The sequence below is a fragment of the Vigna unguiculata genome, chromosome 5, assembly GCF_004118075.2.
Source record: "Vigna unguiculata cultivar IT97K-499-35 chromosome 5, ASM411807v1, whole genome shotgun sequence".
Classification (NCBI taxonomy): domain Eukaryota; kingdom Viridiplantae; phylum Streptophyta; class Magnoliopsida; order Fabales; family Fabaceae; genus Vigna; species Vigna unguiculata.
The window spans coordinates 45461763-45578150 of NC_040283.1; the positions used below are offsets into that span (position 1 = coordinate 45461763).

The window sequence follows — 116388 nt, forward strand, 5'->3', positions numbered from 1 at the left end:
GAAATATAGTTTTTTTTTTTTATTTAAAGGGAAAAAAGGTGATGCTATCAATTTGACAAAATATATTTCATTTAATATTTTATATACTTCTGATAGTAATGTCCACTATATTTTATTAATGGTGCATTGTGATGACAATGATAGGTCTATTTCTTATATTTAATATAAGTTACCCTTGATATAACCAATAAAAAAATTAATTTTATTTTTATGAAATTATTTTTTATTTTTAAATGTTTTTAGTCAGATTATTTGTGTGTAAACTAGATGGTAAAATTGGTTCAGTGTAGCCTATTTTGTTAAGCTGAAAATTTTGACCTTTCATGTTAATAAAACTTTTAGAAATCTTTACTTAGTTAAACCTAAGAGTGTAAGAAGTTAGGAAGGTAGATGCATATAAAGATGGTGTTTGAACATTTATAGTAAGAAAATTTTTTGTTGCTGAATTTGAAAATGGACCATTAACCATTCATTTAATTTGGTTAGGTGCCAATGGTGCTACAATATAATTCATATAAATGTTTATATAAGTTAGATCAAATGTTTGGTGAAAAGACAACATAATAATAAATGCAATAAAGATGACACTTCTACTAACCTAAACCTTTTTCTAATAACTCTCCAAATATTTAACCTAAAGTTTTCAACATGATCACTTTTTTGCTATAAAAAAATATATGATACTTTTATTATAACATTAAACTTTTTATAAGAATATACTCTAATTTATATTCATTCCTATTTTTCTTCAAAGTCAATGGAATTCATTTTAAGTAATCTATTGTTGCATTATATGGTTTGTAGAACAAAAGAATATGAAAAATTATATAACCAAGTTAATGAATGAAAAGTGCAAAATCATGAAAAGAGAATTACAAATAAATGTGCATCGATGATAAAAGAAGTACAAAAGATTAAACGCATAGCCTGAAATTTTCACATCTTAAATTATTATTATTATTTAAAAAACAGTGATTGCTCCTATTGTGATTTTTTTTAACTTTTAAATTTATTTTATTTTATAAGTTTTATAAGGAATATAATCTTTTTTCTTTAGACAAATATGTTATTTTTCATGTGCATTTATGTTTTACCTTTCCATAAAAGATGTAAACATGAATTCCTAAAAATTTACCATTCCTATACATTTCTCACTTACAAACACATTGCTAATTCAAGTACAAAATAAATAATTTTATTTCACACAGCCTTTTTATTATTCTTTTTAAAAGTTTTTTTGGTATACAAAATAAAATTATTGTTAGTTTATATTTTCACAAAAAGTTCACAAAAAATAAAATAAAAGCGAAGATATGTTATTTTCAAATCAAATATTATTTATTTATCTATCTCGATATATTATGGAGATTCTTTTAACATTTCCTTTATAGTTTTATTCTTTAAATACTATTTTTTAAAATTAAAATAATTATTTTATCAATTTTATTATTTAAATGACAATTTTTAAAATTTAATGATTTTGTTTAATTTTACCATTTGTTTAAACCTAACAATTCTTTCTGGGTTAGATATGTTTTTTTGCACTTAACTTTTAGTCAAAATTGAAATTGGTTATTTTTCCTAATTTTGGATCAATTTAGTTATTTATCTTTATAAATGTATCAATTTGATATGTTTAACCAAATTTTTGTAAATTTATTTGACGTTTTAAATTGTATTTCATGATATCATTCGTTTGAAAAGTCAAATTAATTTAATCAATAAAATTTGATTAAAAAGACTAAATTCATCCATTTTTAAGATTATAGTACTAAATTAGGTTAAAATTTTAAAACGAAGATGAACATACTCTAATTCTCATAAAAAATTCAGGATGTAGAAACATATTTAACTCATTTTTCAAATTATAAAACTACCTACAAAATAAATAACATATTTTCAAAAATAAAATTATAAAAATTATTTTATTTTATTTTATGGTTATAATAATAATAATAATAATAATAATTTTATTATTTTAAGCACATTCTCTGTATTCACTAGTTTATATAAGTGAAAATATAGGTGCCATTATGTTTTGACCTTATTTTTATTCAGTCATAATTTTTTAAACTATTAAAGTTAATTTGATATATGATAATATTTGTTATTATATATATATATATATATATATATTGATTTGTATTAATAAATATTATAAAGAAAAAATAAGTTAATTCATTAAACTGAAAGAGTTGAGTGGTTGTGGTAATGACTCACTGGTCAAACGCTATATGAACGTGAAAGTGACATAAACTACTTTCTAGTAAAAATTTTAATATTATTTCTAGGTAGACTAATGGATAAAAAAATGAAAAGAAAAAACTATTGGTTTTAATAGTTAATGAAAACATGTTAAAATTATTAAATTAAATTCAAATACCAATTTTATTTTAGCTTGCTTTTATAATGTTTTTTTATTATTATTTTTTACCGAATAGAGTAACAAATCAGGGGTAAGTCAACCCGCTTTAATTCCTTTTGTTTAGTCCATCAAGCTGCTCACCGAAACAAATCCCAATCCAACAAGCTAACCTAATTTTTATTTATTTTATATTAATTTTTAAAATGTGAATAGTCAATAATATTATATTTAAAATTATTAACACTTAAGTTTCAATTATAATTATAATAGAATTAAATATGATTTTGATCATTATTTTTAATTAAAATTATAATTAGTTTTTTTTTACATTTTCAATTTAATTTTACAACTCAAAAAAATGCAGAAATTTAATTATTTTAATTAAATTTTAATTAACAAAATTTGGTTTAATAGATTAAATTAGAATTAAATTTGGTCAAAATTTTGAAAAGAGATTAATTTTAATTTTACTAAAAATTAAGAGAGAAAAATATATTTAATCTATTATAATAAAATAATTTAACTTATAAATATAATAATTATGTTAATTTATTTAATTTGAGACTTTAATTAGTCAATTAAAAGATTAATTGCCAAATCAAGACCGACCAAAATGGGACAAATAGAACGTTTTACTATTTCTAACCAAACACACATTAAAATAATTTAGTTATTGACTTTAAAATAACTACACATTTTTTATGTGATCAATCTTACTTCCCAGACATGTCAACATTGTTAAATAAAATTGATTCTCCATAAAAGAGTTTATCGTTCTCTTGTTTAGCATTTTTTATTTTATTTGTTGTACACCTTTTTCTTTATATAATCACTGGTTATATTTGTATGCATATATTTTTAGGAGAGAAAAAATAATTATAGAATATTCATCTAGTTACTACATTTATAAGATTCTAAAATAATTTTAATACATTAACATTTATTTTTGAGTTAAAATATGTAGGTCATGTGTATCAAACTTTATATAGTAGTTAATACAAGGACCCCTTATTGATTTGGTGAAAATATACAGAATTCTAAGACATATATAGGATTCTAATTACATTTATACTTAATTTTCTTAATTATTATTTATAACTATGCATTATTAGTTTTTGAAATTCCAATTAGATTTCAAACTGTTGTAGAAATAACAGTGGTGTGAATTTAGTATCTCATATTTTATTTTAAGTTAAGTATGTTTTTAGTCTCCGAACTGCGACTTGAAATTTGTTCATATCTGAAATTTCAATACATTTTAGTACCTAAACTTTAAAAATAAATGAGTATAATATTTTTAATCCAATTATGTTAATTTTTTTACGTGTCGAATGTTTTTCATATTAGTATTAAAGTTTTTTACATTATTTTGACACATTTATGGTTCAATATCTACTTAAAAATATGTTTGACACTTCAAAAATAGTTAACTTAATTGAATTAAAATGATTATATTCATTTATTTTTTAGAGTTTAGGAATCAAAATATATTAAAGTTTGGGACCGAAATAAATTTCAATTTTGGATCAAAGTTCAGGATTAAAAACGTATTTAACCCCTTATTTTAATTATGTAAATATCAGGTGGTGCAATTACAAATTCACGAAAATCCAAAGCTTGGAAACACAACTGCAAACAAAATTACAAAAACAAAACTCTTAACTTTTGTCGTTTTTTCCAATCTTCTATTTCTATCATCACTCTGAAAACATTTTCAAGTTCATAATTACAGATATTTCTCTGTCTATGTTAATGTTAACAAAGACCTTTTCCATAGAAAGTGCAAGGTGAGAGTAGTTGATTAATGGTGATAATAATTGTACTAAGCAAATAAAGAGAATAGGTGGAGATTATATATACAAGTTGCAGAGAAGTAAGGATATGTCAAATTCTTTATGGAGTACTCTATGGAATCTCTGGGAAGAGATCTTAAGAACGTGAGGAACTACTTCAGGAGTGGAAAAACAAAGGAATCATCATGGAGAGAATCACAGCTCAAAGGGTTGCAAAGTTTTCTAGTTGAAAGAGAGGAAGAAATTTTGAAGGCCCTGAAGCATGATTTGGGGAAGCATTACGTTGAGGCCTTCAGAGATGAGGTGTGTGTTTGATGTGAATCAGAATCATGAATCTTCCTTGTTCTGTTACAAAGTTCTACGTGGGATTTTTGCTACTGTTAATTTCGTTTCTTAGTTATTCCATGATGATTAATCGCAGGTAGGAACGTTGATGAAGACCTTAAACTTGGCCACAAAGAATTTGAAAAAATGGATGGCGGGGGAAGAGGTGAGGTTCACAGAGCTTATGCGTAAGAACTTTCATTGGATTACTAAATTTTGATGTTTGTCACAACAGGCTAAATTGCCAAAAATAGCACTGCTTTCGAGTGCTGAGATAGTTCCTGAGCCACTTGGTCTTGTTCTCATAATCTCATCATGGAACTTCCCTTTTGGTGAGTTGATTCAGAACGAAATTTGAAGTTCACAAGGTTTTGTAGAAGTTGGTTTTGTGTTGAACTAGGTTATGGTTTTATAAAACAGGACTGTCTTTGGAGCCTCTGATAGGAGCAGTAGCTGCTGGAAACACTGCGGTTTTGAAGCCTTCAGAGATTTCCCCTACTTGCTCTTCTCTTTTAGCCACTGTGCTTCCAACTTATTTGGACAACAATGCCATTAAAATCATCGAAGGTGGAGCAGAAGTAGGAGAATTACTCTTGCAGCAAAGATGGGACAAGATTTTCTTCACAGGTTAATTAACATTCCTCAATCACCATCTTTCTGTTTTTTAATTCTTGGTAATAGCATAACTCGACCTTTTATGAGAATTTGTTTAACATATGATTCGATCCAATACTAGGAAGTGCAAGAGTGGGAAGGATTGTTATGTCTGCTGCAGCTGTTCATCTTACTCCAGTGACTTTGGAGTTGGGTGGTGATGGGGAAAACAATAACAAACAATATACCAGAGAATGCAGCGGATATAATTTCCCCTAACTTGCAAGAATCTATGAGGAGCAATAATCAAAGAGCAGCAATAATAAACCACCAAAAGCACAAATAAAGGCACCAAGATTTTTAACGTGGAAAACCCCTCAAATCAAGGGTAAAAACCACGAGTCGTCCAGACCAAAGAAATAGCTTCACTATGATCAACAAGAGTACAAAAGAGTCTTAATCAATAGCACAAATTAGTGCCAACACCCAACCAAATAACAAAGCAACAAAGCTTTCAAATAGAGAAGAACAAGAGAGGAAAACCTCTACAAATCACTGCTGCAGTGCGAAATTAATATCTCCCAACTCAGACCTCGTATCAAAGATCCGACCGGTCAGAATGAAGAGCAATGAGTTCCGAACCTGCTGTAAAAATTTCAGCCCGATCCAACGGTGAACGAATCCGCAGCGCCGAATTTACTGCGACAGCTCTATGAAAAACGTGAACAGAATTTTCCCTCTACCTCTCCCTCTATGTGTTAGGGCTTTCAGTGTATTCTGACTCTATTGTTCTGCCTCTCTCTTTATTTTATAGCCTCCTCTCCACTAGGTTTAAGTGAGACATGGGCTTCTCAAATTTTGGGCCTTTTCTCCACATAGGAAGGGAGCCCAATACCCAACAAATCTCCCCCTCACAACTATGTGGAGATAACCGCCAAACCGGCGATCTCACAACAAACTTCAAACTTTCCTCTTGGCAATGCTTTAGTCATCATATCAGCACCATTATCATCTGTATGAACCTTTTTCAACTCCAACAACTTAGCATCCAAAGCATCACGTATCCAATGATACCTCACATCAATATGTTTGGATCTAGAATGAAAAGTTGGATTCTTACCAAGATGGATAGCACTTTGGCTATCAACAAACAATGAATAGTTATCTTGCCTAAAACCAAGCTCCTGCAAGAATTTCTTCAACCATAACACCTCCTTGCATGCTTCAGTAATAGCAATGAACTCTGCTTCTGTAGTAGACAACGCTACACACCTTTGTAGTCTTGATTGCCAAGCCACAGCTCCCCCTGCAAACTTTATCAAATAGCCCGAAGTGGACTTTCTGGAATCAATATCCCCAGCCAAATCTGAGTCTGAGTAACCCATCAAAGTAGGTTTATCACCTCCAAAACAAAGCTTCATATCAACTGTACCATGAAGATACCTCAAAATCCATTTCACAGCATTCCAATGCTCTCTACCTGGGTTTGACAAAAATCGACTAACTGTACCAACAGCATGTGCAATATCTGGTCTTGTACACACCATCGCATACATCAAACTGCCCACCGCAGATGCATAAGGAACTCTACTCATATTGGTCTTCTCAACTTCATTTGAAGGACTCTGTTTAACACTCAGTTTAAAATGAGTAGCAAGAGGAGTACTCACAGCTTTAGCATTTTCCATCTGGAATCTCTGCAACACCTTCCTAATGTATTGCTCTTGTGATAGATAAATCTTCTTTTCTCTCCTATCACGTGAGATATGTATGCCAAGAATCCTTTTAGCAGCTCCCAAGTCTTTCATGGCAAAAGACTCGCCAAGTGTCTTCTTTAACCTGTCAATTTTGGAAATATCTTTTCCAACAATAAGCATGTCATCAACATATAATAACAGGATAATAAAGTCATCATTAGAAAAACTTTTAACAAAGACACAATGATCAGAAGTAGTCTTCATGTAACCCTGCTCACACATAAAAGACTCAAACTTCTTATACCACTGCCTTGGAGCCTGCTTCAAACCGTATAGACTCTTCCTTAGTCTACACACATATTCTTCCTTGCCTTTAACAAGAAAACCATCAGGTTGCTTCATGTATATCTCTTCCTCCAAATTACCATGAAGGAAAGCTGTCTTCACATCCATCTGCTCAACCTCCAAATCAAGAGTAGCAGCTAAACTTAGCACAGTTCTGATGGATGACATTTTCACCACAGGTGAGAAAATCTCATTGAAATCAACACCCTTTTTCTGTCTGAAACCTTTCACCACTAATCTGGCCTTGTACCTTGGAAGTGTAGAATTTGAATCTTGTTTCACCCTGAAAATCCACCTAGTTTCCAATGCCCTTTTGCCCTTAGGCAATTTCACCAAGTCGTAAGTGTGATTATCATGCAAAGATTTCATCTCATCTTGCATTGCATCCAGCCACTGTTTCTTCTCTTCACTATCCAAAGCCTCTTCAAAACACTCAGGTTCTCCACCGTCAGTCAAGGTTATGTACTCATCACAGGAATACCTTGTAGAAGGTTGTTTTTGTCTATTAGACCTCCTGAGTTGGACTTGAGGTGATTCAGGTATATCACCAAGATCGTCATCATCATCATGTTCCTCTTGAGCATCATCAATTGGAACCTCTACTCCACTTCCAAACTGTTGATCATCAACATCACCATGTTGCTCATTGTCTTGAGCTTCCGTTTCAACATTCTCCAAATTGTGAGTGGGCAACCTCATCGGATTACCATCAGTGAGATTACTGTCTTTCTCGGGTGTGGTCTTCTCCACCTTATCAATGTCTTCAATGGTCTGGTCTTCCATGAATTGTACATCACGGCTTCTAACAAGCTTCTTCTCAACAGGATCATAAAACCTGTAGCCAAATTCATCCTCACCATAACCAATAAAGATACATTGCCTTGTCTTTTTATCTAACTTGGATCTTTCATCCTTAGGAACATGAACAAATGCCCTGCAACCAAAGACACGCAAATGATCATAGCTAACATTTTTACCAAACCAAATTTTGTCTGGCACCTCAGTATTCAAAGCAACTGCGGGACTGAGATTAATAACATGCACAGCTGCAAGCAATGCCTCTCCCCAAAAGTGCTTAGGCAACTTTGCTTCTGAAAGCATACATGTAACCCTTTCAGCCAAGGTCCTGTTCATCCTCTCCGCTAGACCATTCAACTGAGGAGTTTTAGGAGGAGTCTTCTCGTGTCTAATACCATGCTGCCTGCAATAAACATCAAAAGGTCCACGGTACTCACCACCATTATCACTACGGATGCATTTCAGCTTCTTGCCTGATTGCCTCTCAACCATAGCATGAAATTCCTTGAATTTTTCAAGTACTTGACCTTTCCGCTGAAGAGCATAGACCCATAGCTTCCTGGAACAATCATCAATAAAAGTAACAAAGTAAAGTGCACCACTAAATGACTTTACCTTTAATGGGCCACAAACGTCAGAATGCACCAATTCAAGCAATTCTGACTTCCTTGAGGGAGGATGCTTCTTAAAAGATACTCTGGTTTGTTTACCAGCCATGCAATGAGAACATTTCTCCAATTCTGCATTTCTCAATCCCATAAGCACATCCTTTTTAGCTAAGCAGTTAAGCCCTTTCTCACTTATATGACCAAGCCTCCGGTGCCACAAAGATGCCTCCATATACATAGCATTCACACTGTCTTTAGCAACCAAAGCTTTAGTCCAATACAATTTAGATTGTCTCTCCCCTCTGGCCATAACCAAGTTACCTTTAGTGAGCTTCCATTTACTAGAACCAAAGTGATTGTCATAACCACAATCATCAAGCAACTGCACAGAGATTAAATTAAAACGAACATCTGGAGCATGTTTGACTCCTTTAAGCAACAACTGCACTCCCATGTTGGTTTGCAGGCAAACATCACCAACACCAATCACTTTAGACTCACCATCATTACCCATCTTCAACACTCCAAAATCACCAGAAGTGTAAGATGTGAAGAACTCCTTCCTAGGTGTAACATGCAGTGTAGCACCACTATCAATAATCCACATGCTCTCATCAGATACAAGATTAACAGACTCAAAGTTACGAAGAAGAACAAGATCACCATCTGTAGCAGTAGTGACACGATCATCATCATCATGATCATTCTCTCTCTGTTTGCCCTTCTTGTCTTTGTTCTCCTTTTTCCACTTAAAACAATATTTCTGAATGTGCCCAGTTTTATGACAAAAATGACACTCTAAATTCTTGTATCTTGACTTGGACTTGCTCCTACTCTTCTCTCTACCACCTTTATGTTCCTTTTTCTGACTTCTCCCCCTAGCTTCTGTAACAAGCATCTCAGACTGAGATGAAGAACCATGTGCCTTCCTTCTCATCTCTTCATTAAGAGCACCGCTCTTTGCCATCTGAAAAGAAACAACACCATTCGAGGCAGAGTTTGTAATTGAAACCCGAAATACCTCCCAAGACTCTGGTAGAGTATTAAGCAACCATAATCCCATAACTTCGTCATCAAACTTTATGCTCATTCCTGACAATTGATCTAGGAGCCCTTGAAACTCATTTAAGTGATCAGAAATAGAAGAATTCTCCATGTACCTCAAATTCATCAAGCAATTTAACAAATACAATTTATTATTGCCCGACTTAGAAGCATACAAAGACTCAATCTTCTCCCACAAAGCTCTGGCATGTGTCTCATTAGCAATATGATTATAAACATTATCTTCAACATATTGCCGAATAAAACCACATACCTGTTGGTGCTCAAAGTCCCATTCTTCTTTAGACATAGAATCTGGCTTCTGTGTAGCAAAGACCGGAAGATGCAATTTCTTGACAAATAATAAATCTTTCATCTTGCCCTTCCACAAATGATAATTTGTACCATTCAAAGCAACCATCTTTGCATTTGCCTCCATCATTCAAGCAAGTAAATATAGCCCAACCAAGAGCTCTGATGCCACTCTGATGGGGAAAACAATAACAAACAATATACCAGAGAATGCAGCGGATATAATTTCCCCTAACTTGCAAGAATCTATGAGGAGCAATAATCAAAGAGCAGCAATAATAAACCACCAAAAGCACAAATAAAGGCACCAAGATTTTTAACGTGGAAAACCCCTCAAATCAAGGGTAAAAACCACGAGTCGTCCAGACCAAAGAAATAGCTTCACTATGATCAACAAGAGTACAAAAGAGTCTTAATCAATAGCACAAATTAGTGCCAACACCCAACCAAATAACAAAGCAACAAAGCTTTCAAATAGAGAAGAACAAGAGAGGAAAACCTCTACAAATCACTGCTGCAGTGCGAAATTAATATCTCCCAACTCAGACCTCGTATCAAAGATCCGACCGGTCAGAATGAAGAGCAATGAGTTCCGAACCTGCTGTAAAAATTTCAGCCCGATCCAACGGTGAACGAATCCGCAGCGCCGAATTTACTGCGACAGCTCTATGAAAAACGTGAACAGAATTTTCCCTCTACCTCTCCCTCTATGTGTTAGGGCTTTCAGTGTATTCTGACTCTATTGTTCTGCCTCTCTCTTTATTTTATAGCCTCCTCTCCACTAGGTTTAAGTGAGACATGGGCTTCTCAAATTTTGGGCCTTTTCTCCACATAGGAAGGGAGCCCAATACCCAACAGGTGGAAAATGTCCAGCACTGGTTGATTCTCTTACTTCTTCTTGGGACAGAGAGGTGAATATTCATTCGGTTATGTCAAATCATATCACAAACAAAAGACAAAGAAGTTTCTTACTGTATTAGTTTTTTTGTTGAACCACAAGGTGGCTGTGAAACGAGTTTTGGTTGCAAAATTCGGGGCTTGTGGAGGACAAGCATGCATAGCAATCGATTATGTACTTGTAGAGAAGAGTTTCAGTTCTATATTGGTAAGAAGCTTGAAGGAAATTTAGACCTTTGTTGTTCTGATTTTGAAGCATGTCTACTTTCTCTATTTCTTTAGGTGACATTGATGAAGGATTGGATTAAGAAAATGTTTGGAGAAAATCCTAAAGAGTCGAACAGTGTTGCAAGGATAGTTAATGAGAAACATTTCATGAGACTCAAAAATCTTCTCACTGATCCAAGGGTGAAAGAGTCGGTGGTTTTTGGAGGTTCAATGAACGAAAATGACTTGTAAGTAGTACTCTCCTACCTTGGTTGTTTGGTGCTTCAAGTTTATTGTTGGTCTTGAGAGAGAGATCACAGGAGAGATTTAATACCAATGAATACGAGCCCAACTATATAAGAAATTGACACCACTCTCAACCCAAAATTTTAAGATAATGGGTTTTATCGATGTGAGACTTAGATTTACACTTGTCAATATATAGCATGTGATACAGTGATCCTTTACTTCTCATTTCCGACAATGAAACAGACCACTTATCTTTTACATCGTTTTCACCTAACCAATTTTCTGCAGATTTATTGAACCCACAATATTGTTGGATCCTCCACTTGATTCAGCAATCATGGCTGAGGAAATCTTTGGCCCGGTGCTTCCAATTATCACTGTAGGGTTGCATGTTTTTTTACTGCTCCTTTCGGATTACTAGTCCTGGAATTTGGCAAGTAATTTTCGGTTGTATTTTCTGGTTTTTTTTGCAGCTGGAGAAGATTGAAGACAGTGTCGAGTTCATAAGCTCAAGGCCTAAACCATTAGCAATCTATGCCTTTACGAAAAACCAAACTCTGCAGAGAAGAATGGTATCTGAAACATCATCGGGAAGTCTTGTTTTCAACGATGCAATTCTACAGGTATTCATGTGCTTCTTGTCTCTTTCTTTATCTGTAATTAATGAAATTGAGTGTTTTTAAGAAACATCTAAATCAACATTGATAGATACAAGGGTGTGAAACATCTACTTACACGCGTGCTCAAGGCCCCTCGATGGTCCTATATACTGCTTTCGACAATAAATAATACCTACCAATATTATGGCTAACAAAAAATACAAGTTAAAATAGAACGTATCAGCAAAGTTCAGTTAGATTATGATTAGGCCAAATTCTTTGACGATATGGAAGTCTATTATAGGAATTGTTGAAGATATAGATCAATCAAAGATAAGATAAATTTACATCATAAAAATAGACGAAAGACTTAACTTACAAGCCGATTTTGTAATGTTGAGTTCAGTTTAAAGTTCATATGGTATTAGAGTCATCCAAAATTTGTTTTAACAAGATTTGTCGTTTGTTAAGTTTATAGTATCATCTCTTATCGGATTACTATTGGACCACTTGTTCATGTCCGACTCGAAATGTATATATATTGACATCAGATATATCATTCACTTCTTAATATAGTATTAGAGTCATCCAAAATCTGTACTACTAAAATTTATGAATTTATGGTTTGTTGAATTTATCATGTGATCACCTGTCAAGTCACTATTGAACCACACGTCTAGTCCTATTCGAGATGCATATGCATGATATTAGGTTAAAGAAAACACAAGAATGAATGAAGGTTGTTTTTTCGATAAGATAAATGATGTGAGGTTGAATGATTTGTACATTTGATGATTGAAAAATGTATTTTTGTGCAGTACATAGCAGATACCCTGCCATTTGGAGGAGTTGGAGAATGTGGGTTTGGCAAGTACCATGGGAAATTCTCCTTTGACGCGTTCAGTCACCATAAGGCTGTGGCCAGAAGAAGTTACTTCACTGATTTTTGGTACAGATTTCCTCCATGGAATCTTAACAAGCTCCAACTACTTGAGGTCTCTTACAATTTGGATTATCTTGGAATACTTCTAGTTCTGCTTGGCTTAAAGAACTCAAAACGATCCTTGTTTTATGCTTCTAATTGATCTGCATTGTGTTCGTCTATTTCCAGTGAGCCCCTAATAAGGATCATCATTCCTACCCAGTGTGATTTCTAAGTTTGTTATGCTAAAATATGTGTATTTATTCTATTTGCTTCTGCATGTGCTATTTTGATTCTACATTTTGTTGTTTTGTACTGAAAAGACAATAAAAACAAGAAGTGAAAAATTTGTGGATTGGTAAAAATCATTAAATTCGGAGATGAAATGAAGCAGAAGGCCTTGAACACCAGAAAGGGACATGACAGATAGAAAATTCTTTATTTTTGAAATTCTGATGGAACAGTGCAATGATGCCAAGAACTACTGCAACAACAATATAGTTAAAAATGAATGCAACAGTACATAGTATTAAGTGTGAGGAAGTGCAGAGAAGATGTATTAGGTCCACCATGTTTATTATCTCAGTTTCTATATTTAGATCAGAAGCAATAAGTTGTAATGAAGTGAATTTCAATAAAGAAAAAGGTTCTTTTTTACATTGAGGATCATTTCACAATTTGTATAAAAATAAAATAATCTTAACAAAAATTAATTTTTATATTTAAAAAAAAAAGAGAAAATAATAATTAAAATGATAATAATAAAAAAAAATAGTATCAAAATACGAGTATCCATTTAATAAAAGGATAAGGTTGAGTCACTTTTTGTTTACATAGTCCAACCAACCATGTGTAACTACAATAGTTAACTGTTCATCGGCTCCGATCTGACAACAAAAGGAGTTTATTTCAAAATGATATAAAACATATGTATATATTAATTATCCATCAAAATCATTTCATAATCTTAAATTATAATAATTTGACTCCTATAATATATCAATATCTAAATTATTTTCTGTTTTATTTAAAAGATATATGGATTATTATAAATTTCAAAGTTATTATTATTGTTGCTATATATCTTTTATCATAATGGTTATAATAAAACCTATATAATAATATATTTATAAAAGGGGAATATTACAAAAATTTTAGATTCGATCTATGGTATTTTTGTTTAATATAACTTTTATTAATTCAATTAAAGATGATAAATTATGTGATTTCATATCGTTTCGGTTCACTGTTAACCCATTACAAGTGAGATGGGAAAATAGACTTATTACAATTATGTGAACTTAATTTTGACTCACGACCAAATTTCAAAAAATAAAATTATTATTTTTTACTTAATATATATATATATATATATATATATATATATATTATTAAAAATATATATAAATATTTTATAAATCTTCAATTTATAATTAATATTTTTAATCAGATAAATTAAAAAGATTATTGTCTTTACATATTAAATTAATTCATAATTATTAATAGAAAATTAAATTAAAGGTGTTGATTAATACAAAAAAAAATTAACTATTTTTTATATTAATGAAAAATTAAAAATTATCCAACTCTGTCAAGTTGGCAAATTATTGTTAGGTGGGTTTATTTGACACTTCTATATTTAATGTGTGGACCTTCATTCAATACTTAGATATCATATTTCATTTTCATCTCTTTAGAGTCCATGACTTATCACACAAATATGAAAAATATGCTTAGTTTTTGTTTTCTTTTTCCTTTTTTAGTTTTTCTTCCTTACTATTTACGATCTTTAGATCAAACCTTTTATCTGAAAATTCTTTTATTCAACTCGGTGTTTTAAGCCATTTTCAATATTTTCATTAAACAATTTTTGTTTATCAAAATAAATGTTTTATTTTTTGTACATTGTATAATTGATATGGCAATATCAAACCATGAATAATTACAATAGTTAACTGTTTATTGTTTAATGGCTCCTGTCTGATCCCTACCATCTAAATACTTATTTTTGTAATAGAACTATTGTATTTACCCACTTCCAAATATATCGGATTTTTTCACATAATAATTATCAATCAAAACCAATTGTGATAATTTTTAAATTAACCAATTGTAATAATTTAAGTGGTATCATGTATCAATGACTAACTTGTTTTTTTCGATATAATATGAATACGAACAAATCTTAAAAATTATTCTAATTTTATATCTTTTACCATATTAATAACAATGATAATAAAGTTTATATAATAATAGGGAATATTATATTGTATTCGTATTTATTCTATATAGTAATTTTGTCACATTTTATTGTTTTCCTAATTTGAATAAGTGATAAAATAAATTAATCCGACCGTTTTAACTTGAATTTTTTTTAATTGATTCATCGACTCTGAGAATGGGATGAGACAAACTGATTGACCATAAATAATTATTTGAAAATTCTAACATATACTATTAAGCTTAAAATCAAATATTATTTTTTGAAAGCACACTCAGTCAATCATATACATATTTTTGAAATTTCTAATCAGATAAATTAAAGGAATCACTGCCTTTACGTATTAAATTACTTAAATTGCTTCATTATAATTAATAGCTTAAATCATGGTAAGAGTGATCACATTTTAAAATAAAATAAGATTTTTTTATGTGTATTCTATTTTATTTAAGTAAATAGGTTTTGTAAATCTACTTTTAAAGAAAACATCTTACCTAAAAAAAATGAATTAGCTTTTCGTATAAGGTCTTTATATTTCTTATAGGATCCTACTTGGGTATTTTAGTGTTTTTAATGTTAGTACGGTACAGTTAGTAATCATGGGGTGCAGAAAGTAAAAGCCTAATTTTTCTATAAATAATAGCAGAAAAGTTTTTGGCGCCAATTTTGATAGTTGCAAGCACCACCACCATTGTTGCTCACTCTTCTTTCAGCCCTAGCTAGCTAGCTTCTTTCTTTCTCAATCTTTCACTCTTCAATGGCTGCAACTCCTTCCAAATGCAAATTGCGATCCCAATCCAATGCTAAATCTTCACCCGCTTTAACTCCACGCACTCCACAAACCCTACATCTGCGCAGATCCGCACGCGCCAAGTCCCTCCTCTTCGATGCTCCCAAATCTCCCAACCCACCTTGTGAAATCTCCTTCACAACTCCCAAAAGGAGAAATCAAAGAATCAACGATAATGTCGGGCATGATTCCGGCGAAGTCAAAGTCGCCACTAAAGAATCAGCTATGAAGAATGGTGCATCGAAGGAAAAGTATAGGAAGAGCTCAATTGAAGCTTCTCTCGCTCCGGTGACGCCGGCTTCCTCGGAGAAGACCTCAAAGAGGAAAAGGGAGGGTGAGCAGAAGGGTGTGGTTACCAGAGCTAAAAGGGGGAAATTGGAGAATGAAAAAAGGAGTTCAAAGTTGCCTGCGAGGCGCCAATATTACAAAAAGGTGATTTTTGATGGGGGGGAGTTTGAAGTGGGGGATGACGTTTACGTCAAGAGGAGAGAAGATGCTTCGTCCGATGATGAAGATCCCGAAGTTGAGCTGTGTAGGATGTGTTTCTTGACAAACAACGATGTCCTGATTGAATGTGACGATTGTTTGAATGGGTTTCATTTGAAATGTTTGAGGCCTCCGTTGAAGGATGTTCCTGAAGGGGATTGGATATGTGGGTTCTGTGAGGCTCGGAGAACCGGCAAGGAGGTTCATCTTCCAAAGCCTCCGGTGGGGAAGAAAGTGGTTAGAACTCTGAGGGAGAAACTTCTTTCGAGTGATTTGTGGGCTGCTCATATTGAAAGGTATGCAATGTCTTTTGCTGTGGAATTAAACACACTTGGTTTCTTTTTTCTTTTGTTGAATACTAACCAGGTTTGTGCCAATTGGGTATTTGAGTAGCATATGGAAAGAGGTGGACGGCAACTATTGGTGTCGGGTGCGTTGGTATACAATCCCGGAAGAGACTTCTGTTGGGAGGCAGCCTCATAATCTGAGAAGGGAGCTATACCGAACTAATGACTTTGCGGACATTGAGGTACCAGGTTTGAGCTGTTGCATACTGATAGTAAATTGTTGATTTACATGAAGGTTTTCTTGTTGAACTTCTTGTCTATCGAGCTCAATATTTAATAAGTTGAATCTAGCATGTTCTTTTATTCTTTCTTGGCTATTTTAAAAATTTCTGTACTTTATCGAGTTCTCTCATATTTACGCAGATGGAGTCTGTCCTTAGACATTGCTATGTTATGACCCCTAAAGAATATGCTAACGCTAGCAATGAGGGAGATGATGTTTTCTTATGTGAATACGAGTATGATATCAATTGGCACAGTTTCAAACGTCTTGCTGATATTGACAATGAAAGAGAGGTAATCATGTCAGAGTAGTATCAAGATCATTCTCCCTAAAGAAAAAAGTTCACCATTTAACAGTTCGAGTATTCATGAGTTTATTCTTGTATGATAGAATGGTGAAGGGACTGACAGTGATGAAGACTGGGGCCTTGACAATGAATCAGACTCTGATACAGATGAAGATGTTGGATACGAAGAAGAAAACACTAAAGATGGACTATCTCAGCCATCAAAAGGCCACCACTTGGCTGCAGTATGGATATTATTGTGCATTTTGCCATATTTTTCATTTTTAGTATTTGTGATTTCCTAAAGAAAACAAATGTGTGAATGACACAGAATCTTCACAAGGGACGGTTCTTTGGACTTCAGAAGATAGGCACCAAAAGAATTCCACAGCACGTAAGGTCTCACAAACAGACCGATCTTGAGAGAGCAAAGGCTACACTGTTATTGGCATCACTACCTAAATCTTTACCTTGTAGAAACAAGTATGTTTAGGTTTGAATATGAATATCAATATTTTATATCTATCTGTGAAGTTAATAATAAAAAAATGATTTTATTTAGAGAAATGGAGGAGATAACTACATTCGTCAAAGGTGCTATTTCTGACAATCAATGTCTGGGAGGTTGCCTCTACATTCATGGAGTTCCCGGAACTGGCAAGGTATCCTCGGTTGATCTTCTGTTTTATTTCTTGAGTCTACTATACAATTGGGTATCGCCAAACAATTCTTGCTTATTCCTTTTATCCATGTGTAACTACAGACAATGAGTGTACTATCGGTGATGAGGAGCTTGAAGTCAGAAGTTGATGCTGGAAACATCAAACCATACACATTTGTGGAGATTAATGGTTTGAAGTTGGCATCACCAGAGAATATTTATCGGGTAAAGTTCATGAAGTATATCATAATTTTTGTCTAGATAGTATAACATACATATTCCTTGGTTATTTTGTTATAGTTTTGATATCCTTTCAGGTCATATACGAGGCACTGAATGGACATAGGGTCAGCTGGAAAAAGGCTCTCCACTTGCTGAATGAGAGATTTGTAGAAGGAAAGAAAATCAGAGATGAGGCTGATCGACCATGTATTTTGCTTATTGATGAACTCGATCTTCTAGTAACCAGAAACCAATCGGTAATCTACAAATCTTACTGCAGGAAACTTGTCACTAGGTACATTCTTTAAAATATATAATGACATTATGCTGGACATTTCTTTTTTTACAGGTTCTGTATAATATTCTTGACTGGCCTACTAAGCCACATTCCAAACTAATAGTCATAGGTAAGACAATGCAGTTTTGAATTGTTTTTACTGTATTTTTATTTTCTAGTTTGCAGAAATAATTTAAAAAGTGGGCAAACAAGAAACCAAATGATTATAACAACTTGATGCCTTTTGTGAATTGCACAAATTTATTCTTCAATACTAATGTAATCAATTCAGGGATAGCAAATACTATGGATCTTCCAGAGAAATTACTTCCTCGTATATCAAGCAGAATGGGAATTCAGAGGCTTTGCTTTGGCCCATATAATTTTCACCAGCTTCAAGAAATCATCTCAAGTCGCCTAAATGGAATTGATGTATTTGAAAAGCAAGCTGTAGAATTTGCTTCAAGAAAGGTTAGTCCCTGACATTTTGAAGATTGAATTTTTCTGGTCTTTCATAAACAGTGGACACTTGTTTTTGTGATATATTTGTTGGTTAACATCCAAGATGGTGTTTGATTATTCAGGTTGCAGCTATCTCAGGAGATGCACGTCGTGCTTTGGAGATATGCAGACGTGCAGCCGAAATTGCAGATTATCGAATGAAGAAGTCAATTTCTAGTCCTGATCTTGTTACTACAGGTATTTTAGCATGCCTTATATAAATTTTCCCTATCGTTACTGTCATCACGATCGAAATGTTTCCTGCCTTTTAGATTTTGTTAATTGAAGTTTGTATTGTGTGTTAATGGTATGTTTTCTTCGGTGTTATTTTTGGGCATTGTCTACAATCTCAAGGAGTATCTCATTTTAAGTCAATTTCTTTTCATTGTATTTGCATAATTGCAATGGTAATTGGAGGTGGAGAAATATTAACAGTTAGAGATATACCTAAATGCTTGCTTTTGGTTCGGTCCAGGCATATACTTTACATCATAAATCTTACATTGATAGTTGATGACCTTCTAATGCAGTGGTTGATGATGGCTAGTTAGTTAGATCATGGCTGTATAATCGTTTTGTCCACTCCATGCTTTACATAACAACCCCTCCATCCTATATTATAAGCATAGAATTAGAGTTTTGAATGTTTGGTCTCTGCCCAGAAATTGCATGTATATCGGTGCTTGATATTACCATGAATTTATGAAAACCACTTAAATTCAATATATTGGTGTTGTTGCTAGGTGTGTATCCTTGATATTGATTTACAATTCTGACATTGTTCCATCTTCTGTCTTCTATAATGAAGTGTTTGAATTACTTTTTATTAAATCTAAACTATGATCATCAACCGCGTGCATAAACTCCTTACTTTGAGTTTAGTCGAAGTGCTGCTGCCCACTAATTCATTTGCATATGCTCTCTAGGAAAGGTACTTGTTGGAATGGTAGATGTTGAAGCAGCCATTCAAGAAATGTTCCAAGCACCTCATATTCAAGTGAGTTGAAATTTGCTATGTACTGCTTTATTTCTTGGTCCTTATTGAAGTACCTTTATTTTAGTGAATGTTAGATGATGCCATAGGGCATGGACAGTGAACGAAAGTCTTGGGACGTACATGCTATCTGTGACATCTGATACATTGTTGCTAGTGTAACTTGGACACAGACCTTGACAAATAGCAAAATTGATCTATTTCTTCAATTGAAGATTATAACAAGAACGAATAACTTATTCTGTTTTATATGATCGGGGGTTAGAGTTATCAATAGAATAATTTGAATGTTGTTTTAGTTTGTCATACATGGGACCAATTATTATAGGACATAATAGGAAATCAATGTTAGCACTGTTGTTTATATAATACAATCTCAATCACCTTTTATACATTTGTTCATCTGGCCGAAAAATGCTGACCTCATTATTTCTTTTTGAAGATGATGAAAAGCTGTTCCAGATTGAGCAAAATTTTCCTGACAGCTATGGTACACGAGCTTTATAATACAGGAATGGGGGAAACCACTTTTGAAAAGGTAAGCTCCGGAAGTTTGTTCATGTTATTTTGTTTTCGATTGCATTCTGACCATACTTGGTTAGTTCACCTTTAAATGTCAGTCACCAGGTATTCATCTCAACAAAATTACCTCTAGTATTTTGATTGCATGCATATTTGACAAGTTATGAAATCTAGGGGCCTTGGAGATTTTATATTCTGATATTTGCTTTCTTATACGAATATGATTTATTGAAAGCTCATTTGATTGGTGTTGATTAACCAATAACCATTCTGACAGAACTTAGAATCTCTAATCAAAAATAAAGTTTCACTTTGGTAATTCATATGATAAAGGTTTGTAAATGATTACAATATCTCCAATTTTTATCAAAGAACATACAAAGTCTTATGAATCTGTGTCTAAGTTTTTGCTCTATTCTTTCACCAATGCTATGGTTCCGCCATGTTATCTCCTTCCCCAAATCTATATCCATGAAAATCGAAATAAAAGGTTCATTTGTATTGTCTCCTCACTTAGGGTTGTTTTACTTGCAATGCAGTTGGCAATGAGGGTTTCATGTCTATGTGTCAGCAACGGAGAAGTTTTTCCTGGATACGATACTCTTCTGCAAGTTGGGTAAGACTTCTGTAGTATTTTCTTGCGCCCTTCATTCTACTTGAAATGACATTGATATCCGAAGACAATATTGAACTGCAGACAGACTAAGTGTATGTGATTCATGCTAACATGCGTTTATTCCTTTCTTTTTATGCAGCTGTAAGCTAGGTGAATGCAGGATTATTTTATGTGAAGCAGGCTCCAAGCACAAGTTGCAGAAATTGCAGCTTAATTTCCCCAGGTTAGTTTTGAAAGCTCATAATTTCTTCAGCTGATTCTGCTCAAGCAAATGACAGAATTATCTTGCAGTTTTGATCCGAAAACTATTTTGCTTTCTTTTGCATGTGATGTGAGTCAGAGTTCTATGTTTAGCCATAGTCCAGTAATCAAGGAATCAACCTCTTCAAATGATGTTTTTAGACATAAATTTCTTATCTATTTATTTAAGAACTACATATAAGTTGATTTCTTTGATTTGACTAGTTTAATTCATCTTTTGGCAGTGATGATGTGGCCTTTGCGCTGAGAGACTGCAAAGATCTACCTTGGCTCTCAAAATATCTGATGTAGGAAAATGAGCATTACAAAATAGTTCAACATTCTCATATTTTACTCCTGGGCAAGAAGTCACAATATTTGTTGAGACTACTTTATTCTTTAGTGAGTCAATCGAGTGCTAAGGGAGATTAATCAGACTCACGAGTTTACCTCCTGTTATTAGGAAAAAGTTACGTTTTCATAAAAATTTTGCTCACAGTTTATTTTTAAATTCATCATAACTTAAGGATTTCATTCTGATACTTTAAAATAATTGATCATTTGATGTTCAATGAAAATATTCGCATTTTTTTCTCATAAGTTTAATTATTTGTTTATTTATTTTATTTTATTGTTATTAAAAGTTCGGTTTGGTATCTTAAAATTGAAGCAAATTAACACTGTATCTGTATAATCAATGTAATCCTTTCCGCTGAATTACTAATGACGTTTTTTACATGTTTTTTTACAATTTTAATTCAGATCATGTGACGGTGACGGATTCAACCGCCCCTACTATTACTTTAGTTTTATGAATTGTAGTTAAAAAATGTAAGAAATTATGGTTTACAAATCATTCTATTTTTATTTCATGAAAATAATAAGGAAATACTATTTGATGTTTTTTAGGGGTTTTTATGTCAATGAATGTCGTCGTTGGAGTATGATTAAATCATGCATAATCAAAATAAGTAGAATTGTGAAAAATTATTAAGTATTCAAATTTTTAGTGAATCTTGGAGGCAAATTACTTGTAAAATTATATTTAGTTAATCTTAATCTTATATTTATCATATTTATTTTATTTTCTTAACAAAAAAACACTTTGCCTTATCGTGTTCAATGCTATGATGTGTCTGTGGCTTCGTATTCAATGCTATTATGTCTTTGTGGCTTCGTGTTCAATGCTAGTAGTGTGTGGTTTCGTGTTCAATTTGTGTTTATCTTAGTGGATTGGGTTATGATTCTAGATGAGTTTCAGATGACTTTTTTTCCAGCACTACAGATATATTTTTTAAAATAATCATCTTATTGTAAAGATGACTTTTGAATTATCTGATTCGATTTTTTTTTTTCAGAATATTGTTTTTTAGAATTTTCAGAACAGAATTTTAACATGAACTTCCTAAATATATATAATTTTTCAGAACAAACTTTTTTTGGAATTAGATTTTTAAAACACTGAACTATAAGAAATTGATTAAAATTTTCAAAATAACCATTCCAGAATATTAATATTATTTTATAGAATAAACTTTCCAGAATAATTTTCTATTGTTTTTCTCCTTTCAAGCTGAGGAAAAATGAACATGAATAGTGCATTTTCCGTACCTCTGAATTATCAAATATATTAATTCTTTTATTTTAATTTCATATTGTTTTTATTTCTCTAAACAAATACATTTTTTAAAGTTCTTAATAATAAAAATAACGAAAAAGCAGTTTTAACAAATAAAAAACATATTTAAACTTTAAAAAGACCACACACACACACACACACATATATATATATATATATATATATATATATAAACTTTTTAAAAGATGAAAATAACACAATTTTGTTCCCATGATAGAAAAAAAATGGTTTTAATTCTATAATTCTTCGTATGGGTTATTATTAATGATTTAATGGAATGCTCCTTGTCTGACTATTATAAATTTTCATTATTTACACCAGAAAGACTGATTTTAAGGGAGAAATGCATTTGGGATGAACTCAGTATGTATTGACAAGAGTTAAACCTATGCCGATTAAATTTGTGGGTGCAGTTGCAGAGTATTTTGACATATAATGCACATTGAACAGACACTACAAATATATCTTAAGTTTGCTCAAAGGATGAGGAAGAGGATTTTTGCCATAGCGATCTCCCTAAAATGGCATTGCCATGTACTGAGAGGTATGCAGCATTTAACCTGCCCAACACAATCAAACATCTGGTCAGCAACACTCAAGAAGCAAAGACGGTGATATACATTAGAAGAAATTCTCTATTGGATTTGTCTGTGTTGTTCTTCTTTACAGTGTTTTCAAAATACACACTAATGAACACTGATTTTAATATTTTAAAATATATCATATGTATTTTGAAGGCACATTAGATAACAACACGAAAAAAAGTCAAGTATAGAATCAGAATTCTACAATAAAAGAGAAATAATTAATTACTTGTCAACATCAGGCATTGCCAAGGGATCATACAGTTCGTCCCTTTCCATGGTAGGTGGAGCCATACCAGTTGGGTCTGGAGCACCTTCAACCTAAAAATAAACAATCAATAAAATAGTTCTCTGCAGAGGAATCAATGCATTATGCAAAGAATACTAAATTTAAAATTAAATGGAATACCTGTTGGGGATACTGTGCATAGCCAGCATATGCACCATATGCATACAATGAAGGATCTTGAGCTGCCCCATAAGCATATGCTTCATAACCCTGCCCATACCCATAGTACGCATTCCATTGACTTGGATCCATCTGTTGTCCCCACCCAGCAGGTAATTCCTACAACAATTATAAATTACATTATAATTAAAACTTGTATAAATAAATTTTTTAAATAGAAACTATATTTTAGTATGAGACAAGGTGTTTTTTATTTGCTGATAATATGTTTTAAAATATTGAATTCAATTTACAATTTTTTTTTTTTTTAAAAAAAGAGAGTGGCTTGGGATGATTAAGAAGAACATTATTTTGGACTAACTGAAAAATCAAATCAAATTTAATAAAAATTATGAAATATATAGCAAGGAAACAAAAAAAAAAGTAAATGCTTGATATATAGAAACAAGGATAAACCTTGTTATTCAAGGAGAGTGAGAATAACTCCTAATAAATAATCTCATTTAACAATATAGCTCTTAAAGATGCTATCATCCTTCATTTATAGTTCCTAACTAAAAATGTTTTCATTCAAGGATGATAATTCAGATTTACAACACAAGAGGACTAAATGCTTAGGTAAAAGTTAAAATGAAACTTATAGTTGTCTCATGGGGGTTGCTATTGTTAAAAAACATACATAAAGATAAACACGTTTGATAAAACACTAATTTGTCATCCTCCCAATAAATAAATACATTCCCAAATAAGATCTACATGACAGTTTGCAGTTTTAACTAACCATTTAGTAATAATTTCTGCACATGATTTCTACAATATAACTTTTTTTTTCATTCTTTTCTACCAGTTCATTTAAAAGTTCTCAAAATCCCTCTCTCATCAGGCATTCACACATCACTGAAGATCACCTTCACGATCTCACAAATGTTCGGGAGAATCCAAAACCATGTAGTTGATGCTATATTAACAACCTAGATATTTTGAAAGACTATACAGATTGTAATTCATAATGTATCACAAATGCACCAGGTTACAGCATGAAAACCTTTAAATAAATAAAAAATTATCAAGAAAGGGGTCATTTCTCAATGTAAAATCACCTGTCTAGCAGCTAGGGTCCTACCCCAAGAAATCCTGACCACTTGTTGGTCTATCATCTTTCCCTGCATTTTTTGAATAGCTTCTTCAGCAGATTGCCTGCAGCAGACACAAGATATAGGAAAGGTAAACACAAGAACCAGTGTGTAATACAATACAATACAATCAATATTCAATAAATAAGTACAAATAAATAAAGATTGATGCCACAAGAAAAACATGACAATGATTTTTTCAAACTAAAACATGTTCAAAAGACTAGGGAAATAGAAGAGAACCTAGTCCCAAATTGAACAAAGCCACATCCCTTGCCAGGCGGAATTTTAACAGAAACAATTTCTCCAAATTGCAGAAAGTTTTGCTTCAGTTCCTCCTCAGACACATTAAGATCCAAACTACCAACAAAAATCTGCAAAAAAGAAGTCATGTCAGTGAAACATTGCGAGACAATGAAAATCACACGCACATACATAACATAAACACGCATGTGTGTATATTTTTTATTCTTTGGTCCATCTTTTGCATAACTAACTCACGGTAGTGTTATTAGCATCATACTCCGGAGGTTGAGCTTGAACCGGCGCAGTGTACGCCGGAATCTGGTACACCGGTTTGGGAACAGGCGCGGGCGCGGGCGCGGCGTAACCAGCGGTGGTTTTCTTGGGCGTGGCGGCGCTAATGCGCATGGCTCTGGTGGAGCAATAAACCCCGTTCATCTCGGTCATGGCGCGGTTGCGTTCGTTCTCGTCGGAGAATTTCACGAAGCCGTAGCCCTTGGAGCGGCCCGTGTTGGGATCCGTGACGACCTTGGCGCCGCGAACGGAGTGGTAGTGGACCCGGAAGGTTTCTTGGAGAAGATAATCGGTTACGTCGGGCGCAAGATCGCCCACGAAGATGGAATGTTCTGGGCCCGCGTCGGGCCTGCGCTCACCGATGCCGAAAGAGGCCCAATTGAGCCTGAAGGTCTGTTCGGTGCCGGGCATTTGCATGCCGTTGTAGGTCTGGAGCACACGCTCCGCTGCCGCGTGGGAAACAAACTCGACGAAACCGTAACCCTCGGGTTGGCCCGTCATCTTGTTGCGGATGATTTTGATGGAGAGAACCTCGCCGGTGTGGGCGAAACAGTGGCTGAGGTAAGCCTCGTCCACCCAATACTGCAAATCCCCAATCCATAGGGTTCTCACTTCCTCGATTGTCGAAGGTTGGTGGTACCCCTGCGACGCCGCCGCCGCCGCCGCCATCGTTCCTCTGCTCTGCCTCCGCGCCGATACCACTGTAAGGAAGAACACCGCTCACTCGATCTGCTACTGGATTTTCTTTTTTTCTTATCTATAACTATATATAAAGGGGATTTCTTCTTTTGTGTCCACATTTTATAATTCCAACTTTACCCTTTATAATATAATTTAATTATTTATTAAATTTTTAAAAATTAATGGTTATTTGTATAAGTTTTTATAAAATTATTTACTTATCTCCTTTTTCTTTTTTTCTCTTACTATTCATCAACAGTTATTTTTCTCTTATTTTCTCCGTACATTTTATTTTATTTTTTATAAATATACTTTTATTTTATTTATTAACTTAATAACATTACAACATCATCAATTATTAATATAATTCAAAAAAATGTGTACACACAGGCGCGATAGCGCCTGTGTTTACACTAGTTATAAAAGAAAATATTTACTAAACACCACTTCTAACATGCATGCTTTCTTATATATGTAGTATTATATTATTATTTATATAAAATAAATAAATTTTTGTTGTCTTCAATTTCTTTGTTAAATAACAATAACTGCTATTTTTTTTTTCTTTTTGAGTAAATGTATGTGATATAGATTTTTGGCTTTAGCAACAAAATACTATTTAATCATTAAATAAGTGTAAAGCAATATGATGAATTTCATTTTATGTTGAAAATTTGATAATTAATTATATTTTTGTATATTTAAAGATTACAACCGGTTAATTTTTTTTATCTATTTATACTTTTAGAGTAAAATAAATATTTTTATGAAGTTATAAAAAATGAGATTTAAAAGGTATTGTGATTTCTTCAAAGAACAAACTCAATAAATCTAAAAGGCAATGTCACGTTCAACTTGAAATTTTAAAACTTAGAGTTTATAGATATTTGCTTATAGATACTTTTTTATATTTGTTATTCCACTTTCTCATATATATATATATATATATATATATATATATATATATATATATATATATATATATATTATCGTGAGACTTTTATTTTATACTTATATTTTTAATAAGAACTTTTTATTTTTATTCAACTTTGCATTTTTAAAAGAATCGAAAGACATTGATGTTTTTTTTATTTAATGAAATGTAAAGTTCATTATTAATGCATAACAAAAAATAAACAATTAAAAGTTGAAGAACAAAATTATTTCTAATTTTCTTTTTACAATAATAAATGATAATTGAAATGCAACGAAAAAGCTTTTAATTATCATAATTATAAATTATTGTTATTTAAATAACTATATTTTTCATTGATTTAGTTATAACTTCATTCTAACATAGTGTTATGTAAGTTAAGGAGAACAATAAAATTTCTTAGATAATAATCTATAACCTTTTAAATTTCTTTTAGAGTGTGCTAATAGGTGTTTTTAGGATATTAGTCAAGGATAATTAATACATATTGAATTTTATAAAAATATTTAAAATATATAGTTAAGTGTCATATTAAATGAAATATGACTTAATAATCATTAATGTAATTTTATTTTATTTAAAGGACAAAAATGTTTATTGTTATATAGGTATTTCATATTTTATTTAATGTTCACTAATAAAAGTTAAAAAATAATAAAATAACTATATTTTAATATTGTTAAAAATTAAATATAATTAAACATAAAAAAATTTAAATTAACGGAAAAACGAATAAAGAAATAATGTTAAATATCTAAATAGTTTATAAAAAAAATAATTTGAAGTTTTCAACCAGAGACTCTTTGAATGTCAAAAAGTTTTTTTCTTTTCAACAAAGACCTTACAAATTTCAAAGTCTTTGTTTTCTATCATAAATTTATTGTCCAAAAATTTAAAAGGGTAATTTTATCTTTATAAAATCAGTCATATGTATTTATATTATTTCAATTAATGTATTTAATAATTTTAGTTTTCAATGTAAAAATAATGAAACCAATGTGAATTAATTATTCCTTAATCAGTATCCTTGTGCCACTAGTTAGCATTATCTTTTTTTTATACTTAATCAATTATTCAAATTGGGGATTAAATTAATATTTTCAATTTGTTCATTTGTTTTAAGTAAGTTATTGTACAACCATAAAACTCCTATTTAAAAAAAAAATCTAAACTAGTCATCATAAAATCATGAATACAAAGTTTCTTTTTCAAAAATCATTCTTCTATACAAAACTCCCTCTTCATCTAATTTCTCACTCATATTTCATCCCTTTTGTGATCAAAGGTTGGGGTTGTGATCTTCGCGGAGCCCTCTTCAAATCCAACAGAACAAAATCTTCATTCGGGTAAATTGAAATTTTTGCCTCTTTCAATGCCCAATTTGATGTTGTTTTTAGGTTGAAGATAAAGGTCTCACAAGTTCGAAAACGACTTTAGGATTCTTAGAGTTTTGGGCTATCTTTGAAGGTGAGGAATTTAAACCTTACTTCTTGCATGATGATTTTGTTTAAATGTTTGGTTGTGTGTTGATGTTTTGTTTGACAGTTCAAATTGATCTGGTGATGTTGTTCTTTATGGGTGTCAAATGAAAAAAAAAATCCTAATTTCATATTTGGGTATGTATGAGTTAGGAAATTTTGAGATTTTTGTTGAATGCATGTGATTTAAGATAAATTTAATGGAAATATAGATTATAACGTTGAATTGAAAATGTTTTTTACTTATATGAGGTTTAAAATGAGTTTTAGCTTCATTTGACACTGTCACATTGCATAATTTGAGTTTCTATGTTATGCAAACTCGGTGGGTAAGCTCACCGCTTGTTGAGCGAGTTCATATGCATATAAAAGAAAATGATGATTAGGTGGTGAGAGCAGCAGGAGGTCCTATCATAAAAATGATTCCATTATTCTTATGACTGTAACATGGATTAACCTTGCGAGTGGTAACTAATAGAACATCTAGATAGAGTAGTTAATATCACTATAAATGCTTGGCTTCACAGGTCTAGTTCAAGAGCACTTATCTGGATAGTATCGAATAGAAGAGTTTAAGTTATAATATAATATGTTTAGTGATTGTGTTTTATATTCTGAAATGAAACTTGTATGCATGGGAAATGTTTAAAATGTATTTGTATTATTTATTCAACTATCTTACCTTGTATATTTTCCTATATTATGTTTGTTCTCTATTGTTAATGTGGTGTGCGCAAAAGATGATGTAGGCATCGATGCTTAATGAACATTGAAGAGCCTTCAGCTTGAGGCTTGAGATAGTTTGGTAGGATATGTGTATAATTTTAATAGAATTTCCTAATGGTTGTATAACTATAATCTTTTTTTTTATGAATGTATAAATATAATATATATTATTAGTATGTGAATTTTATTTGTTTTGTGTTATTAATTATGAATTTTTTTATTTAATAATTTCACTAATAAATGAGATATTACATGTTTCACCATAAAAAATACTACTCAAATTTATGTATGAATCTATCCGTGCTGGTTGTTTCACTGCATCTCCATTGTCAAAGATTCAATTCAAAGCCTACAACTTTTTTTTGTCAGCAATTCTCAACCTCAAGTATTAGGTTTAAATCAGAGCATAAAAGTTTTTGTTTAAATAAACATTAAGAAACTCTCCGAAAATCATCTTATCTCTTTCTTTGACTGGAAAAAGAAGATATTACCTTGGAAAATCTTAACATAGTTCTCTGTCGAAATTATTCAGTTAATTTTTTGGGTATATAATTCTTTAAAAAGGACTTTGCAGCAAAAACTTGTAATAGAGTCCTTATTTAACCCATCAAATAAATGTAAAAATTTTACGAATCAAACTAAAAAAAACTTGATATCTTTACATATTTTATAACCAATAATGACATTGAAATAAATTTAAGCCAATTTCAAAAAATGAAAAATATGATTCACACTGATTTACGGCTTCACGTAGAAGACATAAAAAAAAAATATTATCAATTTAAAGGAGAACGTGTCATCGTATAAAAAAATCTTAAAATATATATAGCATCCAAGATCTCTAAAAGTCTGATTTTAGAATTCAAAATTATATTCTTTTTCATTATACACAAAAGTATTTTAATATAATTTATTACAGAAAACACCTACTACATGTACTTTTTATACTATATTTTTGTTTGTACCTATCTCTTAACGATAAAATATCCCGGTTTATTCGTCCACGTGCTTTTACTTGGTTTAAATAACTTATTCTACATCACAAATTAAAGAAGCGCAACTTAGCAATTCCACCTGGTACTCGCTTATTTAGTTTTCATTTGTAACGATACTTATGGCTACTTTTTTGGTCCTTAACCTACACCTCATTCAACTTGGCATAGATCTTCATCAATAACAAAAATCTAAATTTCATCCCAAATTATTCTCCCCTCTTCTTAATTTTTGTTTTGTCTGTAGCAGAGAACCATGGCGTTCCCAGCAACTATTGTTATTCTTCCTTTAGGCATTCTTTTCATCCTTTCTGGTCTAATTGTAAATATAATTCAGGTAACGCATTCTTCCTCTTTTTTTTTTTTTTTTTTTTTTTTTTTTTTTTTTTAATAATAGCCTTTGCATCTTTATGTTCATAGCGATCTGTTCAGTATTTAATGCAATTAATCTGCACGCACATTGATCGGTCAAAGGAAAATATAACAAAACAAAACTGACTCAGAAATTATGAAACGTTAATGTAGGATGCAATGTAAGTGTCTGCTACTCTTTTTGAGCGAGAGATTCTTAGTCCTCTGTTATGCCAGACATTGATTTTCTTCTTTTGAGGGATTTACTGTTTCTGTATATATGTACTGGAAAATCTTCAAGGAAAGAAACAGCAAAAATTGCTTGGCTATAGAACTTAATTTACAAAATGGCACTTTTTATTTTATTTTATTTAGTTGATTGTTTCACCTAATTCCATCATGAATTATGCATTTGTAGGCTATCTTCTTTCTCCTTCTCCGTCCGATATCAAAGAACTGTTACAGAAGAGTAAACAAATTGCTCACAGAATCACTGTGGTTGGAACTCATATGGCTCGTTGATTGGTGGGCTGGAATCAAGGTTCTTAGTTATCTTAATTCCATGTATATTTGCTATTAATTTTAGTGGAAATTCAAGTGAGTCTAAGTTTGAGACAAGAATGAAGATCCATATCTTGAGTTGAAAGTAGTGTTAATTTGTTATGTAGATTGGATTCGTTTCATTGTTGTTATTGTTGTGTCTTTCTAGTGATTATTTCAACAATGACTCATCAATTTTGACCTTGATGCTCTTGTTGTTTATTAGTAGTTGTTAAAAAACTTATGATGTTCCGACACGTCTCATAAATGATATGTCCCTGATGTCCTGTGTCCGATACGTATGGAACACCGACATTCCTATAATATTTGTAGGATACATTATGTTCATTTTGAAAGATATTCTTTTATTCTTCATATAATTTTGACAATTAAAATAAGTAACAAATTTTATATTATCAATATTTTTTGCATATTGGATATTAGATAGATAGATTAGATCCATTTTTGTGTTAGTTGACAATATGTTAGTTGACAATTTCAAACTTAACATGTATATACATACCATATCCCTTATTCTATAGTTTTTCAATTTAGTCATACGTGTCGTATCCGTACCCGTATCCGGGCAACATAATGAAAAACACCAATGATCCTTTCTGCAACTGTCTCATTATCCACACTACCGTCTAACTAGTTGACTCTCTGGATTAATTGTAGATTGAACTACACACAGATTCAGAAACCTTTCAATTAATGGGTAAGGTGATAGCTTAAGTACCAATGAATCGTTGTTTTACTTAGTTATATATTTATACGCTGCTTTATTTCTTTGTATTTTTATTTTGTGGTTGAAAAAAGTGTATCTCACAAATTTTCTTGCTCATCTGGGAAAATTGTAGGCAAAGAAAATGCACTTGTCATCTGCAACCACAGAAGTGACATTGATTGGCTTATTGGATGGGTCTTGGCTCAGGTGCCTATTTTTTCTAATTTATTAAAATGAAAAAAAGTATGTCATTTAGTTATGTTAGCAGTAAATTGTGTCTTTGCTTGTTGAAATATCTTGATTGAACACATAAGATTTATTTGTGACAGCGCTGTGGTTGCCTTGGTAGCACAGTAGCCATTATGAAGAAAGAAGTCAAATATCTTCCTGTGAGTTTCTGTAAATCCTTCTTTCTTTGATCTTTATAGTTTACGAATTCTATCATGGCTTTTTCTTTTTACCTTTAACTGCTTCATGCAGAAAATTCTCAATCCATTAACATTAAGTTGAAATGAAACTTTCCTGGAAAATAAATAAGTGATTATGTTGTGGGAATAAAGTAGTAAATCTTGTAAGTTCTTGCACAATGCAAGATCAATCCAAAGTACTTGTAATCTTGCTCATATTTAGATCATGTAGCAGAACTGATTTGTACTACTCTAGAATCCTTCGGTATTTGAAGCACAAGAAAACACAAACATCATTATAAATTCTCGAGTTAAATATGTTTGTAGTCCATAAACTATGATGCAAAATTAAAATTCGTCTTTGTACTTTAATTTCCCTTTATGTGTCAAAAGTTATCAGATGATATTTGAGTTGTTTGCATCGATTTGACAAATTCTACCTCAAATGTCAGTACGAAACATAGTTTAACAAACTCAAAAAAGTTTACGTCTTATTTTAAAAGGACTAGATCCATTAATTTTTAAACTTTTGAAATCAAAATGTATCAAAGTTTATGATAATGACGAATTTCAATATAGCATCCAAGTTTAGGCACCAAAAACATATTTAACCCTAAACTCTCTCTAGCTTACCCTCTTGACAAATTGATGCCACTTAATATGACCATGAGTAAATTACGTATATAGCATATATGCAGGTTCTGGGTTGGTCAATGTGGTTTGCTGAATATATATTCCTAGAAAGGAGCTGGAAAAAAGATGAAACATCACTGAAGGTATAAGCAATTTCTAATGTACATGTGCAATTTTTATCCCTAGCACTTTGATTTATACATGTCTTGACCTTTGTGTGGCAGTCAGGTTTTGAGCATCTAGAGCACATGCCTCTGCCTTTTTGGTTGGCCCTTTTTGTTGAAGGCACTCGTTTCACACAGACAAAGCTTTTACAGGCTCAAGAGTTTGCTGCTTCCAAAGGGTTACCAACACCTAGAAATGTTTTGATTCCTCGTACTAAGGTGACCAAAGTTGGTGATTTCATGTATTAGGAGATCACACTGATATATTATAATCTATATCCTCTTTCGGAGTTGCAACATATTATCCTAAGATGATAAATAATTGATGTTAATGCTGCAGAAAAATCACATGTTCTGATTGTGTTTTTGCTGATATATATCGGTCTTTGTTCAGGGTTTTGTCACAGCAGTTAGCAACCTTCGGAAATTTGTTCCAGCCATTTATGATTGTACATATGCAGTTCCAAAAAGTGAGGCTTCACCTACTTTGTTGAGAATATTTAAAGGCATTTCTTGTTCGGTAAGCCAACTGAAAACCTTGACAAAAGCTAAATGAGAGGAAATACACAATGTTGTCTCAGTTATACAATTGTTGCTATTTCTCTACTACGATTCCATCATTCTTTTCATTCATTCAAACTCTTGAATATGCTATACTCACACGAATATGAATGATTTTGTTGTAACTTTTGCATGTTATACACAACTATATCAGTTTTTATGTGATGAACTAAATTAAAGTCATTCTCAGAAGTTTGATAAAAATCAATAAATTTATCATGTTTTTGGCCTAATGCCTATTAATACTCCTAACAGAAAAAACTACTACAGTTCCTTCGATTTTACACAGGTGAAGGTTCAAATTAAGCGTCAGAAAATGGTGGAACTCCCAGAAACAGACGATGACATTGCACAATGGTGCAAAGACACATTTGTTGCCAAGGTATCACAAGAGCGCACATACTTTTGCACAACGCAACTCAAATATTTATTGTCAGATTCTTAAAAGCTTTTCTATAATCTATGATAATTGTGCAGACTATGTTTGTTTTGTAAACTACCAGGATGCTATGCTCGAGAAATATAACACTACAGAAATGTTCAGTGACCAAGAACTTCAACAAATTCGTCGGCCTAAAACATCTGTTTTGGTAAGATGCCAGCACAACAATATGCCATATTCTCTTTTCTTAAGAATTCAAGATGAGTTGGACGTTTTAAATTTATTAGAAATGAGTAAAAAAAGTATAAGTAAGAGGACTCAAAAATTTATTGATTTTGAATCGAAAAAGGTGCTATGATATTTTAGACGGGTTTCTTTATGGGTAGTGTCTTCTAGTTATGGGTTAAATATATTTTTTGTCTCTCAAGTTTAGTCCCTCAAGTTTGTTCTCTCAAGTTTTAGAGAAATTTGAAATTACTCTCTTTTCGAAATTTTTGACCAATTAGTCCTTTATTTTTAGAAATATGTGGATTTAGTTCTTTTAACCCAATTTTGTTAAGTTTATTTGACATTTCAAACGAGTTTTATGATAATATTTGAGTTAACATTGAAACGAAAATGTTGTCAAACGGGATAAACAATTCAAATACTATGATGAAATACACTTGAAACGACAAATAAACTTAACAAAATTTTGTTAAAAGGATTAAATTTACGCATTTTTTAAGATGAATGATTAAATTGATCAAAATTTTTGAAGAGGAACTAATTCTAAATTTTACTTAAACTTGAGGGACAACTTGAGAGATGAAACACATATTTAAGCCTTTAGTCGTTAGTTCCATTAAAAAAATTGTTATCTTCCAACAAAATATTTACTCGCTTTTTTATACCCAAATGTTTTATATATATTTTTCTAAAAAAATTGCTTCTTTTGGTGTTTATGCAGGTTGTGGTTTGTTGGTTATGGGTTCTAGGGTTTCTTATCTATGAATTCTTCCATTGGACCTCACTTCTCTCGTCGTGGCAAGGCATCATAATAACAATGCTTTTCTTGCTCCTGGTCATAGTTATCATGGAAATCTTCATTCATTCCTCTGAATCAGAGCATTCTAAGCCCAAATTTTTACCCACACAAGACCCCTTGAAGCAAAACCTTATTCAGCGATGATGACCGATTCGGCGCATGTTTCTTGATATTTATCACAATTCTTTGTCTCACACCTGTATATATTATTACTATCATTTATCTTTTTTTAATATACTAAATTACACAAGTTAGCAAAAATAAGGTCACATCTATTCCTTGTTTGTTCCTCCTATGTCCTTTCTACGAAAATAAATGACTATATTATATAAATAATTAAACTAAATGTGCATTAAGTCTTAGAACAATTCAACTACATTGTTATTCTTTTTAGGAGGATAAAAATTTAAATATCTCGTGTTTCCGTTTTAAATATAGATTTAAATAATTTTAGAATCTCTTATCAAAAATTTAAAACTTTTCAATTAAGTTTTGTAGTGAGATTTTTGGTTAATTATATGAGATAATACTTATCTTACTTTCTATTTTTTAGATGTTGTCGGGTAATATTTTACTGTAAGAAGCACTCATCTCACTAGAATTTATTTTATTTAGTGAAAAATATTTTTAAACTAATAAAATTATAAATTATATGATTTTATAGTTTTGATGAAGGATTATCTTGTTCCTTTTTAAGATAATTGAATATGGTGTGAGTTGATTAAGAAAGCTAAGTGAAATTCTTACTGGACATTAAGATAGCAAGCTATCTAGATGTGAAGGTTCCTTTCACAAAGCTCAAGAGAAGAAGATGATGGATTGATTCAAAACAAAAAGGAAATGGAAAGCACATAAACCATAGAAAATCAAGAACAATTAAAGGAAGAAGAAAATATAAAATGGAAAGGAAAGAAATGGTGAAAATGTGAGAAGCACGGCACTACAAGGCTAGGCTAGAAGCCATGACAACTTTGAAGATGAGTGGATGTGTGCCGCCACTTGCTATGCAAGATAAGGCTTAAAAGTATTCACTCCCAAGGGAGGAAACTCTCACAAATGGTTGAGACACAAGAGTGTTTTTACTTCAAAATGTTCAACCCTTTTACATGTCTAGGAGCACCCCTTATATAGAAGAGTTTAAGGGCCTCTAAGCAAATAAAAGATACCTAATGATGTCTCTACAAAAACCTAACCCTAGCTTCTAGAAACTAGGTCAAATAAGGTTACAAAAATGAAAGACAAAAGAGCTAACTATGGTGTGTGCAAGGCTAATTTCGTTCTAGCACAAAAGGAGACAAAGAATGTGTCTCATATGTCTCCAAAAAGTGGTCAAAGTGTGCTAAAAACAAAGGAGACCAAAGGTACATAGGTACACTTGCTTCATGCTTTTTACTTTATGCTTTATGCATTTGCTTTACTCTCTCCTCCACATCATTTATGCTCCCCAATCACCATGCGCCACCTAACATTGTTTTCTTACTCCTAATTAACCTACAAAGCAAATAAACATAGATTAGCATGTTGGCTTAAGTCAAGTCAACTATAGTTAACAAGTCAAACCTAGTCAAATGTCAACTAAAGTTGATTCAACTGAGTCAACTTAGGGAATCAAAAATAACAAACACAAATGAAAGGGATGAAGGATTAATGAACTTCCTTTCTAAACATGCTTAGTCTTCTTAAGCATGTGCCTTCATCCTTGGTTGGGGTCAATCCTTCATCAAGTTTGATAATTTGAATTAACTTTAGAAGTTGTTTCTGTTAACTATGGAAACTTCTAGAGGAGATTCTCATAGTAATATTTAGGGATGAAACAGGTCGGATCAGGTTAGGTATGGATAATGTCAATTTGGTGTTCAACTTGCAACAAAAAAATTCACTCGTTACTGATATTGTTACATGCTGAATATCGATTTAAAAAATATTTATGAATTTTAAATCTAAATAAAATTGAAAAAAACATAAAAAGAAATAAAAATTAAATTTTAGTTTTAATTAAATATAACTTAATAAAATATATATTTTATTTTATTTTTTTGCTAATAACAAATATCCATGAATACAAAGATATTATGATATTTGTACCCGACTCATTTATAAATACATGTGTTCCAATTTTCTAGCGATCAATCAACAATATTATATAAATACTCGTGATATCAACTATCTGTCACAGATAAAATCTATGAATATCGACAGACACTAATATTTTACCATCCCTTAATATGTTATTTTACAACAAAATATTATTATGTAACACATTTAAGGAAAATAACATGTCAATATAACTATTTTGTCACATACTCATTCCAAAAGTTTTAAATATTTATACATTCAATATACTTTAAAAGATTTAATAAAAACGCATTTGAGTTGCTATAGGACATAAAACTTAATTAATCCTTAAATAAATACTAAGATTAATTGTCGTAATGAATACTTCTTTATAATATTGCACCAAGCTATAAAGTTGAATGTATTTTTCCACTTAGGAAGGGATTATCATTTCTCTCATATCTTTATATAATATTTTTTTTTAATTTAAGAGTTGATTATATTTGTTAACAATTTTCACCTGCCTAAATATAATACATTGATTTTTTTATTTCTTAATTTGTAATGGTTTTTATAATATTTAATACACTACCTCTTTTGACACAACAATGACACGGATACAAATGTTAATATGTAGGAGAATCTAAACTTATATGGTATAAAAGATTAACTTGGCTATTTAGAGCTAATGATCATGTGAATATGTAATAAACATTGAAAATAGAAATATCATTGTAATATGTAATAAATATTGAAAATATCATTGTAACAATATTATTTATTTAGATTGTCCTTTTGTTGATAAATTTGGCAGACTTTTAATTTTATGACAGCATATTCATGGTATTGAAAGATAAGTTCCATAACCGCCTAATAGTGTGTCTTTTCAATCCTACGTAGCAAAGACAGTGTGACATATCCTCTTCGCAACAACGATCAGACAAGGCGTGATTCACTAGACAAATCCATTGCGCCAAAACTCTATTCCACTTTTTCTTTTTTAATATTTACTATTCAATTTTATATTCTCTGCTCTTGTGCAACGTTGCATTTCTTAATTCGTTTATTGCGTAATCGTCTTTCGTAGGTGAGTTGGAGACACCTTTGCCCAGAGTAGGAGTGAGAAGATTGAATCGCTGTTTATTTGTTTGGTTATGATCACAAATATGAAGTGGAAGTAACTGAGTGCTGTGAAAAACCGTAAGAGTTTGTTACTGTTACCGAAAGAAGAAAGCTGTTCCGTTCGGTCGATTCCGTTTTGCTTCCATGGGATCGTTGAAAACGGAGGAAAAGGGAGAACACGATCTTAAGGTGTCGAATGAGGCTATCGTGTATGTTAACGGAGTTCGTAGAGTGTTACCTGATGGATTAGCTCATTTGACTCTTCTTGAGTATCTCAGAGGTATCGTTTTTTTTTTTTTTTTGTTGGTTATAGCAAATTGGAACTCGAATTGGATATTTGAGAACACTGGTTAAGTTGTAATAGCTCAACAGCTGTTTATTCACACCTGTTTGATCCGTTCCCGATCTTACTTCACTTGCGTGCGATTATGGCAACTTCTTGAGCTGGGTTCATGAACTGAAGAGGTTTTTTTTTTTTTTTTTCTTTTAGAATTTGTTGATTGATCGCTAGAAAATTGGAACACGTGTTTTTATTGTATTATTAGTTACTATTTATTTGCAAAGTCAAGGCGTTTCATGATTCATATATTTCAGAGGTGCTCAATTTTGGATTGTTGTTGTAAATCTTTCTTCATGGTGAAGATAACCTAATTATGTGTTTGCCACCTTTTTTGGAACAAAAGATATAGGTCTGACTGGGACTAAACTAGGCTGCGGGGAAGGTGGTTGTGGAGCTTGCACAGTTATGGTTTCTCAGTATGATAGAAACTCGAGGAAATGCTCGTAAGTGTGTCTTTCACTCTTTCTTGTGCCTTGATGTTTTGATGATCCTTCGTGTGAAGCGCTTCTTTCTTGTATCTTGACATCAAATTTACTACTTTAGTGTGAAAATTGAAAATGTTCTTTCAGACACTATGCTATCAATGCTTGCTTAGCTCCTCTGTATTCTGTAGAAGGGATGCATGTGATTACAGTGGAGGGATTGGGAAGCTGCAAGCGTGGACTACACCCTGTCCAGGTGACACATGCTCATACTATCTTCTTCTGTCATGCTTGTGGTTTAGTTAACTGCTATTGAGTATCCTTGTTTTGTTTGGTTTCTCATGGTGTCCTGTCTTTATCTCCGGGCTTCGGCTTAAAAATATGGTTTTGATTTTTTATAACTTATTGAATCTTATTTCTGGCTCTTATTAACTTTCTTTAACTTTTTCATTGATAATAGATTTTTTATTTTGTTTTTATCCCTAAATTCGTAGAAACACTTTGAACAATGAAATGATTTAAATAACGCTCTTATAGGACAAAAACAAAATAAAATTTTGATCAGGGATGAATACAATTATTAGCGATCAAAAACAGTAACTTTTCATAGACAAAAGTATATTTGATTCTTTTAAATTTATATTTACCTGTCAATACTGTGAACTTAACCATTTATCTCTTCAGGAATCCCTGGCTCGCGCTCATGGTTCGCAATGTGGATTTTGTACACCTGGTTTTGTCATGTCCATGTATGCATTATTGCGATCAAGTCAAACACCACCCAGTGAAGAACAAATAGAAGAATGCCTAGCAGGAAATTTATGTAGGTGTACCGGTTACAGACCCATTCTTGATGCATTCCGTGTCTTTGCAAAAACTAGCAATGAGCTATATACTGGTGTTTCTTCATTGAACCTTGAAGAAGGCAAGTCTGTTTGCCCATCAACAGGAAAACCTTGTTCATGCAATTTAAACAATGTAAATGATAAATGTACGGGCAGTGATCATAGACGTGAACCTACTTCCTATGATGAAATAGATGGGACCAAATACACAGAAAAGGAGCTTATTTTTCCTCCTGAACTGTTGTTAAGAATACCAACCTCATTAAACTTGACTGGATTTGGTGGGCTAATGTGGTATCGACCTTTAACACTTCAACATGTATTAGATTTGAAAGCAAAATATGATAATGCAAAATTGATAGTTGGTAATACTGAAGTAGGAATTGAGATGAGGCTAAAGAGAATGCCGTATCAGGTTCTTATTTCTGTAATGCATGTGCCGGAACTAAATGTTTTGAGTGCAAAGGCTGATGGAATCGAGATAGGTGCTGCAGTAAGACTATCTGATCTTATGAATTTCTTAAAGAAGGTTGTAACTGAGCGAGCTGCTCATGAAACTTTGTCTTGTAAGGCTTTTATTGAGCAATTGAAATGGTTTGCTGGAACACAGATAAGGAATGCTGCATCAGTTGGCGGTAATATATGTACTGCCAGTCCAATATCAGACCTGAATCCTCTATGGATGGCATCTAGAGCAAAATTTCAAATTATTGATTCTAAAGGAAACATAAGGACAGTCCTGGCAGAAAATTTCTTCCTCCCAGGCTATCGCAAAGTAGATTTGGCAAGTGGTGAAATCTTGCTTTCAATATTCTTGCCTTGGAATAAGACTTTTGAGTTTGTGAAAGAGTTTAAACAGTCTCACAGAAGGGATGATGACATTGCAATTGTAAATGCTGGTTTTCGTGTTCACCTTCAGGAACGTGGTAAAAACTGGCTGGTTGCTGATGCATCGATGTTTTATGGTGGGGTGGCTCCATATTCACTTGCAGCAACAAAAACTAAGGAGTTTCTAGTAGGAAAGATTTGGGACCAAGATCTGTTGCAAAATGCATTGAAAGTCCTACAAAAGGATATATTACTCAAGGACAATGCTCCTGGTGGAATGATAGAGTTCCGGAAATCTTTGACTCTAAGTTTCTTTTTTAAATTTTTTCTGTGGGTGTCTCATCAAATGGATAGCATCAAAGAGGGTATACCAGTATCCCATCTATCTGCTGTGCACTCCGTCCACCGCCCACCAATCACTGGCTCCCAGGACTATGAAATCCTGAAACGCGGGACTTCGGTGGGTTCTCCAGAGGTTCATCTATCTGCAAGACTTCAGGTTTGTTGAACTTGTTTGGCAAAGTCATGTCCCAAGTTTACTTTAATGTATCTTCCCTAAATTATTTATAAAATATTGTATCTTTTTCCCTGCTTCTCTTTTTGTTTAACTTGCAAGTGTGATTGTATGAGTGATTAAATCCTATTACTTATTACTTGTTATCTCTACATTGTAGTGGACTTTAAACTGTGGCAGTAATTTGTTACTTTTTGACCCTATAAAGAAGTCACATGTCAAACCTGAAATGCTCTGAAGAAACATATACTGTCTCCGTTGTCCCCATGTTTTTAAATGCTAAATGCAACTTCCATGTTCTTTATATCTATTTTTGCACTTATCATTCATATGTCTTGGCATGTTATTGGCATTGATGCCTTCTCGGACCATTCAATGATATACATCGATTTAGTATCTTACATACAAAAACATAAGCTTTGAAACGATATTCCTTTTTGTTGGCTACTTTTTTTTCAAAATTTTAAATATATGGGATCCTTGTTTTTAGTTTATCCAGCAAATTCTAATCATATTAATTGAGTCTTTCCTATATATTTTGTGTCAATGAGTTGCCTGTACCGTTTGTTACCTACATTGTCCTCCTTCCCTCTCATATATTTCACATTTTAGCTTAGGGTCTTGTCAGTCTTTCTGGTGTGTTTGGCGTATGTAGTCATTTTCTGCAAATTATGCCTTTTACTTTTCTGTTGAACGATTGGCTACCAGGCTAACATAACTTGCACTCAGGTTACAGGAGAGGCAGAATATGCTGATGACACGCAAATGCCTCCAAATGGTTTGCATGCTGCCTTAGTTTTGAGTAGAAAACCTCATGCCCGAATAATTAGTATTGATGATTCAGAGGCCATATCTTCACCTGGATTTGTGGGCATATTTCTGGCCAAAGACGTACCAGGTGATATTAAAATTGGACCAGTTGTTGCTGATGAGGAGCTTTTCGCTGTAGATCATGTCACTTGTGTGGGCCAGGTATCTATTTTACTGAATAGTATCTAAAAAGTGATTTCTAATTATATTTTTGAGATTAAAGGAAAGGAGTTCTGACTTCAATATACACACTTTACTCTTCATGCTTTAAATCCCTCACAATCTTCTGTAAATTAGTCTTCACAATTAGCTTATCGTCTAATCATACAAATATACAACAAATTGTACTTCGAGCTTTATATTATTATGAATTTCCCAGTTCACTGGCTTCTTACCCAATCACACCGGAATAATCATTTGGCCTCCAACTGATGACTGCCTTTCATTTTCTGTATGCATCTGACAAAACCTCAAAGTTGAAGGATGACATTTGCATGCAGTAGTGATAAATTTTAATGAAATATCTAGTCTTGCATTAGCCTTTTGCCATTATTAGTCAATGGGATATTCATGTATGCTTGCAGGTTATAGGAATAGTTGTGGCCGATACTCATGAAAATGCAAAGATTGCGGCAAGTAAAGTTGATGTTAACTATGAGGAGCTTCCAGCCATCCTTTCAATACAGGATGCTATCAATGCTAGAAGTTTTCATCCCAACACAGAAAAGCGTTTGAGTAAAGGTGACGTTGATCACTGTTTTCAATCAGGTCTATGTGATAGAATAATTGAAGGGGAAGTTGTCATGGGAGGTCAGGAACACTTTTATCTGGAGCCACAAAGCAGTTTGATATGGACAGTGGATGGTGGAAATGAAGTTCATATGATATCGTCTACTCAAGTAAGTTACACAATTTTGTAGCGAATTTTTAATACATGTACTTTTCTGAAACTGAAGTTGCAGAAGTCTTTAACTTGTTTAATCCTATCTATTGCTTTCTGGAAAGATTCAGCCATGTATGTCTGAACCACTTTAGTATTCATATACAATTATGTATTGAGAACTGTAGATATATATAATGATCATAGAAGAGTCAAACAATGGAGAAATAGTAAATAGGAGGGCATTCAAAAATACAACTTATTCCATTTTGGAAACTTTGACTTTGGCATAACTAATATTTCTTAACTAAGACATGCTGTTCTATTTGCTGTACAACTCAAAATGGGATAGAGGGTATTCTGAAATTTGAGTTGAATAATTGAATAATCGGACTTATTTTTATGTCAGCAGTTTTCATCTAAAGCTTTGGATAGAAAAATTAAAATTTGTAGCAAAAAAGACCTTATTAGGAGATGGTGCTCATATGGACATCTTTTTTGATGGTTTTGAAATTGAGAAGGATAGACGACTAAATAAAGAGAATTATCAATATGTTCAGATGGTTCCTTTCCTTCCATTTTGACAGGGTGGAAACATTTAGTCCTCTGGTTTTCTGTTGCAAGGCTTTTTGTGGGAGCTGGTGTTGTTTTCTTCATTCTCACTTTCTTATTTAGTTGTGTTAGATAGGCCTAGACCTGTGTAAGGAAGTAATGCATGTGTGTTATTGTTGAATGGTGCTGGCTGGTGTTGGTCGTAACATAATCTTGAAGGAAATAACTGCATTGTGTCATTGCAGGCTCCTCAGAAGCACCAGAAATATGTTTCTCATGTTCTTGGCCTTCCCATGTCAAAGGTAGTTTGCAAAACAAAGCGAATTGGTGGTGGGTTTGGGGGCAAGGAGACAAGATCAGCGTTTATTGCTGCTGCAGCTTCAGTTCCATCCTATCTGTTAAATCGGCCAGTGAAAATCACACTGGACCGAGATGTAGACATGAGGATTACTGGGCAACGCCATAGTTTCCTTGGGAAGTACAAGGTATAGACTGTTATTTACTCGCATATATGTGGTGTTTTTCTTTATACATGAATATTTTACTGAAACTAAATCCTGTGAAATTTTTGTATTCTTACATTATAAATATGAGATACTTTCGCTTGCTATTTTTTTCACAATTTGAGTTTGGGAATATGCCTTACCAAGATCTTGATATTGAACTCAATGCTGGAATAAAAATTTTACCAAGAAGAGATAATTAACCTTGCTCTGCTTCTTGCTATACATTCTTGTTCCTTCCAATTTTTTTCAGTAACAGCATTTTTTTCTTTTTAGTTCTTGTAGTCGAGTTATTAATGAGAGTTATTGTTCGATTCAGGTTGGATTTACAAATGAAGGGAAGGTACTTGCAGTGGATCTTGAAATTTATAACAATGGTGGAAACTCACTGGATCTTTCACTTGCCATCCTTGAACGTGCTATGTTTCATTCAGACAATGTGTATGAAATACCAAATATGAGAATAGTGGGGAGAGTTTGCTTCACTAATTTCCCTAGCCACACTGCTTTCCGTGGATTTGGTGGACCTCAAGGCATGCTCATTACTGAAAACTGGATTCAAAGGATTGCTGTGGAACTCAAGATGAGCCCAGAAAAGATAAGGGTAAGTTACAGAATATTGGATTTCTCTGTCTTTTTTAGTTATACATTTGAAATTTCACTGTCATCTCACTTGATTTTGGATACTCTAGTCAATCTTCCTGAACTAAGTTTCTTAATAGGAAATTAACTTCCAAGGAGAAGGATCCATTCTGCATTATGGCCAGCAAGTTCAGTACAGCACACTAGTCCCATTGTGGAATGAACTTAAATTATCTTGTGACTTTGCGAAGGCACGTGAAGAAGTTGATCAATTCAATAGGCATAATCGCTGGAGGAAGCGTGGCATTGCTATGGTTCCTAATAAGTTTGGTATATCCTTTACAACTAAGCTTATGAACCAGGTAAATTCCGAATTCTGTCATGATATTTTAATTTTTTAAAAATGAAAAATAAAGTGATTTCAAATGAAATTCTAGGAGATAAGGAAAAGCTTGTGAAGTGCGTTTTATTTCTTAGACCTCTCTTACATCAGAGAAAGCATATAAAGAGAAATATCTTAAAAAATTGCGATTGAGAGAAGGGAAAGTTGATGTGGAAATGGGAGTTCAAGTTATCTCTACATGTAATAAATCTGTCCATGCAGGGATTACGTGGCTTATTCTGCTGCTTGCATTTTCTTCCTCTCGAATTATGTTGCTCCATATATATATATATATATATATATATATATATATATATATATATATTTTCGGTGTTATTCTTCTTATTACGTCTAGTATGGACATAAACCACTTCAAATTTTAAAGCATAAAATTTGATCTGAATACTATACATCGAGTAAGGGCTATTTATACTAGATTAAATATATATTACGAAGCCCAGCCTAAAATTCAAATCCCAATGATACTAATCATAGGACAGCTTAGTTCAATTAGACCTACATTATTTGCTTATTGGTTCATATTTATGTGCTCTTTCATTTAGAATTTTCTTTTGCATTTTATTCCTACTTTTATTGTGAGATGATTGCATTATTAGATAGTAATAATGGTGTACTTTCATGTTTTCCTAATAAATGTAGGCTGGTGCTCTGGTTCAAGTTTATACGGATGGAACGGTTTTAGTTACCCATGGGGGTGTAGAAATGGGGCAAGGTTTGCATACCAAGGTTGCTCAAATTGCTGCTTCGGCCTTTAATATCCCTCTTACTTCTGTTTTTATATCAGATACTAGTACTGACAAGGTATTGAATTACTCTTTGTACGTGTTTATGTTATTTTTCTTCTTGGAAATTAGTGTATGCTACTGGCAGAATACCAGATAAATAATTTATCAATTTCTTTTTTCTCAGTCCCTTGCAACTTTTTTGAGGTTTTAGTGAAGTGAACTTGTTCCAAGAGAAAAGAAAATCAGCAAAGTCAAATTCAAGGTTTAGAACTCCAAACTGCAGTTGGTAGTTTCAGAAAGTTGCACAGATTTGCAAAATATAATTAATAGAAAATCGTTGTAATCATTTTATATATTGGGAAGTAAGTTTAAGCTTAATTCATCCTCGCAAAACCGGTTAGTAAGTTAAGATTTGTTGTCATTTATATATTGTATTTAGTCTTATCTATAGTCGATATAGGATCTCCAATATGATAGAAAACTAGATCAACTCTTCAAAATAATTTTGGAGAAGAACTAAAGCTAGCAAGGAATCATAAGAAAGATGCTGGTGTGTTTGGAACCTTGCTGTTTACGAATATTTTGAATAACGTAGTAATATCCAATAACCTTAATTACTTTCTGGTTCATTTGGATTATCCTTTTCCATTCCCCCTTGCCCTTTATTGAATCTTGGACTATTGTTTTTGATGCTAAAGTGCTTGATCTCCTCATGCTTGCTGCAAAATTAGGTTCCTAATGCTTCTCCAACAGCAGCTTCTGCAAGTTCTGATATGTATGGAGCAGCTGTTTTAGATGCATGTGAGCAGATAATGACACGCATGAAACCTATTGCTTCACAGCATAACTTCGACTCATTCGCTGAGGTAATCAAATTTTTTTAACTTTGCTTCTTAGTCATCCTATCAACTCAGAATAAATGACTAAATAAGCAAATTTTGTCATTGTATTTCATGGAAGCTGTATTTCTATATAAATGTTAGATTTAAATGTTTTTGGTTCCTAATATTTCCTTTACTTTCGTTCATAAAAAAATTATCCAGTTTTTCATCCTTCAATTTTTTTTTAGTGGTCCTTGAAATATTTTTAGATTTTCTTTCTTAGTCAGCAAAATATTTTGTGAGTTTTCTTTCGGTCCTTGAATTTTTTTTAATGACGATTTTCTATCATATCATTACATGTCAAATTAACAGAGTCAATGTAATGATATAGATGAAATACAAAGTAAGAGATATTGAAGGACAAAAGGAAAAAGTTGTTAAAAACCAAATGAAAAATCCGAACATAGTTTGGAGAAAAAAAAATTATTAAATCTAAAAATTATGGAAAAAAAAATTGCTGAGGAGTTGAGAGGTGTGAGAGGAAATTAAGAAAATGGTTAGGCTCTGTAGAATCTCTAAAAAGTTAAAAAACAAAAGGCACTTTAATAGATCTTACATATTTTCATATAAATATAGATCTTGGTTCTCAAGATGAAACAGATATAAGTGATTACATTAGGTACAGGATTTTTTAAGAAGTTATATCTGCTATGTTACGAATTCTGCTAAAGTGTGCAGGTCATATACTGCATACATAGACCATATAAAAATAAATAAAAATAAAAATACATAGACTATGTCAAGAAGTCTTTTCATTACAAGGAACTTTCGATTGTCTCTGCTGTTACAAGGTGTCGTGTGATTGAAAACTATTGAACCTGTTTGGTTATGCTTTTGTTATTTTCAGCTAGTTCGTGCGTGCTATGCAGAGCGAATAGACCTTTCTGCCCATGGATTTTATATTACGCCTGATATTGGTTTTGATTGGGTGACGGCTAAAGGAAAACCTTTTAGATATTTCACTTATGGGGCTGCATTTGCTGAGGTTGAAATTGACACCTTGACCGGAGATTTCCACACGAGAATGGCAAACGTATTTCTCGATCTAGGTTATTCTCTGAATCCAGCAATAGATGTTGGACAGGTACTTTTTTTTTGTAATTGTTTTTTGTTAATTTCTGAATATACAAGGTTAAGGATGGAAAATTAGCACAGCAGAGAGGACAAAAATTCCTCTAAACGGAATTCAGAAAACTTTATAAAAAAGATCTTAAGTCAGTTTCCTAATATTTTACAATGGTAAACAGAATTTGGCTTTCATAAATAAGTTAAATATCTTTAAGCATTATTCTAAAACGAAATGCTTGTGTTCACTTTTTGAGTTGATCAGAGAAATTACAATGTATTGTTTGATTGTAGTAAAATAACTTTGGGTTAATATGCAATGGTTTCACTTTATGAGGATTATGAAAATTTTAAAAAACTGTTTTTCGAGTAGCCTTTATTGCAGGATGTTTGATTCTGGTTTCTTTGTATATCGACACTTTTGGGAAAAATGCTGAAAGTTAACTTCTTTGCGTGTGTAGAAGATTAAGCACTCTAAGATTCCTTTGAATTACAAGTTTCTCCCTATTTTTGAATTGTTATATTCTTTCATGATAATTTCATATTTTGTTCTTGCTATTTATTTTCACAGGTCGAGGGAGCTTTTGTTCAAGGTATGGGTTGGGTAGCTTTAGAAGAACTTAAATGGGGAGATGCAGCACATAAATGGATCCCGCCTGGATGCCTTTACACAACTGGACCTGGAGCTTATAAAATTCCTTCTGTGAATGATGTTCCCTTCAAATTTAACGTCTCACTTCTGAAGGTATATTCCTGAACCCTGAACAATTTTTTTTTTTTTTTGTCTTTTTCTTGAGATAAGTGGATGAATCCCAGAGTAGAGAGGATACTTGTAAAGATGAAAAATGAACAAAGATAATTCTTGTAATTAAGAAAAAGTTCTGGCCCAATTCTAGGACTAGGGAACAATGGAACCAATAGATTTGAGTAGAGATGTTGAATGTGTTTTCACATGACATAATGATGGGTTATATATATTTTTCATATATGGGTTACATATTCTTTCATATGTTTTGGTTATAGTCATTGAGAAATTGTGGTTTTATATGATTATATGACATTAGTCTTACACATATAAGATCTTTGACACCACTTTTATATCAAAACCTTAAGACAATGGTGTTATGGGTCTTTATTTTTATATAGTGTTTAACTTTGTTTATTTTATCTAATGTGGAACTCTTGACTCACACTTGGATTATTCCTAACGCAAAAAGCCATTTATTTGTGATTAAGTATGCTATTTAGGACAATAATCTAAAATTGAAGATATGAACTGATTATACTTACCTTGTTTGATTTGTAGGGTCATCCAAATGTTAAGGCCATCCATTCTTCGAAAGCAGTTGGTGAGCCTCCATTTTTCCTAGCATCTTCTGTGTTATTTGCCATCAAAGATGCCATCATAGCTGCCAGAGCCGAAATGGGGCGTAATGAATGGTTTCCTCTTGACAGTCCAGCAACTCCTGAGAGAATTCGGATGGCTTGTTTAGATGAATTAACAACGTCCTTTGTTAACTCCGATTTCCACCCAAAAATTAGTATCTGATCCTCTTCTTTTTCTCACTCTTAATTTCTTATCATAGCAAAATCACAATGTCATAATGAATGTTCACATATCAAAAACCCAGAAAATATGATGCAGCAATTCACAATAAAACCAATGCCAACTTACTGCCTCTATATTATCTCTACCTTGTCTGTATTTTTTTTTTAAGAACTTATTAATATTATGATAAAGAATTTAATAAAAAATGAAAAAATATATTTATTAGGAGAAAATACTTTTTCGGTTAATATACTGAGAAAATAATTTATCTATAAAAAAATATAAAATTTTAGAGTAAATTGCTTAATAATTCCAATGTAATTAGTAAAAGAAGATATAATTATTGTTTACTTTAGAATGGATAATTTGTAAAATGTAAATATACATTTGTAACATGATCATTAAATTCTAAATGCCGTGTTTTGTTGGTTTTATTTTGGTTGTTTTGCTTTCTTTGAATGTTGTGAATTTGTAAAGTAAAGTATATGATTGGTTTATATTATGATATAAAGATATGTTTTGAGTTGTTGTAAGGTATTTTTGGGGAGGAAATTCTATTGATGAGGTGTATTTATTAGGGTGTGTCTTAATTAGGACCATTCTATTTTGTGAGGTTATCCTGTTACTAGCTATTTATACTCATGTGGACTTTACTAGCTATTCATTCATACTCATATAAAAGAGAATAGTTAGGTGCAAGAGCGAACCTTGGTTATGACTAAGGGGAGCCAAGGCTCTCCCAAAATTTTTTATTTTAATTGTTATATATATTTAAAATTATTATATATATATATATATATATATTTAAAATTATTTTTAAAAAAATTTAATTTTTTTTTTGAATTAAGTTTATATTATGAAAAATTATAATAAAAAATAAAATAAAGATAAAATAAAAATTAACTTGATAAAGACTTTGTTAATGTAAGAAATTAATGTTCTATTTCTAGTTATAAGATAAACCATCAAGAAAGTGTAAGGAAAAGAAAGACAAAGAGATAAATTGAGAAAGAGATATTAAAGAACAAGGATGTTAAAAAACACATTTTCACATTATCTCTTAGAGAGAGATTGAATAACACATTTTCAGATGATCTCTCCCAAATTAAGTGTTTTCCAAATTAGTATGAATCTTAATTATGATTTTAGGAATTCTTTTATGAAATTGATATAAACCATAATTATATTTTTCTCCAAAGAAATATAATCCTAAATGTAGAAATTTAGAAATTTTGTGTTTATTTTATGGTTATTTTATGCTATGATAGTGAATGATATTCATTTTTTTCTTCTATTATCGTGTGTAATTATTTTGAAGGGAAAGAATGAAGAGTTTTTTTTTCTAATTAAAAAAGAATAATTTATATATACAAATTTGAATTTGGCACCCCTAAACTTTTTGTCTAAGTTTCGCCACTGGTTAGGTGGTGAGAGTAGTAGGAGGTTCTATCATAAGAATGGTTCCATTATTCTTATGATTGTAACAATGATTAATCTTGGGAGTGGTAGTTCAGTAGAGCATCTTGATAGAGTAGTTCCTATCAATATAAATGCTTGGTTTCACATGTCTAATTCAAGTACACTTATCTGAATAATATCGAATAGAAGAGTTTGAGTTATAATATTATTTTTATGTTATACGTCGGGTGTATATATTGGTTCTTTAAACGAAACTATAGTTTTTCTATTAATTAACATAATTTTAATTAACCTTTACCTATTGGCTTGAAAGTTAATTCCACATCTTTGTTTTAGTCTGAGGCTGAAAAATACATATGAACTATTTCCACAATTATCATCAAATCAATTACTTTTTAAGGCAAAATTAAAAGAAGTTTAAATTTGAATTACTTTTTAAGTTATTCTGAAATCTGTATAAAAAAATATTCTGAAAATTGTATAAGTTTAAATGCTTCGGGTATTTTCATACACTATAATCGACTATAAAAAAGCATATATTATGATATAATCAATAAATAAAGGAGACACAAGTATTTGTTAATATAAAATGAATAGTTTTAAATATCACTTTTGCATCTAAGAATCACAGTCCTTCCTCGTATTTTGCATTGCACTAGCATTTGTTGTGAAGAATTGAAGGGTCGCTTCTCTCTGTCACCAGTCAATTATTTGAACAAACATGGATGTCAGATGGAGACAACATGTCTTTTTCTATTATTATTATTATTATTATTATTATTATTATTATTATTATTATTATTATTATATTAGTTAAAATGGAACTTATAGTTGTCTCATGGGGTTGCTATTGTTAAAAAACATACATAAAGATAAACACGTTTGATGAAACACTAATTTGTCATCCTCCCAATAAATAAATACTTTTCCAAATAAGATCTACATGACAGTTTGCAGTTTTAACTAACCATTTAGTAATAATATCTGCACATGATTTCTACAATATAACTTTTATTTCATTCTTTTCTACCAGTTCATTTAAAAGTTCTCAAAGTCCCTCACATCAGGCATTCACACATCACCAATATCACCTTCACGATCTCACAAATCAGTAGCGGAAGATGGTTATGACAGGAAAGCTACGCCTCTCCCAACCCCGTTTTTTTCTATTTTATTTTTATTTATTTAAAAATTAATATTTATATATTATTATTTTATTTATATTAATTTATTTTTATTTTATTTTACTTTTTATATATTTTAAAAGAAAATATATTTATATATTATTACTTTATTTATATATTATTATTTTATTTATATATTATTACTTTATTTATATTAATTTAGTTTGAAAAATTTTTTTAAATTTAAAAATTACGTTTTTTTATATTATAATTTCTTATACTTATTTATTTGGTTTCTTTCTTATGTGTCTCTATCTTTTTCTCTTGTTTTATTTCTATCTTAATTTTCACTATCAATTTTTTATTATTTTCAAAATCAAATTACACTATGATAAAATTGAAGAGTTAATGAATATTTTGGAACGAACAATTTCTTCTTTTGAGTAAGTTTATCTTTTCCCTTTTTTTAAGCAATTTGTTTTCTTTTTGTATGTAGCTTTCCTATGCTCTAGGCATATCTCTATCTGTTAGATATCATAAAATTATGCTTTAATTGTTTATCAAACTCTTCTTTGTATAGATAGAGTTATTTTAGGCTTTGAAGTTGTGTAAGGCAAGAACAAGATTAGGAATCTACTATAAGGAAAGCTAATCATTTAAAAGATTAATTTTCTTAAAATATTGAATCTTGCTTTTAAGATTTAATTTGGAGTATTCATATAGTTTTTTTTTTTGTAAATAGGTGAGAGGTGACAAATTTATATTAGAAAAATTATGTTAAAAAGTAAAAGAATTGATTCTTTTTTCAAGAGGAAGGTTTGTGATGAAGATGAAAAAATGTATCTACGTCATCTAAAATTGAGAAACTTCATGACAATCCAAATATTGAAGAAAACGAAAAACAACTCTCTAATGTTCCTAAAGTTACATATTATGAAAAGTTACATATTATGTATTTGAAAATACTTTAGAACGTGATCTGGGGAAGCGTCTTCAAAATTGGCAATACCCACCATATCAAATTGATGAAGTACGAAGAGCTTATCTAAAACGGAGTCCATATCAAATGCATCTAGAAAATTATCCATTGTCTGATAAAGATGATCATCCAAGAAGATCTCAGTGCACATGGTTTAGCTTATTTTCTTCATGGTTAGAGTATTCGCTATTAAAAGATGTTGCATATTACTTACCGTGCTATATTTTTAGTAAAAAACCAAACGAACGACCTGACTTAGATGTTTTCATTGTTACAGATAATTGAGTTTATTTTCATTGAATTCTAATTGCCAATAAGTTGATTGTCAACAACATATTTTAACTTTTTGAATGTTTTTTTATTAGGTTTCAAAAGTTGGAGGAGTACCCTGACTAAAGAAAACTTTTGTTTTTTTTATATATTATTGTTGATGATAAACTTTATATTACTATTTCATATATATTATTGTTATATTGTTAGGATTCTATTATCATGAATGCTTATTTTGAAAAAAAAAATAATGTAAAATAATTATTATTTTTTAATTAAAAAATAATTTATATATAATAAATATAATTTGACCTCCTAAATTTTTGGATCAAGTTCCACTGCCGTCACAAATGTTCAGGAGATGTTCCGGAGAGTCTAAAACCATGTAGTTGGTGCCATATTAACAACCTAGATATTTTGAAAGACTATACAGATTGTGATTCATAATGTATCACAAATGCTAATTCATAATGATCACAAATAGGGATGGCAACGGGGCGGGGCGAGGACGGGTTTCGCTATCCCATACCCATCCCCGCATAAAAAATTCATCCCCATCCCCATACCCAAACCCAACGGGTATCAAACTTTTTTCTCATCCCCATCCCCACCGGGTAACGGGTATAATCTCGTACTCATACCCGTACCCGTGTTCTAACTACTTCAATATTAATTTTTATAAAAGAAAAAAAATTACGGTAAAGAAAACATAATATTATGAAATATTCAATATTAGGAGGATTTTCTTCGATGCCAAATACCTTAAAATAAATTATAATTGTTTACATTTTATATTAGAATACCAAATAAAATTTCATGTGAACCAAAACATTTATTAAATTTGCAAACTACAACATTGATGAACTTAGTTGATAAAACTAAAAAATATTTCAAAAAATATAAAAGGAAAACAAATATTCAAATTAAAATATATTTTAAATGTTTGTTTACTTCAATTTTTTAAATTCTAATGAATCTTTTTTTTATACACTAATAAAAGTTATAATATATCACTTGATCAAAATGACACAAAGAACAAATAATAAAAGGAAAACAAATATTCAAATTAAAATATATTTTAAATGTTTGTTTACTTCAATTTTTTAAATTATAATGAATCTCTTTTTTATACACTAATTAAAGTTATAATACATCACTTCATCAAAATGACACATAGAACAAATAATAAACATAATAATAAAATTTTGACATAGATTTTGTATCTTTTGAACTTCAATATATGTAGGATAGTGACAAAAAAATATTCATAGAAATTACATTAAATTTTTATATTGTAGTAAATAAAAGTTATTTATACAATTAAAGTGAAAAAAGTTACAGTATGATTAATAGTGAGTTATAAAATAACAAATAATTAGATAGAATATATCGAAATATTATTCTACATGATGAAAATAAACAATAAATAAAAATATTAAAAAACTAACAAATGTGTGTTTTAGAAATAATTTGAGAGACTATCGAAAGAAATCGCACAAAGGAAATCAAATGTATAATTAAGGTATGATAAAATGAAAAAAACCTTAGAGAACTGATTATTAAATTATGTTTGAAGTGGTTAAAAATAAATAGAAATATCATTAGTGACCAAAAAATGTGTCATTAAATTACAAATAAATTAGTAATTAAATTGGTCACTAAATCAAGTACTGATTCGATCATTGAATCGGTCACTAATTTAGTCATTGATTCAGACAATAAATCAACTACTACCACCAATGACGAAAAATAGTGACTGATATGAGTTATTAACTAAATCAGTCACCATTTCATATTTTTCTTGTAGTGAATTATCATATACTATTCCTAAATATCATTATATATATATATATATATATATATATATATATATATATATATATATATAAAATTTTAACCACTTCAAACAAAATTTAAAGTGAAAAAATTACATTATGATTAATAATGAGTTATAAAATAAAAAATAATTAGATAGAATATATCGAAATATTATTCTACATGATGAAAATAAAAACAATAAATAAAAATATTAAAAAACTAACAAATGTGTGTTTTAGAAATAATTTGTGAGACTATCGAAAAATATCACACAAAGGAAATCAAATGTACAACTAAGGTATGATAAAACGAGAAATATCTTAGAGAACTAAGAAAACTTTTCAAATATCAACATATATACTTAATGGTTGAAAAATAACGAAAATTATTTTAATGAAACAAAAGAGTTCTTCAAATTAAACAAAAGTTAATAATAATAATAAGTAAAGAATTTTTTTTATATTACCTTAAATTGAGAGTATAAACATTCTCATGTGAAAGGAAAATTTATAATAAATAAAAATATTAAAAAATAATATAAATATTCAAATGTGAGGCACAATTTTTCTTTTATTAACATACATCATTTTAACATAACTACATAAAGGTTATGATAAAATAAAAAATATATTGGAGATGAGAATGAGTTTCATGACAAGTGAAATAATTAAAAGAAATAAAAAATAGAAAAATAAAATAAAATATATATATATATATAGGGGTTACTTGATTAATTGTGAATATTTTAATAATTTAAACGAGAATGGAAATATGACGGGGACAGGTATTATGGCAGGTATATGTACATCTCCATACCCATCTCTATAGCCAACTGAAAAAGTCGGGGATTACCCATACCCATACCCAATCAATGCGGGGATTCTCCGTCAAAACGGAAACGGATTCGGACAATACCCACGGAAACGAATTTATTTGCCATCTCTAATCACAAATGCACCATGCTACAGCATGAAAACCTTTAAATAAATAAAAAATTATCAAGAAAGGGGTCATTTCTAAAAGTAAAATCACCTGTCTAGCAGCTAGGGTCCTACCCCAAGAAATCCTGACCACTTGTTGGTCTATCATCTTTCCCTGCATTTTTTGAATAGCTTCTTCAGCAGATTGCCTGCAGCATACACAAGATATAGGAAAGGTAAACACAAGAACCAGTGTGTAATACAATACAATACAATCAATATTCAATAAATAAGTACAAATAAATAAAGATTGATGCCACAAGAAAAACAGACAATAATTTTTTCAAACTAAAACATGTTCAAAAGACTAGGGAAATATAAGAGAACCTAGTCCCAAATTGAACAAAGCCACATCCCTTGCCAGGCGGAATTTTAACAGAAACAATTTCTCCAAATTGCAGAAAGTTTTGCTTCAGTTCCTCCTCAGACACATTAAGATCCAAACTACCAACAAAAATCTGCAAAAAGAAATCATGTCAGTGAAACATTGCGAGACAATGAAAATCACACACACATACATAATATAAACACGCATGTGTGTATATTTTTTATTCTTTGGTCCATCTTTTGCATAACTAACTCACGGTAGTGTTATTAGCATCATACTCCGGAGGTTGAGCTTGAACCGGCGCAGTGTACGCCGGAATCTGGTAAACCGGTTTGGGGACAGGTGCGGGCGCGGCGTAACCAGCGGTGGTTTTCTTGGGCGTGGCGGCGCTAATGCGCATGGCTCTGGTGGAGCAATAAACCCCGTTCATCTCGGTCATGGCGCGGTTGCGTTCGTTCTCGTCGGAGAATTTCACGCATGTGTTAGCCTTGCAGCGGCCCGTGTTGGGATACGTGTGTTAGATTATAAATATAAAATAGATTATCAGAAACATCAAACCAATAATATAATAAATTATTTCTAAATAATAAGAGCAGTTCGTAATATAATAACAGAATATGGAAATATACGTAGTGTGAGATGATAGTGCTCTTTTTCTAGTAGGAGGTTATTTTAGAATGTATATGTTGGTAGTCGTCTTAAAATTGAGAAATGGAATATTAATTTTATATTTTTATCGAGATCAGAGACCTCTCAATAACTCATCATAGATCATTTATCAGAAACTCAATATGTATTATCCATAAATTAATAAAAAAATGTGTAATATAATTGATATTTAAAAATAATATAATTTATTAATTAATGTTAATCCAATAATAATAATAAAGAATAATAATTTTATATAATAAAATTATATAAAATACAACCATCTCCCATTTGGATAACATTAATAAATAAATTAATTATATCAATTACAACATAAGTACAAATACCAATCAAAAAATATAAGCATGGATCACAAAAATAATATCCGATAAGGATACACATCATATGCTTAAATTTTCAAACAAACATAATAAATATGTGATCCCAAAATGGTTAAAACATTTTATATGTTGAAAGAGATGTAATGAATCTGACGTCATATATAAATTTACATTTGATGAAAGCCATAATAATATAAAGGGTACATTTTTGTCTCCCACTAACCTAGTATATCAAAAGACTTAACCACAGCCATATGAGTTACATGATTTTGAAAAAGTCCAATAGCTAAGCCTTTAGTTAGTGGATTTGCTAACATATCTTATGTAGCAGTATGCTCAATCGGAGTCTGAAAATTTAAAACTTTCTCTCTAACAAACATAAATTGTATATCAAGATGCTTTGAGCATCAGAACGTATGTTGTTTTGAGAGACATACAAGGCAGTAGTATTTCCACAATATATTATAAGTAGCCTAGAAATACTTTCAACAATTTGAAAGCCAAAAATTAAATTTTAGGCCACACAGTTTAACAAGTGCTTCATAACAAGCAACATACCGCCTTCAGGAGTAGTTGTAAGAGTTTGTTTAACCCTCTTCCAAGAAATAACTTCTCCTTCCATCATAAAACCAAATCCGAAAGTAGATTTTCGGTCGTCAGGGTAACCAGCAAAATCAAGATCAAAACAACCAATGACCTGATGTTAAAGTTGATCAGACTTTTTATAGGTCAACATGTGATCCTTGGTTCTCTGCAAAAAATATCTAAAGACCTTTTAACGGCTTTCCAATGACCCAAACCTGGATCGCTCAAGTATCTCCCTAAAACATTTAAAGCATTTACAACAAAAGCAATATCAAGGCGAATACAAACTTGAGCATACATTAAACTATCAACAACAAAAGCATATGGACTTTTCCATTTCAACTCTATCATTGTATGTCATTTTGAGGACATTGAGATTTAGAGAGAAATCAACACCAAATCAGAGATTTTCCAAAAAAAAATCTCAATTAGCCCATGGCTTTCGATTGAGGTTTTTAAGAACAATGCATAGGATTGTTGTGTGACACGAAATTGCACACAATTTTTTTTCCAGAAGAAGATAAAAGAAAACCCCCTAAATCACAATTAGGTTTTCTCATCAAATTGGGAAACAAAAGATTAAGGTTGATGCAATCAAAGACGATACATAATCATAATTCTAATATGGCTCGGATACAAATTGTTAGATTATGAATATAAAATAGATTATCAGAAGCATCAAACCATCGGTATAATAAATTATTCTCAAATATTAATAGCAGTTCCTAATATAATAGTAGAACGCGGAAGCGTACCTGATCAGTAATTAGGAACACAATATAGATGAAAAGTGATACATGATCTTCCAACTATAATCAGTGAAAGATTAAAAAAAATTGTTTCCATGGTGTGAGACGATACTGCTCTCTTTTCTGGTAAGAGGTTATCCTAGAACGTATCTTACGAATGTGTTGTTACATCGTCTCATAAAACTGGGATATGGGATATCAATTTTATATCCTTACCAGGCAGAGACTATAGATCTCTCAACAAGTTTCTGAATACTTAAGTTTATCACAGACTGTTCATTGAATAATCCAATCCATCATAGACCGTTCATCAGAAATTCAATATGTATTATACATAAATTAATAACAATTGTACAACATAATTGATATTTAAAAATAATATAATTTATTAAATAATGTTAATCCCTAATAATAATAATAATAGAGAATAATAATTTTATATAAAATACAACACTGTGACGACCTTGGCGCCGCGAACGGAGGGATAGTGGACCCAGAAGGTTTCTTCGAGAAGAAAATCGGTTACATCGGAAGCAAGATCGCCCACGAAGATGGAATGTTCTAGGCCCGCGTCGGGCCTGCGCTCATCGATGTCGAAAGAGGCCCAATTGAGCCTAAAGGTTTGTTCGGTGTCGAGCATTTGCATGTCATTGTAGGTCTGGAGCACGCGCTCCACTGCCGCGTGGGAAACAAACTCGATGAAACCGTAAGCCTCGGGTTGGCTCGTAATCTTGTTGCGGATGATTTTGATGGAGAGAACCTCACCAGTGTGGGTAAAACAGTGGTTGAGGTAAGCCTCGTCCACCCAATACTGCAAATCCCCAATCCATAGGGTTCTCACTTCCTCGATTGTCGAAGGTTGGTGGTACCCCTGCAACGCCACCATCGTTCCTCTGCTCTGCCTCTGCGCCGATACCACTGTAAGGAAGAACACCGCTTACTCGATCTGCTACTGGATTTTCTTTTTTTTCTTATTTTAAAAGAAAATATTTACTAAACACAACTTTTAACATGCATGCTTTCTTAGGGGTGGCAATGCGGGCCGGTCCGACCCGTTTAGGCTCGTCCCGCATAAGGCCCGTCCCGCCCCGCACACTTTATGCGGGTTAAAAACATTAGTCCGCTCCGCATACTCCTTGGTCTTTAAGCCTGCGGGCCGGTCCGCTTTTTTTAATTTTTTTTTTAATTTTTTAATTTTTTTTTAATTTTTATAATAAAACTTTCAATGTTTAAAAATTGAGAAACTTTAAGAAGTTCATAAAATTAATTAAAGACTTTGGGGAATTCAATAATAAATTGATAATTTAACATTTTCATCATATTCATACTATGACATACATAATATATTTTATAAATTTTATCACATTAAAAATTACATCATACTTGTCTTTTCTAGTTAACAAGAATTTGAAACGTTAATGCAAGAGTCCAAAAAAGAAGTAATTAATATACACAAGTGCAAGTTTTTTTTTTATGCGGGCTTGTGGATCGGCCCGCGCGGACCGCGGTCCTATGCGGGCCTGCGGGCTCACTACCATGGCCCGCCCCGCGTTTTTCCGCGGGCCGGCCCGCTAGTCCCTAATTGCCACCCCTATGCTTTCTTATGTATATGTAGTATTATATTATTATTTATATAAAATAAATAAATATTTTTTATCTTCAATTTATTTGTTAAATAACAAGTAGAGCTGTTGGGTTAGAACCTGCGAGCCAACTTGGCTCACCACGGGTTCAGGCCGGGTTGAGTTGAAATTTTTTTACAAATTTCAATACAGATTGATTTTTGACCTGGCTCATCTAGAACCTGGCTCACCCGGGTTAAACCCGTGGTGAGCCGGGTTGGCTCACCAACCCGCAGATAAAAGGATCACACAAGTATTTTTTAGGTTAAAATACTCCGTTAGTCCTTGTTTTGGTTTAGAAATCTCAAATTGGTCCTCGTATTTTAATTGATCTCAATTTCGTCCCCATTTTTGTAATTGAGTTTTAGATCAGGGCAATCGTTAACTGTTGGCAAATGGCGTTAATATGTGATGATGTGGTTGTAATGTTCATTCTTACGTGTCATTGAGTTGTGGTTGGCACTGTAAACTACCATTGTTGTTTTCCCTTTTAAGAAGATAATGTTGAGAGAGGGTAAGTGTTTGAAAGAGGGTGCGGAAGGTTTCTCGTCTCCTTCGTTTTGCTTTGTTTGCACCGGTAATGTCTCCCTCTCATTCTTGCTCGTCCTGCACTTGCAATGGTTGGGGAATGAAAAATTCTAGCGTTTCTTCCCATGGGGTGTGGGAAGGAGGTTCGATTTCGCACCTGTATGCTATTGCGGTGAGAAAGCAATCACGAGAACTGCTAGAACTGCTAAGAACAGGGGGAGAAAATTTTGGGGATGCCCAAAGTTCAAGGTATGAGATATGGAAATGAATTTAGTTCTGTTTTTTTGGTGGATGTTGTTTTTGTATTTTCGTTTTCGAAAACCTAATTTTGCAATTTGGGGTTTTTTGTTTCGTTGGACAGGGTGGAAGTGAAGAAGTTGTTCGCATTCCCGCACTTACTGATTTTCCCAATCCAATCCCTAATTACATCATTTAGGGTTTCAAGCACCGTTTTTTTTAATTCTCAGTCCACGCAGTCACTGTGCAATACTGAAAAATAATACATAACGCCACGTCAGAAATTCAAAAACAAGTTAACGTTACAAAATTTAACACTGTTACTGATTGCCCTGATTTAATACTCAATTACAAAAACGAGGACGAAATTGAGATCAATTCAAATACGAGGACCAATTTGAGATTTCTGAACCAAAACGAGGACCAACGGAGTATTTTAACCTATTTTTTATTAAGTTGAGTTTTACATTTGGGTCATGTTAGGTTGTTTATTTTAACCAACACATAAATAATTTGTATTTTTTTTATTTTGGTTTGTATTTGGATTGTATTAAAGTTTATTTAGATTTTAATTTTAATTATAATTTAGTTTTGACTAAAAAATGTATTTTTTTTTAATTAAGTGAACTCGTGAGCCAACCCGTTTAACCCGCCAACTCGTGGTGGGCCGGGCCAGGTTCAAATTTTTTTGGCTCGCTAAAAAGTGAGCCGGATTAGGTTGACTCACTAAATCATCAACGCATGATGGGTCGAGTCGGGTTACCCATTTTGACAACTCTAATAACAAGAATTGTTATTTATTTTATTTTTCTTTTTGTGTAAATGTTATGTGATATAGATTTTTTGCTTTAGCAACAAAATACTATTTAATCATTAAATAAGTATAAATGAATTTCATTTTATGTTGAAAACTTGATAATTAATTATATACTTATATTTTTAATAAGAACTTTTTATTTTTATTCAACTTTGCATTTTTAAACGAATTGAAAGACATTGATGTTTTTTTTATTTAATGAAATGTAAAGTTCATTGTTAATGCATAAAAAAAATGTATTTTTTGTTAATTAAGTGAACTCGTGAGCCAACCCGTTTAACCTGTCAACTCGTGGTGGGCCGGGCCGGATTCAAATTTTTTTGGCTCGCTAAAAAGTGAGCCGGATTGGGTTGACTCACTAAATCATCAACCCATGATAGGTCGAATCGAATTACCCATTTTGACAGCTCTAATAACAAGAACTGCTATCTATTCTTCTTTTTTTTTTTTGTGTAAATGTTATGTGATATAGATTTTTTGCTTTAGCAACAAAATACTATTTAATCAATTAAATAAGTATAAAGCAATACGATGAATTTCATTTTATGTTGAAAACTTGATAATTAATTATATACTTATATTTTTAATAAGAACTTTTTATTTTTATTCAACTTTGATTTTTAAACGAATTGAAAGACATTGATGTTTTTTTTATTCAGTGAAATGTAAAGTTCATTGTTAATGCATAAAAAAAAACAATTAAAAGTTAAAGAACAAAATTATTTCTAATTTTCCTTTTACAATAATAAATGATAAGTGAAATGCAACAAATAATTCCCGCTTTTAATTATCATAATTACAAATTATTGTTATTTAAATTACTATAAATTTCATTGATTTAATTATAGCTTCACTCTAACCGGTTTCATGTAAGTTAAGGAAACCATAAAGTTTCTTAGATAATAATCTATAACCTCTTAAATTTCTTTTAGGGTGTCGCTACTAAGTGTCTCTAAGATATTAGTTAAAGATGATTAATATGTATTGAATTTTACAAAAATATATAATTAAGTGTGATATTAAATAAAATATGACTTAATAATTATTAATTAAATTTTATTTTATTTAAAGAACAAAAATGTTTATTATTATACAGGTATTTTGTATTTTATTTAATGTCCACCAATAAAAATTAAAAAATAATTAAATAACAAAATAATTATATTTTAATATTATTAAAAATTAAATATAAGAAAATTTGAATAATAAAAAAATAAATAAAGAAATAATGTTAAATATCTAAATAGTTTATAGAAATTTTCAAAATCAAAGACTCTTCGAGTGTCAAAAAATTCTTTTTTTTATTTTTTAGTAAAGATCTTGAAATTTTCAAAAGTCTATATTCTTTATCTTAAATTTATTATCTAAAAATTTAAAAAGATAGTTTTATCTTTATAAAATAGTCATATATATTTATATTATTTTAATTAATATATTTAATAATTCTAATTTTTAATGTAAAAATAATGAAATTAATGCTCATTAATTATTTATTAATTAATTTTTTAGGACATTGATTTGCATTATTTTTTTATACTTAATCAATTATTCAAATTTGGGATTGAATTTATTCATTTGTTTGAAGTAAATTATGGTACAACCATAAAACTCTTATTTTTTTTAAAAAGAAATTCTGAACTAGCCATCCTAAAATTATGAATACATAGTTTCTTTTTCAAAAGTCATTCTTCTATACAAACCTCCATCTTCTTCCTCGTATTTTGCATTGCACTAACATTTGTTGTGAAGAATTGAAGGGTCGCTTCTCTCTGTCACCCAAAGCCTCATCCATTACACTTGAAGATCCTCAAACGTTGTAAGGTTCTAATTCCCGTGCCTCTTGTACAATTACAATGTTTAAGTATCTTTCACGCTTCATATTAATTAATTAATTGCTCAAGTTAAATGATTAACATTTTAATTATCTTCCGAATATCCATCCTTCAGTTTCTCCCTTTCCAAATAGGGTTTAGGTTGCATTAGATATTTCTATTTGAGGTGGCATGGTGAGTTTCCATTTTGGAATATCTCGTTCAAACTTTGGCCCATGTTGTGCTAAAAAGTGATTACGCCATTGACTATTTTCTAAGTAGTGTGTGATTGTTAAATTAGGGCGAATTTCAGTTGGGTTATGTGCCGTCGTAAATTCCAGAGTAATTAAACTTTTGGGTTGGTGTTCATTTGCTGATTCTTCTGACTAATTAATTAACGTTCGAAAGAGAGATTTTGAAAACCCTGTGCTTAATTTGAGCCAATGTCTCTTTATGAATTTCACCAGTCAATTATTTCAACAAACATGGATGTCAGATGGAGACAACATGTCTTTTTCTATTATTATTATTATTATTATTATTATTATTATTATTATATTCTCTTTCAAAGGGCCCATCATTCTCAAAGATTCCACGTGTAAATCTAGAGACAAACAGCTAATGTTTCGATAAGAGATAACTACGAGGTTCATTTTACGATATCGAATGGAATCTTTATATCGTAGGAGCAGGGCACGAACTACATTAAGATCATATCATAGAAACAAGGAAATGCCAAAATGGAAACTTAGCAAAATTAATGTATATAATATGATATGATAAAATTTAAAATTAAGCAAACTTTTGAATGGACAATAATAAATGACACAACAGGGCTACATTCATAACAAAGGCTCTTCGGTGTAGACCCTGTATTATTGACGAAGTCTTAGTAGTAATCGCAGCAATGTGTTGCATAAATTTGTTGAAACGATATAAGCTGGTTTAGTTAACTTAATAGCCTGCAGGAGGCGGTGGGGAGTTATAGAGGTAAGGTAGGTGATGTGGCGGGTACTTGTGAACATAATGAGGAGGTGGAGGTGGAGACTTGTACACGTATGGAGGAGGAGGTGAAGGAGATGGAGGGGGAGGAGATTTGTAGACGTATGGGGACTTGTGGACATATGGTGAAGTCGAGTGGGATGGAGGTGGTGGTGACTTGTAGATATATGGTGGTGGAGGTGAAGGGGATGGAGGTGGTGGAGATTTATAGACATAAGGAGGTGGTGGTGATGGGAATGGTGGTGGTGGAGACTTGTAGACATACGGAGGAGGTGGTGAATGGGATGGTGGGGGAGGAGACTTATAAATATATGGAGGGGGTGGTGATGGAGATGGTGGTGGTGGGGACTTGTAGACATAAGGAGGGGGAGGTGATGGAGATGGTGGAGGGGGAGATTTGTAGACGTATGAAGGAGACTTGTGAATATATGGTGGAGGAGGTGAGGGGGATGGAGGTGGTGGAGACTTGTATACATAAGGAGGGGGAGGTGAGGGAGATGGTGGAGGAGGAGACTTATATACATATGGTGGAGGAGGCGAGGGGGATGGAGGTGGTGGAGACTTGTACACATAAGGAGGGGGAGGTGATGGAGATGGTGGAGGGGGAGATTTGTAGACATATGGAGGAGACTTGTGAATATATGGTGGAGGAGGTGAGGGGGATGGAGGTGGTGGAGACTTGTAGACATAAGGAGGTGGAGGTGATGGAGATGGTGGAGGGGGAGATTTGTAGACATAAGGGGGTGGAGGAGGAGACTTGTAGACATATGGTGGGGGAGGTGAGGGGGATGGAGGTGGTGGAGACTTGTAAACATAAGGAGGGGGAGGTGATGGAGATGGTGGAGGTGGGGACTTGTAGACATAAGGAGGTGGAGGTGATGGAGATGGTGGAGGAGGAGACTTGTACACATATGGTGGAGGAGGTGAGGAGGATGGAGGTGGTGGAGACTTGTAGACATAAGGAGGGGGAGGTGAGGGGGATGGAGGTGGTGGAGACTTGTAAACGTAAGGAGGGGGTGGTGATGGGGATGGAGGTGGAGGAGATTTATACACGTATGGAGGGGGTGGTGAAGGAGATGGAGGTGGAGGAGACTTATAAACATATGGTGGGGGTGGTGATGGGGATGGTGGTGGAGGAGACTTGTAGATATATGGAGGTGGTGGTGAAGGAGAGGGAGGTGGTGGTGACTTATAGACATAAGGTGAAGGTGGAGATTTGTGTGCATGTGGAGGTTTTTTGTAATGGTGGGGTGGGTGTTTTGCATGCTCTGGTGGAGAGTAATAGGTTGGCTGGGATGCATAGTAAGGCTTATAGTTATAATCATCACCAGCCACAGTGATAGCAATTAGACAAAATGCCAATCCATAGATGAGTCGAGGCCAGTGCCTCGGCCCTGCCGATGTTCTCATCTTCTATCAGTGTGCAGCACCAGTGGTTGTTTAGATGAGCTATGCTCTATGCTTGCATTTGCAAAGTATGCATCCTAACCCTTTATATAGTGTTAGCCTTCAGTTATGGCTGATACTGTTTATTTGTTAAATGCATCGACAGACTGGTTGAGGATTTAATATACATGCTGCACATTACCCTTTTTGTTCAAATCATTATTCGGAGTTGAAGTTGCAGGCCTCCATTATGTGAATTCATATTTCTTACGATATGGATTAGCAACAAAGTCAAGAAAGAAGGTTGGCAATGGCATGGTTGGACGTAAGAACTAGTTGAATTGGATCAAATTTTGAAAATGCGCGTTAAAGCAGCCAGCTATGATTATTTCAATTGAACTTTAGAGAACCGGTGAATATATTAGAGCAAGCCTGAAGTACCAAACATCATATTGAAGTCAAATGTCAGGGTGTCGGTCAAAACAAAAACCTACCAGACATCCGGATCAATAGGCAAACTTACATTCTCAAGTCATGACAATGGCTATAGTTAAAATTATCCCCATGAGAATGTGACATTATAATTTTATCTTGGTATGATTACTTTAGAGTATTTTACGGTTTTTCTCATCCGTACAAAACTTGGTCTTATGAACCTTTGATCAGTTACCCCATTTGACTAGGTTTTCAGGGTTTAACTGTTGATGTAATATTATTGGTACTTCACTGATGTTTGTTTTTCCACATTAACATTGAGCATCTAACTAACTATGTTCTTAACTGCATTTTGAGTGGTTTCCCTATCCGATTGTAATTTTCCATTACATTACTGGTCTAGTGCGAACTCTGCAGGTAGGACTCATTTTTCCTAGTGATTTCATTATACTTGCTATATGTACTGTTCTAGACATATTAGAGAATGCTGCTACTGTTTTTACTCTGCCATCATCGTGTTGTTTTCAGAGACATGTATTCTATATATAAGGTGATCCATTAGTTGCATTTTGATAGTCATTTAATTGTAGAGATAAACACAACTTGCTCCACGTATGTCCTTGACATGGTGCAGGAATACTAGTAGGTTTATTAACTTACATATCAAAATTAACTATTTGTGTCTGTCATAGACTCATGGCCAAAGACATTTGGAGATTCATTTTCTTGTCAAGTTAAGGTACAAATTAGTCATGAGTGAAACTAGTAAGAATTCGATCCCAATACCTAGTTTATCTGCACCCAAATATATAGCAGATATTAAAGAGATCTTAGTTTTGAAATTAGATGAAAATTTGAACAGTCAGGGAAGATAATTCCTTTTACAGTTATAGATCGTAATTAAAATTTTAATCCATGTTGACCCTGTTGTCTCTCGTATAAGACATTCTCCTTCAACTTATGCAGGACATTGATATACCTTGCCATTTATTTTAGTATTTCTTAATTTCAATTCCCTAATCAAACACATTCTTATTACACGGATTGGCTAAAAGAGAATTGCATCATATTATATAGCATTGCATTGCCGGTGAGTTCTAATGTAACCTGAGTTCAGAAATAATTGATGTTGGCAGTGTCAACGAGTTGGTGTGGCCAGCTGTGGGAAAGGAATTATATTCACAATTTCGTGGGAAGCCATCAAATAATCTTCTCTCCTCTCAGGTTCTCCTTAAACCCAATTTCTTTTCCTGAAAATTTCATGAAAATAGATAATATATTCTAAAATTCAACTTCTCTGACATATAGTAAGAAGCAATTTTAACCATTCCATTTTGGATAGAGGGGTAAGATTATTATTCCATTTTATATTTCATTTCACTGGTATGCTTATTCCTTCAAGGAAAACAAAGAGTTGAGATTAATTTTCCATAAAATATTTTTAATATTATATTATATAAATTCTGATATATTGAGTTTACAAATATTTTAGCTTTTTGGGGAGAAGAAATAATTTCGGCCATTCAATTTATATGAATATTTAATAATAATTTTTCAAAATCAATTTTAATTTAGATGTAGGTATATGCATTCTATGGGCACTTTAAAAATCTTTCTATCAAATTTTTTATTTTCTCCTATTCAATATGTTGAACATATTTTTATTGGGAAATTATAAAAAGTTTGGTCAATTAATTCCTGAATTCACAAATTGTCAAAATAAATTTTGTCAAAAGATAATTTTTCTATCATAATTTCAGAAATTGCAAATGCAATTGTTTATGTAGGTAAATTGGTCGATGCTCTTAATTTCATTCATTAACTTAGTGTATTATTTTATTTTAAATTTGGTATATATTGGTTGTTGCTTTTTCTTTTTTTAAATTTGAGATGTCCTTTAATAAAGAATTCGATTCGTAGTTAAGAGGTTGACTTCTTTTAATATATGTTTTGTGTTCACACGGGCATCGAGATCCAATATTTGTCCATATACATATTTAAGGAGCATGATTGTCCTTCAACCATGTTAGTTGGTTACAAAAAACTTGAAATAAGAGTTTGAATCATAAAAATAATGTTTGAGTTTGACCATAACAATAGTAGTTAAAAACAATGAGATCAAACCAAGTATCAGAATTATAACTCTTTGATTTTTTAATTTAATAAAAAAATCACTATTGATTTTTAGATAAGTATTATTTAAAAAGTGAATGAATGTTGGTCATATATACAATAATTAGTTATTGAATAATGATGTAAAATTAAAGCATATATCACTTGTTCTTAACTTTTATGCGTAATGTAATTGATTTTATTTAACTTTTATAATGTGTTCATTTGAAGGAGAGGATTTGAGAACGAGTGGATGGGTTTGAGTGGATTTGAGAGTGAATTTTGTGTTGTTTTTTTAAAGGATTTAGAGGTGATTGTGAGTAGAATTTAAAGTAATTTTTGTGAAAGTTGATGAGAAATTTGATTGATATGATAGATTAAAAAAATATGTTTTAATAGAAGTATTGAGGAGATTACCATTTTGCCCTTACCATATTGCCCACACAAATCTATTCCACTTGAGAGGGGATCAAATATCTCACTTTCTCTCTACACATAGATCCATTCCACTTGAACTGGGATCGAATCTCTCACTTTCTGCCTACACATAGATTCGTTCCATTTGAGGTGGGATTGGATCCAGTTCTTTAGCCACATCCATATTCGTTCCAAGTGAGATGGGAACAGATTCATGCTCTTCACGTTCAACTCCTTCGCTCATACCATGCGTGGATGGGTTCCAACTTTGCCAGGTGTTTAACCACACCAAATCCATTTCAAGTGAGGTGGGAATGGATCCATGCTCTTTATCGTTCACAGGTCCCTTTGCTCACACTTACTATGCATGGATGTGTTCCAACTTTGTAGAGGGTAAAATTGTATTTAACCAAGTGAATCAACTTAAATGATCGCGTGTTAGGTGGGATTGGAAAACTACTAAATCCCGCTAATTGTTGCATGCCTTCCTCTTAATTTTCTTCAAACGAACACATAAATTATTACGTAATTCATCTTCACATTACCACTCAACTTCAAACGAACACAGTGTTACACTTTAAGTAATTAAAAAAGAACTATTTCCCTAAAGTATTAATTATATTATGATATTTATGGTGTAGTGGTTTTTTTAAGAAGTTTTGTTATTTTAATTTGTTAGCACTAGTTTTTAGTAAATAAGAAGAAAATATAAGTGTAGTACTTCAAGCTTTATTAATATTCTTCGTTAAAGAAAAAAGCAAAAGTTTGTCTCGATGCCCAGCAAAATTTAAGAAATGTCTTACATTGGATTATTAGTTATAAAAGTAAAAGGTGGAATGAACAGTCTGATCCGTGAGAGTTTGAATTTAGTTCTAGGACTTAAATAAATTAAAGTAACATTATTTAAAATAGTTTCACTTTTCACTTTCGTGCTTAATTGCATATAGATTCTTCCTACACATTATAATAAAATTAATTTATTAAAATACAATTAAATAATATGATTAAATTGCAGTTTAATAATAACACGTACGATTTATTTCAAACTAATAATAAATGTGAAAGATAAAAATTAATTTCAAATTCTATGTATTTATTAACTTTTAATAATTTAAAACGAAGGTAAAAAGGTGGAAGTAAATTTTAAAGTTATTTTTTATTTATCAGCATTTAAAAAATATGTTGATAGAAAAATACGCCATCAAACACGTAAAGTATGGCTTAGCCAAATCAAAACTATAACTTTTGCAAAGAAATAACAAAGAAAAAGTATTACTTATTATAAGATTGGAGGGACCAAAATATTGTTGTTGTGTGTATCACGAAACCACGTTCTCGCATAAATTGATAGAAGATCGCAGTGTTATAAAAAAACAAAAAGATATCACTAGCCTTTAGTCAAATCATTGAATCCAGTATTAAACATTGCGATAATTATAGAGTTATTATTTTCTCGTATAATTTTTATAATGATTTTTTAAACACGGTTATTTATTTATATTTACAGAAAAATACATTTATTAAGAATTTACTTTGTTATCATATCACAATAATCAATAGATATTATAGCGATATATTTGAATTCATTATTTAATACATGTATAAATGAAGGATAAAAAACTCATGCGTAAAAAAGTTTTAAATTGGAAAGCAAATTGTTTAATTTTGTATATTGTTAGTTAAGCAACACGATTTTAAACCTATTTTCATTTGCGTAATAAAAATTAGAGTAAATACTTTATAATTTATTGATGATATAATGAATTTTTATGATGCCATCAAATTATTAATTGTCATGATTAGTGGTTGATTTTTTAATAAGTAATGAAAAGGTTATATGGATGATTATTGATTGAAAGTATAATTTTGTTTTGCAGTAGGAGTATATGGAAATTAATCTCAAAATAATTGTCTAAAGCCTGATCTAACTTTTATAAAAAATATGTGAAATTCATAAACTAGATTGTGTTTACCAATTTCTAGTGAAAAAGAAAATAGAGTGGGTGCCGTGAAATACGTTTATTTTTAATCCTACTTTTGAATTATTTTCATTCCCATTTAACATAAAAATTAAGAAAGTAACAGTTTTTTTTATTTTAATAAATATAATATTTAATTGCATCATTGTCTCATATTAATACTTTTATTTCACTAAATAGAAAACAAATGTAAAACAATTATTTTAAATAAATAAATAAGAGATGCAAAAAGCAATTATCAGTTTGACATAATAGTTTTTTTGTATATAAAAGATATTAGGAACTTTGATCAAAAGTAAAAAAAAAAATCTCTATATTGTGTGCAGTATATTTTTGAAATATAAGATAAAAAAATTATCTACGGATTACTGGATAATCGGGTTGATTCTAATTTTTGTGTGCACATGGATATAGTATTATATAATTTAATAGTAATATTGGGGAAAGCGTGTGTAAACCTATTGCATGCGCGCATTTATACTACATATAATATCTTGACTATTTTAGGTTTCGGTACTCAACACAGCAGGAGATGTTAATTCAAAATAACAATAATAACACTAAATTGGTGAAATTAGAGCACATAATTCAGCCTTTACGATAAAAGCGTTATGCGTTTTGAATCCTCGCTGCGGCTGATCCTCTTAGCTTCCAACCATTTATGCAGTGAGCACTGGGCATTCTGTCTTTGTTTTGTATTGTGAGTTATGATTTATGTTTTTGAGGCTTATTTGTAATGCTGCCCAAAGCTGAAGCATGGTTTCATGGTTTGTATGTGCTTGGGGAGTACTGTTATAGGGCATTTGTGTGGGAATATGTTAGTACGGTGGTTTTGAAATAATTAGTATAATATACTTAAATATTAATTAACCACAATTTTTTGGTAGGTTGTACTAAGGAAAGATTGATCATTTTTCATTTTTGTAAATGAGAAAGGGTAACGCTTATACCTATATAATACATTATTTAATAGGTGATAAAAAAAAAGGAGATATCTAAGCATAAGGAAAAACCGAATCATATACAGGTAGGGTATTTCTATTCGCTCGAAGGTGATTATTTGTGTTTTGACACATCCACAATCACGTCTCTGTAACACATAGGGCAAGCCTGAAAAAAACACAGAAAAGAAGAGGCATTTCAGCATATGCCAAATTGAGCACTACAAATATTTAACGAACTCGTTATTATAAATTAATTGAATCAACATGGCGTGAATCCTAAAAAATATGCATTTCACAAAGAAAATTTGGGAGTAGTAATTGCCAGTGAGAAACCTAAATTAGTTCTTATATGCCTCGTGATCTCTCTAATGCTTTGATAGATTCTGAAGTTCGGAGTCTATTACGCACTCGGAGATCTCATTCCTAAACAACTTGCCTTATTGATGCTAAGCCATTTGTTCCCACAGCTAGCATGATAGGCATGTTTGCATGGTAAAGTCATCCTCTTGTCCCCTCTTCTATATTCCATCTGACAAATCACGCATCTAAACATGAAAATGAATCAGAATAGCACATTAAGGAGGAGTCAATATCCAAACAATTGCTCTTCTGTCAAGAAAACAATAGATAAGTATAGGACAAGTATGCAATGGGCTCAATATACCAAAGTATTTGTAGAATTCTTGTATAATCTACATAAGCACATGTTCTATTTAAGGGAATCCTTAGTGATAGTCTTGGAACACCTAATAAATCCATTACTGATCCTTTTTTTTTCTAATACAACCCATTTGTCTGCTACCGCACCCATATTTATTAGCCTCGTTGCTAGACAATGTAGTTTAACAGAGCTAAGAAGGCATATAATTCCGAAAAAAATTTACTAAACAGAAAAACTTACATGAAGTAATTTCATTTTCAGAAAACTAAAACAAAATCTAGAAACGGAAAATAACCTCTCCTCCCGTGACTTCTTCCTAAAGAAGAAAAAGCGGCCACACTTGTATTTCGATACTGGAATCGATGAAATTTGTTCTTGGGTGAGACCACGACACTCAGTTCCAACTGTCTCACCTAATTCAAGTAGTTCCTACGATAAATAAAATGGTATCAATGTGAGGAAAAGGTAAAAAAAATAAAACCAAGTGAAAGAAGTCTGTACTTCCAACTTTTATCTATTGTTATTCTTCGAGATAGAACAAGGAATTTAGATTTTCACAGGTAACAACAACCAAGCCTTTTCCATCACCAGGTGGCACATCATTAGCAAGTAGAAAGGGATTTACAGAGAAGATAAAAGAATACAGTCCCAGAATTTCTTCAATAACTAACATGGAAAAGGATACTATTAAGAAAAAGTATTGTACTACTATAACGAAGGGAACAAAGAACTTGACTTTTACAACTAAGTGCTCATGATGATCAGAACGACACGCATGTCATACAAATTATAACCCCATCAACCAATAAACCGTGATAGTTTAAGTTGGATGGTCTGCCCTATAGTTGTCTGTTACATTGGTAACTGTCTCACACACCCATCCATTGGTTTGAACCCTTAATAACTTCCACCACCCTATTAGTCTATTTTATAGGTGAAGGCAAGGGTTGTCAATATCATGCTTTCTTGTCTAAACCAAATAATTTTGGAAATGGTATAGAGGTTTTGCAGCGCCTTCCTTACTTGCAACTTTAATGAGTGACAAAAGGTCCTAATCGCTAGATCAATCCCACAACTGTCTCCTTTGTAACTATTATAAGCAATTGTTAAATGATACAACTTTTAAACATATTTTTGGGAAAATGATGCAGTAGTAGTGTGGATAGAACGTAATGCATTATGCTGGAAGAAACGAAGGGGGAAGAGGCTTGTGCAGGAGTAAAACGACCAAAAAGGAAAAGGTTGAAGATATAGGTTCTAAAAATCAAACAATTGTAAAACTTACCATTATATACATCTAGAATATTGGTTGTATACTTTTAAGAAACCAAATATAAGATTAGTTTACTTTTAAGTGAGAAATATATGTGGCAAACAAAAGGAAGGTTACTTTCAGCCCAACCTCATAGGTCATGTTGTCAGGATCAATATTGTCTTCCCAACTGACCTGAAAAAAATTATAAAAAAATGGCTTAGCTCATTCTAATTAATTCGTGATTGTGTTGTAGGCATAGATACAACTTCAATGTTTAAAGAATATCCATTTAATTATTTAAATACTTAATGCACCAGAAATTTAATAAAAATACCTCATAGTCATTGAAATCATTATGATGCCTTCTCGGACCTGAAAGAAAAGAGATGGATTTGTTTTAATTTTGAGCAGACATATTATACATTGGTTGGACTACAGATCTGTAAAAGGGGTTTAAAGTGGATAATATATTTGTTGAAAATTATCCAGTGATGAAACTCTGTAGCTTACATTCAGTAGAACTGTCTAGTGTGACATTGTTTACTCCTTCCCTTTCTATACGTACTGTTGCCATCTGTTCATTGATTGTTGCAGAGTTTTCCGAGTGCCTTCTATACTCATCCATCAATTGTTCATGATAATTCACCTCGTAACCATTACTATCCTGATGGTACGAGGTACTGTCTGGTTCAAACAGCCCAGATTTGTAAAAGCTTGTAGTTGAACTTGAAGGGTATGAACTCTCCTGTGTATGTATGGAAACTTTTTTACTTGCAACTTTCAACCAGAGCTCTACTCGCAGGAAAATAACATGAATAATGTTGTATATAAACCCTTTAAAAGAAGACCTTTATTCTATATTTGAAAAGTTTTACACTGTATATCAAACTTAGCTATGTATCCCAACAAATCTACAAAAAGGAAACAATAAAAAGGGTGCGAAAAATCTATCAATATCCAAACATAATGTAGATAATATCTCTGAAGGTACCTGAGCATGTGAGGCACCAGAAAAAATGAAGTTAACATGTTCGTATGTAAGACCTTCAACATATTCAATAAAGCTTCCTGCTGTACTATAGGGATAGCTCATGTTACTGTAACGGACCTCCATGTGTGGGTTCTAACTGATCTTGAATTCTATCTGCCGGACAAGTAATCTGCAGAGTGAATTCAAAGAAAATAGTGAATCAGTAATGTGAATTTACGGAAAATGGTGAATCTGCAGAGTGAATCACAAAAGGTAACGTGCAGAATGAATTCACATACAAGTAATTTTTAGAGTGAATTCAAGTATTCAATTCCGCATGTCCGTCAGTAAAACTGAAGCAATCAACACCAGATCACTCAGCTACTCTAAAATGTTAACCTGAATTTTGAGATAAAGAAATGATTAGGTCTTTCTAGATACTGTAGTTCGAAAACCCAAATTATTGTTGGCCTAATTACAATAACTATGAAAGTCAATAAGTAGTAAATCACTACTCATATAGTTATTGATCACGAAAATAATGAAACAATTAAGATACAGCAACAATTTTAATTTCGTTATTACTGAACAAAATTAAAATCCTAACATACACTACATATAAAACAATCATTGGATATGAACGACATTATTGCATAATTTTTGCATTCGTCAGATTCTAAAAAAAGAGGAACAAAGTTGCATGAAGCATTTTCACGGTGAACTTGAAAGCACACTAATCAAGTGGAAAAGGAAACAAAGCTTAAACACTCTCAAGGTAGTTAGTTATGCAACGAAGAACAAGATCGCGTGGAACGAAAACTGAAATCTTCGATCTCTGGTGAAGAAAAGAAAAACTGAACGACGAGTACCTGTTTAGTTGTACGGAAGCAGAGAATTAGAACATAAGCCTCGCAGTTGCGTTGATTCTAGAAGTGTAACAAGAAAAATGGTGATAGGTGAAGACTGAAGATGAAAATGAATGCACGAGTGTAAGATAAAGAAAGAGAATTGAATGGAAGGAATATGAAGAAACTGACCTTGATATCTTTTGGTGCCGAATGAAAATGAATGAACCAACGAACGAACGAATGAAAAGTTTTGTAACTTCCTCTGTTAACTCTGCTTTCTCCACCTTTAAGCACTTCTTGAAGGAACACGCCAACTCCGTTAGAGGATCATGATCACCTGCCTCGCACCTCTTCTCCAACCGTTTCAGTTTTTTCTCTTTAATTTTCTTTTTATTTTATGTATTTATTTAGCTATTATATTTATTTATAATATATTAACTCAACTCAACAGATTAAAAATAATTTATAAACACTTTTTCTTAATATATATTATGAAAAAAAGTCTTATAGCAAATTATACTATTTTTAATTATAATATCATATCATGTAATGTCATTTTTAAGCACTTATATATGTAGCCTAAGTTACATTATATAGTGACGAGAGAGTTGAACACAAAAGAAATTATAAATTCATTGTTTTGAAGGTTTTGAATCAGAAGTGTAGATATTTTATGTTTATGTTTATGTTAAATTTATGTATCATTGATATCCTATGTTCTCTGTATCTTTCTTCTAAAAGACCTATCGATTATAGGCTTATATTGTATCCAAAAGTTTTTTTTTTATGGATGGTCAAGGAAGTGTGTCTCGTGATGATGAACAACAGTGATATTTTTTATTAACACGAGTGGATGGTTGAAAATCAAAGTATGAATGTATGAATTTAAGTTTTACGTCAAGTAGTAACAAGAAAATTGAGTGTTATGTAAATAAGAATATCATATATCTATTTTATTAAAGTTTGTCAATTTTGTATAGAAAGGTTTGAACTTATATCTCTTTAGTATTATATTTTTTTAGAAAGATCTGTCACACTACTAATAAATTTTATTTTCTAAATAATTAAAAATAAGCAAAGAGTAGCATGGTGCACTTCATTTCTGGGAATATATGTCTCATGAATGCAAGTTCATTTTTGTCTAATTTACTTTTCTTTTTAGTGTTTAATGGATGGCAAACTGTGCTCACTGCACACCTAAGAGGAACAACACATGGAAAAGATAGTGCGAGGCATGTGAGAAAATGAAGGTGAATTGATGAGAATAAGCAAGTGGTGGCGTGGAAGTGAAGCGAAACACGAAAAGCATAACTTATCTTGACATATTCCAATCACAGCACAGTCCCTTTGTCTGCACTGATGAAGCCTGAAAATGAAGAAATAAAGAATAGCCACGAGACATTCGCTAAGTAATTAATAAACCAATTCAAAAGATTCGCTGCTTCTCCTCAAGGGATATGTTCTGTGCAGAGGAATGGCATCACTCATGCCAGACCCATATTTTATTAGGTTACTCTCTAATTTTTCAAATCCTAAATTTTTAGTTTCTCTGTTTTTAAAATAAAAGTTTAGTCTTTTATATTTTTTCTTTTTAAATGAATGATTTTAATCTAATTGTTTATATTAAGACTTTGATGTCTAAAGTACTAATACCAACCCACATGTGATACATTCTTTTCTTTATTCTAATTGTTTGATTGAGCTCCAAATGTGAGTTAATTTCAAACCAAACCAAATTTAATTTTTTTAAGTGCAATCCAAACACACATAAGTTGTTGCCATAACAATTATGACATATAAATAATATTGAATTTGATTCTCTTAAAATAATGTCATGAAATTAAATCTTATATATAAAAAGAATGTGATAAGAAAAATTTTCCACCAAAAATTATGAACCAAATTTTCGAGATATAAATTAATCGTGGTAAACAAAAGTTAATTGATACTTTAACGTATACCTATAAAATATTATTATAATGACACGTTATTAGTGGTTGACACAACCACTTAATATTTATGAAATATGTAGATAATTAACAAGTATTTATCAAATACATAAACAATTAACAAATGTATGACATCATAACACAAAGTCCAATCTTAAATTTTAAGAACAGAACACACATATTTCTTATAAACATGGAAACCAAATTAGCACAAATGCAATACGAATTGTATTTTCTTCATGCTTTTCTAAGTGCTTTACCAATTCATCCATTTTATTGATCATTACCATACAAATATTGAATATATATATATATATATATATATATATATATATATATATATATATATATATATATATATATATATATATATATATAATTACACATAAATAAATGATTAAATATAATTTTAGCTATTCAACTTTGCATTAAAATTTTTCATTTTCAAAATTTTTATATATTTTAATTTTCAAACTTTAAAAATAAATATATATATATATATATATATAATCATTTTATTTCAATTACGTTAATTTTTTTTTACGTATCAAACACATCTCAAATTAACATTTAAATTATTTATATAAAGATTCTTATTTCAATGTATGTCTGAAGGAAAACAGATTTGAAAAAAAAAATTAATGTTTTTGAATTAAAACGACTATATCTATCCCTTCATTTATTTTTTAAGTTAAAATAAATTTGTAGACTAAAATGTATCAAAAATTTCACACGAGTTACAATTTTATTAGGGACTACAAATATATTTAGGGTGTGTTTGGACGATGCAATTTAAGAGGGTAATTCATTTATTTGGAGAATTTAAATTTCTTCTAAGTAAAATAACTTGTTTGGATGAAGAAATTAGAAGGGAATTAAAATTAAATAATTTTAAGAAGGTATTTCAAATCACTAAAATAGTAGAATTTGGAAATTCACTCAAAAAGGAAGGAAATTGAAATTCCACAATTTTTGAAATTCATCGTTGTTCAACATTAGAGGTGTCAATTTGCCTCAGATGACCTAGATGATCGAGACGAGTCGGGCCAACCCAATGACATACACATACCGGGTTGGCCTGACGATAAAACAGGTCTGACGATAAAGACGGGTCAGGCAGGCGAACGATCAAGGCGGGCTGGGCATGATTGACTACTAAAACGGGCCGAACGACCCAAATGGACCAGACGGTCTAGATGACCCAAATGAGCCCAATAATCAAGACAAGTCGGACGAGCTTGAAGACCCACACGGGCTAGATGGGTCTGACAACTCAAACGGGTTGGGCAGGCCCGACGACCTAGACAGGTCGAATGAGCCCGGTAACCAAGACGGGTCGACAAGCTCGACAACTAAGACGGGTCAGGTGGACCCAATAAACCATATGGGCTCGGGGGCCCAACGACGTATACAGGTCAGGCTGGGTCAATGACCTTAACGGGCCTGACCGACCCAACAACCCAAATAGGCTTGACCGACCCGACGACTAAAATGGGCCTGACCGACCCGACGACCCAAACAGGACTGACCGGCTCGACGATTCAAACAAGCCTGATGTGCTCGACGATCCTAACAGGTTCGATCAGCTTGACGATCCTAATGGGTTGACTGGCCCGACGAACTTAACGGGTTGGGCTAGACTAGCCTGACGAACTAGACGAGCTTGACGATGTACACGAGTCAGACCAAGTCGAAGACCTTAATTTGACTGAATTTAAATATTTTAAGTTGACAATTATATTTGTTAAATTTAAATTCAAAATTTATATATTAAAATAAATATTATTAAAATGAAATTTTATCTCATAAGAGAAATTCAATTATTTTATCCAAACAAGAAATTGAAATGTAAGATATTTCAATTACTCTATCCAAGCATATTATTTAAAAAATGAAGGAAATTCAATTGCAAGAATTTTAAATACAATACATTTTAATTTCTTTGAATTGTTGAAATGCATCATCCAAACACAAGGTTAAGGTATAATTATTGATTTTGTACCCCAATTTTTTTAGTTTGTTCAATTTAATTCCCAAATTTTTGAAACGTTCAATTTGGTACCCTTATTTTTTAAAATTGATCAATTTAGTACCATATTGAATACACTTGATCAATGATACATCAACAAAGAGACTAAAATGATGTTAACTACACCCAACAAACAAGTCAATCCAATTAACTACTAAAACGGGCCGAACGACCCAAATGGACCAGACGGTCTAGATGACCCAAATGAGCCCAATAATCAAGACAAGTCGGACGAGCTTGAAGACCCACACGGGCTGGATGGGTCTGACAACTCAAACGGGTTGGGCAGGCCCGACGACCTAGACAGGTCGGATGAGCCCGGTAACCAAGACGGGTCGACAAGCTCGACAACTAAGACGGGTCAGGTGGACCCAATAAACCATATGGGCTCGGGGGCCCAACGACGTATACAGGTCAGGCTGGGTCAATGACCTTAACGGGCCTGACCGACCCAACAACCCAAATAGGCTTGACCGACCCGACGACTAAAATGGGCCTGACCGACCCGACGACCCAAACAGGCCTGACCGGCTCGACGATTCAAACAAGCCTGATGTGCTCGACGATCCTAACAGGTTCGATCAGCTTGACGATCCTAATGGGTTGACTGGCCCGACGAACTTAACGGGTTGGGCTAGACTAGCCTGACGAACTAGACGAGCTTGACGATGTACACGAGTCAGACCAAGTCGAAGACCTTAATTTGACTGAATTTAAATATTTTAAGTTGACAATTATATTTGTTAAATTTAAATTCAAAATTTATATATTAAAATAAATATTATTAAAATGAAATTTTATCTCATAAGAGAAATTCAATTATTTTATCCAAACAAGAAATTGAAATGTAAGATATTTCAATTACTCTATCCAAGCATATTATTTAAAAAATGAAGGAAATTCAATTGCAAGAATTTTAAATACAATACATTTTAATTTCTTTGAATTGTTGAAATGCATCATCCAAACACAAGGTTAAGGTATAATTATTGATTTTGTACCCCAATTTTTTTAGTTTGTTCAATTTAATTCCCAAATTTTTGAAACGTTCAATTTGGTACCCTTATTTTTTAAAATTGATCAATTTAGTACCATATTGAATACACTTGATCAATGATACATCAACAAAGAGACTAAAATGATGTTAACTACACCCAACAAACAAGTCAATCCAATTAACTACTAAAACGGGCCGAACGACCCAAATGGACCAGACGGTCTAGATGACCCAAATGAGCCCAATAATCAAGACAAGTCGGACGAGCTTGAAGACCCACACGGGCTGGATGGGTCTGACAACTCAAACGGGTTGGGCAGGCCCGACGACCTAGACAGGTCGGATGAGCCCGGTAACCAAGACGGGTCGACAAGCTCGACAACTAAGACGGGTCAGGTGGACCCAATAAACCATATGGGCTCGGGGGCCCAACGACGTATACAGGTCAGGCTGGGTCAATGACCTTAACGGGCCTGACCGACCCAACAACCCAAATAGGCTTGACCGACCCGACGACTAAAATGGGCCTGACCGACCCGACGACCCAAACAGGCCTGACCGGCTCGACGATTCAAACAAGCCTGATGTGCTCGACGATCCTAACAGGTTCGATCAGCTTGACGATCCTAATGGGTTGACTGGCCCGACGAACTTAACGGGTTGGGCTAGACTAGCCTGACGAACTAGACGAGCTTGACGATGTACACGAGTCAGACCAAGTCGAAGACCTTAATTTGACTGAATTTAAATATTTTAAGTTGACAATTATATTTGTTAAATTTAAATTCAAAATTTATATATTAAAATAAATATTATTAAAATGAAATTTTATCTCATAAGAGAAATTCAATTATTTTATCCAAACAAGAAATTGAAATGTAAGATATTTCAATTACTCTATCCAAGCATATTATTTAAAAAATGAAGGAAATTCAATTGCAAGAATTTTAAATACAATACATTTTAATTTCTTTGAATTGTTGAAATGCATCATCCAAACACAAGGTTAAGGTATAATTATTGATTTTGTACCCCAATTTTTTTAGTTTGTTCAATTTAATTCCCAAATTTTTGAAACGTTCAATTTGGTACCCTTATTTTTTAAAATTGATCAATTTAGTACCATATTGAATACACTTGATCAATGATACATCAACAAAGAGACTAAAATGATGTTAACTACACCCAACAAACAAGTCAATCCAATTAACTACTAAAACGGGCCGAACGACCCAAATGGACCAGACGGTCTAGATGACCCAAATGAGCCCAATAATCAAGACAAGTCGGACGAGCTTGAAGACCCACACGGGCTGGATGGGTCTGACAACTCAAACGGGTTGGGCAGGCCCGACGACCTAGACAGGTCGGATGAGCCCGGTAACCAAGACGGGTCGACAAGCTCGACAACTAAGACGGGTCAGGTGGACCCAATAAACCATATGGGCTCGGGGGCCCAACGACGTATACAGGTCAGGCTGGGTCAATGACCTTAACGGGCCTGACCGACCCAACAACCCAAATAGGCTTGACCGACCCGACGACTAAAATGGGCCTGACCGACCCGACGACCCAAACAGGCCTGACCGGCTCGACGATTCAAACAAGCCTGATGTGCTCGACGATCCTAACAGGTTCGATCAGCTTGACGATCCTAATGGGTTGACTGGCCCGACGAACTTAACGGGTTGGGCTAGACTAGCCTGACGAACTAGACGAGCTTGACGATGTACACGAGTCAGACCAAGTCGAAGACCTTAATTTGACTGAATTTAAATATTTTAAGTTGACAATTATATTTGTTAAATTTAAATTCAAAATTTATATATTAAAATAAATATTATTAAAATGAAATTTTATCTCATAAGAGAAATTCAATTATTTTATCCAAACAAGAAATTGAAATGTAAGATATTTCAATTACTCTATCCAAGCATATTATTTAAAAAATGAAGGAAATTCAATTGCAAGAATTTTAAATACAATACATTTTAATTTCTTTGAATTGTTGAAATGCATCATCCAAACACAAGGTTAAGGTATAATTATTGATTTTGTACCCCAATTTTTTTAGTTTGTTCAATTTAATTCCCAAATTTTTGAAACGTTCAATTTGGTACCCTTATTTTTTAAAATTGATCAATTTAGTACCATATTGAATACACTTGATCAATGATACATCAACAAAGAGACTAAAATGATGTTAACTACACCCAACAAACAAGTCAATCCAATTAACTACTAAAACGGGCCGAACGACCCAAATGGACCAGACGGTCTAGATGACCCAAATGAGCCCAATAATCAAGACAAGTCGGACGAGCTTGAAGACCCACACGGGCTGGATGGGTCTGACAACTCAAACGGGTTGGGCAGGCCCGACGACCTAGACAGGTCGGATGAGCCCGGTAACCAAGACGGGTCGACAAGCTCGACAACTAAGACGGGTCAGGTGGACCCAATAAACCATATGGGCTCGGGGGCCCAACGACGTATACAGGTCAGGCTGGGTCAATGACCTTAACGGGCCTGACCGACCCAACAACCCAAATAGGCTTGACCGACCCGACGACTAAAATGGGCCTGACCGACCCGACGACCCAAACAGGCCTGACCGGCTCGACGATTCAAACAAGCCTGATGTGCTCGACGATCCTAACAGGTTCGATCAGCTTGACGATCCTAATGGGTTGACTGGCCCGACGAACTTAACGGGTTGGGCTAGACTAGCCTGACGAACTAGACGAGCTTGACGATGTACACGAGTCAGACCAAGTCGAAGACCTTAATTTGACTGAATTTAAATATTTTAAGTTGACAATTATATTTGTTAAATTTAAATTCAAAATTTATATATTAAAATAAATATTATTAAAATGAAATTTTATCTCATAAGAGAAATTCAATTATTTTATCCAAACAAGAAATTGAAATGTAAGATATTTCAATTACTCTATCCAAGCATATTATTTAAAAAATGAAGGAAATTCAATTGCAAGAATTTTAAATACAATACATTTTAATTTCTTTGAATTGTTGAAATGCATCATCCAAACACAAGGTTAAGGTATAATTATTGATTTTGTACCCCAATTTTTTTAGTTTGTTCAATTTAATTCCCAAATTTTTGAAACGTTCAATTTGGTACCCTTATTTTTTAAAATTGATCAATTTAGTACCATATTGAATACACTTGATCAATGATACATCAACAAAGAGACTAAAATGATGTTAACTACACCCAACAAACAAGTCAATCCAATTAACTACTAAAACGGGCCGAACGACCCAAATGGACCAGACGGTCTAGATGACCCAAATGAGCCCAATAATCAAGACAAGTCGGACGAGCTTGAAGACCCACACGGGCTGGATGGGTCTGACAACTCAAACGGGTTGGGCAGGCCCGACGACCTAGACAGGTCGGATGAGCCCGGTAACCAAGACGGGTCGACAAGCTCGACAACTAAGACGGGTCAGGTGGACCCAATAAACCATATGGGCTCGGGGGCCCAACGACGTATACAGGTCAGGCTGGGTCAATGACCTTAACGGGCCTGACCGACCCAACAACCCAAATAGGCTTGACCGACCCGACGACTAAAATGGGCCTGACCGACCCGACGACCCAAACAGGCCTGACCGGCTCGACGATTCAAACAAGCCTGATGTGCTCGACGATCCTAATGGGTTGACTGGCCCAACGAACTTAACGGGTTGGGCTAGACTAGCCTGACGAACTAGACGAGCTTGACGATGTACACGAGTCAGACCAAGTCGAAGACCTTAATTTGACTGAATTTAAATATTTTAAGTTGACAATTATATTTGTTAAATTTAAATTCAAAATTTATATATTAAAATAAATATTATTAAAATGAAATTTTATCTCATAAGAGAAATTCAATTATTTTATCCAAACAAGAAATTGAAATGTAAGATATTTCAATTACTCTATCCAAGCATATTATTTAAAAAATGAAGGAAATTCAATTGCAAGAATTTTAAATACAATACATTTTAATTTCTTTGAATTGTTGAAATGCATCATCCAAACACAAGGTTAAGGTATAATTATTGATTTTGTACCCCAATTTTTTTAGTTTGTTCAATTTAATTCCCAAATTTTTGAAACGTTCAATTTGGTACCCTTATTTTTTAAAATTGATCAATTTAGTACCATATTGAATACACTTGATCAATGATACATCAACAAAGAGACTAAAATGATGTTAACTACACCCAACAAACAAGTCAATCCAATTAACAACTTCACCCAAGTTTTTATTGCACAGTGATAGTTCACTAGTATACAAACGGCATTAACTGTAATATAACGGAAGGTACCAAACTGAATCACTTTAAAAAATAAGAGTATGAAACTGAACCTTCTAAAAACTCGGGAACCAAATTGAACCTTCCAAAAATTCGGAGACCAAATTGTACAAACTCAAAAAATTGGGAGACCAAATCAATAATTATACCTATATTTAATGATAAAAAAACTTTGAATGCAGTTTTGGTACCACAGATATTGTTAGTATATGACACTTTGTGATAATCAAGCCCCACCAGAACCATACTTCTTTCCAAGAACAAGTAACTGAAGTTTGTCATAACCAGCAAGCACACCAGCACCTGCAACTGCACGAAGGATGTTTGCGCCGGCACCCTTGAAGAGAGATTTTGAACCTTCATTCTTCACAATTTGCGACAATGCATCCAAAGAGCTTTTGTACTTCACAGCTTCACCCGATGTCATCATCATTCTTCTGCGAACCGTATCCAACGGGTACGAGGCAATGCTTGCACTGATAGTAACCACCCACCCCAAAGCAAAGCTAGCCAAGAAACTATCCTGAAAAAATAGAAATGAAAAATATTGACCAAACTAACCAAGGTGACAAAAAAGGGACCATGAAAAGTGTAATGCTTTACCTCCAAAGTTCCCACCAAGAGCACTGGTTTCAGAGAATCATACATGCCAAAGTATAAACCACGGTAGACAATGATTCCAACGCAAGAAACGTTGAAGCCACGGTAGAGGCCAGCAACACCGTCTGATTGAAGAGTCTTCCTGTAGACATCGATCAAGCCATTGAATTGCCTCTCTCCACCACCCTTTTTTCCAGCCTTGGCATCATTGGCGAGGCGGGTTCGAGCGTAATCCAATGAATATACAAACACCGAAGACACAGCTCCTGCTGCACCACCAGATGCTATGTTCCCTGCAAACCATTTCCAGTATCCATCCCTGTCTTTCTTGAAGTTGAACAGCTTCTTAAAGTAGTCTTTAAATGCAAAATTCAAGGCCTATAAAAGCATTAGAAAGTAGTCACCACAAGCTTAATAATTAATGGATGATATAATAGACCAAGTACACGAACACATAGTAGGTCTCAACCATACAAAGTTTCACGTTGGAATGACAAGTATACCTGTGTTGGGAAGTAACGGATAACATTAGCAGTGTTCCCTCTCCACAATGAAACAAACCCTTCATCTTTGATTGTTCTTCCAAAGCAATCTCCAATGCCCTTGTAGGGTTCAGAGAGCCGGCCCGCTTTGATCATCTCATCCTGATTTTGAATGAGAAGCTTTACACGCTCAATAGGAGCAGCCGCACTCTTGGACACTGCCGCAGAAACTCCACCCATGAGAAAATCGGTGGCAAAGCTTCCCCAGTTTTTCTCCGAAGGGGATGGGACGAACACAGGTGAACCTGCAGAATGCATGTAGTTTGTGGCATTGCATGCGGGCATGACAGGGAACTGTAACCCTGCATTTGAATAATTTTCAGGAGAGAATCGCTGCTGAAACAGAGCTAGCCTTTTCAAACCTCCGTAACAAGTTCCAACATGTGGGGAAAGGTTGGAGCTGGATCTCGAGTGAAGCTGGCCAGCAAGCTTTTGTTCGATCGTTGGGTGCTGTTGTTTATCAATCATCATTGCTTGAGTAGTTGAGTGCTTAGAAATACTATGAACTACAAAAAGAATAAATTGTGTTAAGCTACTTACTTACGGACTTAAATGAAATCAAGACCTGGGCTATTTGAGTTCAAGAGTAACACTGAATTCGCAATCACATTTAAGCTGCTTATTGACAGCTTCTGCTTATTACTGGCGAAGAAAAGGAAGGTGAAGTAACTAAGTAAAATTAAGAGTACTATCATTTTGTAGTACTGATCACTGATGTTTATACTGTGGTAATAGTATACATCGTTTCTTATTCTACTTCAAAGTCATTAATTTTTCTTGTCTTTTGCGAAAAATGCATTGATTATATGTAGTTGATAAAACATAACATGATAGTATATAGAGCAATACTAACAGAAAATCATAATGTTTATCGTAGTTATAACAAGCATCATAATGATTGAAAACTAATTTCCATCCCATGCCTAACAACATTATAACAATATCAACAGCCTTCTCTCTATCAATCTATTAGAGGAAAAAATTATGTTATCTAGTTACATGACACAAGAGCCTTCTCATTATATCTGTATACGAGAGACAATTATAACAAAAAATGCTTTGTATTATATAGAGTTTACTCTTAAACAGAAATAAGATTTGTCTCAAAGCCATACTATTAAACTGTCACCATGTGAAAATCAAGTTTCAAGTAGATAAAAGTGATAAAAATGTAAGAACCCAGGATGACAAAAATAAAGCGTTGAATTCTTAGCCGACTAAACCTCAGACCAAAACAAAGACAACTTCCAAAGTCACCACGCTGTCTTTCCACTACATAGTATAGTTTAGGTAGGATTTAGTCTATAAATGAGGTATGATAGGTAAGATAAAAACTCTGCATTGTACTTTGTAATTACCTTAGCCTATTTGAACAATAGAGAACTACTTTGTCAAAGAAATTTATGCAGAGTTATATAACAACCAGTCCTACCTGATGAAATTTAAATGTCAAAATTTATGCAGTCAGAACCACACTTCAATTAGAAACACAGTTATATAACAACCAGCTATGGAATCAAGTAAATAGAGTGTCTTAAATAAACATAAATCGATCAAAATTGATAAAGAAACCAGCTTAAGCCATAATCCAGAAATTAAAAGGACAAAATAACAGAAACTAACTCGTAAATCAACACGAACAAGGTTATAAAGAGAAACGCAAATTAAAGTCAAACCAGACACTGAGGGAGAGAGACTGTATCGTTGGTCTTGAGTTCTTGAATGAGAACAGAGATAACACGTTAAGAAAGAAGCGCTTGAATGAAAACCTTTCAGGCTCCTGAACTTGGGGAGTCTCGAACCGTTATGATAATTAAGTTAAAAATATTTTTTCTCCTTAGTCCGTATCAACCTGCAAATCTTACGGCTGTATATCATGGTAGGCACAAATCCTACACTTTTGGAGAAATAGGTTGATTTTGCACATTATAGTGGAATAGTTAATGCTGCAAAATGAGCTTCCACTTCTTACCGAGACTGAAGGTTTCATTGAAGTTTCTGGCATTGACTTGTTTGCACAAGACTTTTCAAGTTGGACCGTTTCTGTTAATAAATTAGAGGCCTGTTTGTTTATCGCATGAACATTTCCACTCAAAATCGCCCAAAATAAACGAAAACGACAAGTTAACAAGAAAGAAAAATGCAAAATAAACCATTTTAAATAATGTTTGAATCTCCGTTGCCTTGGATCTAAAATTGAGTCCTTTCCACCATTGACACAAACAAAAAATTATAGGTTCTGTTTGTTCCGTCTAGTAACAAGTACTAAATTGTTTGGAGGTGAAACCAAACACCCACTAAACCTATCAGATTGTTCTATATAAAATATTTTCGAAGAAACCTTCCAAAAAAGTATTTCTACTAAAGTAATCAAAGGCAAACACGCCATCCCGTTGAACGGTCCAGCACCTATATACTAAACATGAAGAAGACAATAAAATAACAATAAGGGGAGGAACAAATAACAATACTTAGTTGGTGACAATTTAAAAAACAAAAAAGTGGACCGAAACAACTAAGTTTTCAAAGACTACTTGAAAGCTTTCACGAAAGTCCTATGGAAAAATACATAGTTAAAAATGAATCAAACATTCTTCATGTAGCAACTTAACGTAACAAAGTTATAATAAAGTCTGTACCAAAAAAAGTTACAGATTCAAGTCGGTGCATACTCCCAGGGATGCTTGTAACCTTTTTCCCCGAATTGCACAATTATTTTTGTGTACAATATGCAGCTTTAAGGCCAAAAATAACGCATGTGGCATGCGGATACAACAATAACAGTTACAATTAAGATGACAAAAACAAGTCAAATCCACATCAATGGTGAATTGATGACCAATAAGAGCTAAGTGTCTTGGAGCAACATCCTTCTTTTCTGTCATACTGGCAAAATCCCACATGCCAATTTATAGTGATTAAATGAGGTAAAGCACACAACTACTTGAGCAAAAACATTCACATTCCAAATGAATTTGCGCATCTCAGCTAAGTTGCTAGCGCCACAGCACTGCAAAAGGTATAAAAAACATATATTGTCAACTGAACTCTCTTCTCAACTATATGGTTGGAAGCTTTGAACAAATTGATAGATCATTCATTCACTATGTTAATGCAATTATTTTATATCTACAGCCTAGTAACCTACCATGTTAAACTATAACTGTAACAGCAAATTATTAAACACTTTAAACGAAACGGATTCATTTTATACCTCATTTAAGCAATAACGGCTGATCCTTTCTGAGAAACAGCTACTGTTGTCTGCCTAAGCTGATATGTTCCCTCCCCTGCGGCCGGTTCATTCCTATAGAGGCAGGGTCTAAAGGCATCTCAGATGTACTGAAATCTGTCTCTAGCTCTTTTTGTTTCAGTTTCAAGATCCTGCGCTCATTTTCTAATTTCATTCTTTTGTTCTCCAATCTCAGCCTCTCCAGCTCTCTGTCCTTCTTGCTGCAGTATCTTAACCACTTAAGCCGCTGTTTCTCAAGTTCAAGAGCTTGGGCTTGGTAGCTGATATTTTGCTCTTGAAGCTGCAACATCTGGATTTTAATCCACTCTCTTTGTTCCCGTAATGACTTTCCGGGGTCTTGAAAAACTCTTGCCATTTCAACCTCAAATTTGTCCATCCGAGAAGTTTGTGGGCCAAAATGGCCATCCTCCTCGCTTAATGTATTTCTATCACAGAGTTCCTGCATCCTCCCTCCATCCTCGTGTGCATTAATATTAATTTCATCATCCAACTCATCATCCTCACTATCATTGTTCTCCTCATCTTCATCCTCAGATCCATTATTTTCTCTTGAGTCCCTCCCATGCTCCATAGAATAACCTTGTAAATCAAGTTCATGACAATTTGGTATTCTTTGCCCATTATGGTAGGCACACATCTCCTTATAAAACAAGTGTTTTGAGCTCAGGATCTTCCTGACATCATCCTTCATCTTAGCTGACAGGTTAGGTATTGAATCCATTAATGCAGGATTCTCAACCACTTGACAACAAGTTCCCCTTCCAAGTATGTCATTTAACCTCTTGTATCTCTTATTTAAGTCATTGAACTTGTCCTCACACTGCTGAGGCGACACATGGCAACCCTTGCTTATCATTATCTTAGAGACTGTTTTCCACTTGCCCTTCTTCTGTAAAACCCCAGATTTCCTTTTATGACCATCCATGCCCCCAATAGTGCCATCATCACCCACACAACTCACCACTGTTATAAGAAGCCTAACCACATTATCTGTCCACTTCATTCGCTGCCAAGGAGACCCCTTTTTGCTCTTCCCACCATCCGGGTTCTCACAATTCCCTTCTTCTGCATAGCTAGGCTCATCCTCGTCACTCAACTCATTACTATTGGAAGGAGCAATTGTCTTTCCTTTACCAAAATTCAACCCGGCATTCAAATTTTTCACTTCAATTAGGCCAATGGGGTGATCACTTTCGAGACCACCCATGATATTCAAGTGTTGTTGACCAGTAATTGATGGATGACCAAGTTGAGTCTGTTGATGTCTATGAAATGAAGATTCCAAGTCCAAAATCCCCCCACTGGGACCAGATAAAAATCCACCACCCAAACCCGAACTATTCATTCTTGGAACTCAAACACAAAACCCTAATCCTCGAAGATGGTGAACAGAAACAGACTAGAACAAAATCTTAAATCTCAATAATTGGGTCGTGCACAGAACAGTAGTTATTTACAACCAGTTGACTAAGCCTAACACCACCAGAAATCTTGAAAGCCAGAAACTTTTGCTCCCACAACTAAAAAATTAAATAAAGCTCATGGAATTCACATGTAGGCAATTAACGAACATTAACTAGAAATAATCATGAGAAGCTTGATATGTTGTGATAAGAACATATACCCTTGCGTTCAAATCTAAACCCCTACATAAAAATATAAGCTGATATTCACTGGGATTAAAACCAAAGTTGATGACAATTCTGATATTGATTACAGATCTTGTTTTGGCTTACCTGTTGGTGAGCAAAGATCAGTAACACAGTAGCAGCAGCAAAAGAAAAAGACAAGAAAGAGGGAGCTTTCCCCTGTTTTGATAATGGGGAACCAACTTCACTGTTTTGTTATCTCTTTCACCTTCACAGTTCGATATTAGGATGAGATAAATCTTTCTTACTCAGCAGCAGATTTGTCTAATATTTTAAAAATCCCTTAATTTTGTTGGTTCTTTCCTCTAAAGCATTAGTTGTCACCATGTTTAATAAATAGTTTACCTTATCCTGAGAAAAAAATATATAAATAATTATATTTTAAGAGTAGATAAATATTTTATGTTATTAAGAATTAAAAAATAACATAAAAAATAACTATATCATATAAAGATGTTTTATTTGATAATAGGTGTTTTAAAAGTAATAGTACTTTTATTTAAGAAAACATACTTACTAATTTTTAAATTTTAATATAGTATGATTTTCTATAATTTATTTTGTTAACCAACCACTAAATTAAATCTTCAAATCAATACCTGGTAATATTTATCAAATGACAATAAATACTTAAATTCATAATAAACCTATTAATTAGTATATTAGCTTATTCAGAATTTGCTTGCAACTTCCTCACAAACATTTAATCTACGTCCAGATAGCAATTATTAAAAAAAAACATCAAAAGGACCTGTTTTATAATATTATATAATGTTTGACATATTCGAAATTAATAAATTATAATTATGTAATTATTTTTTATTAATTTATTAAGTATTTTAAATATAACTATACATATATATATATATATATTAATTCATTGAATTTGAATTATTTACATTTTAAATTATTTTAATTTCAAATAATTTTATTGTTGGTACAGATTATTTCATTTAATGTTAAATACTAAAATTGTAAATATAAAAATTGTTCTTCCACCTGATCACATTAACAAAAATGTTCCCAACAAATTATAAAAAAATGTCATTCTGAAAGGAATAATTTTACCAATCAAACAATGATTTTAACATTCTCGATAATAAAATTATTTAATTCCTAATAGATGATGATTAAAATAAGTTTATCTTAGATTAATCAAAAAATAGTTTTGTTATTGTTAACAGAATAAATTTTTAATAACATCTAGAAAAAAACAAGTTAGTTTTATTAGAGTTAGTCAAGAAAAATCTAGTCCCTTAAAATCTTGAACTTGTATTTAATGATAAAAGAATAACTTTAATTTACATTAATTAAACATAAGATTTATACATATTAAAATAAAATAAAAAAATATGTTCCACATTATCCCAACGTTATATTACTGATGTTAGAAAAAAAAAAACTTAAGTAATAACAAATGATAAATATACTCATGTATTGAATAACAAAAACAGAATTATTCAACCAATAATATCTTCATTAAGATTGAGATGAAAATTTATAAGAAAAAAAAATATAACATATATATATATATATATATATATATATATTATCATACAATTGCAACATAATATATAATATAAATATGTTTTATTTTATAAAAAATATTTTCAAACTTATATAAATAGTAATTTTAGTTGACCAGATATACTTAATAGTTTTGAGAATTTCATATAGTATTATTTTTCTCTCTTTTTTTTCTTAAACAAACACAAAATTAACTTTTAAAATTAATAGCTGATATCACTTGTCAACTAATAAAACATAGTTAAATTCATAATAAAATTATTAAATAATATATTAACTTAATAAAATTTTACACCATACTTCTTTTCGTATGCTTAATCGAAAAAATATTTCATATTTATTAGGAAAGAGCATTTGTACCATGTACTCTACAAATGGTACATTTTCGAGGATGTTTAAAACAGTTGAAATTTTGATTTTCAGTAGTAAAATATTTAAATATAAATAGAAATTTTATAAATGAGTTTCAAATACTTTATAACACACCTTATTTATATATAGCACAATAGGTTTTTACAAGTCTTCTTACTCTCTGGCACTATCTTTTTAAAGATCAGAGACAGTTGGAGTGGTCTTCTTAGCGAGCTATTTCTTTTTGTATGATCAATTTCTTCATATGTGTAAGTTGAAATTTCACTATTTTTTCTTTTGGTCAAATATGTCTTGGCTTGCATGTGAAATTCTCTTCGTATAACGTTTTGATCTCCTATATGAGTCTCTATTGATCAATGATCATAATGGTTTAATCTGGTTATGCTTGTGATGTTTTGATATGTAGATAGATATCCTTTGAACTTTGAGGTGTGTTTTCTATCTTAAAGCTACCTTAAGTTGTTATGTTAGGTGTGAGAAGCTAAATTTTTATTATTGTAATATGTTTGTTTGGTGATTATTATTGAATTCGAGTTTGGATGTCTCTTTGGTTGAATTTGTATTGATATCTAGTTTAGAGTGAATATGTGATGATGTGGTAAAACATTTGGTAGAATGATAAAAATTGTGAAATTGTTGTTTTATGTGTTTGAAATTTGTGATGTTAGCTGGTTTTGTTGAATTTCCATCGTGGAACTTTAATTGAGTAATATGACATTGGTTAAGTTAAGAACCACAAATTTTTATGATCATAAAGGTGTTTTATACTGAGAATTTACTTAAGAAATGTCAAATTTTACAAATCAAGCTCAAGAGGAAAAGTTGAAATTTTCTGACACCGTCAACGCCACTTAGTCAATAGATTCTCATATCTATCTATCGTTGGATGAGGGTTTTTTCTCGTTAGGCGATGCCAAATTTAGAAAGCTTAATGACTTGGTACCATTGGGCGTCAGAAAATCCAAATAAATCCTAGGAACTCTAGGGGTCCTCTTGTTGGATGACCACTAGGCTGGTTGGGCGCTGCTTGGTTGTCGTTTGATGCCACTCTTTCGGGGATTTCTTTGTTTAAGTGGTGTTAGGCGACAACTAATGGTGTTGGCCGGTAGTTGGGTGACTTGAAAATTCTTTTTTAAAGTTCATAATGGATTGTTTAAGGTAAATATATAAATGGATAGTTGTGTATTGATGATGTGAATGTTAGAAATGTGTAAGTATGGATATAGGGAATTCTAGGGAGGAAATTCTTTTGAAAGGTGTTATGCATTAAAGTATGGACACATAATAGAGGTTACCTTGAGATTCTACTAATCATTCATACATAAATAGAGAATGGTGGATTAGGAGGTGAGAGTAGTATAAGGTCTTTGTCTAAAGAACATTATAGGTCTTATGGAACTAAAGGATTAGCCTTGTTAGGTGGAAGAGTATCCATCTCGAATACATGACTTCCAAGTTGTCCAACATTAATGTATTTTTTATCTGGATAATTGAATCTATGAAAGTCTTTATCTTGTGTGGCTTATGTTTTATAACTGGGTGAATTCTTTATTATGGATATGACATGTTTATCTGGTATTTGATGCATCCTTTTATCTATTAGCTTACCCTCTCTCTTTGTTGGTATGTTATGTGTCTTGGTATTATTATTTTGCAATGATCACCTTCTTGAAATGAGCATATACAGATCTAAAGACATATTTAGATGATGATATTAGAGTTGTGGTATAGATGTAGGAGTGGTAACTTGTGTTCTCGTCAATCTTCCAAAAAACTTTACATTCTTTAGATATATCTTCTAGTATTTTTCTAGATTTATATATATATAATTAAATGTTTTAAATTGTTATTTTTATTAAATATTTATTATTTTTATTTAATATTTAAAGTTTTAATATTTTTAATTGAATTACCACTCTTTAATTTTGACTTAAGTAAGTGAAGTTTCATATTTAGTATAAAACAATTTTACAATTTACTTAAGATGTCAAATAATATTTATTGTTTTAATTAAAAATGTGTCGAGCAATAATATCATAATCCTCATTTATAACTTTCATGATATTACCTATAACAATGAAAATAGTCTTCTTGGATTATTATTGACTTAGGTACTAATTCCTTCTTAAATAACATATTTTGGAAAGAGCTAACGTGGTAAATGGTAATATCATTCATTTTAACTTCAATCTTATCTTGGACAAACAAATAAACAAGATCAATAATATAATTCTTATATCATTTAATTAAAAAAAATTAAACGACAGAAATTTAATTAAAAAATATATAAAATTTTAAGTAGTCGTAACTTAAAGCCCAGTCCGAGTAAATCCAGAGAGGCCTGTCCGTTGTGAATGGAAAGGCCCAAAAGAAAAATGATTTCCTCTTTGGAGTCTCAGCTGTGACTGCTAGAGGAAGCTTTAGCCGTGACAAGGCAAGAACTCCACTACACTTCACTCTCCTGATTCAAGCTGCACCTATTCAACCAAACACGGGGCCAAACTGCACCTTTCAAGAGGATGCTTCGAAACGACGACATCCGTGTCGTCTCCTCTGCCATCAAAATCCCTCTTCCTTCCAAGCGCCCAACCTGTCCTCTGCGAACGGCGCATTCCCACATCGCCAACGCCACAAACTCGTTTGCGCAACTCGTTAATTCGTTCGCGTCTCACTCCACCGAGTTTACTCGCTCCGTCCTCCAAAAATCGTCGCTCTTCTGCTCCGCGACTCTGTCCTTGACCGGCGACAGGAAGAGACCATGCCCGATTCGGCGTCTGGCTTCGCTGTCTCTGGCGGAGGAGGCGCAGCAGAAGGCTCGACAAAACGAGGAGAGAGTGCTGATCAGCGAAGTGCTGGTTCGAAACAAAGACGGGGAGGAAATGGAGAGGAAGGACCTCGAGGCGGAGGCGGTGCAGGCTCTGAAGGCTTGTCGACCTAACTCGGCTCTCACAGTGCGCGAGGTACAAGAGGATGTGCATCGCATCATCAACAGTGGATATTTTTCGTCTTGCATGCCGGTTGCGGTTGATACGCGAGATGGTATACGATTAGTATTTCAGGTATGTTATGTGTTCTCTTGTTGAATAATGACAACCAGGCATTGGAATTGAGATTAAATTTTAAAGTGATTTTGCATAGACTTTCGCATTCTAGTTTTTAATGTTAAGTCTGAAGCACTATTGACTGCTTTGATATACAGCGTGACGGTATCCGATTAGTGTTTAAGCTTCTAGGCTGTTCGCTTCTGTCGTACAATGATGGTTGTGCATTGGAATGAAATTCGTCTCTAATAGAATTGCGCATTAAAGTGTCGTGTCTTTAAATCTGCAAAATTGAGTTGTGTAATGTTAGTAAGCATGATGGTATCCGCTTATTCTTTCAGGCATGTTCTCTTTTGTTTAATAATGGAGGTTAGGTATTGGAGCTGAGTTCGTCATCTTACATTGCAATTCTAATAGAATTTCACATTCTAGTGTTTGTTATGTATGTGAGATGAAACACTTAGGTCAAAAGTTATAGTCTATAGTCAAAGTGAACATCTAGCCTTTGTGCCACCGATGAAATCTGCACTAATCTCACCCTCTATAATTGTCTCCTCGGGAATCAAAGTTGTTACCTTTCTCTTATACCAATTATTCGATTGAACGCTTACCATTAAGCCAAAAACTATAATTGATAAACAAAGTGCAACTCTATCTACTTAAAAATGTAACGGTCTAATCGTCATGATTTGATTGTGACTTTACTCATTTGACTTATGTCACGAGATAGTGGATGCACATTACAACAATTTAAGTTTGCAATATTGAGTGATGCAACGCTAGTATGAGTGACGATGTCCAATTAGTATTTTATGCAAGTTGTCTTCTGTTGAACAATTTCATTTAACTATTGTAATCGTGATTTTATAAGGATTTTATTGTTGTTTGAATTGAATTTTGCATCCTAGTGTTGGTTATTCATGTCTGCAGTATTGAGTTCTGTAATCTTAGTAGTGATTTCTTGTGGAATAAGGTAGAACCAAATCAAGAATTCCAAGGGTTGGTATGTGAAGGAGCTAACGTTCTTCCAGCTAAATTTCTAGAGAACTCAATGCGAGATGGATATGGTAACTTTTTCTTCATTCTCCATATCCATGCAGTTGTTTCTCATGTGCATGTTGCTCAAGTTTGACATTCACTGTATTCAGATTAACATGCTGTATTTTGCAGGGAAGATTATTAATCTGAGACGACTGGACGAAGCAATATCTTCCATTAATAACTGGTACATGGAGCGTGGTCTTTTTGCCATGGTAAATTCTCCTAAACTTCCGGTCAAACTTCACATCTAATATTGCTCCTGTTCGGTTGGAATCCAAAATTTGGATCCATGTTTCAGATTTTTAGTAGCCTATGTTGCAGTAACTATCACAATATTATATCATTCAACTTCATTTGCCTTCTCTAACCAGTGTATCAATGGGGATTGTCTTTTTATTTTTTCCTTGTATTGATCATTGCTTTAGGTTTCGGCTGTTGAGATTTTGTCTGGAGGTATTCTTAGATTACAAGTTTCAGAGGCTGAGGTCAATAATATTTCCATACGGTTTCTTGACAGGAAGACGTAAGCACCTTCTTTGAATTTGATTGACAAACACTAGTACTCGTGAAAAGACAACCCTACCTGCAATCTTTTGTTATGGTTTATATTGAGTTTTTTTTACCAACTTGTTTTTTGACCTGTAGAGGTGAGATTACTGTGGGAAAGACTAAGCCCGAAACAATACTTAGGCAAATAACAACAAAGAAGGGACAGGTAATTGTACTGGCCACTCCTGCTGATGACGGTTCTTAGTTTTTAGTTAGTGTTGAAAGATATCGAGAGGTAATATAAATTTAATTTTGTGTGAAACTGTGAATCAAGATAAAGCATGAGGATTTAATATTTGTGTTGTGTAAGTTTGAAAGGTGGAGTGTGGCATTATTTTATCAAATTTGGTTGCAATATTCTCTGGTCTGTTTGATGGTAATTGGACATTGGTATTTTTCATAGCTCATCACAGGGATATTTTCAGATGTATCCTTTCTCTTGTGGGAAACATGCCTCTTTGAGTTCACATTCTTACTGAGAAGGATTTGAGCATCATCCATCTGTATTTTCAGGTCTACAGCATGCTTGAGGGAAAAAGAGATGTAGAAACTGTATTAACTATGGGAATCATGGAAGATGTTAGCATTATTCCCCAACCAGCAGGTAATGTATGCATACTAAAAATGGATTTTAAGTCCAGGCAAACCCTGTTTAAGTATATATTTTTTTATTCAGCATTTTCTATCCTACCAAAGTTGACTTTGTATAAATGATTATAAAATAAAGTGAAGAATTTTGCATGCCTACCTAGGGAGAAACTAGGAAACTAATTTAATGAAAACTGAAGAAGGAAAAATAAAGAATTGAAGAAAGAAACTAAGAAGTTAGTATGACAGAAAACCTGTATATTTTTTACAGAATTATATGGATGAATTTCCCAATCTAGAAAATAGAACACTAATACACTCAACAGTCAGCTGTTCCTGAGGGACTGCACCTCCGAAGCCAAAGGCCCTAATTCTCTTACAAATGACAAGATGATCTGTATCTTGCCTCCCTCTTGATTTTTATATGCAAGATGCCTTATTTAGATAATTTAACGTACTTCTGACTCACCAATATAACTGCTAGTGAGTTACTAACATATCATAACTAAACTTCTTACATTGGTTATCTAACAAATTCAATAGTATCAAATGTAAGTTTTTTCCCTTCTTATACAGTTAACTGGAGCTAATGAGGAATGCAATAAGTTGCAGTGTTCTGCAAGTGTGTCCCAATTTTTTTCTTGATAATTTTTATTCATGTAATGACATTTGACAGTAAGGTGCTATATATGATACCTACTAATCCTTGTTGAATATCTAGAAAATGAGAATTTTTGGGAAATTTTCCGTATATTGGAAAATTAGCTAAGTGAATTTTTTGTTTAGAGTTTGAGTTTACAATTGATATTTGTTGTACAGCAGAGATCAATAACCTATCTGAAGTCTCGTCTGTCAGTCAATTGCAACAATCATAAACACAGTTAACTGATTTACAATTACAAGTAATGAAGAGGTGACACATTAAGTCAATATGTCTAAAAGCAAAACAGAGAACTGACGTGATGTCACTTTCTTCAACTGATACTGTCAAATGGAAAATAAATATATTCTTGAAGAAGTGACTTAATCACCTTTATTTGTCTTCACCCACTTGATCCATAAACTTCTGCATCTTGTTTCTTTGGCATGATATAGATACAGGGAAGGTTGATTTGGTGATGAATGTGGTGGAACGTCCAAGTGGAGGATTTTCTGCTGGTGGTGGGATATCAAGTGGGTAAGTGATTCTAGTCTTCAAGCATTACGCTTACCTCCTTTAGTTTTTATGAAATTCTTGGTAATACTGTTAACTCCCCTAATTTTAATTTTGACAAGGCAAATATTCCTCTGGTTTTTATATTATAGACAGCCCCGAAACAGTCTTTTGTACAGCACCATGTTGGTGATAAATACACATAACAGATAGAGGGATGGTTTTATTTCCAGTACTCTAGGGGCCAGGTTGGCTCTGTTTGTTGCTGATTTATCTGAGTACCTGACTTGGTATTTATTTTTGCAGGATTACAAATGGTCCACTAAGAGGGCTTATTGGAAGGTGACAACCAATTTATACTTATGTGCTATGTTATGAGTTAATTTTCTGACTCTTGCTATCCTATTACCCCCTTCATTTAATGGCCTATTTTTACTTTAGTGCAATTGGAACCAAGTTAAGGGTTATTTACCTTTGGTCCTCTCTTGTTGTCTCTATATACCGAGTGGTATGCAGTTTGATGATATTGGTAAGTGGTGAATATGCCACTTGTAGTTCTAACTCTAAGCATGCCACTAATAAATGCATAATGTTGCTGGGATAAAGCATGGGTGAAATTTAGTTGATATTAACTTTGGATAATTTATCTTGGCTTATCTGTGACTATGTATGTTTTCCCCGTTGTCAGCCAAATTAAGTTGCTTTTTTGGCTGTAATTTATGTTTTCACATTTTGTTTAACTTATGGTCCAACTGCAACTAGTTGTTTTCTTTGTTCTTTTCTACTGATCCATTTGATTCTATTTTATAACATTGCAGCTTTGCCTATTCTCATCGGAATGTTTTTGGTAAAAACCAGAAGCTAAATATTTCTTTAGAGAGGGGCCAGATTGACTCGGTCTATCGTATAAACTACACAGACCCTTGGATTCAAGGTGATGATAAAAGAACATCTAGAACAATAATGATTCAGGTAATTTCTGAAGGTTGATTTGTCTGAACACGATGACTGTACTTTTGATGATTGAATGTTAAAAACTGTACTTTTTGATATTCAAGTAATTTTACTTCAGAACTCAAGAACTCCTGGAACCATTGTTCATGGTAATGCGGATGGTAACGGTAGCCTGACCATTGGCCGCATCACAGGTGGTATAGAGTTTAGTCGCCCAATCAGGCCAAAGTGGAGTGGAACAGCAGGACTTGTTTTTCAGGTGCTTGATTGACAATTTTGACAACATTTTTGTGTGATATCTTTTTATTTCTTCTAATTTAAGTCCTTCAACTCTAGCTTTATAAATACCACTTGTAAATTGATTATTTGTTTAGTTTAGTTAAACTATGAAATCACTAATCGGATTATTTCTGCCATAAATGAAATGTTATTGTAATATAGATTGGCTATCTATTTATACTACTGATTTTTTTCCATTCAAAATTCCTATATCGTTTCAGCATGCTGGAGTCCGTGATGAGAAAGGTATTCCTATCATTAAGGATTGCTTCAGCAGTCCTCTTACTGCAAGGTTGTAATCTAAGTAATGCTGAGAGTATTATTATCATGACATTGTGTGGTTGTTTCTAACTTTTGTCAAACTTTCTTTGTAGTGGCAATACTCATGATCAGACGTTGCTTGCTAAACTTGAGACTGTTTACACTGGTTCTGGTGACCATGGCTCTTCTATGGTATGCTCTGAATTGATTAAGGTCCTTCTGTTTAAATTTACTACTATGTTTCTTATCAAGGATTGGTTTTTCAGTTTGTCCTTAACATGGAAAAGGGACTTCCTCTTTTGCCTGAATGGCTGTCCTTCACTAGGGTGAATGCACGTGCTAGGAAAGGTGTTGAGATAGGTCCTACACGCCTTCATTTAAGGTATGAAATACACACCATCAAGTCAACCCTGTCATTGAAAGTAAGAGGAATGCCTTGTTTACACTTTAAACTAAAGCAAAACAGACAATCTTATGCTTTACCTGCTTTAATTGGTTCCCTGGTAGTATCTCTGGTGGGCATGTGGTGGGAAATTTCCCTCCCTATGAAGCTTTTGCCATTGGTGGAACAAACAGTGTGAGAGGCTATGAAGAAGGTAGTGTGGGCTCTGGTCGATCGTATGTTGTTGGCTCTGGAGAAGTTTCTTTCCCCATGGTACTCAAAATTATTATTTCTTGCTCATTCTTGTTAAGCATCTTTTCTTTGCGTATGCCTCAATTGTGCTTATCCTAGTTTTCATGATTTCATATCTGAAATTTGTTTTTGAGTTGTAATTTCTGGGGACTGGAGTGACATGTTTTCAGAATACTAGTAGAAGATGGCCTGAAAAATATTTGAAGTAAGTGTATGAACTTGATTGTAATATGTGTGTGTGTGTGTGTTATGTATAAACACATAGGAAGGATGGTATCTTCTGGTGTTAGGAGTGGGCAAAACACAAGGAAATAGAATATTCTATAAAATTTCTGCAGAACCTTATTCCTATTCATTTGCCAAAAGTTGAACACGATGTCATTTAAACATTGCAAATTGTAGCGAGCAATTGAAATTTTTTTCTCCTGTTTTTACTGGCCTGGTCTTGTCACCTACAATGATTTCCGTTTTACTAACAGGGAAATTACGTAGAATTGAACATGATTGAACCTATAGGCCCCCATGTTACTTCTTTGTATGGATTGTGGGTTCAGGTTGAGCCCAGAACTAAGTATGCAGCCACATATAATTTGCAAGTAGTTATGCATATGTATCTAAATGGATGATAGAAAATTTATTGCTGTTGTCCCTGTAATTTGACTCACTTATCTTTACTGTTTCTGTTTGCAGTACGGGCCAGTGGAGGGTGTTATATTTTCTGACTATGGAACTGACCTTGGATCAGGCCCAACTGTACCAGGTAGGTTTTCATGTTTCTTTCTTTGCTTTTTTTTTTATTTTTTTCAATTTGGTTCTTTCCTTTTTTGTGTTTCACGAGAATAATTAAGATCATAGCCTTCGTCAAACCTTTCTTAACAAATTGGGAAGTTTATTCAATGTTCGCTGTTATATAACTCAGTCAAGGAGACAACCAAGCACACAAAACAGTCAAAAGACTGAAGTCATTTCTAGCGAACAGCTTTCTGCTGATCCTTGTGCTCGGACTCCTTTAAATGACAATAGCCACAATGTCATTTCTCAAAAGTTAAACAGTTCACGAACTTTCAACTGTTTCGTCTCAGTTGGTAGTATTTCTCTATATGTATGCTGATTTTGTTCATGCTGTTCATTAACAAAGTACATATTTGGTGTTTTGGTTTTATATTAGGTGACCCTGCTGGAGCAAGGAAGAAACCTGGCAGCGGATATGGCTATGGGTTTGGCATCCGTGTGGAATCGCCTTTGGGTCCTTTGCGCCTTGAATATGCCTTTAACGACAAGAAAGACAAGAGGTTTCACTTTGGAGTTGGGCACAGAAATTAAATATCGGGAGACAATTCTTACCAGCTGCTTCTTGGTCATTGTATATAATCCCTCTCCCCATCCTTTTGTAGGTTGCATGGCCTTTTCCTTACTCGAAAAAAAAAAACTTATATGTATCTTTTTTCGATTAAAATATTACTCAACTGCCTTTATCCCCTTAAGTGTATCTTATAGCTGTTATGATTAAATGACTCTTTTTTTAACAGGATGTGTATACCAGTTAGAAGGGAATGACTCTCTCCTGTGGATTTTTCACATGATAGGGACAGACCGACACTAAGGAAACTACGACCCACTGATTTTAATACAACCCCTACGAGTATGTTCCATGTTTTTTGCGTTTTCTATTTATATCTTTACGTTCTGACACTACTAGTTAGCTTGTCTTGCCAATTGGCACACGTGAATAGGCATTGTGGAGGAACAAAGAGTCATGATTCGTAAACTATTGTGGAGGAACAAAGAGTCATGATTCGTAAACTTTGGTGGGATTTTTATTCCGGAATGATTCGTAAACGGATATGAATATTCGCATGACGTAGACATAAAATGCAAGAATTGGAATGCAAAACATTGGTAGGATAGTTTTCAAATATAAAGTATACTTTGGAAGAAATCTAAAACTATTTCATTAAACTGAATAAAGACAACAAATAGTGAATCATGCTATTTTTTTTCTTGATGTGTCCCTGCTATATTTTAATCCAGTGTTCTTCAACTAGATACACTCTATCAAGCAACCAGTGGTATAGAATAATGAGAATCGAAATGTTAGCAAGTTTTATGAATCCTGTCGATGGAACTGAAAAGAATCTCATGTACTACATGAATATTTTTCCTGTGTAAAATGATAGTACTGAGATTTGAATTTAAGCATGCTAATTTCTTTACCTTTTCCATCACCAAACCAACTTCAGTGAGCTTATTCCTTAATCTATATTTACATTTACGTTGAATTAATTTTCCTCTTCATCTCAAATTCTGATGTCGCTTACATCAATGATTAATTAAATGGTGTTGCTAGTTAATATTTAATTGAGAAATAACAACATTAGTATTTTTACCAGAAATGGGGTATCCATGGATTTTTTTTTATAAAATTATTTTATTTTAGTTAAACAGAGATTAACATTACCGTTAATAAAATATGGATTGAGTTTGGAGTTGAATATGAGAAGGGACGAAGAATCAACATAGTTGGATTGATGACAACCACCGACAAACAAAGACAAATTGAATGACCTGGAAAATGTGTTATCGGCATCATGCTGAAAAGAATCAAACCAACAAGGAGGTAAGCCAAGAAAATGACACGTTAATAGATGGCAACAGTTAAAAGTTCAGTCTTGTTAGACTTGTGTGTCGTTTACAGAAGATGTTTATGGTTAAAAGTAAAAAGGTTAAAAAATTGTGGTCTTTCGAATTTTAATGTTTGATCTTAAAATATAAATAAATATAGTTTCAACAAAAATTCATTCTTAAACTTTAAAGACAAAAATATAGAATTTATAGAATTAGATAAATTTTAATTTTATGTTAAAGTTTTTAAAATCATATCTAATCTAAAAATAAAATATTAACATATTTTATTTTTATATAATACAAAATATTACAATTTTAATATTATTTAATTTTATTGATGTTTAAATATGTATTTTATTTTTGTCACGTATTTTATTAAATAAAAAGTAGTTAATTTTAAAAGTTTTAAATTTATAAAAAAAATAATAAAAGAGATAATTTCAATTTAATATCAATATTTTTTTAATGAATATATATGAAAATTATTAAAAAGTTAAAAATATGTTTAATTTTATTTTAAATATTTTTGTTAAAAGTTATATATATATATATATATATATATATATATATATATATTATATTTTAAATATTAATTAACAGAGCTTTAATGAAATTAACTTTTTGTACGTAAATATTTTTTATTTTACTAAAAGTAATATGTTTTATGTTTATTATATTAATGTAATTATTTATATATTTCTTTTTAACTTTCGTATAATATTTTTTTCTTTTAAAATAACTGTTAAATGATGTTAATTTTTATTTAATAATACTTCTTATAAATTATAAGTTTTTATATTCAATAATTATTTTTTAATAATTTATAATGAACCTATGTCACTTCAAATTAGTTGGAGACACCCGTAAAAATTCCTGAACCTCAGGTGATTTTAATCTGACTTTAACCAGATAAAAACATAACCACCGATCCATCATTCTTACACAATCAACATTAACATTAGCTCATCATAATTTTACTTTTGGTTCATCTTTACAAGCTATATTTTACACCTTAATTTTTCTTTCAAACATTTACCCGCTATATATTACAACTTAATTTTTATTTCTTAATAGTTATTATCTCTGCCTTAAACCAAATCATATTACAATCATCTCACAAAATAATGATGAAGTGAATGTTTGATTTAGCATCATATTGATGTGATTATGAATTTTCAACACAAAATCTATCTATGTTTGATTTTAAAATTGATTTAAAACTAAAAAAATTCACTTTCAATGAGAATCTAGAAATATTAACTTCTACGTCCATGAAATCTGATTAAAAAAATATAAAATTTCAACATTTCAACGCACCTCCAAACATGCACGAATAATTAATAACTAAAGATCATATTACAATACCCTACAAAACGATGAATAATCCATAACTAAAGAGAAAAGTCCCCACTAGTCGTTATATTTCTGTTCAGAAATCACAAATTTTTTAATACTTTGGTTACTTTGAGAGTATTGTTAATAAATAAAGAGAAAGATGAATTATTTATCGTCTGTTTTAATACTTATGCAAACAAAAAATGAACTTATAAATTTATAAGTAAATACATTTTGAATTTTTTAATATATGTATGAAAAAACTAACATAAAATCAGTTGAAAAAGAATCTTTATATGATTTATAATTTCTTTTTAAATTATTATACTTATTAAATCATCACAAATATATATATATATATATATATATATATATATATATATATATATATATATATATATATATATATATATATATATATATATATATATATATATATATATATATTTACTTCCTTCATTTGTAGGAAGCAAAGTAAGTACCTCTTCTGAAGTGGATAACATAAGCACAAACTAATTTCTTTTTTTTTGCAGACAACAACTATGATAGTGAGTCTCATCATCTCCATTTCTATTACCTCAATTCATCAAAAAGTACAATTCCATTCACACACTCATTATGGTAATACAGATCACATCAAACGAATAAACTTATTTATTCATCCGGAGTATACACAGAAATGTGAATGACATTATTATTATTATGGCATTTCAAACATAGATAATAGAAAAAAATTAGAAAATTTTAGAAGGCAGATAAGAAACAAGATATGTGATAGTGTAGTATTGTTATAATAAAAGATAAGCGATTTGATAACCCAAACCATAAAATATGTGATATTTATAGTGTTCTATTCATTACAAAGTTGTAAAAAATGTGGAAACATAACATTAAACTTGATAATAGTACACTAAAAAAAATGCAAATTATGATTATTATTAGTCGGTAAACATGATTCATTGACAGGTTATCGATTAATAAAATTTCGTTAATAAAATGATTTTCAGTAAAGTTTATCAACAAATACAAGAATACATCAATAAGTTAGACGATTATAAATTTGTCATTAAATTCCATCAATAATATGTGCAATTGAATCTCTCAAAATGAATCACATTTTATTATCAGCATCGTGGTTAATCACCATTTTTAATTTCTAAAATATAATGTCCTAACCTTGATAATTTGAAATTAGGAAATATTAGCATGATAATATTTTTCTAATGAAAACATAACTGGTGAAAAAAATTGAAAGATGTGTTAAATGAGAGAAAAGTTCAATATTTCCCAAGGCTAATACATATTCTTAAACAATGCAATGATCATTGAATAATATGTGCTCCTTCTATATCATATTTAGTAAACTTACATTACAAAGCTTCAATAAAAGACAGCGTCTTTGAAACAAACATGAACTTGAGACCTTTCAAATGAAGAAACAAACACGCACTTAGTACAATTAATGGAACAATAAAGTCATAAACTAAATAAAAAAATCTTGAGATATTTTCCTTCATTTTTCCTCTGTAATATCCAAGAAGCAAGTAAAGTAATGTTCTTTAAAGGGTAACTATTTGGTTATATGTCAGAGCAATTTTGAGGCTCTAGTACAGCTAGCTAGTGTTCCTCACCATCTTCTGTATTATTGGAGCTCATCAAAGTATGTGCTGCAGCCATCAGATCAATTACCAAATTAGTACTATATCATTTACTCACTCTAGAAAGAAGATCCATCAAAAAAAAGAAAAACACAAACATCAAAAGATAAAAAACAACAACAATGATGAATCTATAGAGAGAGAAAGAAAGGAACAACCTTGTTAAAGCAAAGTAACCAGAGAGGAAACTGAAAGATGATTGCTAAAAGCTAACCATTGAATGAAAGAGAGTTCCATATATTAACTTACAAAAAAAGTGGAAAAAAAAAACATTCTTTTAAGGGAAAAAATCGAACCATTCAATCCTAGACCTAGCTTAGTCACATCTTTTTCTTCTTCTTGTTCCTTAAATGGATACATATTGAAGAAATGTCAATACTCGTAACAGCTGAAATCAATATTTGGCCTTCTAAATTTTTTAACATATAGTTCTTATTGACTTGTCGTCATAATTTCTCACCTTTCTTTTTGGTGAACCTTTTACTGGTAAAGTTGTGTGCCAAGATTCACTCTGTGATTCCTGATCAATTCAGAATGTAACGAGATTTTAGTCGTACGTCAACTTTACTTTATAATTAAAAAAATTTCATTACTTTATGTAAAGAAATACAAACTACGCATATTCATCAGAATAAAGTTACAAATAAGAGACCTCCGAACTAATTAAAAATGAGCAGTGGCCAAAACTTTCATTCTCGTACTTTTTTATGATTAACGAGATGTTGAAAGTCTCGTGTTAATTATCTTTTTATAGTATACAAATGAGATACAAACTTCACATTACAAATCGATTTTGTAGGATTGAGTTAAATTTATAGTTCACTTTAACAAACAAAGAAATTTGTAACACGGGTTTTATTTAATTGCTTCAAACTTATAAATAGTTATGAAATATCAAAATCTTTAGTATTTTATTCATAGACATTGTTGATAAAGAAAAGAGAAAAAAAGAATAGAGAAAAAGGGTGTTGTTGTGTTGATCATGTGGGTGACAAGGTGGTGGTCAGTGATAGCAGTTAGCCATAAACAGTAATTATGTGTAAGTGTTTGTGTGAGGTCAAAGCAGACGTTAATGTTGGTGTTCTTCCCTTAAGTCAAAAAAATGGCACTGAAGAAAAACATGTGAGCAGAAGAGAAAGAGAGGTAGATCCAACAGTGAAGGTTTGCATGTAACAGGTGAGAACAGTAGCGGAGACACACACTGAGTCTTTCTGCTCCTAAGATCACCCAAACCCGACCACATCGTGCACCCCAAAGCACTTGCTGCTTTTTCTCCACACTATTTGTTTCCCAACATCTTCACAACCAACACCACTGTCACTCCACACTCTTAATCCCCTTTCAACCATTCAACCAAACTCTTCTTTCTTAATTATATATTAATCCCACACTCATTTAAGAACAAAACTTACTATTAAAACTCTTAAAGAAAATGATTATTATGACTGTGGTGTGAAAAGAGAGAAGCTAGGTTAAGCTTCGTTGACTGACTTTGAATTTGGCATTATTCCCCACCACAAACACAAGGGTAGGTAGAGTTGTGACCATATTTATTCTTAATGAACATGTTACGTATATAAAAGAGTTTTTTATACAAAATCTGTGCAACCTTTTTTTGATCACTGTTCTTGCAAACGTTCTTTCAAGTCCCAAGGTAATCTCATCATCCAGGACCTGACTTTTTTTTTTTTTTTTTTTCTTTCTTTCTTTCTTTTCTTTCTCACTCTCTCTACCTCTTTTGTATATTTATTTTGCCCCTTGTTATGTCACACTTCGCAAGTGATTTCTTGTCTCCCCTTTCTTTACTTTATTGGGTCTGCTTTACCAACATTGGATTTCTAACTCCTCTTCTTCCTCACTCTTCCATTATGCTTATTATTTTCTTAACTCTCAAACTTATCTTTTGCTTACCTTTATTTATCTACCTCTCCCTCAACTCCTCCTCCACCACTACCACACTACCTCTTCTCTCTTTCATAATAACCTAATCCTTTCTACACTCTCATCATCATCATGACTCACCCCTTTTGCTCCAATCACTTCAATTCTTGGTTTGACCTCAATTCTCCATTCCTTTTCTCTTCTTCTTCTTCTTCTTCTTCTTCATCACCTTGCTCCAACCCTCCATTCTATTTTCCTTCTACTTTTCATCACAATCAATCTTCTTCTCCCCCCAAAGAAGCACTTCCTCTCCTTAACCTTAGCCCTGCAAGGGGTGAAGATCTTGAATCTTCCTTCAGTGCCATGAAAGTCAACAGAGAGAAGGAGAGAGAAGCAAGCATATCGTCCAATAATAACTCCAACTCCATGGATGATGAAACTGTCACCGTGGCTTTGCACTTAGGGCTTCCAAACACTACTGCTTCTGCTTCTGCTGATTCATCTTCAAACACATACTCACCACACAAAGAAAAAGCTTGTGAGTATTCTCCCAGTAGAATTAACAAGGGCCAATATTGGATCCCTACCCCTGCTCAAATTCTCATCGGTCCAACACAGTTCTCCTGCCCCCTTTGTTTCAAGACTTTCAACAGATACAACAACATGCAGGTACTTAAAAACCATCAAACCATTCATTCAAGATGGTTCATATATAGAAGGAAAAGAAAAAGAATGTTATCACTTTCTTTCTTTTGATTATTGTTTTTTTCACTCCTACAATAATCCTACCACATACTTTCCCAGATCTTACTTTTGTGGAAAATTGTTGAAAAGAAAATTTCCATTTGTAAATATCATCACTTTTAATTATTTTTAGCCTATAACCTATGCTGTCTTCAATTCCTTACGGGAGCACTTGTGTAATTTAGGGTTTTTGTAACAACTATTGCATGTCCTTTATTTTTTTATCTTAAGCTAATCAATCAATCTCAAAGGTTTTTTACCATGCCCCTTTTGTAGTCGAAGAGACGAAAATGGAAAAATCCCACTCCAATGAAAGATCAGTACTATTTATTAAGGCTATATTTTGAGGACCTGCAAAGTGTTATTAACTGGTGTTAAACAGAAAACGGCAGGGACTAACTATTGATATCTAGGGCTTATTTTAAATCTTATGCTAAAGATGTTACATAGAGAGAACAACAACGTTAACACCAACAACACGAGGTGACATAAAGTGAAACAACATCAATAAATTAAGTTTTCATTATTAGTACAACACGCATGGAGTGAGTTTTTATTTTGATCTCTACAAACATAAACAAAAATAGCTGTCCAATATTCCCTTGTTGGGCTTCCGAGCTACTACTTTATTAGGATGCCCTACATTGTTACCTTTTTTCTTTACTCCTAGACCATATAGGTGACTAAGAAGTATTGAAACATGTTGAAAAAGACGCGGGTCCTTGATTATACATATATGTATATATATATATCCTTAGGCTTTCTGACTCAAAATCTTGGCCTGTTCGGGAAAATAATTCTTAATCTTAACAATGTTACATGCAATGCAACAAACAAAGATAGTGTTTGTAGGGAATCCGATTTCACAGTGAGGCTTTTGGACTGTATCGATGGTTCCAAATATTTAACATGTGAATGTGAGTGAGTGAATGAATGATTTTCACCACACCCCTTTTGAACTGTTTTGGTGTTGAATGATGATGATGATGTTGCTCCAAAAATTAACCTTTGCAGATGCATATGTGGGGGCATGGATCTCAATATAGAAAGGGGCCAGAGTCTCTGAGAGGAACTCAACCAACAGCAATGCTTAGACTTCCTTGCTATTGTTGTGCACCTGAATGCAAGAACAACATTGATCATCCAAGAGCAAAGCCACTCAAAGATTTTAGGACCCTCCAAACTCATTACAAGAGAAAGCATGGAATCAAGCCCTTCATGTGCAGAAAATGCTGCAAAGCTTTTGCTGTTAGGGGTGATTGGAGGACCCATGAGAAGAACTGTGGCAAGTTATGGTATTGCTCTTGTGGCTCTGATTTCAAGCACAAACGCTCTCTCAAAGATCATATCAAGGCTTTTGGGAATGGACATAAAGCTTTTGGAATCGATTGTTTTGACCAGGACGATGAAGCTGCCTCTGAAATTGAGCATGAAAATGTCAATGAATCTTTACTTTCTAGTCATAGTTGATGTGTCACATTTGAGGATTCTCATGTTTTCAAACTGATATTAAATTCTTCACTGTCTCACTCCCTTCTCTAACCATTTCTTGTTTCTTCATTCTGCATAATCAAATTTCTGTAACTTCTTCTTTTCTCTCATTTTGCTTCTGGTTTCTATGTTCAAATTTTATATCACTTTCTTACCTAATACACCTCATTTTTTAACTTAATACTTAAAAACTACACTTTACTAATCATTGCAGACTGTGATATATGCAAAGAAGATCACGTGCATGTTAAATTTGAATAAACTTTTCTGTCAAGATTTGTAGTTTTACAATGACATTTCTCCTTTATTATATATAGGTAATTATTCAGTTTTTAAGGAAACAATATTGTTATTATATTTAAACTACAACGCGTATAAATAAAAGTTTCTCAAAACTAAGGTACTACGTTTATAATTAATAGACAAAGAGAAGGTGCGCGTTGAACTTTATTTAAGAAAAACAAAAAGGGAAAAGGGTAAATATATATATATATATATATATATATATATATATATATATATATATATATATATAATTTCAAATGCAGATAAGGGAAGCTTTTGAGTCTGTGATTGTTCAGCTTTATGACTCATATGATGCTGCTATTTCCCTTTTGCTATGTCCACCATGATGAACCGATCAAATACTATGTTTTCACTCACCATAATCATTTCCATCAAAATCATTATCTTCTCAACAAAAATGTCTCTTTTCTCTCTTTTTTTTCGACTATTTTCCATAACTATAAAGTTGAAACTTGTGATGGAAAAAAAAAATACAAAATTGAAAGAAAAACACGACTAAAATTGATTATGTAATCATAAATATAATTAGTCAATATTTTTATATATTAATATCATCTTCATATATCTAGAGTCCCATAATAGTTTCACAATAATTTATAATATAATGTCTTCTCCTTACTTATTGACTGGTTTAATCTTGAAAACGGATTACGTTTGGAATGTAAATGAATAATTAAGAAAGTACAAGAAACCTTACATAAATTATTCACATAAAATTTTAATTATAAAAAGTATGAAAAACATTGTAAATAGAGTAAAGATAAAGCTGTCCATGGGTCGGTTGAAATCGAATTAAGGAAAAAGATAAACTTTAAATTAATCAAATTTTTAGTGATTTAAATATTCAAAAAAGGTACAAATTCAGACCTAACCAAAGGGTTGGTTTGGTTTAAATTAATTAGGCCTATGCAAAATTTAAAAAAAGAAATAAATCATGTTTTTATAAGAAAATTATCATATATATGGTTCTATTATTAATTAAAAGAGACAAGCATTACTCTATTACAACTTACTTATCAGTTGAACAACAACATTTTTATATAACTACACAATGAAATTTTACCTATAATCATAATTGAGTTTAATTACTCTTTTTATTTCTGTTTTTGTCTAAAACTGTCAAATTGGTCTTCTAATTTTCTAAAATTTCAATTTAGTTCTGATTTTTTTAAAATTTATACAATTTGATTTTTTTAAAATTTATTAAAATTAATCAATAATTTTTTATCGAAATTGACATTATTAGTATGTTAATTACATTATAAAATAAATCATCATTATTAATAACTTCAATCTTAATAAAATATCTTTAATCCATTTCAGAAAATTAAACGAAAAAATATCTCATTATGTGAACTTTTAAGAAATTATAAACAAATTGAAACTTAAAAAAACTAGTACTTTTCGACAAAAACAAAGATAAAAAAAAATAAGTAAACCTATTTATTGTTAATAAAATGTACACCATTCATTTGGTTCAAGTACGTTAATCTGTAAATTACGAATTCAACAGTGTTATATTTGTTTGATGAAAGTAAAAGATGGATTTAATAGGTGATGAAGATGAAGCAGTAACAGTAACAGTAAGAAGAGTTGGGTAGAAAGATGCAAAGAGAAGCATTTATATTGAACATTGGGAATTGAAGAGTGGAAGATGGAAGGAATGCATGCATTGGATGGTGATGGCAGCTTTGTATGAGAGAAATGTTATGATAGAAAAACCAATTCATTGAGATGTCATGTCAAAGTACAAGAAGAAGCAGTATATGAATTGTAGCTACACACACTTCACTCTATTTCCCTCATTAACGTTCCTTGTCTCCTTCTCTGGAACAGTGAAAAAATGATAATAACTAATTATGTGATTCTTTTCTTGTTATGAATATGGATGGTGTTGTTCAGTGTAACGTCAATCTGTCACAACATCCCCAATCACCACAAACCTGTCAGATTTAACAAAGAATGATGTGATGGAACCTTGTAGACCTTAACAACACCTTCTTCTATTCTTCATCGAATCATCAACTTTTCTTTTATTGCATAAATATATATTACCAACAAAAACTTGCCGCAACAATGTGATAGAATAAGCATTCAATGATACATTTTACGTATACATTTTCGATTTCCCTTTCCTCACTGCAATGCTCAGATTCTAATAAATATCACGACTTTGGGGACCATTGCCAAAACAGTCTTATTTTTATATATTAATCCAATAAAGTTGACATTGGACTCGTTCTATCAAAATTATTCTAGCTGGTTCTTCAATTTTTAGGAAAATTTTTATAACATAGTGATACTCTATCACTCAAAGTTTTTAGTTGCGTTCGATATTATTTTTCATTCCATCTTTTTATCTTTTATAAATATAAAAAATTAAATATATTTTTAGTCTTTTCACTTTCGGTAAATTTTAGAATTAATTCATTTTAAAATATTTGACCAATTTAGTCATTCATCTTTTGAAATACGTAGATTTAATCATTTTAATCAATTTTTGTTAGATTTATTTAATATTTCGTACGCATTTCAGGATCGTATTTAAGTTGTTTATATTATTTGACACATTTTTGTTTTAATGTTAACTAAGATATTATTATGAAATGCATTTAAAATGTCAAATAAACCTAACAAAATTTGATTAAAAGGACTAAATCCACGTATTTCAAAAGATGAATGACTAAATTGATCCAAAGTTTCGAGATTGACTAATTCAAAAATTTACTGAAAGTTAAGAGACCAAAAACATATTTAACCCATATAAAAATTTACTTTTTAAGATTATTTTACTTTTACAATGTGTTGTCAAATTATAGTTATTAGTATCAATTTTTTTTCCTAATTTTATAACTTCACTTTCTTGTTTACTTATTTTTCTTCAATATCTAATAAAAAATAGTATGTATACTTTTTTTAGTTAAAGTATCGTAAATAATTTTTGCATTTTAAAGAAAATTATTATTTGATTAGTTTTGGAAATGAAAATTTGGATATTCCAAACCAAACTAGCTACAGGAACTTGGCAATGTATTTAGGCCAATTGGAGCATGCATGTAGGGCAAGACAAGAGATTTCTGTTTTTTATGCATATTATGAGTACGGTTATTATTGTTGGAGAAAAATAGAAAGTTAATAGTTGGGAATATATATATATATATATATATATATATATATATATATATATATATATTTTTTTTTTTGTTAGCAATCCGAGTGTAAGTCTAAGTCTCACATTGGTTAGAGAAGAAAAAGTAGAACACTATATAAAAATAAAAATTCATAAATCCATTGCCTTAAGGCAGTTTAAGAATATTTAACTTGATTTTATGTGTAGAACATATTTAATTCAACTTTATGTCTTAAGCATATTTTAGTTTGACTTTAGGTCTTTAAGCCCATAACGTGTTTATAACTATCAATAATCCAAAAATTTAGTTGCACAAGTTCTTCTATTCTTGAAAAAATGTTGTATTTTCAATAAAATTTTAATTAAACTCGTAATTAATGAACTCTCATTATCAGTTTCTAAATTAAAAGAATCTGATTTACTAAAATTTATATCAATTTCATGATCATATATGTCAAATCAAGTAAATTGGATACTTATCAAACATCAAACTTAACCATTTTCACAATACTTGAACTAGTTTTTTTAGAAGTTCTCAAAGTTTACATTTCACTCGCATTCAAATTAAGTTATTCACATAAGTTCAATTCCACAACTTGGTTTTATCATGAAACTTAGGTATACTAAATCCCATGGTTAATACTTTAAAAATATTAAGTTGTTGTTGATCATACATTATTTGAGTCAAATGGTTTGCTGGTCAAACTTATTCACGTGAGCAAAAATAATTATGAAATTTATATGAAGTCATAACTAATTTGAACGAAACAAATTGGGATTCTCAACATTTTAGAAAATATTGTATCACTGAATAAAAAGTTGAATCTCCTATAATTTTCTCTTGAAGTTAAGTGAGACCGTCGTTCTCAACATAAAAATTTAAGACTCATTAATAGATATATTTTTCTTATATATTACTTAATTTTCTCATTTATATATTTAATGTGAAAATCTCAGAATTCATGTGTGTAAACCTTCAAATCCTCATGCATGATCTCTTACAAACCTAGGAAATGTTAGACTTGTTCCTTTGGAAATATCAAATCATTTAAATACTACCATAACTTGTTCCAAAATTCACAAAAAAAAAATATTTATAAATCATGTTTTAGCTGTTAGAATAGATGAAATAGTAAACTAATTGGTTTTTTGTGGAGTTCAAATATTGACTGAAAACCTAACGTAGAACAATGAATTTGCATTTATGTGAAGAAGAAAAAGAAGAAATGTAAGGACTGAAAATTGCAGAGATTGGTTTTTGTGATTTTGTAAGACACTTGGTTTAAGTGGATCTTGGAAATGTCGAAGCCAAACCCTATATTGGATCTCGTGATCCTAGCAAGAGCATTCACAATTTTTTTTTTTCTTAAGCTATGGTGCATTTATAACTTCCTTTTGTCTTTTGTACATTCTCCCTCTTAGGAAGAAGAATCCTAGTTTTTTTAATAAAGAATTTCTTATAACTCTTCGGTAAATAATATGGATTTACACTATAGTCAACCAATTATGATTCCATATCTTAATCATTAAATAATTGGGTGAATACACCAAAGTGCCATATTCAAATTCATTATGGATAGGTGCAATACATATAAAAACCGGAACACCTCAAATACTTTGATTTCTTAGGGTTAGAAAAAAACTAGAGGTGTAGAAACGGGTAACTTGGCCCAGCCCGGCTCGACTCACCACAGATTGATTACTTAGTGAGCCAACTCAACCCGAATTACTTATTAGCGAGCCAAAAAATTTGAATCCGACCCGGCCCAGCACGGGTTGGTGGATTAAATGGGTTGGCTCGCGGGCTCACTTAATTAAAAAACTACAAATTTTTTTTATTTATTTTTCAGTAAAAACTGAATTATAATTATAATTAAAATTTAAATAAACTTCAATACAATCCAAATACAAACTAAAATAAAAACAAAATACTAAATTATTTATGTGTTGGCTAAAAAACAACCTAACCTGACCCAAATGCACAGTCTAACAAAAAACACTTACATGACCCTTTATTTGCGAGTTGGTGAGCCAACCCGATTCATCACACGTTTAACCCGGATGAGCCGGATTCTAAAT

General features: G+C 32.3%; 13 protein-coding genes and 1 non-coding gene across 23 annotated transcripts; 7 read left to right on the forward strand and 7 right to left on the reverse strand.

The window, feature by feature from the left end:
* Positions 1-4107: 4107 nt before the first annotated feature.
* On the forward strand, positions 4108-13384 carry LOC114184247 (aldehyde dehydrogenase family 3 member F1-like). Its single transcript, XM_028071531.1, has 11 exons — positions 4108-4461; positions 4580-4648; positions 4718-4814; positions 4903-5109; positions 5219-5290; positions 10739-10791; positions 10881-10985; positions 11060-11232; positions 11522-11612; positions 11707-11856; positions 12651-13384. Exons 1-11 carry the CDS (start codon positions 4261-4263, stop codon positions 12915-12917), a joined length of 1485 nt encoding a protein of 494 aa, XP_027927332.1. The 5' UTR covers positions 4108-4260; the 3' UTR covers positions 12918-13384.
* A 2261-nt stretch (positions 13385-15645) lies between these two features.
* On the forward strand, positions 15646-21718 carry LOC114183418 (origin of replication complex subunit 1A-like). Its single transcript, XM_028070431.1, has 16 exons — positions 15646-16547; positions 16645-16780; positions 16962-17114; positions 17212-17352; positions 17439-17590; positions 17670-17769; positions 17871-17993; positions 18086-18247; positions 18340-18397; positions 18560-18738; positions 18852-18966; positions 19695-19765; positions 20205-20300; positions 20824-20900; positions 21040-21123; positions 21386-21718. The coding sequence occupies exons 1-16, from the start codon at positions 15733-15735 to the stop codon at positions 21450-21452; spliced, it is 2529 nt and encodes an 842-aa protein (XP_027926232.1). The 5' UTR covers positions 15646-15732; the 3' UTR covers positions 21453-21718.
* Positions 17022-17099, forward strand: LOC114186375. Its single transcript, XR_003605035.1, has one exon. It is a non-coding gene; the product is annotated as a small nucleolar RNA snoR28 (small nucleolar RNA).
* Positions 21719-23047: 1329 nt separating the features above from the next.
* LOC114183335 (polyadenylate-binding protein RBP47B'-like) lies at positions 23048-26194 on the reverse strand. The gene is made up of 6 exons (XM_028070320.1): positions 25407-26194; positions 25149-25279; positions 24873-24969; positions 23773-23931; positions 23593-23684; positions 23048-23339 (listed from the first exon to the last, which is right to left on the reverse strand). The coding sequence occupies exons 1-6, from the start codon at positions 26109-26111 to the stop codon at positions 23246-23248; spliced, it is 1278 nt and encodes a 425-aa protein (XP_027926121.1). The 5' UTR covers positions 26112-26194; the 3' UTR covers positions 23048-23245.
* A 4122-nt stretch (positions 26195-30316) lies between these two features.
* On the forward strand, positions 30317-35332 carry LOC114184112 (1-acyl-sn-glycerol-3-phosphate acyltransferase 3-like). The gene is made up of 12 exons (XM_028071360.1): positions 30317-30338; positions 30504-30590; positions 31023-31145; positions 31823-31862; positions 32005-32078; positions 32201-32260; positions 32977-33054; positions 33136-33294; positions 33470-33595; positions 33926-34018; positions 34140-34226; positions 34968-35332. Exons 2-12 carry the CDS (start codon positions 30510-30512, stop codon positions 35187-35189), a joined length of 1143 nt encoding a protein of 380 aa, XP_027927161.1. The 5' UTR covers positions 30317-30338; positions 30504-30509; the 3' UTR covers positions 35190-35332.
* Positions 35333-37987: 2655 nt separating this feature from the next.
* Positions 37988-49255, forward strand: LOC114185523 (xanthine dehydrogenase 1-like). Of its 3 annotated transcripts, none has more exons than XM_028073282.1 (14): positions 37996-38502; positions 38906-39005; positions 39132-39240; positions 39669-41156; positions 41901-42143; positions 42566-42880; positions 43659-43898; positions 44236-44520; positions 44639-44860; positions 45541-45702; positions 46358-46492; positions 47355-47591; positions 48144-48317; positions 48879-49255. In XM_028073282.1, exons 1-14 carry the CDS (start codon positions 38367-38369, stop codon positions 49119-49121), a joined length of 4089 nt encoding a protein of 1362 aa, XP_027929083.1. In that variant the 5' UTR covers positions 37996-38366; the 3' UTR covers positions 49122-49255. The 3 variants fall into 3 exon arrangements, with proteins under 3 accessions (XP_027929085.1, XP_027929083.1, XP_027929084.1); XM_028073283.1 differs by having other exon boundaries at positions 39176-39240; XM_028073284.1 differs by lacking the exons at positions 46358-46492; positions 47355-47591; positions 48144-48317; positions 48879-49255 and adding an exon at positions 45811-45856 and having other exon boundaries at positions 37988-38502.
* A 1879-nt stretch (positions 49256-51134) lies between these two features.
* LOC114184774 (polyadenylate-binding protein RBP47-like) lies at positions 51135-57964 on the reverse strand. Its single transcript, XM_028072084.1, has 6 exons — positions 57809-57964; positions 57587-57725; positions 56296-56543; positions 56039-56169; positions 55764-55860; positions 51135-51233 (listed from the first exon to the last, which is right to left on the reverse strand). The coding sequence occupies exons 1-6, from the start codon at positions 57962-57964 to the stop codon at positions 51159-51161; spliced, it is 846 nt and encodes a 281-aa protein (XP_027927885.1). The 3' UTR covers positions 51135-51158.
* An 834-nt stretch (positions 57965-58798) lies between these two features.
* LOC114184775 (polyadenylate-binding protein RBP47B'-like) lies at positions 58799-59319 on the reverse strand. The gene has a single exon (XM_028072085.1). The coding sequence runs from the start codon at positions 59246-59248 to the stop codon at positions 58799-58801; it is 450 nt and encodes a 149-aa protein (XP_027927886.1). The 5' UTR covers positions 59249-59319.
* Positions 59320-64098: 4779 nt separating this feature from the next.
* LOC114183585 (extensin-2-like) lies at positions 64099-66491 on the reverse strand. The gene has a single exon (XM_028070657.1). It carries the CDS (start codon positions 65787-65789, stop codon positions 64332-64334), a length of 1458 nt encoding a protein of 485 aa, XP_027926458.1. The 5' UTR covers positions 65790-66491; the 3' UTR covers positions 64099-64331.
* Positions 66492-71602: 5111 nt separating this feature from the next.
* LOC114183740 (E3 ubiquitin-protein ligase BIG BROTHER-like) lies at positions 71603-75754 on the reverse strand. 6 transcript variants are annotated; one of them, XR_003604507.1, is made up of 10 exons: positions 75576-75754; positions 75408-75464; positions 74838-74937; positions 74560-74728; positions 74079-74313; positions 73903-73940; positions 73716-73760; positions 72609-72742; positions 71986-72197; positions 71603-71818 (listed from the first exon to the last, which is right to left on the reverse strand). XR_003604507.1 is itself a non-coding variant. In XM_028070866.1 (10 exons), the coding sequence occupies exons 4-10, from the start codon at positions 74680-74682 to the stop codon at positions 71765-71767; spliced, it is 738 nt and encodes a 245-aa protein (XP_027926667.1). In that variant the 5' UTR covers positions 74683-74728; positions 74838-74937; positions 75408-75464; positions 75576-75754; the 3' UTR covers positions 71603-71764. The 6 variants fall into 6 exon arrangements, 5 of the variants coding, with proteins under 5 accessions (XP_027926667.1, XP_027926668.1, XP_027926670.1 ...); XM_028070866.1 differs by having other exon boundaries at positions 72089-72197; XM_028070867.1 differs by having other exon boundaries at positions 72089-72197; positions 75408-75501; positions 75576-75747.
* An 8870-nt stretch (positions 75755-84624) lies between these two features.
* On the reverse strand, positions 84625-88232 carry LOC114184869 (ADP,ATP carrier protein 1, mitochondrial-like). The gene is made up of 4 exons (XM_028072234.1): positions 87515-88232; positions 85800-86344; positions 85300-85674; positions 84625-85219 (listed from the first exon to the last, which is right to left on the reverse strand). Exons 2-4 carry the CDS (start codon positions 86307-86309, stop codon positions 84923-84925), a joined length of 1182 nt encoding a protein of 393 aa, XP_027928035.1. The 5' UTR covers positions 86310-86344; positions 87515-88232; the 3' UTR covers positions 84625-84922.
* A 179-nt stretch (positions 88233-88411) lies between these two features.
* LOC114184868 lies at positions 88412-90988 on the reverse strand. Its single transcript, XM_028072233.1, has 3 exons — positions 90828-90988; positions 89053-90737; positions 88412-88848 (listed from the first exon to the last, which is right to left on the reverse strand). Exon 2 carries the CDS (start codon positions 90434-90436, stop codon positions 89093-89095), a length of 1344 nt encoding a protein of 447 aa, XP_027928034.1. The 5' UTR covers positions 90437-90737; positions 90828-90988; the 3' UTR covers positions 88412-88848; positions 89053-89092.
* Positions 90989-95030: 4042 nt separating this feature from the next.
* LOC114185557 (outer envelope protein 80, chloroplastic) lies at positions 95031-103055 on the forward strand. Of its 3 annotated transcripts, none has more exons than XR_003604840.1 (17): positions 95031-95698; positions 96654-96747; positions 96851-96933; positions 97147-97244; positions 97367-97436; positions 97784-97874; positions 98954-99035; positions 99318-99353; positions 99830-99983; positions 100084-100224; positions 100466-100536; positions 100619-100697; positions 100772-100887; positions 101013-101160; positions 101830-101899; positions 102308-102529; positions 102669-103055. XR_003604840.1 is itself a non-coding variant. In XM_028073363.1 (17 exons), the coding sequence occupies exons 1-16, from the start codon at positions 95159-95161 to the stop codon at positions 102460-102462; spliced, it is 2028 nt and encodes a 675-aa protein (XP_027929164.1). In that variant the 3' UTR covers positions 102463-102502; positions 102669-103055. The 3 variants fall into 3 exon arrangements, 1 of the variants encoding a protein (XP_027929164.1); XR_003604841.1 differs by having other exon boundaries at positions 95159-95698; positions 102308-102533; XM_028073363.1 differs by having other exon boundaries at positions 95159-95698; positions 102308-102502.
* Positions 103056-108593: 5538 nt separating this feature from the next.
* On the forward strand, positions 108594-110911 carry LOC114184260 (zinc finger protein WIP2-like). The gene is made up of 2 exons (XM_028071550.1): positions 108594-109307; positions 110397-110911. The coding sequence occupies exons 1-2, from the start codon at positions 108771-108773 to the stop codon at positions 110850-110852; spliced, it is 993 nt and encodes a 330-aa protein (XP_027927351.1). The 5' UTR covers positions 108594-108770; the 3' UTR covers positions 110853-110911.
* The last annotated feature ends 5477 nt before the right edge of the window (positions 110912-116388 follow it).

Coding starts and splice junctions, on each gene's coding strand:
- LOC114184247 (XM_028071531.1), top strand. CDS start 4,261: ATGGAGTACTCTATGGAATCTCTGGGAAGAGATCTTAAGAACGTGAGG. Junction 4,462..4,579: donor TTGAGGCCTTCAGAGATGAG/GTGTGTGTTTGA, acceptor GATTAATCGCAG/GTAGGAACGTTGATGAAGAC. Junction 5,291..10,738: donor TCCAGTGACTTTGGAGTTGG/GTGGTGATGGGG, acceptor AATACCCAACAG/GTGGAAAATGTCCAGCACTG.
- LOC114183418 (XM_028070431.1), top strand. CDS start 15,733: ATGGCTGCAACTCCTTCCAAATGCAAATTGCGATCCCAATCCAATGCT. Junction 17,353..17,438: donor AAGGCCACCACTTGGCTGCA/GTATGGATATTA, acceptor TGAATGACACAG/AATCTTCACAAGGGACGGTT. Junction 20,901..21,039: donor GATACTCTTCTGCAAGTTGG/GTAAGACTTCTG, acceptor CTTTTTATGCAG/CTGTAAGCTAGGTGAATGCA.
- LOC114183335 (XM_028070320.1), bottom strand. CDS start 26,111: ATGGCGGCGGCGGCGGCGGCGTCGCAGGGGTACCACCAACCTTCGACA. Junction 25,280..25,406: donor ATGATGCTAATAACACTACC/GTGAGTTAGTTA, acceptor TCTTTTTTGCAG/ATTTTTGTTGGTAGTTTGGA. Junction 23,932..24,872: donor GGACCCTAGCTGCTAGACAG/GTGATTTTACAT, acceptor TAATTGTTGTAG/GAATTACCTGCTGGGTGGGG.
- LOC114184112 (XM_028071360.1), top strand. CDS start 30,510: ATGGCGTTCCCAGCAACTATTGTTATTCTTCCTTTAGGCATTCTTTTC. Junction 32,261..32,976: donor AAGAAGTCAAATATCTTCCT/GTGAGTTTCTGT, acceptor GCATATATGCAG/GTTCTGGGTTGGTCAATGTG. Junction 33,295..33,469: donor TTTTGATTCCTCGTACTAAG/GTGACCAAAGTT, acceptor GTCTTTGTTCAG/GGTTTTGTCACAGCAGTTAG.
- LOC114185523 (XM_028073282.1), top strand. CDS start 38,367: ATGGGATCGTTGAAAACGGAGGAAAAGGGAGAACACGATCTTAAGGTG. Junction 39,006..39,131: donor AGAAACTCGAGGAAATGCTC/GTAAGTGTGTCT, acceptor ATGTTCTTTCAG/ACACTATGCTATCAATGCTT. Junction 44,521..44,638: donor TGAGCCCAGAAAAGATAAGG/GTAAGTTACAGA, acceptor GTTTCTTAATAG/GAAATTAACTTCCAAGGAGA.
- LOC114184774 (XM_028072084.1), bottom strand. CDS start 57,964: ATGATAGAGTTGAAATGGAAAAGTCCATATGCTTTTGTTGTTGATAGT. Junction 56,544..57,586: donor TACAACTACTCCTGAAGGCG/GTATGTTGCTTG, acceptor ACACGTATCCCA/ACACGGGCCGCTGCAAGGCT. Junction 55,861..56,038: donor TTTGTTCAATTTGGGACTAG/GTTCTCTTATAT, acceptor TGTATGCTGCAG/GCAATCTGCTGAAGAAGCTA.
- LOC114184775 (XM_028072085.1), bottom strand. CDS start 59,248: ATGGTGGCGTTGCAGGGGTACCACCAACCTTCGACAATCGAGGAAGTG.
- LOC114183585 (XM_028070657.1), bottom strand. CDS start 65,789: ATGAGAACATCGGCAGGGCCGAGGCACTGGCCTCGACTCATCTATGGA.
- LOC114183740 (XM_028070869.1), bottom strand. CDS start 74,682: ATGGAGGTCCGTTACAGTAACATGAGCTATCCCTATAGTACAGCAGGA. Junction 74,314..74,559: donor CTGGTGCCTCACATGCTCAG/GTACCTTCAGAG, acceptor ATACATACACAG/GAGAGTTCATACCCTTCAAG. Junction 72,743..73,715: donor CTGACAACATGACCTATGAG/GTTGGGCTGAAA, acceptor TATTTATCGTAG/GAACTACTTGAATTAGGTGA.
- LOC114184869 (XM_028072234.1), bottom strand. CDS start 86,309: ATGATGATTGATAAACAACAGCACCCAACGATCGAACAAAAGCTTGCT. Junction 85,675..85,799: donor TCCGTTACTTCCCAACACAG/GTATACTTGTCA, acceptor ATGCTTTTATAG/GCCTTGAATTTTGCATTTAA. Junction 85,220..85,299: donor TCTTGGTGGGAACTTTGGAG/GTAAAGCATTAC, acceptor CTATTTTTTCAG/GATAGTTTCTTGGCTAGCTT.
- LOC114184868 (XM_028072233.1), bottom strand. CDS start 90,436: ATGAATAGTTCGGGTTTGGGTGGTGGATTTTTATCTGGTCCCAGTGGG.
- LOC114185557 (XM_028073363.1), top strand. CDS start 95,159: ATGCTTCGAAACGACGACATCCGTGTCGTCTCCTCTGCCATCAAAATC. Junction 97,875..98,953: donor CATTATTCCCCAACCAGCAG/GTAATGTATGCA, acceptor GGCATGATATAG/ATACAGGGAAGGTTGATTTG. Junction 99,354..99,829: donor CTAAGAGGGCTTATTGGAAG/GTGACAACCAAT, acceptor ATAACATTGCAG/CTTTGCCTATTCTCATCGGA.
- LOC114184260 (XM_028071550.1), top strand. CDS start 108,771: ATGACTCACCCCTTTTGCTCCAATCACTTCAATTCTTGGTTTGACCTC. Junction 109,308..110,396: donor ACAGATACAACAACATGCAG/GTACTTAAAAAC, acceptor TAACCTTTGCAG/ATGCATATGTGGGGGCATGG.